This window comes from Tauraco erythrolophus, chromosome 2, assembly GCF_009769465.1.
Source record: "Tauraco erythrolophus isolate bTauEry1 chromosome 2, bTauEry1.pri, whole genome shotgun sequence".
NCBI lineage: Eukaryota > Metazoa > Chordata > Aves > Musophagiformes > Musophagidae > Tauraco > Tauraco erythrolophus.
This window is the reverse complement of record NC_141466.1, coordinates 113,209,336-113,314,325: the sequence shown is the minus strand read 5'-3', so window position 1 is coordinate 113,314,325 and position 104,990 is coordinate 113,209,336. Positions and strand designations below refer to the sequence as shown.

At 43.5% G+C, this 104,990-nt stretch overlaps 3 protein-coding genes across 8 annotated transcripts; 2 read left to right on the top strand and 1 right to left on the bottom strand.

Moving 5' to 3' along the window:
* Positions 1-5,553: 5,553 nt before the first annotated feature.
* On the top strand, positions 5,554-48,556 carry LIN9 (lin-9 DREAM MuvB core complex component). 6 transcript variants are annotated; one of them, XM_086631763.1, is made up of 15 exons: positions 5,554-5,632; positions 18,336-18,368; positions 19,421-19,515; positions 23,365-23,469; positions 25,510-25,643; positions 28,622-28,747; positions 33,723-33,880; positions 34,974-35,107; positions 36,105-36,224; positions 36,398-36,499; positions 41,512-41,592; positions 45,066-45,191; positions 45,565-45,747; positions 45,860-45,957; positions 47,180-48,556. In XM_086631763.1, the coding sequence occupies exons 1-15, from the start codon at positions 5,554-5,556 to the stop codon at positions 47,283-47,285; spliced, it is 1,680 nt and encodes a 559-aa protein (XP_086487889.1). In that variant the 3' UTR covers positions 47,286-48,556. The 6 variants fall into 6 exon arrangements, with proteins under 6 accessions (XP_086487889.1, XP_086487891.1, XP_086487892.1 ...); XM_086631767.1 differs by lacking the exon at positions 5,554-5,632 and adding an exon at positions 16,842-16,892; XM_086631765.1 differs by lacking the exon at positions 23,365-23,469.
* Positions 48,557-50,389: 1,833 nt separating this feature from the next.
* On the bottom strand, positions 50,390-51,266 carry MIXL1 (Mix paired-like homeobox). The gene is made up of 2 exons (XM_086629806.1): positions 50,937-51,266; positions 50,390-50,857 (listed from the first exon to the last, which is right to left on the bottom strand). The coding sequence occupies exons 1-2, from the start codon at positions 51,264-51,266 to the stop codon at positions 50,390-50,392; spliced, it is 798 nt and encodes a 265-aa protein (XP_086485932.1).
* A 25,749-nt stretch (positions 51,267-77,015) lies between these two features.
* On the top strand, positions 77,016-97,478 carry ACBD3 (acyl-CoA binding domain containing 3). The gene is made up of 8 exons (XM_086629797.1): positions 77,016-77,277; positions 85,094-85,235; positions 86,255-86,395; positions 87,109-87,267; positions 89,316-89,490; positions 92,909-93,101; positions 94,171-94,455; positions 95,359-97,478. The coding sequence occupies exons 1-8, from the start codon at positions 77,016-77,018 to the stop codon at positions 95,568-95,570; spliced, it is 1,569 nt and encodes a 522-aa protein (XP_086485923.1). The 3' UTR covers positions 95,571-97,478.
* Positions 97,479-104,990: the final 7,512 nt, after the last annotated feature.

Here is a 104,990-nt window from a genome sequence, read left to right as displayed (position 1 = left end):
GTTTCTTTTAAGTGACCAAACTGACAAAAAAAAAAAAAGTAATCAAGCTTGTGTTTTTAGCCAAACAGAGCTGAGCAATAGCAGGAAAAGGAACTTCAGGATGTTTGCGATATTTGCTCTGTTAAGATTCCCTCTTGTTTAAGATACCCTTTTTCAGTTTTCGTTTAAATAAATGATAAATGTGCATTTATTTTGAGGTAAAAAATAAAAGCTAATTTCATACTAACAGCTTTATGTTTCAAAACTTCCAGATTGTTTTGGTTTTGAGTCACGATTTAAATGTATTTGGTAGAATGTTCTTAAACATGGTATCTCTCTGAAGATCAAATGCCAAATATTGAAATCTGTAGTCACGTTTCAGGAAGTCATGGTGAAATGAAAATTTGGACTTTTCACTGAGACTTCATCTGTCAGCAGTTGGTGTGGTAAACATGGAAAATGAACTTGTGGCTGTTTGAATTTAGTATTAGCCCCAATAAATCTCCTTTAAATATCTACCTTCAACGTGATGTAAGTTGGTTGTTGTAGACTCAAGTCCTGACAAAGCCGTAACTTTGAGTTTGGGCTCAAGCTTCACTCGTCATGACCTGGAGTGAGGTATGTTGCCACTCGGTGGGCAGTCTTGAATTCCCTGCCTTGAAACATCAATATAAACTAGTAATGTCAATGTTCAGTGATGTTTGTTACTTCTCTTAAACCAACTCACTTTCAGTAAGTCATTGAGCGATGTGGGAGTACTTGACTATAGTGCAACATCAGTTCTTTCTCTTTAATTTACTGATTTCCCTGAGCTATTGGGGCAAGTTGGCTAATCCTCAGGGACAGCTTTGTATGGGCAGTGCAGTCAGTGTCTCCTCCACTATGACAGTTCCCTTCCCAGGAAGGGACAGCTCACACTCATTCTGACAGTTGCAGCTTCAGTCTTCAGTAACCTGCATGGAAAAAACAGACCCGTTTCCTAAAACATGATGCCCCAGTGCCTTTTGAAAGAGGAGTTCCAAGCCAAAGTGGCTACTTACAGTGCAGCTGTTTCCAGGACCTGTGGAGGAGAGGAGGATGAGGAGTGACAGATGGAAAACCAAACAGCTGCTTTTCGGGAGAAAAGGAAATGTGGAAGCACTGGGTAAGTTGTACAACTTGAGGACAGTTGAACAGAAGAGAATCAGTTGAGGTTGGTGGTCGTGGATTTGAGAGGAAATGAAGAGAGTGGCCCTTGTCTTCTGGTTCTTCAGTAGCTCAACCAGTGGCTAATCATTGTTTCACTTCCAACAGAAACTTTTGGTCAGTCATTTAAGACTTAAGTATAGTCTTGTCAGTCTCTGAAAGAGAACATGAGAAACCTCTGCAGCTTGTCCAACCGCAAAGCAGCCCTGCTTCTCCTGAAGGTAGGTGCTGATGCTGCTGTGACCCACTGTACAGCCAGCCTCTCCCTGGGCCAGGCTGAGAAGAGCAGCACAGTGACAACCACTGAAGACCTTGCTTTTGGAGTATGTGCACGAAGCAGAGCTGCATGAATAGGTAGTCCTATTTCTGTCGAAATAACTTGAAAAGACCAAGTTGTCAAGATGTTAGGTCCCATGACATCCTCTGCTTTTTTCAGAGGAGGGATGTTGAGGAATGACTTCTGATCTAAATGTTAAACTACAAAAAGCAGCAACCTATAAATATTTAACCGTTTTATCTTTATTTAGTGTAGCTGGAGGCTCTGTTGTACAATGGCTTGCAAATGTTAAGATAGTCCATGCAGTTTATATGAATTGGGTAAACTGAAGGAAGCCAGCCTAGGCTTACGGAGTGGCAGTCAGTGTGAACTGTGACTTGCCCAGGTTCATACAGGAGAGAAGTGAGAAAGAAAGTCCAGCACAGGTCACCCAACCCTGTGCTTTAGCCATAAAACAATCTTTAAATCAGTTGGTACAGCCTTTAATTAAATGCCCCCCACTCCTCTCTAGTCAGAGGAAAGGGGGGGGGGGGAATAATTTATGTGTGTAAAAGACCTCTAGGCACATCAAACTTTCTCAATACCATAAAGAGTTGTACTTATGCTCATAAATGAGTCACTCAGTGTTTGTAACTACTGAGGTCTTTGCTTCAGCTTTCTTTCTGGAAGACTGCTCCAGACTTCCCTCTATGAGTTCTGGGGATGTGATTTTCTGCTGAAGCTTTTGTGGCTGATTTATATCCCACTTAGTATTTTGCTTAAATTGCTTTTATATATGTGGCGAGGCCCCTGACTTAGTCCATTATACTCTTACTCCTTCTGTTATGTCTATAAAAGAATAGTTTCCACTGTTGCGGAGTACGTGCGTCTGACCGAGAGCTTGTGTGGACCTTTACTTTCAAATAAATGCGAGTCCACGTCTCCAGAAATGATCATTTTGGAGATGCAGTGGCACCTTGAGAAGAAATGCAGATGTAGATCCAAGTCAAGGTGTCTTCCTGGTTTTTGTTTGTTCCAGTGTGAAGGTAGCGCGTGGGCAAATGGGCAAGTACAGTCTAAAGGTGAGAAGGAGTGGCTTCCCCCACCCTCTCATTACAAATTCTAATTTCACAACGTGATTAATGCAGCAGGACTCAGACTTCACAAGAACATGCTTCAGTGACGGAAGAGCACGTTGTTCTGCCAGCTGTCTATGCTTTCCTTCATGCTACCAGTGCCTGCCTAGGGGAGGAGAGAAAATGAGACCCTGGCTGTCTCCTGTCCCCGGGACATAGTGCTGCCTGTGCTGTGCTGACAAGACTCTGAATGCATTGATTAGTAGGTGGTGTAACCCGTGTCTTAATATCATCTGCAGTAATTAAGGAGAAACGGGAGCGCGGATGTGCTTTCTGCAGTGTTTCGGCGCACGCCGTTAAGAGCAGTTGCCTAACATGACCCTCTGGGAAAGCGAATGGCATGAGTGAAGCCAGTTTAAAGATCTCCCTCCATCTGTGCAAGGCAGGTGAGTCAGGCCGGTTGTCAGCAATGAGTGCAGGTGTCCTCGGTCACCGTGCCTGTCTGTCGGAATAATTGTGTCGTTTCCACCTCACACAAGTGTAAACCGCAAATTTGCCAGAATGGGAAAAGGAACACACTGAAAACATCTGTGTGTTTGTCTGCATACTGTCAAACGGGGTCGTGTTTGTGTGACTTGGAAGCAGCATGCACAGGAGAAACAAAATTGGAATATTAGACATACCGCAGCATTCGTAAAAGGTCTTTTATAGCAGGAATCCTCAAAATACAGTGATGACTGTTACCTTTCAGCACAGTGAATGGTAGCAGCTTTTGCTAAATATTTTCCAAATGCAGGAATATCCAGCGACATGCTGTTGGGAGCTGGATTCTCACTTCCGACCTGGTAATTCTTAGGACGATCGACAGGAGGTGTTGGGGGAGAGGGGAAATCTCTTGGCTTTTCATCTGTTTTCTAGGGTTTATTACAATATACAAAGAAGCCCTGAAAAGGCATTGGGGTTTTTTTGTGGTGATGTTTTTCCTCTTTCTTTTCCCTTCTAGAAATTCAGGCCCTGAGGGGTGTTGCAAAATGCAACTGTGTGGTAGAAAACTTTTCTTCTTCCCTCCCCCGAAAACCCCTTGCTTTGGTGAAAGCTCTAGCATCAGGGTGGCGCTGGGCAGCCGCTGCTTTCAGCACAGCGAGACCTGATGACAAGGTTTACAAAGCAGAGCAGTAAAGATCTCACTGGTCATCGGTGTCTTCTGTCAGCTGTGGAAGTCTCCGTGTCGCCACCCTTAGCTGAGCAGTAACATAGAACCCTTGGAACAAGGGGAAACACAGGAGAGATGCTAGCCTCGTTAAGATGTTATTGTTTACCCAAGCCTAGAAGGTCTGGTCCATGTCAGGCCTTTGGGATGACAGAGGTGTTTTATTAAAGGGGAAAAATTGTACAGGGTTTAACGTTGTGTAGTTTTTCCCTTTGCCATAGCACAATTTACCATTTTGCTGCTTTTTGTTTAGTTATTTAGTGTTATGCCTACGCTGCTTTGCACCTGTCTACTTTGTGCTGTGCGCTGTGGAAGGCTCTCGCTGAAGTGTCTTGGCCCTTTGGGGGCTAAGGGGAAGGCAGGGCTGTTTTAACAGCCTTTCAAAATGACCTGAAAAAGGAGGTGGAAATGCATTTTTTTTTTTTTAACTTTGCTACAACGTACTTACAAAGCCCTGGGGAAATTTCTGAAGGATTTTACTGGTTTTCTTCTCTTAGAAACTCACATTTTTTTCCCTCTTAGGCACATGGGCAGCATTGAGTTTTTTAAAATTTTTTAAAATTGTTTAGTAACATGACCTATATCCTGCCTCTTTCAACCTGCTAGAGTGTCTAGTCATCTTGAGCTCACTAGGAAATTAAGAACACAAATTAAAAACTGCATTCCTTGTCCAAAATATGTTTCTGTGTTTTGCAGAATCCTTGGTTTCACCTAGATGCTTTTAAGAGATGGAAAAAACAGGCATAGCGTCCATTTTGCATTACACCATGGTGCTGTTGGCAATATGTCTGTTTATAAGATGTAACACTGACTTAGCCTTGACTAAGATATACTGTTAATTTATTTTGAACTTCAATTTGCATTTTCACATACTGAAAAAGAAAAGGAATTTTGGCTGGTACAAGTAGCAGTAGTACTGTTGTCAAAACCGAGCACACATAAAAGAGTCTGGTCCATAAGCATTGAAGGTGCTTACGGTTTACAGTATCTCCATGTTTTGATTTCTTGAGGCAGCAGCTTTGAAACTCACCGTGGTGCAGAGGAACTACACCAGGAAACCACCTCTGCTGCTTGCAGAAAGCTTTCAGCCATGATGGCTGGGGACTGCATTAGAGGGCAGACCAAGACAAGGAATTCATGGCCAGCACCTCCTTTCCCCTCAGTGTTGGGGAAAGAGAGCCAACAAGCGAGACCTTGACCTTCAGGCCTTGGACTCAGTAGTTCAGTCGACTCCTCAGGAAAAGTGCCAAAGACTTGTTACAACTACAGGGCCAGCACTGATTGTGCTGGGGTTTTTATTCTTGCCACTTACTCCTCCTGAAGTCTCACCTTTGCGATCATTTTGGTTAGGCATGGGACCGCTAACTGAAAAGCAGAGTGAAGGAAAAAAAATACAGTTTAGCCAAAAAAAAAAAAAAAAACATTTAATCAAATATTGATACAATACACGGCATGTTTAAAGAAACTAGCACTTCAGGGTGACCCGTTGTACCCCGTGACACTCTAACACCCCCGAACCGGCAGCCACCCGTTCCCCTCATCCCGCCAGGCTGTAGCAGGCCCGCGGGAGGAGCGTGCGGTTTCGGTCACAGGCGCTGTCCCCCTCCCTACCGGAGCGGATCCCCACCAGCCCACTTTTCCCCTCCACGTATTCCCGAAGAGCGCGGGGTGCGCTTCCCGCCGCCGCCCCCCCTCCCCGCCTCAGCCGGAGGCTCCTCAGGGTAACGAACTCCCGTTACCTGTCCCTCCCTCCCTCCTCCGCCCCTGCGCACGCGCCCGCCGCGCCCGCGAGCGCCGTCCCCGCGCGGCAGCGCCGCCTCGCGCAAGGCCCCGTCTCCTCCCCCAGAATGCACCGCGCCAGGCAGCCTTTGAAAAAGCGGCGCGGCTCGTTCAAGATGGCGGAGCTCGATCAGCTGCCTGACGAGAGTGAGTAGCGACCCGTGCCCCCGTCGTTACCGCCTGCCCGGCGTCGCCGTCCCCTCGCCCCCGCCTCCCCATCCCGGCGGCACACCCGCGCGGCGCCCCGTCGCCGGCCCGCCTCCCTCCCTGTCGTCGCGGGCGCTGTGCGGGGCCAGAGCCCGAGCCTCCTCCCTGGCAACCGGGCCGGCCCGGCCCCCCCCCGCCGCCGTCGCCCCGCCGCCGCCGCCCCTCCCGGGCGAGGCCTCCGCCCAGCCGGTGGCGTGGGGAAGGCGGCGGGCGAGGAGCTCCCTCCCGAGGGCGCGACCCCCGTCGCCCTCGGGGGTGCTAGGGCTGGGCCCCCAGCCCCGCCCGGGGGAGGCGGCGGGGCTGGCCGGGCGTCACCCGCCGGGCGGGTGAGGTGCGGGGCGGGGGCGCGGGAACCGGGAGTGGGAAGGCGAGGGGAGGGCGTGAGCGAGCGTGCGGGGCGCACCTGACAGCCTGCCCTGCCGGTGGGGGTGAGGGCAGTGCGGGGGAAGGAGCGTCCTGCCCTGGGGAAGGGGCGAGTAGCCCGGTGCTCTTGTCCCTTCTGTCGTCCTGGGGGGAAGGAGGAGTTCTGTATTCGTAGTGTGTGCTGCGTACCGTGTGAGCACCTCTGAAGGACTGGGGGGGCTAGGGCGTGAACATTGCATCTAGGGGGCACTGATAAACGCAGAGGGAAGAGCTCAGGCACCCTGCATTGTGTGTCAGTAGGTGAAAGCTAGCTGAATGGGAAGACAGTGTGAAAATACGTGCTTGTGTACATACCGACCTATACGTCTACATAGGGTTTGTGTGAATGTTGTTTTCCATGCACGTGAGGATTAGGTAAAAATTCAGGTATAGATGAGAAAGATACACATGTTGACATATATATGGATTCATTCACAAGGTACTTGAGTGTTACAGAAGAGAACATCAAGTCATGTAAGATGTGTCTACACACTATCTTGATATCTCTTCTTACAATGAATGCGATAGAATTTAGGAAGACCAAGTTTTGCAAGTGAGTAATTGAAGGTGCTGGTATAGCAGAAAGAGAAAATGTGAAGGGCAGTAGGGGCATGTAAAGGAGAAACTGGTCGTGTTCTCATGTGCTTTGTGCTCTTCAGCAGCATTGGAAGTAACTGGTGGGACAGTTTCAGTGTGCTGTGGGTTCTAGATTAATTGTGACCGTGTTCCACAAGACACCTAAGCTATTTGCTGAAAGAAAAAAACAAGGATTCCTTGATAACCAGCAGTGGAGAGTATATTAAAAAAAAAAAAAGAAAGAGTAGTGTTTTTAGCTCTTTCTATACTGCTGTCATTCCTTTACCCTATAACTCTTTTGCTTCTAGTGATACACTAAGCAAGCAGCAGTAGTGATCCATAGTCTGAGAAACCCCAGGACAGAGAACAGCGTGAAATCAACAGCTGATATCTGTCGTATGCTCTCATAATCATTGCTGTATTTTAAGTTCTGGCACTTACTGCTGAAGACAGTGTCTAAGCTAAGGAGATCCAGAAGACAACAGAAGAAAGGGTAGATTTTGTGTGAGACAATTTGGAAGGCTGAGACGACTTTTGTCACAGATGGTGTGCGAGGTGGAAATAATGAACAAGGTGGAAAGAATTGAGCCAGTGTGAAGGTGTTGCTTAGATAGGTCTGTATGCAGTTGTCCGCATATGTTTTAAGTCACGCATATGGATACTTGTAAAAGCTGCTTGTGTATAACTATTGGATCTACAAATTCACTGTGGTATTTAGAGACATACTTCAGTAAGGAAAAGGTGATGGGTGAATATGCATTTTTAAATTCACAAGAGTTCTCTGGAGAGAAATATCTCTTGTTGGAAGTGACTTACGGACTAAGGTAAGGCCTAGTAGAGAAACGCCCCTCTACTGTCTGTAGATACTATGGGCTCTACTCTTCTCAGAAGAGAAGTATCTATAGTATGGTATCTATAATATAGTATCATATCTATAATAATTTGATTATTTTTCCATGGAGGTTTTGTTGTATTGATCTGTATGTGGAATCCTTTGTCTTTCACTTGATTAGAATGCAGAGGGAGTTTACTGGGGAAGGGTGTTTTTCCTCGATGGCTTGACCCTGTAGCCTTGCAGATTATATTGACGATAGTCATGACGTAGTTGAATTTTGCTAATGGCTTCAGTTTAGTGGGTTTAAGTCCTTACAGAAAATTGGTCTTGAGTAATCACTAAATAATTCAGCAATTTGGGAAAATATATAGACTAATAACCGTTTATTTCTCAAAGTTATTCTGACTGTTGCTTTAAAAAAAACAATTGCTTTTGGGATATCCAAGAAGCTTTACGTTTCTTTCAGTCTGTCAGTTACTATCTGTTCTGTACACAGCTCTAGCAGAACTGGGCTTATATAAAGCATTGTGAAGCTTTAGATGAAACTGTACACACATGCCAAGCTAAAACTGGGGCATTTAGTAGTTTCAATAAATGTACATACAACAGGGTAGACTTTTATTTTTGTTGACACTGTTTTGTGCATCACTGTGCAAGTTCGTGAACATACCAGCTGTTCTGTATCAGAAGATTCTCAGAGAAGTGACTCAAAGTTGAAATCTTGCTTCTGACTACGGTGTGTGGATCTGAGTTACACCACCAACAACTGTCAGGAGAAAAAAGGGTTAATACCCCTACATGGCCGGTGTCATTGTTTTAACCAAACAGATTTATGAAGGATCATCATAAATTAAGGATAGAACTGACAGTCTCAATTTGATACAGCTCAGTCATGTCCACTGTACCATATTAGAATCTGATTAATATAAGTCATGGACCAACTGAGACAGCCATAATTAATAATTAGCAGTGGTTTATTGCTTGTTGGATTTACTTTCCTTCTTCACTAGAATGGACAGTGTTTAAGTTATTGTTCCTGCTTTTGCCTTACCCGTCTTCCAGAGAAGGCACCATGTGTTTCAAGAAGTTAACATAAAGTATGAAAAATAAATTATTTGTCTCTTTGCCACCTTTATATTGCCTACAGTGGCATCGGGAAGATTCGATGAGTCTGTTGCTTCACCTGTAACAGGTACTGGAGTAGAGCGTGCGTGACTCGGTTTCACTCAGGATTGTGCTGTTATGGAGCTTTACCAGCAGTGTCATTGTTATGATAGCTGCTTGGCGGGTGAAGCAGACACACGGTGTGTGCATTTGTGGAGGTGATAGGCTTCCACTGTGCTGACCTTGCCCTTAAGGTTTGTATCTCATTAAATTTGGTGCAAGTAGGGGATGTTTTGGTTTTTTTCATCAAACAGAGGAGGAGCTTCTTTTTTTCTCTAGTGTTGGTGAAGTGCTATAAATGTGAAAGTTTCAAAGAGCGGTTTGCCTTGTGCTTCCATTCTTTCCAGTTTTGGTGAACTAGATGTTTTTCAAATTATACTGTAACTATTGCCGCACATAGTTCTTTCATTTCTAGTCCTATACTTAAAATGAAGCTATAAACTTAGTCCTGACTGATTTAACACTGACTTCATGTGGCTTTCAGCCTGCAAGTTAATTTATAAGACATAATAACAGTAAGCATTGCAAAATTGTTTTTGGAATCTTCCATAGTGATGTAAAAATAAGTTCCTAAATAAGTTAGAATAGCTCATGACTAGCAGACTTCCAGATTTATGTATAATCCCTGTGAATTTTCTCCGGCATAGGAAAGTAGTAGACCATAACTGAATTTTCACATAAAAAGAATTGTAAGTAAACACAGCATACTCGGTGACAAGAAAACTGAAACTTTGCAGTGTGGTAAGAACTATGCAGTTTCACTTTCAAGTTGGAAATCTGATAAAATGGAATTTGTCCCAGAGTATTCTGACAGCACCTACTTGCCCTCTGGCAAGCTCTGTAGTACAATTGGTCAGTGAATGTTCCTTAATCCAGGAAGGAGATAAATGTAATGCACGTAGTTGTGTCTCATAATATGTGCTTATTTTATCTGCTAAAGTTACTGTTGTTCTGTTCTTCTCTAAAGCTGACAGTCTGTCCTTTTGAAATGGATAGGAGAGTTCATACTGACAAGCCTTTATTGGATGTGGGGTGGGGGGAACATTGTCATCAAGGAGGAGGAAAAGGCTGAGGTACTTAATGCCTTCTTTGCCTCAGTCTTTAATGGTCAGACCTGTTACCTTCAGGGTGCTCAGTTTCAGCTAGAAGACAGGGACAGAGAGCAGAATAAACCCCCCGTAATCCAGAAGGAAGCAGTCAAGGACCTGCTATGCCACCTGGACGCTCACAAGTCCATGGGGCCAGATGGAATCCACCTGAGAGTACTGAGGGAGCTGACAGAGGAGCTTGCCACTTCACTCTTCATCATTTATGAGCACTCCTGGCTAACAGGGGAGGTCCCAGATGACTAGAGGCTTGCCAGCGTGACACCCATCTACAAGAAGGGCTGGAGGGAAGATCCGGGGAACTACAGGCCTGTCAGTCTGACCTCGGTACCAGGGAAGATCATGGAGCAGTTCACCTTGAGTGCACTCACAGGGCATGTGCAGACCAATCAGGGGATCAGGCCCAACCAGCATGAGTTCATGAAAGGCAGGTCCCGCTTGACCAACCTGATCTCCTTCTATGACCAGGTGACCCGCCTAGTGGATGAGGGAAATGCTGTGGATGTTGTCTACCTAGACTTCAGTAAGGCCTTTGACACCGTCTCCCACAGCATTCTCCTCGAGAAGCTGGTGGCTTATGGTTTAGACAGGTGTACTCTTCGCTGGTTAAAAACTGGCTGGATGGCTGAGCCCAGAGAGTTGTGGTGAATGGAGTTAAATCCAGTTGGTGGCCAATCAGAAGTGGTGTTCCCCAGGGCTCAGCACTTGAGCCAGTCTTCTTTAGTATCTTTGTCAATGATCTGGATGAGGGAATCAAGTGCACCCTGAGTAAGTTTGCAGACAACACCAAGTTGGGCGGGAGTGTTGATCTGCTCGAGAGTAGGAAGGTTCTTCAGAGGGATCTGGACAGGCTGGATCGACAGGCCAAGGCCAGTTGTATGAAGTTCAACAAGGCCAGGTGCTGGGTCCTGCACTTTGGTCACAAGAACCCCATGCAATGCTATAGGCTTGGAGGAGAGTGGCTGGAAGGCTGCCTGGCAGAAAAAGACCTGGGGATGCTGAATGTGAGCCAGCAGTGTGCCCAGTTGGCCAAGGTGGCCAACAGTATCCTGGCCTGTATCAGAAAAAGTGTGGCCAGCATGACTAGGGAAGTGATTGTCCCCATGTACTCAGCACTGGTGAGGCCGCACCTCCAATACTGTGTTCAGTTTTGGGCCCCTCAATACAAGAAGAACACCGAGGTGCTGGAGTGTGTCCAGAGAAGGGCAATGAAGCTGATGAAGAGTCTGGAGCACAAGTCTCATGAGGAGCAGATGAAGGAACTGCGGTTGTTTAGCCTGGAGAAAAGGAGGCTGAGGGGAGACCTTATCACTCTCTACAACTACCTGAAAGGAGGTTGTAGCAAGGTCAGTGTTGGTCTCTTCTCCCGGGTAGCTAGCGATAGGACGAGAGGAAATGACCTCAAGTTGTGTGTGGGGAGGTTTAGATTAGATATTAGGAAAAATTTCTTTACTGAAAGAGTGGTCAAACATTGGAACAGGTTGCCCAGGGAAGTGGTGGAGTCACCATGCCTGGAAGCATTCAAAAAACATGTAGATGTAGCACTTCAGGACATGATTTAGTGGGCATGGTGATATTGGGTTGACAGTTGGACTTGATGATCTTAGAGATCCTTTCCAACCTTAATGATTCTATGATTCTAAGAAGTTCAGAAGATGGCAGTGCATAAGTTTACATGCATTTCTTGTAGTTGAGGCCTTTTCTTACTAGTGCTGCCAGGGGAGAAGGATATAGTAACATGGGATGGAGCAAAGTTCTGTGAAGAAAGCAATTCTGTGGCAAATCCTCCAGCTGAAAAATTCCAGAATATTAAAGATCCCAGTTGCAGAAGCACTTCCAATACTAATAATTGGATTTATATTTTGAAGACAAAACTTGTTTCTGCAGACTGTTGGGTGGGTGCCTGATGAGTGGCTAATTTTAGTCAACGCCTTTCCCCCTCTGCTTATCAGCTGGTGATTTTGCAGCGGAGGTAAGTGGTGGGCAGTTCTGCTGCTGCAAACCAGGTGGCTCTCTCCCTGCCTCAGCAGAGGAAAACAGTTGATTATGTTGGAGCGTACTTAATGCTGCCCTGCCTCTTGCTACTAGTCATAGCGATCTTATTTGTGGATTACTCGGTTATAAAGTGACACGGGAAGGCTGAGGTGAGACTTTGATGAAATGGACAAGTGCAAAGATGACTATGAGACTGTCCTAGTCCTGGTAGGGGCAGAGCTCCCAAACGCTGCATCTTGGTGCGTTCTTTTGCGCAAGCGAGTCTGGATGAGGAGGACGCTTGGACTCAGCCCTATAAAAGTGGAGCGAGATGCCATTTTTGATAGAAATGAAAGTGTGCTTAGCTAACTAAACAATCATCAGCACAGGGCTGCCACTGAATAAAATAAATTTAATCGGAGTAAACCATCGAGCTATGGCTGAGTGCCGCGTTTCTGTGTTGGATGTAGACAAACACCAACAAGTGGCAGGTGAATCGGAGAAAGAAGCCAGACTCTAGTGGCGATGGGTGTCGAAGCATTAAACTTTTACAGTGCAAATACCAAAAACAGTAGTATATTGCCAAATATATATTGGTAGGCATCACTGGTACTGTTTCTGGTGGTTTAGGACAGGCAGAAAAAGGGAAGGGGGATCTTTCTGAGTGGTCTTTTATGCCATGGATGGAGGCTGCAGCATAAGGGTCGTACTTCATGCAAAAATTGTTGTCTTTATGCCCAGCACAACCTTATGCTGTGGTTCGTGGGCACCCTGCCCCTGCATAGCCAGTTGCTCTGCTCTGACACCTTCTCAGGTGGCTGGAGAAGGGATGCGGCACACCTCTTGCCACTTTCGTTTTCCAGTCCCAAGGGGCCACAAGCCTGGCACCACTGTGCTCTGAGCATTTGAGGCAAAATATCAGCAGAAATATATGAGATGACAGCATTTGGGAGAAGGCTCAAAATTAGTTTCTTGGCTGTTAATAGTACCCACAACTAATAATTTTGGGATCATTTGTGCTGCATACCTTTAAAATTGTGTGTTATTGTGGTATCAGCGTATTGTCCGTTGTGAGAACGCAGTGTTTCCAAAAGAGGGCTTTGGCATTGTGGTAATCAGCTGCACGAGTCCTGTGAAAGGGTTCACATGGCTGAAAAACTGACTTCCATCCAGTAGTTAAATTAGGATTTGGAAATGCACCAATGTCAGTTTATTAGTGGATTCATAACATGGGGGAAATTCATGCTTGAAGGGAAAAGTTATTGCTTATTTATTTACATCTTTGAGAAGCTCAAAGTTTTAGGGGAGCTGAAAAGCTACCCAAAGCAACTTTTTCCTCTTATGTGTGCTTTTTACTTTCTAAGCTTTCCTGAGTAAGCTATCGTTTTAGTGGCCGTTCGTTTGAGGTGCTTCCTCTGCTGAAATAACTTGTGCCGTGCTTGTGTAGAGGAATGATCTCTCGGAAGGTTAATGATTCAATCTATTACAAAGGCTCATGTTTTTCCCCTCTTCTCCACGAGTTTCCTCCGTCACACCACTTTTAGTGCTGCCGATGTAGTTTATTTACATTGGTTTTTGAGGTAGTCGTTGAACCAATGTGAAAATAACTGCTCACCTGTGCAGAGTTTAGACAAAGTAGTGTAATGATCTGGAGAAGAAAGGTTTTATGTTATTTAGTTGCTTATCTGGATCCTAGAATTTTCTATATTGATTTAGATATGCCCCTTTGTGCCCACACATTAGTAAAATCAGTAACTATGGAATGTTCCTTTGGTTACTTGTAACCTTTATCTTCAAAATTGTAATCAGCTGTTGCAAATTCATTAACAAAAAAAAAAATCTGGAAACACTTTCACAAATGTAATGTCCTTGTCTGTGTTTCTGTTTTAAATTTTAAAATCAACTGAAAATACACATCAGGCACTCACAACTGCCCGTATTGAATTGCAATCATACTCCACCTCATTCGTTCAGTTACAGTGTTTTCAAATAGAGGGAGGGAATCGGTGCTTGGTTTTAAACTTAATCCCAATTTTAATTTCTGAAAAGGAGAAAAGCTTTCGCACTTTTTCCCCATGTCTCAAAGCCTACTGCCATGTCAGAAACACTTTTTGGAGGGCAAATGACCAGAACTCCTTTTGAAGTCTGTTCATACTGCTTGCACAGCCGTTGGAGGAGGTTTTTCAGGTTCTTTTCGTGGTGATCCTCTGTGTGTGCTCCCTTGTGCTGGGAGAAGGAGATTGGGACTAGAGGAACGATTCCAGGCAGCCATGCCGGCACAGGGAGAGCAGCGGGTTCGGGGCTTGAGGAGCTGTCCGTCTGCCAGACCCGCACCGGCAGCCACTGAAACCAATCGGCTTTCTAGCTAGCCTAGCGTGAAAACATCAGGGTCCTTGTCGTGCTACACTTGACAGGCTTAAGGTTATTTTAATGGTGGTTGTTTTTTTCTTTTTTTAATTCGGTTTTATGTGGACTTTCTGAAAATCGCTTCTTGCAAGTGTTATAAAACACATAAATACACTTATTCCTGAGTCTTAGTTACTAATGAGCTTCCTGTTATCATACTATTAAATGCCTCGTAAGTTAGGTGACAGTTATTTTTACTGCACGTCTGTGGTGCACGTATTTTACAGATTTATTTATTTTTTTTAAAAAAGGGCCAGATAAGGCCATTATAACCATCTTATGTTCTTCATTAAGCGTGCTAAGACCCTTGTATTTGGAATTTCAGTGCATCAGTTCCATGCTTCCTTTTTAGCTATAGTTTCTTCTTTAAAATAAGCATAAACTTAAAGACTTTGAATGATAGGGAGCCCCGTGTGCCCTTTCTTAGGATAGTTACATAGAAAATCTGTTAAACTTTGTATTCATTACTAACCTGGACTTACCCAATGTCATTTTCTGACAAATAGATCCAGTTATGCCTTTCCTTGTAAAAGAAGGCTGCAGAGCTATTTACTGTCTGAATTATCTTCCTTTGTAGATACTTGTGATCAGTGCAGATCTTGACCTGCTTTGGAAAGAACAAGATTGGAGTGTCTTGACTTTCTCACAATAAGGCATGTTTTTAGATCTTCAAGTCTTTCTCCTAGCTGTGTTCTGGATCCTTTCCTGATTTTTCAAACTTAGTTAAGTGGGAGCACTGTGTTCCCACTTAATTCCCACTTAATTCCCACATTAATTTACTAACAACGTACACAAAGCAATACTAAATAGGTTGCTAAGACAAGACTAAACCAATCATACAGTTTGCACTGGAATAGTATGCCAGTGTAGGCTACTGAAAGCAGGCCTTCCAGTTACTGAGCCACTGCTGTGGAGAGCTGGCTGTAGTTCCTCCCTAGTTTGAGGTTTTTTTACTCTCAGTATTGAGTAAGGTGACTCCATGATCCTCTGAACCTGGAGAAGCTGGAAGTAGATTTTGATTGTAACGCCCTAAATGATGCACAGGCCTCATTTCTTCCTTTCCACCCATACAGTTTTTAAGTGTTTGATGTTTGTAGAAATGAAATCTGTGTCATTGTCATAATAGGTATTTACATTCAAGCATGTGTGTATATTCTACTTTAATCTCTATGTTTATAATTAAAATGCTGGTTAAAAAGACTGCCTGTGATTATATATTTGTTATTCAGAACAGGAGTGTACAAAATTACTGGCATTTAAAGTGAGGCTCGGATATAATACATCTAATAATGATTTTAACTAAAATTTTGTATAGTTTTAATAAACTTAATCTATCCTGGATCACTTTGCAATTTTTATAGTTTCTGAAATGCTTTTATCTGTATTAAATATTGGTTGTTTTTTATTGTAACATGTTGCTTAGAAGATCATCCTAGTTTCTGGTTTCATGGCGCTGGTAGTATGTACAGTACTGGCAAACTAAATGGAAAAAGTAGAGAGATGTACTGTATTCCTTGGAGTTTGGTAGTGTTGCAGGTAGCCCCTCAAATCAATATAGAAGAACTTGACAAGGAAACTCATGTATTGTATTGTTGCCTTTGAGATAAAAAAAAGCTTACGGACATCTCCATTGTCATTTTGCTAACCTACCTGGATTCTAATGCTTTAAGCTACGGAAATGTTTGTGCTAATAATTTTCTGCAAGATGTTATATTAAAATAGTTTAATTTAAAATTGAACTTGCCTAGATCAGGAATTTCTTATTTGGACACTTGTATTCCTTAATAAAGATGCCCTTTCCCAGTTACATTACGCTAGTTGCAAGTTAAGTGAAAACAAATGAGCAGCCTTATTTTAGCATGCGTCTGTTGAAGATTAACTATCCCATGTAGAAAAATCCTTGGCAACTGGTGCTGTTTTGGAGTGGTAATCTTAACCTAGAAGGTAGCGCAGTAACATTCTGCTGTCCATCGCTTCTGTGCCTGTTGTTTCTGATGCCAGTCATCTAGTGCCCTGCTTTGCTGACCCACCATCAGTCTCACCGGTGAAGCATCTGAGATTCTTAGCAAAGGATCTCAGGCACTTCAGCTGTGAGATTGACACCACCCCCTATGTAAAGCTTTGCTGCTTCTTGCTGAGTTGTTTCATTTCCATTGTTGACATACTCACCCTTGACTGAATTGTTTGAATTTGATTCATAGGAGCAAGATGGTCAGAAAAAGAGGAAAATGACTTGTATATTTGATCTTACAGATCACACAGGCGATCCATTCTGAAAAGCCAGCATCTCCTCCATTTTAACAGTCCTGATGACTCTACTTCTCCCTCTCCATCCCCAATGACATGTACTTTCCCCGTGTTCTTAAGCCGCATTTACTTATTAATCCCTGCACGTTTCCCACCATGCCTTGTGTTAATTTGAGGGGGACACTAGTTCTTTACTGTTCTTACTGTTACTCTTCAGGACTGCATTCTTGGCTGCTAGCAGGGTACCTGTGTATTTATGCAAGCACAGTGTACAGTATCTTATTATTAGTATGAAATTTTTTTTAAAAAGGCTTTAATACTGTGATACCTTTAATGTACAGCTTAGTTACAAGAGCTGAATTCACTGTGAATCATCTGATCATCTTCATCACAGAAGCGTGTTCCTGTACCAGTCGTTGTTAGGTCTCCAACCCAGCAAAGGTGATATGTCAGAAAAGAAATGTGCAAGAAGGGCAACAGTATAGCCCAGGTTTGTAACCTTGTTTTTGACATACAACCCCATATGTGTTAGCAGTTGTAGATTTGGACAGCTTGAGAGATACTAGGGTGGAGGCCCTCTAAACCATCAGTGAGTCAAAACTAGTTCCATTTCACATCTTAATTTTTTTTTTTTTTTGAAAAGAGTAGAAAGTTTCTTTTCATTTTCTTTTTTTAATTGAACTTTTTTTAACAGATGGCATAATGAGATGGCAGCAAACAAAATGATATCATGGAAAAAAAAATAAGGAATGCAGGGGTTTTTTTTTGCCGTTGCTGCCTGCACCTGTATTCTTTTCGGCAGTCCAAACCACAATGCTCTGTTACCCTGGAAAGGGACAATAATTCATTGTTTGATTCTGTGATATTCCCTGGAGCATATCCTCTTAGAGGCAAGGATTTCTGGCACTGTGAAGTTAGTAGGGTTAGGACCTAGATCTAGGGCAGACACAAGAAAAGGTATTTCCAGACCTCTGGAGTCAGAAGTGTTCTTGGAACAGCAGTTCCAAAGAGAAGCCAAATGAAGGAGCAGGGAAAGTGAGGGGGAGAAGAGGGTACAATGCAAGAAGGAGTGGTTGCGACACTGGGACATAACTGGAAAGAAAGTTGATTTGAGAGAAAATCATGGATCTGTGGAAGCATTGTCATGCAGAAATATCTCTCCCTTCTGCTAGTGTAGTTGCTTCAAACAGCTCATTCTTAGAGAGGCATTTGAAAATTCCAGAGTGTGAAGGCTGTAGTCAGGCACAGTTTTGTCTTTCCTGGCCTAGAAGCACTGCACAGGTCCTGCAGATGCAGTGGAAGGCAAGCAGTGAAGTTTTGATGGACACGTTATACAGTTTGAACAGTTCAAGCAAACTAAGGATCCCGTCTGCTTTTATTATATCTGAATCTGCTGCCTTTCTGAATAAGGAGGTTCCACCAGGGAGCAACTAACCATCCATCTCCCTGCCTGTAAGCCAAGCTTAGAGAGCCTGAACTGCTGCTTTTGTGGAAATTTTTGGCATTGAAGAATTTCAAATTGGTAGAAATAATTAAAAAAAAAAGGAGTGTTCATTACAGTTTCCTTGTCAGTTGTATAATATATTTTCAACTGCATCAAACAAGCAGCTGCATGGATGTAGTTTTGACATAAAGTTTGTTCAGAATTTGCTGTGTTCAACAAAACCACTCAGCATCTGAAGCTGTTTTGTAGATGTGAAACTAAAGGAAAAAAACAAAACATGAATATGCTTTCAAGATTTATTGGGTAATAAACATATAATGCTATATTTAGTGCCGTGGAAAGTGCACCGGGTTCACTCATTCAGCTGTGAAAGATTTAATATTAAATTACTCTTTCTGCCTAAGAATTAATTAAGAATGAGTAGACTCTGCATAGGTTGTATGGTTTGAAATACCTTATGATTTATGTCGACTTTTTGATATATTGCAGGTTCTTCAGCAAAAGCACTTGTGAGTTTGAAAGGTAAGAAATTAATATGTTATTTACTTTTACTCAATCTGTCTTTCAGGTGTACTTAGTTTCTGACTTCAAAATGCTCAAGAAAATAACATCAAAGAAGGTTTTTTTGTTGAAATATGGTTGGTTTTATTGTGGATATTTGTTAGTTCTATAGACTAATAATCCTTGGTAGTTGAAACTACATATGTTGTGGCATATTTAAACACTGCTTTTCTGGGTGAAATTCCTGAATGTGTTTTTTCTTCCTAAGAACTGGCTAGGCATCATGTTTGATGAGAAGATTGAGGTAAACTTTTTTCTCTTGAGGATAAGATAGGGGAAGGCTTCTTAGCAAGACCTGTACATGTGACAAAATTTACTTTAGGAAGGAATTTCACAATCTCATTGTGTTTTCTGTCAGCACATTGTGGGCTAAATCAAAAATCTGTTTCTTACATCTTTTGCTTTGAAATTGTCTTCATGAACATTCATACAAATTTTGAATTTCTATGGTTCTATGATTCTATGAATACTTATAATCTGCCCAGCAATAAAAGGTTTTTATATATATTAAAAGGCTTCTATTACACAAGGAAGAAGGCATGATCTGGTGAATATGTTGTAATTAATATAGGTTTGTTTCAATAAAATTTGATGTACTCGTTGGTGTACACCACTTAATCATTCTTTAGAACCGGAAGGTGGCCATATCTTGTAGACCTTTACCTTCTCCAAGTTTCAGTCACAGCTGTCTAGATGTACATCAACCTGGCAGTGGAAGTAACTGATTCCAGCAAAGGAGGCTTCAAGAAATCTAAATGTTGTCAGGAATAAAAAAATGTTTTGCTCATATTTCTCCTCGTACTGAAAATCTTTCATTTTTTTTAATTAGTGTTCAAAACAATTTAATAAAAATATAGAAATTTAAAATCCATTTGTAGTTGAATCCAAAGAAGATGTTGCAAGTAACAAAAACATATTGGTAATTGATGATGTTATGCTACCTTTTGGATAGTAGTTATGTTAAAACATACATATATGATATGTATATTAATAACATAATTTCTTCACAACAGAGGGAAGTTTATCCAGTTCGTGGAATGAAAAGTACAATTCACTGCAGAAAACGCCAATTTGGAAAAGCAAGAATGCTGGTTCTGCAGTGGACATGGTAAGAGGCAATAAAAGACAACTTCAGGATTGGTAAAATACCATAAAGTGAATAAAATTTAAGGATCACAAAATTTGGCTGAGATTTATAGTTTCATAATTTCCAGGTGTTAAACTAGGTCCTTCACAAGCAGTCTACCCAGTCTGAATATGAAATGAAAACGTATTTTTATAAGTTAATAATCAAGCAAATCAAATTGCTGACCTTGTTCAAGATAGATTGTAATAATTTTCTCTTTTTTTGTAAAGCAAGTGCTGTGTGAAATGTTTGTACTATGTTTACCACCTTGAACTGAGGAATCACCATTTCTGATCAACCATTTGTTTTATCTCATGAAAATCTCACTTCTAATTATGGCTGAGAACTGATGCATAAAGAAAAGGAAGGGAAAATGTCATCATGCGCTTCCATCATTGTGACTCCCATCATTGTGCCTTCTAGAGGGTAGATTTTAATAAATTAAAGGAGTGTCAGTGATGTGTTGTGCAGTATTCTGAGAGGTCTCATAGGAGACCTTACGTTAAAGAACAGCCTTGGGCTGGGGGAATGAAAGGTAATGAGCCTGCAGCCTCCAAGGGCATGTGTCTACTGTTTGGGTTGGCCGTTTTCCTCTCACTTTTTGAAATATTCTGTTGCTGTTTCTTTCCCCATTGTATCACATTCAAGCTTTTCTTAACTATTCTCAACCTCTTCTACCATACCAAATTATGTGATTTTGGTTTGATTTTTGCCACCAGCTATATTGCACCCAGTGCCTTCTTTGTCTACATCTGTAATACTATGTGCTCTTTTTACTACACCCTGGGGAGCATACGAAATACTGTCTTAATTGCTGGTGGATCTTTATCCCATACTCTTCAGGTGCTGCCTTTTTCTACAGTAATTGCAACCAACTTGCCAACTATCACCTGGTTTTCATTGACATAATTATTTTTTGTGAACGGTTTCTTTATTGGAAGGGAAACATTATGTTTGAAAACTATCACACTTGCCTGCTCTGCACATTAATCAAAATATCTGAGCAGCATCCGGTAGTGCATTAAGCAACGTGACTAACATCCATCATATGTAGCTTGTTCTGTGATCTTCTCCCTGTAGAGGAAACTTACACGGAGAAGGTATTTATTTTGGTAGGATTCATGCAGGTACATACACACACATGTGTTGCTAGGTGTTTATGCTAGAGAATATAAGGTCTACAGAATGCAGTTCCAGACAGTGATCAGAACTTTGTGATGGCCCTTAGTTCCTGCAGGAGTTTATGTCGCAGTTTGCAGCTGTTCCCCAGGAATGCTCATCTTCTCACAAAAACAAGCCTTACCAGTAACTTAGAAGATCGCATGTGCTAAAGAACCAAAGTCACTAGCCATAACATTTGTACAAAAACTTTGTCAGTCTTTAGGTATGCTGGCTGTAGATATTCAAAATAGAGAATCAAACTTTGAATGTACTTCAGTATTCTGTAGAAAGCTGGAAGATCAAAGGATAATCTTGTATGTTAGCAGTGACCCATGTTGCTGAGATGTGATGTAGTCTTCTGTACTAGTTAGAGTTCCTGAACATGGGAAATTTTGCAGATACGTTGTACTGTTGCTTGAAAAATCTTTCCAAAAATGTATGACCTATTTAGCTAAGGAGAATGATACTTCTTTGTGATGCTTGTTTTATTCTTGCGTGAGGCACTGGCAATCCAGACTGATGAAACTCTCTTATCATTTTGGATAGTTCTTGGAATAGAATTTGGCAGCTTCTGTTGAGGGTTGTAAAACAGTTCTGTTGATCTGGATGATAGCCTTAGCATAAGGTAGAAAGAACTCTTAGGTTTTGTCTAGATTGTTTTAGCATTTGTGTTCCCATGTTGGCATATGCCTTTCATCTGCTCTAGTGCCAGAAAATCAAGATCTATGTAACCATTTGAGAGAAAAGAAATGTTGTTCTAGAACCAGCATCTCAAATGTCAAGACTAAAATATAATTGCAAATATTCAATAGGAACCTGGCTCTTCATCCTGTGGCAGAACGCTGTGATTAAAACGTCCTGGAGTTCTGCAATGTAAGAGTTTTTATTGTTGGAACAGGATTGTGGATTTGTTTTCTTGCTCAAAAGTTAGAATAGTTCTGACTTTTCTTTTTTAGGGTGATGGTTTGTCAAGGACGGCAGAGATGTTATAAAAGAACATAAAGACATTGTAATTGAAATTTAAAGTTGTTCTTAAGGTTTAGTGAATTGGAAGATGTGAAGAAAAGAACTCAATATATCTAGGTGAAGAGAGGAGAAAGAACATTCATAACAATTAATATGATGAACTAATTATGATGTTAATATGAAGCGGGCACCATTTGGTTACCTTGCCAATATGTAGTTCCTCTGATCTGTGTGTGTATCTCTTTCCTCGTTTGTAACATCTACAAGGAATGGACGTTTTCTTCTGTGTGCTGAATATGCTTAGGTGTCTAGCACATACAGGGCACTACTGTTACTTAAATAGACTTGTGTAGTTATATTTTTAATATATATATACGCTTTAGAGTAAGAAAGGCACATTTCCCTGGGGAATCCCCAGCTGTTCTTATGGCATGGGACAGACAGATTTTTTTGCTACCACTAATTAATTTAATAGAGAATATCTCTTTTCAAACAGATACTTAATCAGTTACAAACTTACTAAATGTCTTCCTTAAGTGTAAATGCTTATTAGTGAAGTTTTATTTCACTTTGTTGATTTATTTTGTTTCTGACTCCTATTAAGGACTTATCTTTGTCATCAGTATTCTTCACATTGTTGAGTGTTACAGATTTCAAACCCCTATCAATTTGCAGCACTTTCACCATCTGTACTGAAAGAAGTGAAATCTGCCTTTGTTCTGCCTTTACTCATCACCTTTGTAAATAGTTTGAAGCACATGGAACACTACAGGGTGCAGTCTTGGGGTTCTGCAAAGGAGACACATGTCGTTTGTGGCTGGCTCCTGTGCTGGGCCACAAATTGTTCATGAAAGGAAAAGCTCCTTGCTCTGGGCACTGACAGCCAGCCGTAGGTTACTCTTTTGTCCTCGTTGAAAGCACAATTGTTTTTGTCATAGGGTAAAATGTTGAGGAATAACTAAATGGAAGTATTTTCTTCATGACACGTATTTGCAATATGGTTTCTTGTTTTCAATCAGCCTTCTAATTGTCTTTGAGCTATAACATCTTAGCACACGAGTATGTTTTAGTTAGTGTAAATTCTAAATTCTTCTCTTTTCTGATATTTTCACACAACTTATTCAAGCTTTAGTTTCTTCAGACTTCAGCTTCTTAACGTTTTACAGTATAGGCACTTTCAATGAGTTAAAACAACAAACCCACAATACTTTATTATAGAGTCATAAGAAATCCTTGCAAAAGAATTATATCCAGCTAATGTTTTTACTGAGAACATACCAAAACAAATACGCTGTTTGAATAATTTTTTTTTTGACCTAACATTCAGAACAAACTGTTTAACCAGATGTGCTTATAACCAAAGCAAGGACTATTTTAAGCTTAGATACACAAGTGTTTAGATACCTAACTCCTCTGGAAACAGTGGGAGTTGGGTTCTAAATACTTCCGTGGAACTGGGCCAGCAGTATAGTAATGGGTTATAGTTAGCATTGGAAAGCTGGAATCTTAAATTCCTTCTTCTCCTCTCTCAGCCCTTAGTACTGTAACTGCTAGGAGGCACTATTTATTGTGTACCATGTGCCTGAAAACCAATAGGTGGCAAGAGAAAAGACATTCCATTTCTCTCACTGTGAATTCTGTGCATGAACAGAAAAATCAGATTATTTTTTTCTTGTAATTCATTCTTAATTTTGATACGTGCAGCCCTTCAGAAATTCAAAACGGAGTCGACTCTTCTGTGAAGAAGACGACAGACAAATAAACACAAGGTCACCCAAAAGAAATCAGAAGGTTGCGATGGTTCCACAGGTACCTACATGTATGCAGATATTTTTAGCAAAAAGGGGAACAAGCCAATCTGTGTTAGCTAAAAATCAGAATACATTTACTTTTCAGCTTGCGTTATCAGTTTATGAATATTCTTGTGAGGAAAGCTGTTACTAGGAGTAAGCTACAATTCAAAACAGATTTATATTTTTCTTCCTCACAATGGGGTTCCTTAGCTTGTTTGTGGGAGTACCTGTTCTTTTTGATCCTGGACATAAGCATACTGAGTTAGAAAGGATTCCAGACTAATTGCCCATCTTGCTCCTGCAAACAGTTGTATCCTGTAGTCTGCATCGATTTATTCAGCTTCGGTTAAAAACTGACTAGGCTTCTTGCACTGACCACATTATTTAGAAGGCTGCTGTAGAACTTAATGTATTCCAACAGTTAGGAACTTGATCTAGATTTGTAGTCTAAATGTATTCATGGCCATCTATACCTTCTTGATCCTGTAATAATAAGGTCCTCCAATTCAAACAACTTGTTTTTCTACTTCGCCACTTGACTGTCTGCCTCTTGATATAGCATGAAAGAGCAGCTGTAATGTGTCTCAGCCTTTATGGGCTGTGTAAGACAGGGCAACATGTCTTGGTCTCAAAGAATTAGCTCTCTAGTACCTTTGTTATCCAAATCACTTCGCTGTGCCATCGCCTTAAGAGCATGAATTTGCCACACTGGAAAAATACAATTTGAGTACTGGTCTTACTTGCCTTCTGAACTGTACTGTGCAATGTTAAATGGCGAAGACTTAGCACCTGCCATTTTGCTGGGTCCATTTTGTCAGAGATGAGGACCCTGACATTCCTCTTTATTAATTACCATGATTTCTTAACGGTAGAAAGGCCGGGATAATGTTCTAAGCCCGGTCAGTTTGTACTTTAAATGTCATGTTCAGGAGGCCCAGTGATTGCTAGATAAACATTTGTGAGGGACTGCAGCTGCTATAGCTCACAGATCTTGCTGGCCTGCTAGGCTTTGCTTCCTGGAGTTCCAGTGGGAGAAAGGGGACCTGTATCTAGAAGGTAGTGGTTAAGTGCAGCAGGAGGCAGAATGATGCCTCCCTATTGCTTTATCCTATTATTGCTGCTACTTTTGAGCGTTTGGGGAAGGATAACAACCGATTGTGGCATGTGGACCCAGTTCAACTAATATGCTCAAAAAGCTGTTACTTTTTGCAAATAAGTTTTTCTTTCTGTCAGTTAAGAGGGCCATCCCTGGAACAAAATTAGAGAATTATTTTTCTACAGTCTTGTTTAAATGCAGGTCTGTGTATTATGCATGCAATCTAAGACAGTGTTTTTTCTGCGATTTATAAAATAGCTTGCAAGTGTAGTTAAATTTAATTGCTTATGTCCACGTTAGTTATTCTTGCAGTTTTCTGAAAAGCAGATGCTCTGCTCAAAGCTTTGGATCTATTATGTTCCTGTGCTAGCTTCAGCCTCAGTTTAAGACGAGTTAGCAAGAGTAAATCCCAGGGAAAACTGATTTCCAGTAGCTTAAGAAAACTACGTGGGTCTGATGATGTTTGGTTTTGGTCTCCTTGTAAAAACAAAAAAAAAACAAATTAAATTCGGTATTTGTAATAAAACAAGATTTTAAAAAATATGAGGCAGGGGTTGTTGCTGGCATCTGAGCCACAGCATCATGTATGCTTGCTTGAGACGACGTTCAGCGGTACCTCAAACTTTTGAAGTATGTATGTACTTTAGTGCCATGCTATTTTTACCAATCATGTAGTTTCAGTGTTGGAAAATGTTTCTGTTAGAAGATCTTTGTGTAGAGATAATTTGTTGTATTGATCCTGCTGAAGTTAGCCATCTGTTACATTCGATTGCATTGCCGATGTAACACAGGAAGGGTTGTTACAGATCTGCAACAAAAAATTTGTCGTGAAACAGTATGTGCCATTAAAATGTAACGATTATTAATGTGCAAACTTGTGTCAAGAAAATCTAGTTTAATTATTTGGATATTGAAGAATGTTAGACTGTATTTAACTGTTTCCTTTATTTTACTACATAGAAGTTTAATACAACAATGCCAACACCAGACAAGAAAGCATCACAGAAGATTGGTTTACGGCTTCGTAACCTGCTCAAACTTCCCAAAGCTCACAAGTGGTGCATATACGAATGGTTCTATTCAAATATAGATAAGTATGTTTGGTTTATGTCATTATCTCTTATTAGTGTAGAAACAAGTCATTTTCTGAAATTGATCTGCAAATTTCCGTATATTGGTTTGATATGCCAAAGTTTATTCTTAAATTATTAGTTATTGAAAATTGTTTCATTGTTTTGTGGTGGGTTTTTTTTCCCTCTTTTTATAATGAGCAACCTACTTGGGTAGTTCCTTGGGTAGTCTTCTATGGAAAGCTTCCTTCATGGAAATAGTTTTCTTTTTATCACCTCTGCCTCTACCAGATACAAGATTTTATTCGTAATGTTTTCAGCATCTTAAGCATGAAGTTATCAGAACACTTAAACCTTTTTGAACCTTTGGATCAGTGTTATACACGAGGGATGGGAAGGAGACTGCTTTTTCATAAGGTGTTGCTTCCCTAAAAAGTGTAAATGTTGATTTCGGATATTTCTTCTTCATCATCCTGTTTTTATTGTGATCACTAACAGAGCGCAGAGTTGTGACTATTCAGGCTGTTGTCTAGGTATCAGCATCCCTCTTGGATCTCTAATCTATCTCCTAGATTGTTTCTGTAATTTGCGCCTCAGAGTCTTTGGCCCTTGTTCTCTTAACACCACTAGCAAGGTGGTGTGAATTGTTTAAAAGAACCATTTTAATTCAGTCCCTAATCACAAACCCCAAAAAATTCTAAAATGTAAAAGTCATTATTGATGAATAGACTCTTAACATCTACAGTGGTTGACTAATATATGAAACACTAGTATTTAATATTCTAAAGAATTGCTTCAGAGTTAAAAAGCATTATTTTCCAGAATTTATTCGTAACAAAATAATTACTGGTTTTCCTTCCTATTTTAATCACGATTGCTGTGGCTGTTTTCTTTAACTGAGAAGGCAGTCATAGCAACAGAAAAACATTTTAGGATATGTTTGTCACAAGTAGAAAAATTACATGTCCGTTTTTGTTAAATTCATCACCTGTAGGATTTAATTCCTTTGAAAGTAGTCTTTACATGCTTCCCCCCCCTCCATCTGAAAAACAAAACAAAAAACCTTAAAGAAGTCAAACTCTACTTATTCCTAGTAGTAATTCTAATATGTGATGTTTATAATTACAATTTTTACGATCCAAGTACTTTTAGTTTATTCTCAAATAATTGTCTGTGGATCTTTAAGTCTATCAGTAGACTAGAATTTGAGTTTAGCAGATAATTCTGAAAACCTGTTTGATAGTTGTCAGTGTATGCTTGTGATGCTAATAAGATATGACCATGTTAAGATATTGTAACATAGATTGCTAAGAAACTACGTATTTTTGGAAGAAAAGCTTCCATGTATGTTGTTTTGGGCGATATGATCTAGACTTAATGAGAAGCTTAAAAAAGTTTAAAGTATAGGGCCAACTGACAAAATACGGCTCACTGGACAAGTCTCAAAATATTTTAGTTGAATTGTCTCATCCGAAATTGAGATAATAATTTAAATGCCATGTCTACTATAATTATTTGAAATATTAAAGTCTCTACAACTGTCATCTGTGGTTATTAGATTACTGAAGCTGTTTCAGTTGAATTGTCTCTACGCTGCTGCAGAGGACTGTTTTCTTTAAAATCCCATTGACTTCTGACATGCAGAGACTTCTAAAGAGCCATGTACTACTACAGTGATCATAGGCCCTCAGAAACAGATAGAGCTGTAGCTTGCTTGTGCCATTTCCCAGAGCTTCCAATGTTATGGATGATGTGGGGTTACAGTTTGCCTGCTTAGGGACAAGTGATAGTAAAACCGATCAAATATAGATTCTCTTTCTCAAAAAAAAACCACAACAAAACCCTTGTTCTTTACACATATATCTTATGTTAGTCACAGTAAATCTGGATAAAATAAAACTTTCATACACTTCCTTGTCTTTTTCCTCAGTCTCATTGATTATCCTTTGTGGTTTTCTTTTCACTTCGTGCCACAGCTGCAGATCCTTCTACTGCAAAAATATTCTCTTCCGTTCTTGTCTTCTTATCTCTATGCACCTTCCCTCTCTCACAACAACCTACACACTCACTTGAAAGCAATGTTGCTTCCAAGATCCTCTTTGTTCTGTGCTTGGGGATATTCCACTCTAAACTCCAGCACCCTGCAGAGAGTGGAGAAAAGTGGCTTCATCTAGAATGCAGTTATTCTTTTGTTCTGACCAGGTGAGATCTCTTTCAGTTGCACGTAGTCTTTAATGATTAACCTGCTATTAGATGGGCATGTCCATTGCTGCTCCCTTGTCTCTTCAGCCCAAGAAGGATGTGGTACTACAAAGTAAAAGGCAGTCGTAAAACATAGAGATACGGACAGGTCATAGCATCAAAGAGAAATTCCTAAGTTGTGTAGGTAGGTTCTCTGAACTGCCACTTCTGTAATACTGATCCTCTGCTTCATCATGGAGTCGTGGTATAGTATAAGAGAAGTCTCATCTGTATAGCTGTAACGAATGACAAGTTGGCTCCATTTCCTGTGTTTTGGAACTCTCTGTTGAGAATCTGGGTTGTAACTGAATGAATTTATGAAAAAGGTACTGTCTGTCTATTTCTCAGTATCACATCGTCCCTTCCTTTGTTCTCCATACCTCGCCATATCTTTATGGTTTCTTTCAGTGTGTTGCAGGGTCCTCGTGACACTGCATTGACTTTGCTGAAGTTTCATTTGATGCCCTTACATACATTACAAAGCAGGATGAATACATGTGTTTCCCTGTAGTAACAAGAGAGAGGAACATTTTTAAACATCACTGATAGTAAGGCTCAAATAGAACAATAGTCCTGGAAACTTCCTGTCTTCGTTTGCAGTTGAATTTGTTTCAGGTTAAATTCGTCCTTTAACTAGGAGTGTGTTGTTTATAATTTGTGCTTTTTGTTTTCAATTTATTTCTTATGATGGATATGTTTTGGAATCTCGTGACAAAAGTTTACCAAGTGTAGTTAACAGAGAACCAATTATGTTTCAACAGACCACTATTTGAAGGAGATAATGACTTCTGTGTATGCCTAAAAGAATCTTTTCCAAATTTGAAAACCAGAAAATTGACAAGAGTAGAGTGGGGGAAAATCAGACGATTAATGGGAAAACCACGGAGGTAATTTTTCTTTTTCCTTTCTTTCTTTTCAACTGCTGCCTGTAGTTTTGATGTTACTGGAATTGTTACTTCTAAAGTAATTTTGCATGCAGGTAGTAAAGCAAAATAATAACTGAGAGTAGAAAAACATTTTATTGAAAAGACGTTCTCTGAGCGCACACCCTGCTCTCCCACCCCATTCCTTATATGCATGTGTCCAGTCCATGTAGTTCTCGTGAGCCTGTACTCTAAATGTTCTCTTCCCACTTTAGAGAACTGAGTATGCAAGCTAGGATATGTTGACATTATTATTGTATCTTCTACAATGCCCATAGAGGTGGTGGATGCTCCATCCCTGGAGACGTTCAAGGCCAGGTTGGATGAGGCCCTGAGCAACCTGATCTAGTTGGAGATATCCCTGTTCCTTGCAGGGGGGTTGGACTAGATGACCTTTGAAGGTCCCTTCCAGCCCTAACGATTCTATGATTCTATGCTGCAGTGCTTCCTGGCATGGAAAACAGGCCAATTTCTCGCTAAGTTTTCTTCTGGCTATAACTAAGCTCTTCACGGGGAAAACAAGCACGTTTTCATCTCTCTTTTTTTTTTTTTTTTTTTTTTTTTTTTTTAACCATTTTATAGATCCTCAACTTTTCCTGACTTGGCTGCCAAAACAGAGAGTGGAGAAAGTCACCCATAAAATATTAGACATTGTAGAGAAGAATCCAAATTTAATGAAGGGCATAGTTTTTCTCTAATTTGGAATTCTTAGTTCTCAAATCCACTGGTTCAGTTCAGCCTTTTCACAGAACCTGTACAATTTAGCATAGAGAAGAGAAAGCTCAAGGAGGATCTCATCTCTATGTATAAATACCTGAAGAGAAAGTATAGAGAACACGGAACCAGGCTCTTTTTAGTGTTGACTGGAGAGGGGACAAGAGGCAGTAGGCACAAACTGAAACACGGGAGGTTCAGTCTTAACATAAGAAAACACTTTTTTACTGTGAAGGGTAACTGAACACTGGCACAGGTTCCCCAGAGAGGTGGTAAAATCTCCATCCTTAGGGACACTCAAAGGTGGTGTGGACATGATATTGGGTGGCCTACTGTAGGTGACCCTGCTTGGAGGGATTGGAGCAGATGACCTCCAGAGACCCCTCCCATACTCAACCATCCTCTTACTCTGTAAGAACAAGAGAAATACAAGTAGTATTGCAGAAATGAAAGACTGGTTTGTTTACAAAAATATAAATACTAAAGCACTGAATCCGTTTCATAGATCACTGTACTGAGTGAGATTGTATTTTGTCCAATGGAGGCTATTTCATCTTCAGTATCTGTAAACAACTTTACATAACTAAAAATTGCCAGTGCAGTGAAGGCAGCAAGAGCCTTCTTAAAAATAGTTCCTTTTGGAAAGGTGTTCATATCATTTGAGCTTAACTATGAGATAGCATTTAGTTCCTTTATCATCATGCTTCCTACTGAGAGGGAATTGGTGTGTTTGGAGATGAAATCATCACTTATTCATTTCACTGTTGCCAAAAATGAGTACCACTGTAGAAGATCAGGTTGCCTCATTCAGCAGTCTGTTGGACCGTTGATATGACTTCCTTTTTCTTTTGGATGTGGGAAGGGGGGGGGGGGTGTTTGCTTTGATTTAGTTTTTTTTTGTTAAGCTACCATATAGTTAGTTTTTTAACAAGAGAGACTCATGCCTAAGGAACCACAGGTCTAAATGAGCAGGGAGTTGTTTTATCTGAATTTTGAAGTACAAGTATTTGACTGGATATAGAGTCTGAGTTTGTTTGTTAACCAAAAGTTTACGATATCTTGCTTTTTATCAACCTAAAGTAAGCATTATTGTTTGCTTTTCATTTCTTTAATAATTAAAAAAAAACCCACAACATTTATTGGTAGTCTTTTTCAAGATCTCCAGAGTGGTCTTTGAGCTTAATTCTAAAATATTTTGAGTTACTCTAAATAATCTGAATGCTTTTTCAAGATAATTTTCATCTACCTCTAGAGCAAAGCTTTTTGACATTACTATTCCGTTAGAAATTTCTTGTCTGTCCTCATCATATGCAAGTAAGCTAAATACCATGTCAATACCAATATCTCCCTCTGAGGGAAGAGAAAAAAATAAGACATTTTTCATCCACAGTGTTGATGGCAGAGGATGGTAGTGTCTCTGTTTGATAGCTGTGCACGTGGTTGTTGTCTTTTTTAAATTTTGTTTTAAATGTATTGTAATATTTTCTTATGTCTGCTGCTATTTTAAATGTCTTATCACACCATCAACAGTGTGGTTGATTGGCACAACAGTGTCCTTCATGGGAACCTGAAAAGCTTGTAAGATTCCAGTAGACTGTGGGGAAAGATAAGCTCCAAGAAAAGGAAGAGGTAATAGTTAGCCTTGTGTACTCTGTATAACTTCATTGGGGTTGTGAAATAGCAATGGGTATGAATTAAACTCAGATACACTTTTCCTGCAACTATATGATGGTGATGATTCCTCTGTTAATTCAGATTCTTATGACTGAGATAGAAACTGAGAAGAATGTTCAACCTCTTAAAAAGCCTCTACAGAAAAGTAATGGGGTTGCAGTGTGATCCGTACCATAGTTTTCATCTTCATTTTTTCGTAGGAACAGCACGAAGATGGGATAACCTTTATTAAATACATTTGGGGGGCATGGGTTTGGAGATTTCCTGTAACAGAAGCCAGAAATGCATTGCAAATACTTTCTACCTCCATGACTCACAGCATTCGAAACAGAGATTTTTGAGGACATCTGAGCTAGCAGTAAAACAGTAGCTGCTGTTGTAGGGACCTCCAACGTCAGTGATTAGTATATTAGAATTTGAATTTGCTTTTTCTAAGAGCGCAGGTCAAAGAACGTCAGGAAATATCTGATGTTCCGATGCAAGGCCCTGGATGTGATCAGAAGGACTGTTATTAAAGTCTATATTGCCTTTCTTTTTATTTTTTTTTCTATCTTGCTGTGATTAGTCACCCCATTCTCCTCAATGAAATTGAAAAGCTCTGACCTGCGTTTTGCTACTTCATGTTTACAACCCATGGCAAGCGTTATTTCCCACTTGTTCCACCCTGGTAGTAAATACGAAGCAAATAACATCTTTAAACGAGAATATCCAAATAAGCTTTGCATAAGTCTCCCAACCACCATCTCTCTCTCTCTGCCATATCCCTTTCCAGATGTTTTGAATTCCTAATGAGGTTCGTTAGGCGATACACAACTCCGGATAAGCATGTTCTGCTCTTCAGTGGTAAACTGGTGAATAGGACACGCACTCACAATCACTCAATCTACAATATAGTTTTTAGACTGTACCAAAGAATAGTGACAACTTTTGAGTTGCAGTGATGGGAAAGCCCAGTAAATGAACCTGCAGTGCATTACTGCGCATACCTGGCAGAAGTACATCACAGCTTCAGTTCATTCATGTTCATTTTTTTTTTTAATGTCTTGCTTAGGACTAAGATCTCATTATGTTAACGCTGTACACACTGGACAAAACAGATGGTCTATGCCTTATATAACTTGGAAACTATGTATAAGATAAAAGGCAAATGATGTATGCATATAGACAAGTGAGTGTGAAACTGCTGGTAGGTATGAAAGAAAGTGGTCTCAACTCCCTGGCAGCTTAGTTCTTAATGATCTTCTCATACACGTTGCAAGGAAGAGAAATTTTGGAAAACAGTGAAATGGCTTTGTGGAACTCTCTGAGTGAGGGGTGTACAGAAGAAAACATGGGAATGTTTATTTCAACATGTAGTAAGACAGAAGTAGAAGCAGACTTGGAAGTAGGAGCTGACTGCTCAGTACTGAGTGAGAGATAACTAACTGAGGAAGATCTTGAAGGGATTTAAAACAGAAAATAATTTGCAGTATAGAAGGGGCAACCAGCCGAGGAGTTGTCAAGTGTCTTCTAAAATAACCTCGTAAAATAGGACTTTTTATTGATCAGTAATCAATACATAACTGTATGAGTTCCACAGAAAATGTTTAAATTGCATTTGACTGCAGTAAAGTGATTAACAAAGGCAGTAAATTTTTGATAAATAACTGCTGCTGCAATAAAGCAGACCTACAATACCATCTGTACTCCTTTTTTATATGACTTTTCATTGACACAGGAATGATAAAACTTTTTTTTAATAAGGAATGAGAGATAGGATTGAGTCCTGAATGTCTTTATGCTTTCAGTATCTCCCTCCTGCATCATGCCTATTCAATAGGTTAAAAGTGAGAAACGAATAAAACCAAGTAAGGGCCTTGGAGTGAGCCTTTCATCTTTTAGATTACACTTTAAGACACGTCCCCCAAAACAGGAGAGGGGACTGCTTAAAGATTATCTGATTTTACACAACAGACCAAGTTCAAACAAATTTGTACTTACATTATGATCAAGCTCAGAGCAATTCATCTGCAGAATAGAGACACCGTGGGTGAGTTTTGCTTGCGTCTGTGCAGAGTATAGGAGACAGAGAAGTGCCCTTTTATCTTCTGAGTCTGATGCCCTTTCATACTAAGTTAGTTTAATTGAGCTAACGAGCACGTGTGAAAGAGATCTACTATGTCTCAGTAAGTGATGGCAGCCAGGGACCTCACAGTAAGTCCTCCTTACATGCATTCGGAGTAGACTGGATGTGTGACCTGCTTTAGCTTTGTTGTGACACCAGGTGGATCCCTACAAGCAGAAAAAGTCCTAAGAAGTTGTACTCTTCTGATATACCAATGCAAACAGCTGGCGTTCCCGAGTATCATTTTAAAATAAACCGTTATTTTAAGAACGATAGTTCTGGGGAGTAAACCCGTTCAACAAAATCCGTTTCTCTTGAACACTTCATCCCCATCTTTTTTCATTGTCTTTACTGATTTGTAAACGATGCCTATTTGTTTGATGTGTTTTCACGTACATATGTTTTCAGTGCTGAAATTAAGTATAATTTTACCTAATTCTATTATAGGTGTTCCTCTGCATTCTTTGAGGAAGAGAGATCAGCATTAAAACAGAAACGGCAGAAAATAAGACTTTTGCAGCAGCGGAAGGTTGCAGATATTTCACAGTTCAAAGATCTTCCAGAAGAAATTCCATTACCACTTGTAATAGGAACAAAAGTTACAGGTAATTTTTTAAAAACAAACAAAAAAAACCAGCCAAGTGTTTTGCAAATATTTTAGTATATCATAATATACATAGTGCACATAGTTAAAATAAATTTAAAACATCGAAAATTGTAGGTTGTTATTGTTAGCTCTTTGGGAAGGTGCTTGTGAGGATTAGCTAGTATTTTTAAAACAGTGATACAGTTTTGAGGTACAAACTTAGTGTTCTTTGTTATTTCTGCTGTTCAAATTGTAGATTTTTAAACATTTTTTTTACGTCTAGTATATCTAACAAATCTTGGAGAGAGAGAGGTGCTTAAATGCAAAGAGCTGAGTGCTCTATGAAAGCTTAAAATCTAACCCAATATAAAACTTGAGCTTTATTTTTCCATAAATATAAAAATACCTGTTTTGAAACAGATACACAATTGATAGTGCAGTGTAGTTGGACATGTGTACTAAACATGACATTGCCTTCCTGAAAAAGCTTACACATAACTGAAGAACGAGTATTGTTAAAAACCTTCCACAAGTTTTGCCTAATTTTATAAAAACTTGAATTCCTCCATCCTGTCTCTCTGTGACCCTGATGCTTTTCCCTTAAGCATGGTATCTCCCACTCAAGCCGCTACTGTTGGTCGCTTTTTGCGTTCTTCAGCAACGCTGCTCTTAATTGTTGCTGAAGAGCAGGCACGAACAGCACTGCCTCTCCTCACTCTCTTAGAGCTGTATCCTTGAGCTACGTTCCTCACTGTCTTTTGCTAAATACATAGTCAATTAGTGGAAGTCATCGAAGAGAAATGGCATGCAAAATCATCCAGAAATTGACTTTTGCCTGTCAGAGGTATTGGGTATTAAATTGTGTTTTATTTAGACCTTAGTGTAAGGATTAGATTGGGCAATACTTGATTTGCAAAGATAAATTCAACAGAAATTTGAGTAGTATTTCTATTGCATACAATTCTTTTTCTGGATTTACTTTTTTTTTTCATTTAATCTGTGGGTTTTAAATATACATATATAAGGTTACTTGCAAAAGATGTATTAAGTCTATATTTCTCAATGGTATAGAACATTATAATGTTTGGTTTGTTGTCTTTTTTTTTTTAAAGCACGTTTGCGAGGTGTCCATGATGGACTCTTCACTGGACAAATAGACGCTGTAGACACACTTAATGCTACATACAGAGTGACTTTTGACAGGGCAGGTCTTGGAACACACACAGTCCCAGATTATGAAGTTCTTGTAAGTAGTAATGACACATTCTTAAAATAGCTGTAATATAAAATAAAATCATGTACAATTATGTGCTTTAATCAAAAAGAAGAAAATTCAGAATGTTACATCCAGATGGTATTGTCATAAAGTAGAAACAAGCGTAACAGACGCATGGGAAATTCCAGGGGAATGAGCTTCTACTGTTAATGGTTTTATAGAACAGGATAACCCTCTATGATAAAAACATAACGGCTCAGGCTGGAATAATTTACTAGATTGACTATTACAGGTTATTATAATAGCCTGAGTTTAATATGAAGAAATAGAACAAGTATTGTAAGATCCCAAAGAAAATTCCGCTATGGGATCCTGGCAGGATTTGCAGAAAATGTTGAAGAAAACCTGGCCCTTTCTGATTTGCCAAAGTCTGGAAAGCTCTCTAGTAGTTGCAAGCAAGTGTTATGAGTTGATTGAACCTCATTTTGAAATGAAGCTACCTGTGGGGATGTTGCTTTGTTCAAACAGTTTGGGATTATTTCCTAGCTCATATAGGCTTTTGTCTCAATTTATGAGCTCCAGGAGTTGTTCCTGCCTAACAGTCTGACCTAGACTGCAAGCTTTTCAGAGGACCCCACATTCTTTTGTGTCTTCTGTAGCATTGAATCTACTAAGGGCCTGTAATTTGTCTAAGAACTAGTCTCTGTCATGATCTGAATTTGGAGCCTCTGCTGAACTCCTGTTCAGTCATGATTTGTCTGCAACTTGCCAACAGAATTTTTGGAAATATTCTTGCAGGTTTTATTTGATGTGGTGCCATAACACTTTGAAAACTCCAGCAATGGAACATGGTTTTGGAGTTCCTGCTAGCCCAAAAGCAAAACGTTAATCGTTAAACTTTATTGGGTTTGGGGCATGGATAAGCATGGCTAGTCCAGATTCCAGAAATAACTTATGTATTCCAACAGGTGTGTAGAATTAATTAATCTGACAGCTGAAGTATATTCTTCCTTTTCCTGTCTTACAGAGTAACGAGCCTCATGAAACCATGCCAATCGCTGCCTTTGGACAGAAACAACGGCCTTCAAGGTTCTTTGTGACCCCTCCCCGATTGCATTATACACCTTCACTCCAGTCTCCAATTACAGTAAGTTACTTTTTTCATGTAATATTAATCATTGAAATATTTTCTGATACATGTTGAAGCTGTTATCTTAAACAGTTTTTGAGATTAATTTTCTGAGGTTATTCAGCAAGATAAAAATTTTAGCAAATCCCTCTGAAAATAAGCTATTAAATTGAATATTCTTTCTTGTATAGGACAGCGATCCTTTATTAGGACAATCTTCATGGAAAAACAAAATTTCAGGCACAGATAGTGAAACACTAGGAGGCTTTCCAGTAGAATTCCTCATTCAAGTGGTAAGTGTTAACTGCAACTCTTAATTTTGTGAATTGTCCTTTTGTGTTTATTCTGTCAATTCTTCTGGAGTTAAATGACCTTCTGTTGATTCATGACAGATATGATGATATCTAAATTAGCTTTTGAAAAGATGCTAATAATATTTAGGTCTCTGTCTGCCCCCATCCCTCTTAATTTTCTCACTTGTCCATGAGCTTTGAAATATGCTGCTCATTAGACCACAGAAGGGGCTTACATCTCCAAAAGCATGTCCTATTTTTCCCAGCCCTACCACTTGGTCTAAAAAAATATATTATTTCTACTTGCAAACTTTGTACTGTGCTAAGACTTTCTTTTTTTTTTTCCATTTAAAATATACTTGCATTATGCAAAGAACATTTGCCTATGTGCATTATCATATATTATATAATATTGTATTTTACGTTATGTCCTACCCTCTTGGAGAAGAAAAGCAGCACTCTGTTACCCTGAAAGCAAACATACATGTTATAGAGAAGAAAAATATTTTTTCGTCATCTTTATGAACTAATTGTTCAGTGATTTTTTTTTTTTTTTTTTTTTTTTTGTACACCAGTTCAGAAGAGCACAAACAAGTAATGTTAGGAAGCTGAGATTCATTGAATATCAAAACTCCTCAAAGAAGTTACTCTTCAGGATGATGGAAGAATGTAATTGCTTATGTTGGCTTAACTTAAGATCTGTGATTGAATTCTTTAACAATGAGAGCTGGTTTGAACATGCTAAAGGAGATTGGAGTTATCTGTGTTTAAAATATTAAGGACTGAGAAATAATGTTGCTAAATGCTTCTCAAATTTTAAAGCGTATGTAATTGGTCAAAAGAATCTAGTTGTCTCTGTAGCTCACGTGAGACACTAATATTTTGGCCATTCAACATAACGAATTGTATTTGACAGAAGGATCTATTCAGTTTTTTAGGGCAAACTTATTGTCTGAAGCTAATTTTGAAAAAGTGTGGCTTGGCCTTTAGCTTAGCTCAGAAAATTTAAAATATATGTAGTTGCCCTAAGATTAATTGTGTTAAAAATTGAAATGCACAGAAGATAGTCTTTGTTTATGCTGCTGAACTATATCAGCGGCTGTCCTCCCCCCTGAGTCACTGAATATGACCAGTGAAACTGGGTAACTAAGGTGTGTTGAGCTTTACAGCTATTGCGTGTGTCAGCTTGGTGTGTTTATAATATTGTTTCTGTATTTTATATCTGAAAATGTGTGATTTCTCAGTCATGTTTGGTGCTACATTATTACTTGTTATAAGGAAATCTAAGTTTTGAAAGTATGAGCCTCTTGCTTGTATTACAAATGGTGGCATTTTACAAAGATATCGCGTTAGTATGTATTTTTGCTTGAAGATTGCCAAAAGATTTTGAACGAAATCAAGCCATAGATTTTGGCATTCATGTGAGCACCTTAATACTTTATCCAGATTTTTGATAAAGAATTGCGAGGCTTACAAAAACGTTTATTGAAGGACCATGCATTATTTTTCAGCCCAGCATCTTGAGCATTTTAAGCATCAACTTTTTTATTAGAAGTTTAAGGATGGTACTGAAATTTAGTGTGAAATACCGGAGACTGGTACTGATTATCAATTGCACTGCTTTCACCAGACCAGAGGTATTTTTATGTTAAAGGTGACCGTTAAAGATGTTCTAGCCTTTCTTATACGCTGGTACAGTAAAAAGGTCAAAGCCCTCATTCTCATTTAATGGTGATTCAGGAAGTAAATGATCAGAAAATGTTTGATTCAAAGAAATCTTTCTGGAGAACTATTGCCAGGCAATTATTTATGATAACATGAATAAACAATTTCATGGGAAAACTTTATTTTGGACAAAGCAATAAAAAATGCAGCACACCTTGGATAAGGTTTCAGCCCAGCCCCTTAGTTCTCTTTTATGGGTTCTGAAATTCATTTGGAACAAAAGGAAGTGTAGCCAAAATCAGGTGCAGAGAATGAAAAGTAAATCATAGGGATATTCTCTTTACATATAACTTTCAGTTGTAAGCAAACATTGGGACTTGTAAAAACTATTTTAATCATAGTTCTACACTGGCGAGTCTCAGTTTTTATAAATCTTTATATTAATTTCTATGTGTTTACGTTTTGGCATCAGACTGCTATCCTTTCTGGTTTTTGCTGTGGACAAACATATGCATATTAGGAGAAGAATGATTCAAAAATTAACATTATGATATTAAGAATAAAGTCAACAAGAAACAATAAATTAAAAAAAAAATACTTTCATGCTTACATGCAATGTGTAATGTATCCTTAAATATTTCATAGGCTATACTGCAGGTCAAAATCGATAGATTACATTCTAGTCAGTATTAAAATTCAGAGGATGTTTTTCCAAGCGCTCAGCTACAGCTTTTTTGGGGGAAAAAATGAGACGGGGAAGCAAACGCTAGGCAAACGAGCTTGTTTGCAGGGCTGCTGTGTGTCCAGTAGAGGGGGTGGGTTAATGCAGCATACTCGGAAAAGTGAATTGTGTCTTCCTGAGTGCTGTGGGAAAAGAAGTGGTCTTCTCAACTTAAGTGGATGAGGAAAAATCTAACGACGGGTACTGGATTTTTGACAGTTTTTTGCTTATGAAAATTTTGAAAATATTCCATAGTAAGTTATTGCACACTTTACTTTGAACTGCTTGTGTTTTTATAAAGACTCTTTTGACTAAAAATTAAATCTAAAGTACAAATCTAAACATACTGGTTGGGTTGTTCCTTCATCTCTTTTAATGTGGACAAGCATTGTACTAAAACCTCATTTCCAGTTTAATGAGAACTATCAGCCATAACAGTAAACAGAACGAGTTAGGCTGAAAATAGACTTGCGAGGCAAGAATTTCTCAAGGAAAAAAGGGCTGAACTGAGTTCACTGATGATGCTGGCAAATGAAAATGGAAGTCTATTCAATAAAATTACCACCTGGTGTAGTGGAGGATGTCCCTGCCCATGGCAGGGGAGTTGGAACTAGATGATCTTTGAGGTCCCTTCCAACCCTAACTATTCTATGATTCTATGAAAATTGTACCAATGAGGGAAAATTGGTGGACATCATAGATACAATGAAAGGTCAGAGTTTCTTGTAGAAAGAAACAGATTATCTTGATCACTGGACTATATCTGGGAATAGGATGTATATAATATAAAATTCATGCTTATGAACTGGAAGACTAGGGCCTGGCATCCTCGAATATGTCTGGACATCAAAGTAGAAGTTAAGCACCAAATACCTTGCAAGTTCTGGGGACAAATAATACATTCTACATAAAGTTGGGAGACTCACCAGCTTCATCGAGGAGGAGGACTTAGACATGTTAGGCAGTTGCTGGATGGCGACAACAGCAGAGCTTGAGGAGTAACTTTTTGGCAGCAGTGGCAGATGGTGTACAGTTGATGTGCTTTCCTTCCTCCCAGGTGTCTTTTTGGCCAACATGAGCATTTGTGTGGTGTATTAGAAACTAGAACAGAGAGATAATCCAGCTCGCAAGTAACAATTTTACAACTTTTTTCTTTTCTGAATTTATTGTTTGTCATTATCGGTTCCCTGATTGGGTTTTTCACATAGCTGCAAAAATGCAAATGCTGGCTCAGCCCATGAGTGTTGGGGGACAGCACAAGGACCGAAATGAGTAGCTAGAGTCGGAAGAGTGATAACCTACGCAGTATTGCCTCTGTGTGTCTGACCATGGCTTGCCATCCGTTCATACGATGCATCTGGTGAAGTGTTTGTGGTAGAAAGAGAGAAGTATCGATGCTGCTTTACAGCTCCGTCATTTGGAATAGTGGCACAGGCTTCTCGTTGCTCATATGCAGGAAAGATGACAGTAAATGGAAAAAAAATACAGGAAGGGCCGCAAAAGTTTGGGAGATGAAGAGCCTTTTGTGGGAGAGGAGACTGGAAAGGCTTGGGTTGTGATTAGTCTAGTAAAAGAACGGTGAAGAAATGCTTTACTGTCTGTGAATAAACAAGGATAAATATAAGGAGGAAGAGCCTATATTTAGCTGAAAAACAGCTTTGGCAGAACAAATTGCCATGACGTGAACAAGGGTGCATTTAACATGGAAATTCCAAGAAGATTCATAATTAGCTGAAAGCGATCCTGGAACAATTTTCCATTAGGATTTGTGAGGGCAAGAAACCTGGCTGCTTTAAAACTGAGCTTGATCATCAACAAAGGGGGTTATATATAAACAGATGTATGTTAAACTAGGAGTTCCTATTTCTCCCAGTCCCATGTTCCTCTACTAGGATGCAGTTAACCCCTTTGAAATATATAAAACCTGAAATCTTGCCTCAGTTTACATCAGTAATAACACTGTTGCTGGTTGTAGCGGAGCTAGGATTTCTCTGGAGGCCTCAGAGAGTATGAACAGTTTGAGGAGTGACGTGTGTGTGTTGAGAGCGCTCCCACTGATTTCCGCTTCAGCCTCCTGGGTCCCAAGGGCAGCAGAAACAGGGTATTCCCATTATGAAAGAGGGAAACGGAAAGCCCAGAGTTGTTGTGTATAAAATAGATCCAATCTCTTATACCAGGTTTTACTGCAGGGGTGTACACAAAGGGCTGGTGCTCGGTCGAGGGCATGGCTGAGAACTGTGTGAAAAAAGGCATGGTAAGGTGAGTGATATTGATTGTAGTACCTGATGAGAACACCCTTCACTTTCCTTCAGGCTGCAAAAAAGGAAGATTCTTGATTCTTCAGCCTCTAGCTGGCCATAAATTATATTAGTCTTCCTAGAGGGAATTTTGGCTGATGGATTTTAGCATTCTCCAATCTAGGGCACTTGAAAATGCTTTAAAAATCTCTGGAAAATCCATCTTTTAATTTTAATTAATTTTTATTTCTGCATCTTAACTTGATGAGCAACTGAGAAATGTATTTTAAAAGAATGAAGAAACATGCGTTTTATTATCTTGAATTTCTGTGGCACTTCAAAACTGCTTAAAGGACTTATTCATTCTAAAAATAGTTCCTTTGTTTTAGACCAGGTTATCGAAAATCCTTATGATCAAGAAGGAACACATCAAACAATTGAGAGAGATGAATACAGAAGCAGAAAAGCTGGTGAGAATGTTCTCTTTTCAGTTCCTAAAACAAGATATGCTTTAACAGCTAATGCAAATAGCTAGATTTTAACTAGACTCTAGTTTTAATTCTATGTTTCACTTTCTGTAATGTGAATTTTTTTGAATTTTTTTTAAGACAAGTCAGAGAGAGCGGTTGTGTCAAATATAATTCTCCTTTGAAAGCATTATGCTTTGGAAGCTGATTAATGTTAACATCAGAATAGCGTGTGTCAGTTGACATGTAAAGTAAGGAGTACTTTGAGAATCTTGGGTACGGTTTATATGGTAAGATGTTCTTCATGATTTTATTTTGTGGGTAGTAGGTGCTTTATTTCTTTAGCTTTCTGACTAAAACAATAATGCCATTCAGAGATTTTCTGTGTAACGCTCTGAGTGCCCTTGACCAGCATTTAAAATTACAATACCAGAGCAGCTACAGCATAATTAGCAGCAGCAGCAGAATAGTTTTTCTTGCTAGGCTTTATCTAATCATCAGTCAGTAAATCAAAATGATAAGAATGCCTCCTCTACCACCCATGGCTATCAATCAACTTGAAAGTGGAAAGCTATCAGTCTCAACCTTCTGCTAGTGTCTGTTCAGACAGTTGTCTCTGCAACGTAACAGACAGAAGACTAAAGGTTTGTGGAGAGGCAGAGGAGTCGTTTTTATTTCATCAAACCAAAAATGATGATTTTTTTTCGTGTAAAATATTTGAATGTTGAAGGATTTGATTTATTGTGGTAAGATTTCCCTCTTTGTCCCTTTCAGTGATGGTGTGCACATGTATGTTCTGTTATTCTCTTCCTACTGACCCATCCTTATGTCTCTGTAATGTTCTTTTTTCGTGCTGTGATGCTGCTTTTCAAAATCTTGTTATCATTTCAGTTACTACATTATTTTTCCCTGTGCATTAAATGTTTCGTCTTTTAATTTTGCATATCAATAATTAAAATAGATGCAAAAAGAAGCAAAACATACCATTGCAACCTGTACTCCAAAATTACCAGGTCTTCATAAAACAAACTAAAAAGCTTTTTGTTTTTACTGAGATATTAGTACTCTTGCATAGATAGGAATTCCATAGGAATGACAGTAGCCTTCCACTGACAAGAATCCAGATATTAACCTGTCACTCAGCTACAAAGTAATAAATTAACTGTATTGTAGAATAAGAATATCAAGGAACATAAGAAAATTGAAAGAGCAAAAAAGCAACAGGGAAAAAGGAGATCTAGAAATAAACATTAAATCTGATATATTTTAGCTCAGTTGTAGCCTAGATAAGGACTTTGAGGTACTTATGAAATTCTTCCCTTGTGCTGTTTCCTTTGTAAACCAGCAATCATAAAGCAACCTCTGTTGCTATTCAAGGCTGTTCTGATAAAAATAGAGGACATGATACCTTTCTATTGGGCCATATTCTTAGCCCGTCTTCTAATCCTCTTTGTCCCTTGGCAATCCCATCTACGTTTGTGCTGCTGGGCATATGTTGTTTCTCCTTTGAAATGTGTTTTCTTTGAATAAGAATCTTTTTCTGGCACCAATCCATTTGAACATCAGTAACATACCTGAACATAAATAAAGTGGAGTCCTTCTAGTTCCTTTAGGTGTAGTCACAATTAATCTCAATCACAATTAATGTCAGACTTTTATAATAATTCATACAATTGTCATTTGATAATTGTTAGAGTAACACCACTGTTTGCTTTAAAGCAATCCTTTTATGGAGAACTTTTTTTTTAATGGCTGATCCAATACAGAAATAAACGGAACTGACCAAAATCAGAACTGGTACTGAATGTAGTCCATTATTATCTGGCAATAACGATGAATTTACATGAGGCAGAGGATGCCTTCAGAGGAGCTATTAATACACACAACTGCACATTTCCTATTTCATTTTTCTGAAAGGACAGCTTATTAATAGTTAAGCATCTTGACATCATGTCTTGGTTACAGGCTATAAACAAGTTTTCCTGTACATAAAACAGTAAATGCTTTTCTGATACCTGTTTGGATAAACAAATCTAAATAAAAAGGATGGCTAGTTCATTTTTTCACTCGACCTGCAACAAAGACAAGGTAAAGGTCATGCTGGTTGTTCCAGAGAAGCATGTAGATGCTCAGTGACAGAGATGTTATCTGCTTCCATCTACAAAAAGCCATCCATCTTCTGTCTGCCAGTTCAGCTGTTTGTTAGAGTTTCCAGATCTCGGATTGCTCCTGGGTCAGAAATAGCACTGGTGCTGTGAAATGTTTATTTTGTCGTCACTAACGTAGAATGCCCTTAGTCTTTTTTCTCTGATGGGGAATTCAAATTGTCTGTGGCTTTCACAGCTAGCCTGGAGTAGTCCAGTCTGCACAAGAGGGGCTGGTCACTGAAGGAAGTCTGAAAGTTACTATTGTTTGTTTATGTTCCGGAGCTGCAGGAAGTATGTCAAATATATGCTGATTTCCAGTTTGCTTCTAAGTAAATTCTGAAGCTATGGTGTTAGTTAAAAGACCTATTAATTTGGTATTCAGACTTGTAAATCCCTAAAAATCATTTCAGTGATTAAGTTTAGTGGGGAACTTAAAACTGAACTGATAAACGAAACCTCAATTTTGAGTTTTTGACCTGGATCTTCTGATGCAGGCTCTTGACTTTGCAATTTCATTCATCTTTTGATGTGAAATTTACAGCTACAGGTTGATTGTATGAGGTACCTGTATCTCAGACTTGTGGCTGAGAAGCAGTGGAAATACATCTTGCATATCTTGCAAGAGGCCCTTTGTGAAGGAAATTTTACAATATATTGTACGTTTTGTTTCAGTTTTGTAAGTATTACCCAAACAGTGTCAGATACATTCTGAAAACAGTGTAAGAAAAAAATACTGTATTCTGGTATTTATTTTTTGTGGAAAACTGCGCTTACCCTAAATACTTGTATTACCACATATAAGCTCTAGTAACTTTCTTTTTTGGCAGAACCATTAGTTGTAACAGAAGGTATGTAGCACTGAGTCATCCTCAGGTGACCACTAACTTACTAGACAACTGTGCCTCCCATCCTGCAGCAGAGGTGGTCGTGGCCATATTGTCCTATACTGTTCTCCTGCTGAGAGGATAGTTTTCTGTTCATACAGTAGAGAGAAGCCATGCCCAGCTACTGGAGAAATATGCAGGTCAGGCCACAGTCTGGTGGTAAATACTACATATTTACCACCACAGATTATTGTAGCACTTTATTGTGCACATAATCTGTAGCACAGATTACGAAAACAATAAAAGCATGGTAGTTACGACACAGTTGCTGTTTGGAGTTTAAAACCTAGTACTGCTATTTAAGTGTTTTGTATCTTGACATTTTTCTGTTAAACTCTGGGATTTCAAATATCTCGGTCTTATTTTCAAGTGAAAATTCCTTTTGATGAGTTCAAAAGATATATAGGTAAAGTATTGCATTAACTTTGCTTTGTCTTTTCCACAGAAATCCTATTCTATGCCAATAGGCATTGAGTTTCAGAGGAGATACGCGACCATTGTTCTAGACCTAGAACAACTAAACAAAGACTTAAATAAAGTTTTGCATAAAGTTCAACAGTATTGTTATGAGGTAAGATTTTGCTGGAATCTGTATGTACTTGTTGGTTTTGCTTAAGCTAAGTACAAAAAGAAAAAAAATTTCCTGGGAATAGAGCATAGGTGGGGGGTCACTTTGATATGAAACTAGTAGCAGCTGTATTGCAGTCCTTTTCTCTCTGTCCGTGCCTCTGTCTCTGTTTCTTTTACCAGAACATAGACAGTTTTGCTGATGCCAGTGGTCAGTTTTGAAATAGACATGCACGTACATAAATGAAGAAAAAATACTGCAATACTCTGTGCTACATATAGCTGTGAACTCTCTTTGAAATAATTTGCCATTTCACACATACACCAAACGCAAAGGAGACCTTCATTCCTTGTTTCTCTTTATGATATCTGTGCAGCTTGCTCCTGACCAAGGCCTCCAGCCTGCAGACCAACCGACAGATCTGAGGCGTAGGTGTGAAGAGGAGGCTCAGGAGATCGTCAGGCAAGCAAATTCCTTAACGACAGGACAGCTTTGTGTTGAAAGTGAAAATTTAACTGATCTTATCGCTAGACTTACAGCAATATTACTGCAGATTAAGGTAAAATTTTTGTAAAAAATACAGCTTCCCTCATAAAATACATAGCGTTAAGGGTTCTGTTAGTTTCTTTGTGCTGAACTGTGAGAACATTTTTTGTTTTCTTCTCCTACAGTGTCTAGCAGAAGGAGGTGACCTGAATTCCTTTGAATTTAAATCACTAACAGATTCATTAAATGACATTAAGAATTCAATAGACTCCTCAAATATCAGGTATTACTTTTTGAATATTTAGCTCTTAATTACATGTTTTGTGCTAGCAAGCAATTCTCACTGTATTTTAGAGGTGAACATTGATTATAATTAAGGGTTTTAATCTGGTAACTTTTACTTATGGGAATAGTCCCATTTTAAAGGGGGCTTCTTAAAGGGAGTGTGAAATTAGTAGATTTCTGTTGGAACCTATCAGTGAAGTAATCTGATTTAAAAGAAGAAAAAATAGAAAAAAAGAAGTGCTAAATTGATGCAACAACAACTAGACTTTCTTGCTCTTCGGTCATCTACGACAACTAATAAGTTATTTCAGAACATTGTCAGACTTTCAAATCCCTCTCCTAAATGTATTGTAAGTTCTTTAAAACGCAGAACAGTACCATTTCAGCATTCTTTTTGCATAATTACTCAACCAGCCTCTTGCCTGTAAATATCAAAAGCTGGCATATGAGGCAATTACAGGTTTTGACCAGCTTCCATTAGCAATATTTTAAACCCAGAAACAGAAGAGCAGCCATGTTGTGCCATTCTTCAACAGTTGTCACAAGCGGGTGCCTGAGGAAGCATTATAAAACCAGCAAGAATGTGATGATACTTGTCTGCAGTACACTGCAGCCTCCAGTAGTTTGTGACCAGGATTTTTTATAGTTATAATGTTGTGAAACTACCTAATTTAGAAAATACACCTAAATGCGAAGTATTTTCCTTATACCCTCCATACTTGTATTGCTACATAATAATGAGAGGCTACACACATGAATATTTTTTTTGCAAAGAGAGTCGGATGGCCTTTTGATTTAAAAATATTATTGAGAAATGCTGTTTTATAGCATTTTTCATGAGTAAAAACAAAAATAAACCCCAAACATAAGTGAAACGTCTCTATAATCAGCACCGCAAATCAGACGTTGGAATGGATTCAACTGAAGGTTCATGTACGCTGTGAAGAAGGTGATAATCTTTCCATTTCACTGTACTTATTTTGGGCATTTTAGCATCTCTTCATAATATTTTTATTTAACTCTGGTCATGTTGAAGCCTTCTTTAAAGTACCTGAGTCAGTAACTTCTGATTTCATGCAGCTGTTTGTGCAAATGCTGTTTTCACGTATGTCTCTACCAAGTTGCATTAGTGTAATTTGTGTTACTTTGACTTTCAGACACAACTCTTAAATATGAGGTTTAATGCTTTTTTTTTTTCCTTTCTTCTTTTCTTCCTGTAGTTGTTTTCAGAATAACGTTGAGATCCATGTTGCACATATTCAGAGCGGTCTGAGCCAGATGGGAAATCTACATGCTTTTGCAGCTAATAACACCAACAGAGACTGAAAATTTTCTTTCAAGTGTACAGCAAGTAGTTCTGGAAAATCCTCTTCCTTTATATAGGCTTCACCAAATATCCTAACTGCCAGAAGATAAGGGAAAAGAAAACCTCTCAGAAAAGACCCTTTTAAATATATTATATCTGCTTCTTAAGAAAACCAGCATTACTGGCCAGCGTTACGTTAGATTTCTCCATTTGTTACTCACATGCAGTAGTTTTGCTAACTGGTAATCTCTTAGTAATTGCATTTATTATAATAAACTTGAAAACATGCTTTCATATAATTTGAACTTAGTTTTTAAAAAGTTCAGATTAGTTCTGCACACCTCTTGCTGTTGGCTCTCCTGGTATGTTAGAAGTGATGAAGAGGAAACGGCTCCAATTAGTAGCCACACGGCAGGTCTGTCTTACGTAAAGCTACGCTTCCGTGTAGGTATTGAGAGTTGCCATTTCAGCCTTTGGGTCGCGGGGTGACAACGCAGGCTGAGCGTTCCCGATCTGAACAGAAGCAGCAACAGGATACGGGCAGCAAACAGAAGCTGTAAACTTGAGGATGTTGGGCAGGTCTATCGATCAGTCAGTGTCTTGTTGGAACTTTTAATTTATCATAACTTATATAAGGAATCTCATGAAGGAATATAAAAAAGTAACCGGTAACTTTCCAGAAAGAGATTGGTGATGGCTTTTTCCCTTCACATGGGGCGAAAGAAATGCTTTAGTTGGTATTTTATATAAATGACTGGTTAAACTTAATGTTTTTCCAAATTTTTGTTTGTTTTGCACAACTTTTAAATTAGATTACTGGTTATCCAACAATACCCCACACATAGAAATATGAAGATTTTTATAATTAAAGATAACCAGTGAGGTAAACTGCAAAAAATAAAACGTGACAACCTGCCTATGAGTACCTTTTGGAATGTTAATCTTGTAAAAAGTGTGTATTGGTTTGTTTAAATAGTCTTGTAAAGCTTCTGTGTAATGAATTGTTTCCAGATTTGAATTTCCAGAGATAGCTGTAGAGATGTTTTTGATTCTTTTAGATGCCTCATTAAATGAGGTCTTTTATATGTTAATGTATAAAGAATATGTAAACAGGATTATTTTCAATTTTAAAATTTTGTATAGTTTAAAGATGCTTCTGTATTCTGTGTTGGTATTGTGCCACTGCAAAACTTTAGTGCAGAGTTTATATTTAGCTAAACTTGTTCTGTTAATTAAGAGAAATGCATAAATCTTTTATTCTCAATGAAATTTGTAACTCTGAATAAATTGACCTATGAGAGTTGATATATTTCACAAAAATGCAAAGTTTTTTGCAGATGGTCTCAGGTCATTTTTTTTAAGAGAAGTTAATTTAATTGCTGAAAATGAAATGTTATGACGACAAGGTGAGTAGCTGTTTTAAAAGGTATTTAGACAATTTACAAGGGATATTACAAAATAATGATAAGCACTGATTTTACTGAGTTACCCATGGAAAGGTGCCTCTTGTAACGCAACAGAACATTGCAGTGGTCCCTCCAGTTGCGTTTGTAATTATGTTACCCGTTATTTTGTGATGTTACCATCTGTTTGGTAAAGACAACCGGAAGGTCCCCTCTCACCACCCTTTTCATTTAAACAAAGAAAAGTGCCACAGTCTAATTTAAGGCATGGATGTTCAGTCTGACAGTAACTACCATCATCTACAGTTAATGCAGGAAAAAGGAACCGTCCCCTCACCCCCCCCGTCTCCTCGTCATCTGCTGCTCATAAAATCTGCCAGCGGGAGAGTTCGGGGAGCTACGCTGCTGGAGAGCAGCTCACCTTCTTCCCTAAGGTCACAGCTCCTTGGGCACCCAAGTCCACTTGGGTGGATGGCGTCTGATTTTTGGCTGGTTGGTTTTGCGTCATGTTTATTTCAAGGAGAGCTCTGCTTTTTAGAGGGAGAATGTTGATCGGCAATCCCGCTGTGCCGCTTACCCTTATAAGTTTGCAGTGCAACCACAATGCAGCTCTCCCAGATCTTGCGAGCACAGGTATGTTACGGGGCGACACGGAAAGCCTTTGTGCATTGGTAACCTTATTCTATGGGACATGATGCTCGATCCACCGGTACACAGGTCACCTTTCCTGTGCTCCCAAACAATCCGAGCCTCATGGCATTCAGGTGCTCACTTGTAATTCAAGTCTTACAGGTGTAATTTTGGTGTTCTCAGAAGTGGTGTCAGTGCAGAGCCGTTCCAAGCACTGCCCACCATTTAAGCAGCATCTGTGTAGTCCCTAGTATTCCAATTCCAAACTAAAGCACCTTTGCAGTGCTCGTAGAATATCCCTGCTTTTCTGTAGCTTAACCTAGGCTTACACGGCAGAGTTGAGGTTTTTGTCCGAGCAAGACAATGACTTCAGGGTTTGGGTTTTGTATTGCTCAGGTCATAAATTTGCATTTTTGTTAAGGGAATGAGGTGGTTGTTTAGAGCAGATCTAAAGCAAATACTGACAGGCGGTTTAAGGCAGTTTTCGTAACCTGTCCTTCAGACTCCTTAGGTCTCTTCTTCACACCTGGACCGCAGGTCCAGGCTCTCCAGGACCTGAGAGGAGAACCTGCAGCTGGGATACCCACCACCTCTGTTCTCTACCCTACATGGACCAAGGTAAGAACCCCTGTCCCTGCCCCAGGTACACACACAAGTAGAGTGAAAATTCAAACCTTTTATTTTTTTTTTTTCCTCTGTCAAAAAATCCTGACAGACCATCCCACTCTTCTACTTTTCTAAGACTAGTCCCCACCCCCAAAACACAGTGGATTTGATTAGCTTTTGCCTAAAGAAGGTTAAACAGAAATACAAAACATGCTCATGGAAATCTTTAAATACAGTGTAAAAAGATGCCCTCAGCTGCTAGAGCTGACCCGTATCTTTCTTAAATAAATAGTAAAATCAGTTACTACCGGATAAAGTGCAACAGTTGCAGAGCAGGGCTGAGGTAGCGCGGTAGGCGACTGCTCCCTGCCTCAGCCGCGTCCCCCCAGGACTGGGTTCGGCGCGGGGAAGACGCGGCACCGAGACCGGGGGATGCAGTTTTAACCCTCCCCGGGGCCGGGTGCCGGTCCCTCCCGGGGCGGCGCTCATAGGGCTCGGAAGGCGCCGAGGGCGTTCTCCTCCCACTCCGAGCCCGACTCCGAGTAGCCGCTGGTGTCCTCGGCGTCCGACACGGGCGAGTACTGCCCGCAGAAGGCGCGGGCCGGCGGGAAGGGGCCGGCCGCGCTCCCCACGGCCGGCGGCGGCCCCGCGAAGGAGGCGGCCTGGGCCCCGCCGGGCTGGCTGGGCGGGAAGCCCTCGAAGCCGGGGCCGGGGGGGAAGGCGGCGGGCGGCGGCCACTCGTAGGGGGCCGAGCCCCCCTCCTTGATCTGGACGATCTGGGCCAGGCCGGAGACGGCGTAGCGGGGCCGCTCCGGGGCGCGCAGGGAGGCGAAGCGGGGCGGCCGCGGGTAGCCCGGCGGCGGGGGCGGCTCGGCGGCGGGCGGCGCGGCGGGGCCGGGGCGGGGCGGTCCCCGCTGGCGGCGGGACTTGGCGCGCCGGTTCTGGAACCAGACCTGGGGAAGAGAGGGCGGCGGTGAGGACGGGCGGGCGGGGGAGGCCCCGGGGCGGCGCGGCGCAGCCGGCGCCCCTCACCTGGATGCGGGACTCGGGGATCTGCGTGGCGTCGGCCAGCTTCTCCCGCAGGTAGATGTCGGGGTACATGGTGTCCTGGAAGACCAGCTCCAGCGTCTCCAGCTGCGCCGCCGTGAAGCTGGTCCGCTTCCGACGCTGCGAAGCCGCCGGCGCCCCCTCCGACGGCTCTGCCGTCCCCCCGTCCCGGCCCGCCGGCGATCGGCCCCGCTCCGCCGCGGGAAGCGCCCTGAGAGCGGGCGAGGCCGGGCTGGGCCCGCCGCCCCCCACCCACCTGCCTGCGGGGAAGGCGGGCGGCTCCGCCGGGGGCTCCCCGAAGCGCAGCGCGGCCATGGCAGCGGGCGAGGAGGGGGCCCGGGCCGCCCCGCCGTCCTTTATAGCCGGGGAGGGGGCTCGGCAGGGGCGGGGGTTCGAAGGGAGGCGGCACGGCCCCGTGGGGAAGGTGGGCGCGGAGGTCCGGGCACCCCGCCGAGCCGCCTGGCCCCGCACCCCAGGCTTGCTGGTGGGCTGCCCGCTGGGCGCGTCCCCCTCCCTGCTCAGCCCGGAGGCCGCAGCGGCGCCTCGGGCACCGCGGCCCCACGCGTGTCCGACGGGGTGGGCGATGGCTGGCAGCCCTCGACTCCCTGCACGAAATACGGGCAGCAAAGGGGAGAGCGGAGCGGGGTTAGCATCCACCGCCTGTTGGCAAAACAACCTGGTGTTGGGAGGTTGGCACCCTGAATAGGACCCAGTCCCGCAGCAGGGTTATTTCTGATACAACATCTGGGCTGATACAGTTATGGAAGTTTGCTCCCTCCAGCCACTGGTGCGGAGGTGGGTGTTCTCCAGCAGCTGCCCACTTTGGCATCCCTCGCATGGTGTGAGACTCAAAGTAAACAGAAGTTATCTCTTCCCGTGGCCGCGGCTGCTCTGCCGAGCTTTGCTGCAAGCTGTGCTGCCAGCGTATGGCCTCCTGCTGTGCCCGTCGCTGCAAAAACATCTCCTTCTTTTTAAGATGCAAGTTAAACGCGCCTGGAGAGCCCCAGCAACACAGCCAGGGCAGAGACAAGACCCTGGTGTCATCACCTTTTCCACCCTCTTGCTGCTCGCACGGCCCAGGTGCTTCTGTGATAACTGTTTCCCAACTGGAGAGAATCTCACGCTGGAACCTCGCCCACGCGCTTCAACAGGCTACGCCTGACCGTCACCAAGGCGTTTTAAAAAGGGTTTGCCCTCGTTTTGCTTTACAGGACCGTCTCCTACAAAAAGTGACTCTATATGAAAGAATGGTGGGTTTTGATTGTTAAAAGCTGTTTTTGAAAGTTTCATTCCTAAAGCGTTTGTACCTTTGTGCTTTTACATGTGCAGTCACCCAGGTGCTTTCGTTAATGAAGTTTTTAGGTCGTTTGTTCCTGAAATCACGGCTTGTTAGTTTGCAGACAGAAACACAAGGCTCGTACAGCGTTCTCAGTTAGCAGTGTAATGAAAGGGCACTGCTGAGTGGTGATCCAGAAAGCATGGACAGCAGTATTTTTGGTTTTTAATAAAAGACTTGGGGAGGGTTGAATTACTCTGCAGATTCTGTGTAGATTTAGAAGAAAATCCCCTTTAGCACCAAAAGGTAATTACTCCATATTACATTTAAAGGATGAATATTTTACTCTATTTTACACCAAATAACACTTGCTGAAAATCATAAGCAGAGGTTTCTTTCCCACGTAACGCAGAATAAAGATGTGACATCCTTTAAGTTTCTGAAAGATTTAATCCTGCTTTGAATTATGCCCTTATAGGGACATTGACTTTAATTTCTAGGATTTGGCTAAGGTGGATTAAGTATGCCAGACAGAGGGAGCATCTTTTTCAGGGAAATGTGTGCTTTCACACATGTACATGCGGTTTCCTTGCAGCAGTAGCAGCCCAGGCTCAAGTAGCTGCTGGTACCACAGCCCCCCGCTGTTCACCCCCATCCTGCTGTTTTCCCTTTAGCTGAGTGGGTTGCTAAACCGTGTGCGAGTCCACACAGTGTGATCAGGAAACTAATCACAGTTAAAATAACTGTATGGTAACAGCAGGTACTGCTTTTTTCCTTTATCCAGCTCTGGGATTCCCTGACTGTGGGTCCCCAGCAGGAGCTGGGACGGCTGTACAAGTGAGAAGGCACTGCCAGGTGGAGCAGGAGGGAAATGAGGGGATCCCATCTGGGGGTGCTTCTAGGACTGCCGACACCTGGATCTGGTGCCGAGCTAATAGAGGACAAAACTGAGACAAGCTGCCCAGGAGCATGGTGGTTTTCAGTGTCAGACTTCCCATTAGGATGACTGCTTTATCAATGTTTATTGAAAGAGTGAGTACTGGGAGCTAATAGACCTATTCCCAACTCATAAATCTGGAAATGGGCTGACTCTTTGATCTCTGACTGCTGTGACATCTTTCGGGCCTTAAAAGCTTTCTCGGTTCTCTTGCACTTTGTGGTACCAGAGGTGCTCCAGTAACTATCTTGTAACAGCAGCTAACATGCTTCCTCTGAGGAGAAAATTAATGGAGACATTTCCCAGGCCTGAAAACTTTCATTAAGAGACGCAGATATAACATTTATAGACCATAAAAAAAAAGTCCACTTTGTTATAGTGGAAGCAAAATAACTTCTACATACTGAACTTTGTTGCAATAGACATCATGTATGAGCACGGTTTGACCGCTAGTTCTGCGATATGCAACAGGGAGCCTGTATTTTGCAGCTCTATAAGACAGGCTCTGACTGAAATCATATGGGCAAAATCATCGGTGCCCTTGGTGCAGCCTGGAATTATGCAGACAGGCTCCAGGGAATTACATTTTCTAGCAGGCGTTGCGGCAGTTTACCTGCGAGGGCCTGGCTGCACTGCCTGGCTGCGCACCTTTGGTGCCAACCTCTGCTTACTTCCACTCTCCCTGCCTCAGTTTCCTTTTCTGGGCTGGCTGGCTAATACCAGCACGTTGGTATATCTTGGTGATGAGTCCTCTTCTGCCTACCAGCGGTATGTGCTGGATATGAAAGCAGAGCAATTCTGGGGCAAGACCAGAGCCCGGGAATCGTATTTCCCCGTCCCGTTGCTCAAAGCATTACACACGAAGTTTCTCTGTGGGATCCTGGTGGCCGCCCTTCTGTATTGGCTTGGTTTGAAAGGGATCTCAGAGTGAAGAAAGACAAGGGGGACGGTGCTCTAATCGTGAAGGAGCGTGCTGTTAGGTGGACATCAGAGTAGTAGGCTTTTGCTGACTTGTAGGCAAGCAGGATGGCATGAAAGACAGCTCTTTGCTTTCTTATGCCAGTCCTGGAGACCTTAGAGCAGCCTTGCAGTACCTAAAGGGGGCCTACAAGAAAGCTGGAGAGGGACTTTTCACGGGGGCATGTAGTGATAGGACAAAGGGCAATGGCTTTAAACTGAAAGAGAGGAGATTTAGATTAAAACTAAGGAAGAAATTCTTCACTCTGAGGGTGGTGAGGCACTGGAACAGGTTGCCCAGAGAAGTTGTGGATGCCCCATCCCTGGAAGTGTTCAAGGCCAGGTTGGATGCAGCTTTGAGCAACCTGATCTAGGGAAAGGTGTCCTTGCCCATGGCAGGGAGTTGGAACTAGATGATCTTTAAGGTCCCTTCGAACCTAAACCATTCTATGATTCTCTCCTCTCCCAAGGTTGGCACACCTCTCCGCATCTCCCACAGAGAGTCATCCCACCGATGTGCTAAAAAGCGATGCCTGTGAGGTACTGCAGCGTGCCTCCTCCAGCTTTTTGCTTTCTTTTGAAAGCACTGAGTCTGGATTTGGCATAGTTTTCTCTTCCTGACAAGTTTTGCATCCTGCTGCGCCGCTTCTAGTCAGACAAGGAGGCTTCCGTTGCCTTGCAGGTGCCAGCATCTGCATGGAGCTGTGCCTAGGTAAGGGCTGGAAGCATTTACAAGCACATTCAGACGTTTGTCCCTTTCTGTTCTGCATACTTGCTTTATTTGTGTCCTGTCTAGGCACAAAGGGGCATTTTACTTCCTCCTTTGAGATGCAGAAGCTATGACCTAAGTCCAGAAGTGGCTTGCTTTTCAAAATTAAGATGATTAAAATTGAGATAGCTATATCTAAGGGACAAGCAGGCTACCTTGGGTAGATAACAGAGATTACAACCTGCTTCAGAGGCTGATGACATTGATCTTCACTGTATTTGTCAAGAAAGAATTCCTTATGCTTTTGTCCATGCTGGGAGTACCTCTGCACTAAGGTACCTGTGCTGAGGGGACTCTTACAATACAAAATGCACCTGTACCTGCAATGAAAACACAGTTTTAAGCTTCAGGTGGAGAACACGCTGTCATGTCACCACTGCCAGCTCTGAGCATCCAGCAAGGATAAGACAGGCAGGCTCTGAAACACTGAGATTTTGGAGAAGTGAGGGAGATGGGCCTTGGGCAGGGTTTGTTGGCCTGCTGGCTTTTCAGTCTTTTGCACATATAGCCAGGGAGGTTCTCTCAGGCTGTTGAGGGCCACAAAATCATCTTTCAAACGTGGAGATTAAGATCCTTCCTTCCGTGACTTGTGGAGCTGGGGCTTGGGAAGCTTCCCAGAACGCATGGCAAGGGTAGGCGGCAGTGTGACACTCAGTCGTGCCTTTGCTGCGAAAACAAACGCGCCCCTTCAGATCGCTAACCCACGTGAGCAGTTCTGCTGCTCAGCCCTGGAGGGGATGAGACACGATGGGTTTTGCTGTGCGGTGGCTTGGTGATTGCTAGAACAGCCTTTGCCGTGTTCAAACTCCTCCGGCTTGTCGCATCACTTTGTTCCTTCTTGTACTCTGCAGGGAGACAGCTCTTGCGCCGTATTTTTTGATTCCAGCAAAGCTTATTGGTTTTTTTTTTCTTTTTGGTGGCAATCTTTAATGAGAATTCTCTGGTGTCTAAAGCCAAGACTGAAGCTTTTAATAGTGCAAATGTAGGGGTCTCTTATCTCCCTGACTAAACTTGCAAAGACTTGGTATCTTGGAGATCTCAATTTCTACATCAGTTTTAAATGAAACTGGCCAACAGGTTCAATAGCTTATATTAGGAGACTGACCAAAGAAGGGACAGTGGTTACACAAACCTGATTTCATTAACTTAGAGAAAGTTTAAGAAAAAAAACATAGAATCATAGAATCATAGAATGGTTTGGGTTGGAAGGGACCTCAAAGATCATCTAGTTCCAACCCCTCTGCCACGGGCAGGGACACCCTTCACTACACCAGGTTGCCCAAAGCCTCATCCAACCTGGCCTTGAACACTTCCAGGGTTGGGGCATCCACAGCTTCTCTGGGCAACCTGTTCCAGTGCCTCACCACCCCGAGTGAAAAATTTCTTCCTTATATCTAATTGAAATCTGCCCTCTTTCAATTTAAAGCCATTAAAATGGTGACACATTTAAGACTTAGCTTAAGTTGAAGCTATATTGAAGGAGCAATGCCTGTATAACTATCTCCCAAATAAAATTAATTGTAGACCAGACGCATTTTTATGGTTGCATACATAACTACGTTTGCTGCAGAGCTTCTGCTGACGTGAAAATGCTGTTTAATTTCCAGCTTCTCTAGCAGGGCCCTGATAGCAAAAATCATTAATGCATGCTAGGCTTAGATTCTGGGGTTTTTTTCCTTCTACCTAAGAGGCAATCTGTAGATGAATGCTTAATTTCCCTCCGATTGCTTCTAGTCACTGTGACAAAGCTCTTTACAGCTTCCGAATGCTTTTAGAGGTTTATCACGTCTTCCCCATGTACATACACAGAGATCTATATATTGAGGCACGTCCAGGCTTTTAGGTAGAGTTCTGAGATCTCACAGTGATGTCATGTTTTTAAATTAAAATTTGTCATTTCGTAATGTTTGTGGTTTTAGCCCCCATGGCTATAACAAGGAAGAGCTTGAGAAGGTGGCCTGCGTGTAGTCCTCACTTTGACATAGTTTGCAGATGTCTTGAAGCATATTTTTGAGACACGTGTGCTGTCTGACCATTTTGGATGTTCAGCTGTGTCCCTGAGAGCTCCTCCTCGCCAGGGTCCCAGTGGGGTGCTGAGGAGGTCCTCAGTGCCTCACCGTGGCTCCTCACAGGACCCTCTGCTCCTAGAAGAGTCCCAGAACAGATCCCAGCCTCCCTGAAGACAAAGCACAGCAATCTACAGAGGAGAGGGGTTTTTCTGGGCTTTCCTGAGCAGCCCAAGAAGAATATTTGATGAAGGGGACCCCTTCTGCCTCTCAGAAGGGTGGGTGACAGCACGCTCACGCTTAGCGCTGAACCCCTTTCCAGGCCTTTGTACCTGCAGGTAAGAAATACGCGATGGAGCCCACCACATCGGAGAACCAGAACAATGTCAGAGCCTGGTGATATCAATCCCCAGTGCAGGGCGCTGCTCGTGCAGCCCAGCCCAGCTGCAGTGCCACCAGATATTCCAGATCACAAAGTAAAGGGCCAGTCTTGCCCAACAGCTCTGTGCACGGATCTTCCGCAGGGTTAAAACAGATGCGATGTGACACGCGGCGGTGTTCTCTCTGAAAGACGCCTGCCTTGCTTGGCTAGGATCTGATTACAGCCATATATGCGGGATCTATTTTCCTTTGAAAACTAAACTGCTGTCTCTCTCCGGTTTTGGCAACAAGGAACTAATAGTATCTTGTGACTTTAGCCCTGCGCTTAGGAGGGGGATGTGACTTGGTGAGGTGAGCCATTTCCTGAGAGGTGTGAGACGTGACTTCAAGACCTGGTGGTGCCATTCGTGTATTCTGCTCCAAGGAGTTGATAAGAGCTTCAGACACACAGAAAGCCTTGAAGAAAGCGGCCGTGGGGGAGGCGTAAGAACCTAGCAAATGCATATGAAAAGATCAAGGGGCTGCATTTGCTAAATCCCACCAGGAACAGATTCGGGGTGAGATGCCCAGGTTCAGAGGGGACTCAGACGTGGCAAAGGGGCAAGAGCACAGTATGTCTGATGTCTGGCAGCTGGCTCCCTACCTTCGGAGGGAGAGGAAGATCAAGGATTTGGGAGTGGGAGGGAGATTAGAGCAAATGGTGGGGGAGGGAAGAGGGAAAGGAAAGGGCAATAGGGAGGAAGCTACCAGAGGTAGGAGAGGCTGGTTGAAAGGGCAGGGGACATTTAGGGTTGAATTCAGACACTGTTACACCTCAGCCTGCCTTCGAGTTTCGAGGTACCCTGAGGATGGCAGGATGCATGTACCTGACTCTCGCTGTTGCTTCTGGAGCGAGTCGGCAATCCCACAAAGATTGCTGTGGCAGCAAGCCCTAGGCTTAAACAACTCCTTGGTGCTATTTATCTCTGCACCCTCTCTGGTTTTATAGCATGTGGTGCTGTGAGAGAACCTAAAGCCACTATTTAATAGAGCTCATCATGTTGCTTTGCTTACTCGCGTGCTCTGACCAAGGTCATACACCATTTGTAGAGAAATTTTCCTTAATGAAGAATCTTAGAACAACTGTTGATGCAGGTGGTTATATATATAAAATTACTGGGTTACCTGAACTCCCAGTAATGTTTAATTAATTCCCTGTACAAGCAAAGGAAAAAACTCTATCTCAGTGAATGAAAAAAAAACAAAAAACAAACAAAACAAAGAAAGAAGGTAAGAACAGAAGAGCTAAGGAAAAAGGCAGGACCCTGTTTACCTCCTTTTTGTACAGTACCTACTTAGGAGAGGCAGCCTTCCAGGGTGCAGCCAAAATAAGCACCCACAGCAGGGCTGGCAGAAGAAGACAGGGTGATATATAGCAGACAGGCCACATCCACTTTTAATAACACTGAATGACAGAAACAAAAGCTCCCAACAGTCCCCTTTTTTCCTTTTTCAAGCTCCTTGGCCTTATCAGGCAGTGTTAGGGCATTGTTTTGTACCTTTTCTTGGCAGACTCCAAAACCCTTATCATTATCCCCTGCACATGGAGAGGTCTTCCTTCTACCTGGGCTTAGCAAATGACAGTCACAAGGTTCTCTGTTTCTGTCTTGCAGTGTTTGGTTGTCTGTCTGAGTGCATGAGCTGCTGAAATTAATAGGGTTTTTTATGAGAATTTCACTTTTTTCTTCTTTGTTCATGTTAAAGCTTCTATCTCCTGGTTATTGAGAAAAGGATCCAAATGCAAAGCAAATTCTGCTCCAATGGTTCAAAACCAGAAGGCAATACATAGGACCAGAACTTTCCCAGTAACGTCGGATGCCTGTTACAGTACGAACAGGGATCCACTATCTTTTTCTGACTCTGGCTGCTCTGGTGGTATTAAACCCCACAAGTCTTCCCTCTCTGAATGGTATTGACTGGAGATTTCTCCAGTGGACTTCCCTGTGTTTCCCTCCTGCTGCTTAGGCATGTGCCAAGGCCAGTGCTCTGGCTTCAGTCTTACCATTCATTCTAAATGTTTCCCATCTTCTTTTCTGCTTAGTTTTGGAGACAAGGGACTGTTGGTCTCCCGTGTGTCATGACATCTGCAACAAAACCATTGTGGTTTGCTCTAGCATTTGTGTCTGGGGTGTTTCATTTCAAAGATGCTCAGGCCTCTGTACAGTTTGGAAGATTTTCAGCTTTAACATGTAGATGGAAGGTGGGAAGTTCCACTTGAGTTGGGGATTTGCAGTTAATCATTAAATCAGCACTTTCAGGTGATCATAGCTGGGGAGTGCAGTAGTTACTATGCCATTTGATGAAGTAATTCTCTTCCATGCATGAATTGACTTGTGTTTCTTTGCTATTTAAAATCACACTGAAGAAAAGAAAAAGAAAGAAAATACCACGCAACGAACCCAGTGGGCATTATTCCTGTGGGTTATCCTGATTTTTGTAAGCCCACAGCATGACTTTCTGGTGTCTGACTCACACAGAAGCTCCACACATTTGCATAGAAAAGTATCTGCATCTTCCTCCCCCACTATCCCGTCCTCCTGCTTCAACCATCCCAGGTAAGCCATCCGACACCATCCCGTATGTTCCCTCACTCCTCTCTACAAACACACTCCCTTGGGCATGTCCCTGCCCTCCACCCGGGGCGGGTGCCCCTCCACCCCCTGCCCTGCTCAGCCAGCTCTTGCCCCAGACCTTCAAAATACCTCCTGTTCTCTCATCCCCATTTTATATGATAGCTGGTTTTCTTCCCCTATTATTCAAGCTCATCTCCTCTGCTTTTATTTGTGGCAGGGTTTTTTTTCTATTTGACTTTGGCCCCGTCTGTCAAGGGCACACCCTTGTCACCTCCTTAGTCTAATCCTCTCCTTTGTTGTCTAAAAGTCTTCCTCTCTTTCCTTTTATTGGTACTTTTATCTCTTTCTTTGTTATCTTTCCATTCCCTTGATTCTTTCCCTCCTTTTTTGCATTTGACCAAGCTTCTCTTACACATATTACTTGGGGGATTTAAGACTTTTCTGCTTGACAGCTTTTCTTCCCTGCCCCCTGGAAGTTTCTCCGTGCCGCTGGACACACGCCAGAGAGCACATACCTTTATTACTCCGAATGAGACAACTGCAATCCCAGATCGAGAGTGACTCCAGGCGGCAGTGATCGCAGCAGCTCTCTGCTGCCATCTGAGCTGTCCCCCATATGTTTACGAGACCACGTTTGTGCTCTTTTGCTGTCATATCATCTCAGCTGGGAGGATGTCTTAAGGTCTTTGAGGTAAGAGAAGATATAAAGGAGTGGTAAGAGTTTGCTGCAAGGCTGAGTGATCAAAAACGGGTGCAGCAGCGTCGTAGTGTAGGTTTCTATTTGCAGTTCCACCGCTGCCATCCTCTTTTGTCACCACCCCCGGGCTCAAAGTCAGTGCCTGAACCATGACTGTAGACAAAGTCTTTATGACAGTGGCTGGAAATTGCAAAACGGGGCACAATTTCATGTCACTCACAGCATCACCTGGGTGTTTTACATCATGTGTGTCTTGGTGAGTGCCAGCGTAGCAGCATTCGTGGTTTTCTAGCATTTCAAAAAAAGGCTGTATTTCTCTTAATTCTTGCCAGGATAGACAAAGTTGGGGTCTTCGAAGGGCGCAGAAATTAGAAGATAAGGAGTTTCCTTTGCTTAATCTCTCTTGGTTGAACTGTCCTTCCTTTGTGTTTTGTATTTCTTACTGGATAAGGCAGCAGGAGCCCTGGTATGTACAGAGCAGTCCAGGAGAAACAAGGAACCTGCTGACACTGAAAATCCTGACAGACCAAAGACTGACCCTCCCCGCCCGAAAAGCTTGATTTTGCATCTCTGCAGACAAACAGTGATCTTTCTACTGACTGCATGGAGCAGGCTCCTGCTTGAGGGACCAGGATGATTTCTCGCTGGGAGATGCAAAGAGCCACACGGGTGCCCACACAAGCAAACCTCCTTGTGTTGCGCACTTTCCTCATTGTAACAAAGCCCCAGAATGTGTGTGAGCACTGACCTCCTTCATCTCGAACAGGTCTTTGCGTTTCAGCTTTCCACAGCAGCAGGTTGCCATTAACAGTGTGTAGCCAAGTCTGGGCTGTCCAAACATGTACATCAATTGCCTCTGTAACTTGCCTGTGGCCCCGTTGTTGAAGGGAAGGTGCATGGCACAGTGGCAGAGACACACAGGGTTGTTCTAGAAGATCCCTGTTCCAGAGCAGAATCGGTGCCTGCTTCCTGCTCTCCAGACCTTTAATGCAGCTTCACCAGATTCCTTCAGCTAACCAAAGTGAAAAAGCTGGTTTCACATGGGAATTTTACTTAGGACCATGTAAAATGCGTATGCACAAAGAGCTGCAGAAGACCTGGTCATTGCAGGTCTCCTTGACCTCTTCTCTCTCTCCACGTTTCCCAGGGTCACTTCTCAGACTCTTGCCAGTGTTTTCAGCAGATGCAGAAACTGTGCACCATGTCACACGGTAGGAAAGACTCACTTTTTCTTCACAACAAAAGGAGAGACACTCCTGTGGAATCCTCTCGGTATCTGTGGGTCCTGGTTGCTGGTTTTCTCCATGTAGGCATGTAGAAATCACAAATCATGAAAAAAAGGAGTCAAGAAGTGCTTTTTGGAGCACTTGCAGAATAGCCATAGTTGAAATAATTGCAATTTTTTTTTTTTTTTTCTGGGTGAAGTTTGGGCCGTTTGGGAATTGACCATTGAGCATGGTATGAACAGGAAGAGGAAAGCTAAGTGAAAAATATCTTTGCTAGCAGTGCCTCCAGTAGGCACAGCATAAATAAGCAAGGGATGTACCTCACTTTTTTGGTGAAGAAGTGTCTCCGTTAGACCTATTTAACGGTGGACTACATTAGCAAAATACTCCTAGTGTGACTGTGGCTGTATAGCAAAGTGTCATTTTCCACCTCCTTCCTGAAGAAAATAAGCAGTGCTTGTTTAAACAGAGATTTTGCTGTTAGAACTGTGTTTTGATTACAGCGCAGAAGAACGGAGGGCGGCCTGGTCATGTTGTGGGGATGCTGTCGGGCACCGCTCTCAGTTGTCCTGCGTGAAGTACACGGGTTGCGTGTGCCTTGGGGAGGAGGCAGTGTGACACTCGCCGCCGGTCCCCTCATGTAGTGCCGGGTGGGAGCACAGCGTAAAGAGGGCAGCAACAATCTTGGGGTGAGGCTGGAGAGGACTTCTGCCGTTGCCGATGTCACATGTTTAAGCAGAAATTCATCCGACGTTTTGGAAGGGGGAAGGCAGTGCTGAGCACTCCTGGCTGCTGTGCTGGGTACGTGCCCGATGCACTTGGCTACAAGGATGATGCGTTTTCCAGCATAGAGGCGGCTTCTGTCCATGCAGTTTTAAGGTCAAATTGTGCCATCACACACCCTTGAGACAGTAAACAGTGGCAGATTGTGAAAGGGGCTGCACCAGTAGCTCCTACCCATGACGTTTTTGGCACGCGATCTAACCAACGCCTGGGGAGAGTGATGCACCATCTCCTCACATTTTGCAGCCTTTCCTGGTGAAGGTAGGCTAGACGTCCCTGGCTTGGCCTTTGAAATGGACTTCTTGCCAGGACAAAGGGTCCCTGCGAGATGAAACGGAACAGGTCAGGGGAAGAGTTAGACATTGACGTTTCCCCATGAGGTCTCTTAGGATCTCAGAAGAAACCGTAGCTGAAAACCAAACGGTCTGCGGTCACTGACTCAGCGAGGGGGTGCAGTGCATGTAAAACTGTGAAAGTTACTTCAGGAAACCCCAGGCCATTCACATGAAGTATGTCCAGCAATATAGTAGTACAGATATTCAGACACACGCAAGCGCAGGGTGGATTTAGAAGTTTTGGGGGGCTAGACCTCATACAATCAGCACCGGTTGAGGTGAAACCTCCGCACTAAACCTTTACTCAGCAGTGTTTCAGCCTCCCCTGCTTTATTGTACCCTAGTTTGGATGTCCACTCGCGAGGTCACGACAGCTGTCGGTCACTGCTGACCTGGGCCAGATTTGAATGCTGGGTCCCGAGATGAGGTGTCACCCTACCGTTCTTCTGCAGAGGCAGCGCTCTTCCTGAAGAAGCTTCTCAAGAGCATTTCTAATGGATGCAGGGAAAAGAAGAAAGCACGTCCCCAGGCTTTTACTTCCATGCTGGCACTGCACTGCTTCCTGCGACCCGCTCTCCTCCCGGCAGCGCATGGCTTTAAGGTTGCATAGGCCGGGGCGAATATATTTTAGAGTGAAACTCTATTTAGCCGTGATGTCAACTGCAGCCAACTATAAAAAGCTCAGTAATGCTCTTTGAAAGTGTAACAGCTGCTGCTCTACACAGTCTCTGGTGTATTACCAGTCCGCCCTATTTCATGTGCACACAACCAAAATAAAATATTGTAGCACTCATCTTATTATATAGTTCAACGAATTTGGGACATGAACTCCCCAGAAACCAGCAGGAATTCAAGGTTAGACAAACTGGGTAATTTTACACAGTTTGTTAAACAGAAAGGTAATTTTTTTCCAGCTTTGCAATACAGCCTGACTTTTACCTAGTGCTTGACTATATGCTATCAGCGATCCCTACGTAGTGACACCAGAGCAGCAAACCTTTCCTTTGGGCAATTTTGCTGGATGTTGTTCACATACAGTTACAAACTGAGCTCTTGCATGGGGGAAAGTCCAGCAATATACTGTCCAACATATTAAACCTATTTGTGTCCTTATCTGGATGTGGCCACCTATATTTGAAAACGCACTAACCAGGCCAAAATTTCCCATAAAAGCAGGACTGTTTACAAAAACATGATTTATTAATCTAGAGTGAACAGAGAGAAGTGAATGACTGTGGAATTGTGCTAGCACTACACACTGTCCCAGTACTGGAGATGGGGTCTCAGCTGGGTTTCTGTTAAGGACAGCCCTGAAACTGTGGATGCTGTAATAATAAAGCTGATTATTTTCTAAAGTCTGAACAATAAATGTTTAGGAGTAATCCCTGCATTCCACTTTGTGGACTTCCTTCTGTTGAGGCCCTTGATACATTTTCCACATTTTCCAGGGATGTGTCTGTGTTTTACTAAAAATTGGGAAGGTTGAGCAACCTGCCAGCAGTTAAGTGAAACCCAGTGAGCAGCAGAGCAAGAAGGGGAGCCAGGCTGTTCTGGTTCTGCTTTCCTCCTTCTCATGCCTTCCCTTCAGTCACTGGGCCTGCTGGCTGGTGAGCTGAAATTATCAGTGGTCCTTCTAATTCAATTTTCTGCAACCAAACGAGACAGCTTGAAAAATATGAGTCCAGGAAGCAACAGCTACATAAAAAGGACAAGGAAAAGTTGCAGAAAAAAATCTCATGAGTGCCCAGTTTGCTGCAATGGTTGCTCGAAGTCCCGCTGCGCTGAGCCCAGACTCAGTGGGCTCCATCATAGGGACAAGCCCAAGCTCCAGGTCCCTTCTGTATCCTCAACAAGACTCAGCAGTGCAAAGTGGCCGCGGTGTTGTAGGCACGTTGAGTTTCTTTGGTTTGTGACCCTCCGGTCACAGGGAAAGTTTGGGAAGGAGCTAGGGAGCAGCCTCGGTGCCCCAGCACGGTGTGATGGGTGCAGGCCCACCCTTCCCTAGCAGCTCTCTGGAAACCCCCCAGGCTCCCCCGGTTTGTCAGGATGCTCGGCTGCTCACTGTGCTGCGTTAATGGGACGGGGAGCGACTGGGGGAGTCAGGTTCTTCTGTGTACAAACACACACGAACGCACGCCGTATGGTTGTTTAAATACAGTGATGCTGAAGAAGGGTGACTTGTGTCAACAGACAGAGATGAATTTACATGCTATGGTGTGTAGCCACATGCTGTCAGGTAAAAGCTGGCACATTTTGTGTGTCCAGCCATGTATACATAATGGTATCACAGCAGGAGCTGAGTTGCTGTGGAATTTGAGGTTGTGTTTTTTTAATGGCACCTAGGAAACAGGATACTGGAAATCCTTGGACATTCAATAACTTCCCAGGCAGAGCCTTTCTTTGTCCTCTAATAGTCTGCAGATTATTTAAGATTTTACTATATCCCTCAATAACTAAGAGCTCAGTTCTTCAGATATTGAGCAACCTCCATTCTGAATAGGGACGGCTGAGACTTTTTGCAAAGCTTTTGTCTGAGGCTTTGCAACAACTAAGTGGCTTCCACACTTCTAGAAGTGAGACCGGTAAATCACTGGCCATGAGCCCATTTGTTCAAAGAAGAAAAGAAAATAGCACTGCAATCCTACACGGGTGACAAGATGAAGCTGTCTCTCTCATACAATAGCCATAGAAACCTCAGGCTCCTGGTGTTCTGACTCCCTGGCTATGATTTTCCACAGAGACCGAGTAATTTATTTAATCCTTTAACTATCTCTTTGTAGAATCTTGGAGCTTTAGGGTGTCAGAAGGAATCATCAAACTAACTCCTGCAAGGCATTAGAAGGCTAGATCTTGCAACATGTCACCAGGGGAAAAAAAAAAAAATTTATTTCAAAACAGATATTTTCCATCTCATACATTTCACAAGTTGAGGAAAAAAAGCTCTTTTAAAAATGAAAATTAATTGAAAATCTAGATCCTTTTGCAATGAACGTGATGCTAAAGCTGACATCTTGTTTCTTTCACTCGTGGTTAGAGAAATTTTCTTCTTCAGATCTTTAGGACTTTCCAGTCCTCCTGAAGGATTTTTCTCCTGACTCCTAGGTGACTGTTAAAAAGATAAAAATTATCAGATATTTTGCAGTGCATTAAATTTTTTACCTCTAAATAAGTAGTATTTTCATCCAAACAGTTGTATTGGATACTCTCACTTATATTTGTGGGATTTGGGAGTCTTAATCAAGACTAGCCCCTCCTGACATGACCACTAAAGCCCAGGGACTGGATTATTCTGTTAAAGTGATCAACAGTGAGATAATTACATTTTGCACGCAAAATGTAGTCAGGGGGTCAGAGCGAATACCCACTGACCTGAATGCAGCGTTTCGCACCGCAGTGATAAGGTTCAACCAGCAAAGATTGCTGCTGCCCTCTTTTTGAATAGAGAGGATTAGCAAGAACCGGCTGTCTGTCGTGGCTGACAGGTTACTGGGAGGTGCTGGGCACACTACTAGTGATGTTTGGGACTCCGTCTGGCAAGGAATTGTCTTCCCCAGGTTTTTGTCTGGAAAGAAACGTCAGCTGCTGTTGCGAATATCAGAGCCTGTTCTCTAGCTGGAAAATGTTGGTTTGCTGTTACATAAAGGCTACTCAACAATTACAAAGACGGGCACTCTATGGAGGCCTGTAATAAAAGCAACACACAAAAGGAGATATTATATTCACATGTTTTTGTGCTTAAGGGCTTGTCTATACTGGAGAGATTATTTTTTTTTTTTTCTGTGAGTATCTCAGTGAGGTTAAAGACACACTCTTCCTGCCTATGTCTGTACAGCTACATCTAAACGAGGGCTTTTATCAGCGTAACTATGTCAGCAAAAGACCCAGCTCTTAACTCACATAATTGCACTGGTAAGGCTCCTGAAGTGGAGGCCAGCTTATACAGATTCTGCAGACGGAAGGAAGCAAGAGAATTGCTCCTTTCATCACGACAGCGTTTTATCTCGGGGGCCTAGTGCTGACATTTTGAGCGTTGTTAACCTCTGCTATTTTAGGGCTGGTGTGTAGGAGCGCATCGCCACTGAATCAGGCATTCAGATACTTCTCTCCTGGGAAGATGGTTCAGAAATCTGGCTGGTAAGATGTAATCACCTCCGTTAAGCTTTTCCTTTGAGAACTTCTTTTCTACTTCTCGCCCTGTTTTTTCCTGATGAAACTCTCTCATGTGCCAGCCATCCTGGACCCTGTTTTACATGAGAGACATGACGAGGTCCCCAGTGGATGACTCCATGACAACTTTAAAGTATATGTGAATATGTCATTCCTCTCCTCATTCAGAGATTTCATTATCTTGCAGCAAAGCATATGAAAGGAAGAGGATTCACGTCTCTCTATACTTAAGAGGAAAAACGTCTGACCTGTTCAACACCAATTCCTCTCAAGCATCAGCAAGATATGGACCAGAAGGTGTGCAAATTGTAGGCATTTTAAGCCAAAGGGGCTGGGTCAGATTATGGATCTACTAAACGTGCCAGTCTTGAATTCTGGCTTGATGAAAAATGAGGGTTTGGCAGTTTAAGGAGATCTTGCCGGCCACTCCCTTTGCCATCTCCTTCATTCACACTCCTTTCCTTGCAACCCTTCACCCTGGCAATTGTACTGACTCAATTGTTTACGGGGCTGAGCTGTAAACCAGATCTGGGACTAAAGCCAGCTTAAAAAGAGAGAGAGGGTGCGATAAAAGGAAGGAGGCTGCTTTTCACTGTGAGCCAGTACTGCCACTGAAACCCCATGGTACCAAAACACAGCCTTCTGCAGTGATGGAGAGAGGAACCACGGTCTGTCCAAGAGGAACCTCTGCAAGCCAAGAAAAGGCACAGTTACTAGCACAGCCCCTACACAAATGTAGATCTGTGACTCTGCCTTGCAACAAAGGGTCTTGTATTGCATCTGTAAGAAAGGATGTTACTGCGTATCTCCTGTGAGGACAGCCTACTCACAGATAGAGAGAATGGGAAGCCCTGTCTCAGTAATTTGTCCTGTGCTGTCCAGTAGGAAACTGGAGAGAGGAGGTTTTAGCTCAAAAGTTTCCTTTTTTGTTCACCAGCCTCGCTCTCCATTGTCTGCTACGACTTTATTGTCCTTGATGAGAAAGAAGGAAAAATGAGAGAAGAAAATGATGTCAAAACCCTATCGCCAGTCTGATGGGACCTGTGTGATTCTCAGCAGTTCTGCTGTGCAGTAGATTTCAGTCTACGGTTGTTGCACTGGGAATGACTGCCAAGGTCCACAAAAGCCACAAAGGAATGGAAGTCATAGAATCATAGAATCGTTTAGGTTGGAAGTCAATAGGTTTAGTCCTGCTGTGCAGGATCTGCCTCTCTGCTAGCAGTCCACAATTCAGAAGAGGTTGAAATTGCCTGCTGGAGTGCAATTCTACTCACACAGAATAAGGGAGATAAAAATACCCTTCCTGCACTGAAAAGATGTTCATCAGAGCAGAAGAGCACAGGTAGGGAAGCAAACTATCCAGTGATCTGACTATTGCAGGAACAGCAGGGTGGCTGGACTGGCGTGGCTGCTTCGTAGGGTGCGGTTTGGCATTGCAGCTGAGCTGATCTACAAGCTAGTTTTTCCGTGTTTCCTGTTGGCGTTGCTTTCCTTATATTGCATCTAGCTGCTGCGTGGCCATAGGGCAAATCTGTTCATCTGGCTGATGGCAGCGGCAAACTAACCGTGCCATAAAAATGAGTAGTTGTCAGCCAGATCAGCCAGCTGAATCCACTCACCCTGAAGCCGCTCCATCGCTAGATTCAGCGCAAGGGACAGGGCAGGAGAACGCAGCTGGGAGCAGCGGTGGAGAGCGACCACCGCTATTTGGCATTAGCTCACGGCTCGAACTGCAAGCTGCCCCGGAAAGGACAACCTGCTCCCATCCTGCCTTCCCTGCTCCCGGCAGTACGTTCCTGATGCTGCCAGTGCTTTCCTGACCCCTCAGTGAACCAGGCCTGCTCTCTGAGCCAGCGGAGAACTAGGAAGCTAATAGTTTTCCGCCTGTTTGGTAAGGTGAAGGAGATTGCTGAGAGGTCCGAAGAGCGTAAGAGCTGGCAACAAGGATGCTGATGGGAGCGTGTGGCAGAGTGCAAATCTGGGTGGCTCCTTCTGACAGCAGCCGTTTCATGAAACCTCATTCTCAATTTAACCCAAAGCAGGGCAAAAGAGGCCAAACGATGACAACATAAAAAAGCGAGCCACAGCTGAGCAGATGGGAACCAGCTGCATGCTCTCCATTAAAAAGTGTGTATCTGATAATTAGATGAACAGAGGTTTAGCACATGCTTTTGAAAGGTATGTTATCCTTCTGTTTGCTGAACAGAAGGAGTGACTTGAACAGCACCATGTATCGCACACATAGCCTTGCTCTTCCCAAGGGACAGGCAGGAGGGTCAGCAAACAGTTTTGCAAAGAAATCTCCTCTCTGCCTATCATTTCCCGTGCCATTGGGCAGCTTGGAGACCCAAAGTTAGGTACAGTTCATTTGAAAATAAAGCCAAAAGGAAAGGACACAGGAGGGAAGAAGCTGGTAAGTAGCACAGTGCAGAGAAGGATGTCTCTGGAACATGAGAGCTCGGGGCAGGAATGTCCCATCTCCGTCCCCTTTGGGGATATGTGCTAGCTGGGGTCAGACCCTGACCCAGAGGTACCACTCCCTTCTGGAGGTGTTCTAAAAGAGCATCCATAGGTGCTCTGAATTTACATGGATGGAAACCATTCATCTGGCTGTTGATTCAGAGTTTTTTCTTCTGGGCAGATAGCCAAAAATGCAATTGCTAATTGCATCAATTTCCACGTTCTCTCTTCTGTAAAATCACTTTGTTAGAGGAGTTGGTTAAATTCAGGAAGTGCTCAAATTCCCAGCCGCATCTCGTTCAGCAAAGACTTCTTGGTAACAGTGCTGAACTACTTTTCTCAGTTCATATGCCTGTAAAAGGCGTGATTGTTTACACAGTTACGCTGCTGCGGGTGCAATCGTATCAGCATAAGATAATTAAACTGTTATCTCTTATTTTATTAGACCTAACTGTTCTTGTATGATCACCTGTAGCTGGTATAACTGCTCTGGGATGTTTGCTGTCTGTCAGAATGGGAGTATTTAGTGAAGATGGACTTTGGCACGCTCAGGAGTCGTTCTAGCACTCTGTCAATAAACCCGATTTCAGCAGTGTTTGCTGACGCAGCTAAAAAGGTATTGCCAGACCCAACATCCGATTAACTGTTATTCTGCACCTCGTGTAATAATTTAGAGGAGTCAGTGTGAATGTCACTCTAAATTACTACATAAATGCACGGCAGCAGCGCAGTGAACGCTGTTAGCTCCAAAGCAGAGACAACTCTTACCCACCCCGCTGTAGAGAGGTCCCAGAAGGGAGCACGAGTCGTTTGCAAAATTGCGGCTGTACTGCTGTCTTTCAGTGTAGTCCAACAGGACGTGAAGCACACGGCACTGTTTCCTCTGGGGTGCCAGGCAAGATTAGACCATGCTTTAAAGGAGACCTCTTGAAGGCAAAAGAAAATGGAATTGTGGTTATTTTCAGGCATCGACCCAAATTGCATACAGCTTTCTACTCGGAAATCGCATACAGGTTTCTATTTGGAAAATTACGTTTGTTTTTTTTTTCTCTCTCTCTCTCTGTCTGTTTTTGGAGCTTTCTTAGAAAAACTGAAACTATTCAACCCAGAGCAGACCGTGGTGGAGGTCTTGCAGAAGTGGACTGAAAGTGCTCTCTTGCCTAACTGAAACATAGAAACATAAAATCTTGAGTTGGCTTATTTTTATCCACAGACATACGACATTTGAGTAAACAAGTAGTAATGAAAAAGGAGAGATTAAAATTACTTAAGAGAATTTTCTCTCAGAGAATCCTGTGGTTCCATTATACACTCACTTGTCCCAGGTCTGCCCATCGCTGCAGGTCCAAACCCAATTTACTGTCTGTGCACAAATGGTTGGAGTGTGATCCTTGAGTTTAATGTGTCCCGAACATCTAGAGAGTTACTGAGAAGATTGAGTGCTTGTCACACGTACAATAGGGTCACCCTGGGCTGCTATACTTCAGGAAAATGAACAAACAGCCACAAAAAAGCAGCTTGGTGGTAGATGAGATTGAGTGGTCAACAAAATGGGCAACGCTGGCAGATTCACTGTAGCTCTTGGGACAAAGCCTGTTTTCCAACAGGCTTCCAAAAAAACCTAAAAATCAATTTCTGTAAAATGACTGGTATCAAGATAACTCTAAGGGGAAAACAAAAATATTTACATATACTCTTAGTCTAGATCATATCAGCCAGAGCAATGTAGAGACATAAGCACAAATCAAATTTGTTTTCCTTTATGTTGCTATCGGAGTTGGGAGTTCTCTACACTGTAACGGTGCCTCCACGGCTGGTTTTACAGTGTAAGATCAGCTCCTAACCAAACAGCGTGTATCCGTCCTCTTAGGAAAGGCAGACAGACAAAAAGAAAGTCTGCAATTTACAGTAAAAGAGCTTGAACGTTTTCTCCCTTCTGGTCCTGTTCTGTTCCAGCCAGTACAACTCTCATGAATGCAAAATGAAGACAGCAAAAAGAGGAACAGAACCGTCATGTTCTGGAATAAAGTAAATCCTGTTACTACTCACAAATGCAATTCAATTGCCAAACCCTGGGGAATTTAATTCTTCCATTAATCTGGTCACCGTCTCAGAGATCCACATAGCCTTTCCTTCCAGGCAGTCCGCTCTCCTCTCTCTCAGCAAGAGTAGCTCTGGGCTGGTGCGATCACAGTAGGGCTGGGAGTGATGTTCACACCCGTTGTATTTAACGTAGCCGTCTCTGAGAAGCTGATAGCAATATTTTCATAGTGAATGATTTGCATTTCTGACCCCACAGCACAGAGCCAGACCCAGCTGCTCGGAGATGTTCGTTTGAGATAATCAAATATTTAGCAGCCATTGCTCTGGCAAACACCGCATTAGGCCACACCTTGCAAAGCGGGGCTCCTTCCTCCGTTAGTCACCACCGCGCCAGTGGAACTCCTCCAAAGGACAGCCTCCGCCGCGGGAAGCACACAGGTTTCACCCTGCGCTGGGTGTCGGGGAGGAAGGGCTGACGGTCTGGTACCTGCGAACGCCAGGAAGAGTGGAAGAGCCGTTTGTTGAAGCGAGAGTAGTGCTCTGCGAACGTGTTAACAGTTCGCTGTGTAATTGCAATGAGTAGGTTGGTGCTTTTAACTGCTAAACGTTCACCAGCTTGAATTAAATGATTTATTCTATATAAAGTTTCTAGGTCTGCATTTCTTAGCAGAGGGCACTGTTGCTGGACTGGACTACCTCTCTGGGACTTGCATTTCTTCTGTGTTTCTTTTCCCATGCAGAACCAGCTGTTAGAAGAAATAAATTAATAATTTACTGGCCGAATTCAGCATTTTCATCTTATCTGTGAATGAAACTAAGGGTTTTCTCAAATACATGAACTATTGGGAAACCTTTGTCATAATCATTTGGGAACTACTTCATTTACAGGATTCATGAGCAATTCACTGCAGGTGTTAGAAGTCATACGGGCTGCATGCCAGGGGACAGCCAGGGCCAGCTGCTCCCTGAGGGCGAGGGAGCTGAGGGGGCTGGGAGCATGAGCCAGCAGTCAGGGTGCAGGTGAGGATCTGGGGGCTCGTGGCCATAGCTCAGATGAGGGCCAAGGATGAGAGCCTCAGATGAAACAGCTCCTGAGGGTCAGGGCTCCATGCAGTGGTGGACCCCTACCAACCACGCTGCCCAGGAGTGCTCCCCACAGCTGCGAGCGGGCCCTGTGCCCAGCAGCCAGACCTCCAGCAGCGGGGAGGATGTGCTCAGGGCCCCGACATATAGCCCAGACATATAGCTCCAGATAAATCTCTATTTTGTACCAGATGAGCCAGGATTCCACACTGTAGCTCAAATAGCCATCTCTGCAGATTCAAAATTTTCTTCTGGAAAAATATTTTGTCATTTGTTATTACATTATCCCAGATCAGGACTTTCTAACTCTTTCTCAAAATTTGAATCATAGAATCATAGAATCATAGAATGGTTAGGGCTGGAAGGGACCTTCAAAGGTCATCTAGTCCAACCCCCCTGCAAGGAACAGGGATATCTCCAACTAGATCAGGTTGCTCAGGGCCTCGTCCAACCTGGCCTTGAACATCTCCAGGGATGGAGCATCCACCACCTCTCTGGACAACCTGTTCCAGTGTTCTACAACTCTCATGGTAAAAAATTTTTTCCTAATATCCAATCTGAATCTACCTCCCTCTATTTTAAAACCATTACCCCTTGTCCTATCACAACTGGCCCTCCTGAATAGCCTCTCCCCATCTTTCCTGTAGGCCCCCTTGAGGTACTGGAAGACCGCTATAAGGTTACCCCGGAGCATCCTCTTCTCCAGGCTGAACAGCCCCAACTCTTTCAGCCTGTCCTCATAGGAAAGGTGCTCCAGCCCTCTTATCATCTTCGTGGCCCTCCTCTGGACCCTCTCCAACTGGTCCATGTCCTTCTTACGTTGGGGGCTCCAGAACTGGACGCAGTACTCCAGGTGAGGTCTCACGAGGGCAGAGTAGAGGGGAAGAATCACCTCTCTCGACCTGCTGGCCACGCTCCTCTTGATGCAGCCCAGGATGCGGTTGGCCTTCTGGGCCGCAAGAGCACATTGCCGGCTCATATTGAGCTTCTCGTCCACCAGTACTCCCAAGTCCTTCTCCTCAGGGCTGCTCTCGATCCATTCTCCGCCCAGTCTGTATTTGTGCCTGGGATTGCCACGACCCAGATGTAGGACCTTGCATTTGGCCTGGTTGAACTTCATGAGGTTGAACCTTCTTTTTTTTTTTTCTACTATACCGTCTGATAGCTATTCGCCTTCCTATACCTGATCATGCACTCAGCTTGTCCACCAGTTGCATATCACGGCATTTACTGACACTGCAGCGTAACAGCAAGTTTCTGTACTCAGAGATACGACTTGGAAGCAGCACAAAACAGAGGAGAGTCAATGTTAATGTGTCTGTTCTGTGCTCACCAGACAGCCATGCTATGTGGAGGGCAGGTGGAGAAGCCCCCAAGAGCAACCCTGCGCCACTCTGAACGGAGGCAAACCAGGCTGCAGCACTGTGCCTTGGCCATGCCTCGGTCAGACGCAGCACTAGCAGAGACAGCTTGCTTCCACTCTCCAGCTGGGACCTCTCCAAGAGACTACGCTGCACGTCGTGGAGAAACCTGCTCCGCTGGTGCCAGCTTGCATGCCTGTTGCATGGTATAGCAAAGCTGGCACGAGAAGAGAGGACTAGTCTCATGCTTGCTAAACATACCAAACATTTGCTATGGGAGAGAGCCTGTCAGGAGAAAAATCAGTTTTCTGTAATTGTTCCCAAAATCAGCTTGTCAAGCAAGATGCTTGTGGAGCATCTTGGATTTCGCTTGGCCTCCAAACACATAGGCAACTTAAGGGCTGCCTGGTTTGGGGCCAGTCTCCTACTGTGAAGAGGAAACACCTCAGGTTTTGCCAGTACATAAAATGAAGTAAATATTTCCTTCCATTTGGGTGAAACATAGCAAATACATTAGGGACCAGTCAGAACTTCAGTTTCTTTTACTCTAAAGATGTGTTTTAGGAGCAGAAATTTAAGATTAATCTCACTATGGATTAAACTGTAGAACTGATGCCATAAGAAAATATTTATGCAGCACAAACTCCACAAGCCAAGCAGGAAATGTGTCAGATCAAAACTTTGAAAAAAGACATTTTAATACAAGTGATTTTGTAAATGAACTAACAAATCTTAAAGTGAAGCTGGATCTGATGCTGAAGTGACAGACTTGTAAAGCAGGGTGCAGGCTTGTATGAGGAAATAAATTCATCTCTTCTGCTGTTAATCTGGTTCATGAGATAGCACCAAATAGTTAGGACAGAGAACTGTGTGCCCTGGAGAGCTCCAACTGTCAAAAGAGCACGATACACCCTTGTTCTGCAGTCTTTGCCAGGAAAAAGCAAACAATACAATGTCACATTTGATCCTCAATCAAAAAAAAAAAACCAAAACCAAAATGCTAGTGAAGGAGCTACAAACGATTTCCAATTGGTTGTAAAATTTCTTTTGAAGCTTAGATGAATCATCATCTGAATGAAATTCTGCCCCATTTGTAGTAAACAGTGCCCTGTGTGGCATTCACTCTTTCAAAAAATCCTAACTTGAAATACAGTTAATTTAAAGCTTTACATTTCTTTGCCCTTTCACCCAAAGGTGTCAAAGCACTTTATAAGTGTGACTTAATAAAATCTCTTCAGCATTCCTGAGAGATCAGTAGATGGATCTAAAGCTACCTCAAACGGTAGATAAACTCCTACGCGGTGTGACTGACTTCAGGGGATGACCCCAGAAACAGGCAGCAGGCTTCAGCGAAGTACTGGGGATGGGAGGGCACTCCCACATGCACCCCTGAGTTTCACAGAATCACAGAATGGTTTGGGTTGGAAGGGACCTTCAAGATCATCTAGTTCCAACCCCCCTGCTATGGGCAGGGACACCCTCCACTAGACCAGGTTGCTCGAAGCCTCATCCAGCCTTGCCTTGAATGCTTCCAGGGATGGGGTATCTACAACTTCTCTGGGCAACCTGTTCTAGTGCCTCACCACCCTCAGAGGGAAAAATTTCTTCCTTAGATCTAATCTAAATCTCCCCTCTTTCAGTTTAAAGCCATTACCCCTTGTCCTATCACTACAGGCCTTGTAGAAAGTCCCTCTCCAGCTTTCCTGTAGGCCCCCTTTAGGTACTGGAAGGCTGCAATAAGATCACCCCGGAGCCTTCTCTTCTCCAGGCTGAACAGCCCCAACTCTCTCAGCCTGTCTTCACAGGAGAGGTGCTCCAGCCCGCAGATCATCGTGGCCCTCCTCTGGACCTGCTCCAACAGCTCCATATCCTTGTGCGGGTGACCCCCAGTTTCAGGAGGCTGCAGAGCTGTGCGGTTCTCTTCCTTTGCATCGGCTTCACGAAACCCCAGACACAGCCACGCTGCTGCCTAGACGTGCAGCCTGTGTCTCGGCTTGGGTGAGAAGCGTCAGTCACCAGCAGCACTTCATGCTAATGCAGCCTTTCCCGAAGTCCTGGGAGGAGGATCGCTCGCTCTGGGAACAAACTTCCCCAGCCGTGCGCAGGAGCGACTCTCTCCCCTTTGTGCAGCACATGATAATAGCACTATTGTGAACAGTGTCTCACGGTCACAAGGGAGAGAGCTAATTGCAGACACAGCTCTTGGAGAAGCAATTGCCTCGTACTCTTTCCTCTTTCTCTGGCTCGTTCCTTTTCCATGCGAGGCCTGGTTTCCTGAGAGAGGAGCAGGAGAGGTCAGAGGCAGACCCCGCACTACGTTCCAGCTGGCGCAGGCGGCTTTAATCTGTGACATAAAGCTGCTGAAAAATCACTATTCCCTTCCGTAAAGCAGCCAAAAAGTGCACGGGCCGTTGGGCGGCCGCTCCCCCCCAGACGAACGCCACCTCCCGCACCCCGGGACCGCACGCCGGGGCTGCCCCGCCTCCCACCCGAGGGAAGGGACCAGTTTATTTCCAGCCCCGTCCCCGAGGGGCAGGGCCGGGCTGCCATAGCCGAGCGCAACCCGCGCCCCGGGAGCCGAGCTCAAAGCCGCGGGGAGGACGGCACGGCGGGCAGCCGGGGCTGCGGGGCACCCCACGGGCTCCACCGGCCACTGCATCGAGGCGGGCAGGCCCCGCCGGGGACAGCCTCCGGCGCCCGGCTGGGTCAGAGCACCCCGTCCTGCTGCCCGCCGAGGCCGCGGCCGCCGCCGGCATCAGCCGGGACACGATCGCTGCGGCGGCAGCGAGCGGCGCTCGGCGCTCGGCGGCGGGGCGGGGCGGGGCGGTGGCGAGGGGCGGGGCCGCGGGGCGGGCGGGGCGGGGCTGTCGTGCGGGCCCGGAAGTTCCGGGTCGGAGGGAACAGGAAGTCGGGACGTGGCCGCCGCAGCGGAGCAGGAGGCGGAGGGCGGGAGGGAGGGAGGTGGCGGAGTATGGCGGCGGTGCTGAGGTCCGACCGGCTCGAGGTCTCGGTGGACGGGCTGACGCTGAGCCCCAACGCTGAGGTGCCGCACTGTGAAGCGCGGCCAGGGCAGGGGGAGCCCGCGGCGGGGCGGAGCCGAGCGGGCTCCGGCTCCTCGGGCCAGGCGGAGGCCGGCGGCGAGGCGGCGGAGGAGGCGGCGGCGCTGAGCCCGGAGCAGCGCTGGGGCTTCGCGCTGGAGGAGCTGTACGGCCTGGCGCTGCGCTTCTTCAAAGGTGAGGCCGCCCGGCGGCGTGGCCCGCACAACCCCGCCGGCACGGGGGCGGCGAGGCGGGAGCCGCCGCGCCCCGGGAAGCCCCAGGCGGCGGCATCGCCCGCCTCCCCGCCGAGCCGGGCTCCGGGGCGCAGGCGGGGCCCCGCGTCCCCCGAGAGCCGCGGGAGGCGGCGCCGGCACCGCCCGCGGCCCCCGGCGGTCGGTGTGCCGTAGCGGCGGCGAGCCGGGGCGAGCATCGTGTCGCGGCGGTCCGTGGCGGCTTGTGGGGATGCGCTTTCCCTGGTGCGGGAGAAGAGCCGGGAGGCTGCCCCGGGCTGCGGTGTGCCCGCTCCGCGGGGCCGGGAAGGCATTTCCGAGGGTTTGCGCCACTCGACCTAAAAACGGAGCAAAAAAAAAAAAAAAGTCCTTGCTCGCGGCACGCGAAGAAAAACCTGGTGAACGTGGGCGATGGGCGCCTTCCTTGAGTGTTGTCGAGCCTGCCGGCAGCCCGGATGCTGGCGGAGGTGCCGTGCCGTCTCCGCGGGATGCTGACTTCCAGTCTGCCTTTGCCGCTTCGTGTTCCGTCCTGACTGCAGCCGTGCGAGGGAGCCCTGAAATTCCCGGGTATAGACCTGCAGCGTTGGTTTTGGGATCCCCTCTAGCCAGGTTTGCTTCTGCAGGAAGCCAGGGGTACCTTGCCACGCTTGCTTTCCTCAGGAGACGGAAATAAACGCAGTTTTTCCTCCAAAAGCGTGCTGTTGGCTGTAGCGTTATGCTGCGCTGCAGCGTTGGAGCAGCTCGCAGCGACGTGTTGCTTTGCTGCTTTTCAGGGGGTGCTGTTTAGCGCCGGGCACGGAGGAGGGAGTCTTGTAGCCTGGCTGTGCCAGGGGAGATGCAGCTCCGTGCTTGGAAAGGTCAGTCTTGTGGCGGTCAGTTGTTAGAAGACGCCTCAGGAAAGCTGCCTCTTCTGAGGGCAGGTGGAAATTGTGCTAGAAGGACAGAGCTTTCTGTTTTCTTCACTTTGACTTGCACCCTGATAGTTGTTTGGAGCACGTAAGGCTCTAAGCAGTTTTCTTGAGCCCTGGTTCTTTGATCCTGTTCTGATGCCCTTCCACAAAGCAATTTTCTTGTTAGCATGCTAACATACAGAACTTTTTTTTTTAAGTCTGTAAGAACCATGAGGGATCATAAGGATCTTGATTTTTTTTTTTTTATTTTTTTTCCCTCCACCCTCTTCTCTCTCCTGTGTTGGAAGCTGCTGAGACCGGGTGTCAGGCTGGAAGCATTGTGACTTCTCTCCCTTTACCCTTACTGTAAAACAAGATCCTTGAAAGGGTTCTGGTTTGATTTAATGAGCGCTTGTTCTCAAAACATGATGCAGAAAGAAATGTCTCTGCAGTAGCAAATTCCTTGTCTCAGTCAACTGTGGTCTTACTTTGTATTGAGTTTAATCTTCTACTGGAACTGGTATTGATGGTGTAAAAATTACACACTATGAATGAGCTTATCTACATTATTTATAACTTGTGTCTATTATGTCTTCTCTTTCAGTAAATTTTATGTTCTACATTTATCTCCTTTTGGATGGTGAAAAGTCAGTTACTCTTGTCTGCCTTCCGGTTCATTGTGTTGTGTGTCTCAACAGTGGGTTTGTTGTTGCTTTCCTTTTATTAAAAGCTTCATTTCAACATGTTTCATCTTACCACTGCTCTCTTTTTTTAGCCTTTTGCAATTTCTTGTAACACGTGGTTTTGCTCATAAGATGAGCATTTTGCACATTGTATGGAGTTGTCAGACTTTCCAAATGAAGGCCCTGTTCCTCTAGCCCTATAGCTGGAATAAAAGTGACTTGAAGTCATTGCCTATATTTTCATCTGTAGATTTTTGCTGAAAGTGACCTTACATAAGAGATTTTATTTATAGATGTGATGGTGCGTTTCAGGACCCTTTGATACTTGGATTACTGATTCTGCCAGCTTGCTCTATATCTGTATGGCTCTGAAAAGAATTGGTCTTGTTTCCAAATGATTTTCATGCATCCACTGTCAAAACAACTGTGGGAGTGGGCATGCTTCTTTAGCAACCTTGTAGATGCCAAGGAACAAATATGGATTCCTCCTTTACTTCAAAGAGCAAAAGATATGAGGGATCTGACCATGTTAATAGGTCATTGTTGAGATCTTGTTTCTGATCGTTCTTCTGCAAGCTACACTGATTTGAAGGTGAGGGAAGTCTTCGAAAATCTTTTTCTTAAAGCTAGTTGACAACCATGCCGCAGTGCGTATTAGCTACTGATACAGCCACCATGGAACAAATGATTTAGGGCAGCACTTGTTTGGGCAAATGATGGTAGTGGCATTAGCTGTGGTTATTGGGATGGAAGGAGCTCAGTTGGGATGCTAGAGGAGTCGCTGGGTGACATCAAAGGGTGAGCAGCGATCACTAGTTAAGCAGCTTCCTTTCTGCTTCAGTTTGCAAACTGAGTTGTCTGGTTGTAACTTATGTATTTTCTTCATAGAAAAGTTCAATCTGATCAAAATACTTTGAATTTGCTTATTACAATGACTGCTAACGCTTGTCTGTGGTGACATAGTGCATGGAACAGAACAGCTTGAAGACAAGATGTGGCAAGGAGTGCATATAAACAATGTGGAAAAACACAACTGAAACTAGGCTAGGATATTAAAGAGGTTTGAAAGCTACTTTATTCTGTTTCTGATAAAGACAGCAGCAGATCTAAAATGCTTGACGCTGGGTCACTTCAACTGTCAGGCCCTAGGCTGTGCAGGAGATGTGTGCCAGCTTTTTTTAGCGTCCATAATGGCTTGTGAAGAAAGCTTTTCAGAGTAACAGAGGCATAGAAAATAGGTAGTTAATAGTGTTTCGGTTCATTTTCTCTGAGAAACAGGAGCCTTCCTTACAATACACACTCTTTCCCTTACTGCTCCGTCGAGCCTAGTTCAGGTCGACCAGCATTTTGGCTGCCGGTAAGAAGCTGCTGTGCTGGATCCAGCGTACAGTGGAGAACACAGTCATGTTACTGAAATGGGTATGTTTCTTCATCTCTTGGACTGTCTGTAATTGTGTGCCCCGGGGCAGCTGGCAGAGCAGAAGCGTATCTGACAGCTTATTTTGCTTGTTGAGCTGCTAGGAGTTATGCTGGTGAAGGTAACTTGTTTAAGGTATAAGCTGTGTCCTGCAGTAGGAGGGAGTGGCTTGCTTAGCTCTGCCAGCAAATCTGTTCCAGTATCAACCTGGCTTTATGGTTTTCCACATCCTGTCATCGAAATACCATTACACCCAACCTTCAATATGTGACAGTCCCTGAAGTGCTCACGCACGACCTGAAGTGATTTGCAGTGCAGCACATCTGAGTAGACAGTATACAAACTGTATCATTTTGTAATATAAAAGCTCTCCTGGTATGTTAAGTACTCTAATTTTGTTTGACTGCTCCAAGTTATTTCCTCTTATCCTGACAAGAATGCATCTTCAACCTCAGCAGTACATCATTCTAAATTAATTGTGTGACCTCATCTTTTTTTTTTTTTTTTTAGGGCTAATTTGATGACATGATTGTAATTCATAAGTTAAGTAGGGTCTTGTTTTCAAGAATATGAAAACCCCTATAACGTTTCTACGTTTGATGTGAAGTTGAGCTTTGATCATGTTTAATTGGAAGGGCCGGTTGGTAACTCCTGTTGATGCAGAACATCTTCAGGAGAGGAGAATGAGGAGTGTAAGAGTGTGTGCTGGGATCTGCAGGCAGTAATTCACTTGTCGTGCTTCTCAGTTTTGGTCTTGCTCATTAAAACTTTGCAAATGAATAGCATTAACGTACATGACTTCGGCTTTTAAAAGCTATGAGGTGAAAAATCACACTTCACAAACTGTTTTCTAGCTTCTTCTAGATGACTCGACTCATGCCATCCCATGGGAATTAGGCATTTAGAGTGAGTGCAGTAGGTGAAGTTGGAGGGTTAGCCACAGCATGTTGTGCCATGTTTCTTCCAGGATAAAACTAATCTGAAGTTACATGGGCGTAACGGTAACTTGCATGATGCAGTCTCTTCATAAGCATATTTCTTAAACTCCCTCGAGTCTGAATTTGTGGTTTTATACCAGTTCATGTCAATGGTACAATGCTACGTAGTGACATAAGCCTCCCTTATTGGCTTTTGGTTACTAGTTATAGCTTCATCTTTGGAGTATGTTTGCATGCCAACACAAACAGTGGTCTTCAAGTATACAGTTAATTACCTGCAGTGCAAGGAGCGTTGTTGGTGTTCCCAGTATTAGTTTTCTGGAGTATTTAACTGAGTTGCCCTCAAGCAATCCCAGTGTTGTGGGCATCTAAACAAAGTAGCCACTGTCAAGGAGAGCAGTAGTCTGAAGAGCTGATGTTAGGTGTGCAGGGAGTTCATAGAATCATAGAATGGTTTGGGTTGGAAGGAACCTTAACCCTCCTCCATGGGCAGGGACACCTTCCACTAGATCAGGTTGCTCAAAGCCTCATCCAGCCTGGCCTTGAACACTTCCAGGGGTGACAAAGTGGTAACAGTATGTCGTGGTTTCATGGCACGCATCAGTAAGGCGTGCCGTAAGTGGGAGCCAGACTTTCTCTGTGTTCTAATGAACTGCTTCATGTCATCAGTGAAGTACATATATATATGTGTGTGTGTGTGTGTGTGTATATACACACATTTATGTGTGTCCTTACTGCAGAATGCCTAAAGCATTGTAGGTCCATAGCCTGCCTTGTTCATGTAACCATCCCCTTCATCACTGCTTGAGTTTGATTTGTTAGTGACCGCAGTTAAGAGTTTAGTTGACTTGAGAAACTGCCGTTTCAGGTGAATGATGGTTTGAAGTATTGGCAGGAAAGAAGTTTCCTAATCTTCTGTAAGAAAGCCGAGCCTTTCTCTGGCCCTGTTGGGTCAGGCATACCAGTGGCATAGGGAGGGTTGTACGGTTGCTGTACGACTGCTGCACACATCCTTTGGATTTCTTAATGTGTTCCCTAGAGCTCTTTGATGTTCTTCAGCTTTCTGACAGATGTATTAGATGTGTGGGTAATACCTACTTAAATGGTATGTTCACAAATGGCCAAAGAAATTTGGTACTTCTACTTGTCTGGACTCACTAATGCTCTTTTTTGGTATATTTGACTCTGTAGATGGCTTCAGGTCCTCTGGTTCAGTTTAATGGCAACAATTCCAAATCTTTGGGATCATTATACAGTGTGGTTCATGCTGAAGAATTCAGCTCTGAAAAAATAGCTACTATACAGCGTTGGTCTCTTGACTGGCTCCAAATACTTTGCTGAGAGTTTGCTTCTAATCTGCATTATCTACAAGTCACTGAATGCCCGTCTCATATTTTTCTCATCTGTCTGTTTTTCTCTCTTATTTAGCTTGCTGCTTCTTCCCGTGGTTCACCATTCTTCATAAATGCAGATTTTGGCTTCTCTCGCTAGTCAGGGCTTGAGGTCTGACTTCTCTGTCCTGTGAAAATGCAGGCGTACTGTTTATAGCATGGGAAACGATGTTTTTTTCCCCTTTAACCCTCTTCAGAAGTGAGTTCAAACACTGGTGATGTTGGCTTAGGCAGCAGTCTAGTACAGCCAATAGCTATGTTTTTTGGCAGACAACTGTAGGTATACAGGTTGTGTAAGGTAAACTATGCCATAGGGACCCCCTTGAGAAGTGTACTTTGCTCAGAAGCCTGGCAAAATTTTGGCGTGTAGTACCCTTATCATTTGACTTGCTTTTAAGTACGCTGCCTCAGGACATGAAGTATGATTTCAAAGTGCATGCTGTTTATCGAGGCCACTGGAAGTGCTTGCTGCCTAGTAAGTTCTGAATTAAATGTGAAGTGTGTAGAATTGAGGAAAAACCAAAGGGCTCTTCTGGTGGCCTGAGAGCAGACCTGAGACCCAGGGAGGGAACTTACCAGGACGTGGTGATTTGCATCTCTTGAGGATCATAGGCTTGTTGGGGTGGGAAGGGTTGTCAAGTTTAGTCCTCCTGGTCAGAGCAGGCTTCTCAGGATTGTGTCTGTTTGGCTTTTGCCTGTCTCCAGGGATGGAGACCCCAAAACCTCTCTGGACAGCCTGCTCCAGTGCTTGATTGCTCTCACAGTTTAAAAAAAAAAAAAGCCACCTCATGCTTGAGTGGAATCTCCTCTATTTCAGTTCGTCTGCTGCCTCTTCTCTTTTCACTGGATATTACTGAGTAGACTCTGGTTCAGCCTTTACATCCGCCCCTTTTACACTTCACCAGGTATTTTTTGGAAATAGATATGTTCGTGGAGAAAAGCTTCTGGTTTTTGAAGCTGGAAGTTATATTTGCTGTAAGGTTGTGTGACACTGGGAGAAGAGCAAATACTTGGGATTCTGGAAGAATGAAGTGGACTTCTAGGAATGGGTAATAAGTAATTAAATGTTTACCTTCCTTAATTCTTTGATTCTGTCTTCAAAACAAGTGGTACTGAACTTACTGTCAAAAATACAACTTCTTGCTGTGTCCTGTAAACGCTTTCCCTCTGGGATTGTTTCCAGTTTTCAGAGGTATTCACTCTGAGTTTCTCAATAAGCCATAGCAGAGAGATTTCCCGTCCTCCTTTGTTCTGAGATTTGCTTCTTTTCCTGTTAATAACTCTGTTCACAAGCATCAGCTGAGCAATTTTGCAATATGTAAATGTCAGCCCTAAAATTTCAGTGTGAATTGGACTGTTCAGTTTGGGGCTGTAAACAACTTGCTCCAAAGTGACCTTTAGTGTAAAAGGAGACCTGGAAACTAGTGGCAGCTCCGCCTGTGGTTCCTGACTACACGGAGAGCAGTTAGTAGTACAGTCATATGAAATGTCTGTTGTTTACATCTGATAACGGCTTCCTCGTTTCAGCCCTTCCAAAAGGAGATGATGCCTATTTATTTGTTTTCCTGTTCAGGAAAAAGGTCTCCTCTTAATGCACAGTGTAATTACAGATAGCAATGCCTGTTTCTTTGATTTGTTTTGACAGTTTAAGCATGCTGAGGTAAGTCCTAGCTGACTCATTCATACATAATTTTAAATCAATGCAAGTCTCTTCTTACCAGTAAATGTGTGGTGGGATCTTACCGGGACCATTTTGGAAGGTGCTGGTGTGGAGCCCTTGGAATTCTGATTATGCTCAGGCTTAAGTTGCCTGCGTCTTATGGTTAGAGCTCTCTGTACATATTGGTGCTGATGGAGTCACCTCTAAGACTTTTCATTGTGAGAGGTTATTCCAGCTGCCTTGGCAAAGTGCAGCAATAAAATTCCCTCAAGGAAAACTCTCCCTTAATTCTAATTTTTCCTCTCTGCAGTTTTCCTTGCCTTAAACCTTGCTTGTTCTGCTTTTATCAATGTGAAGAGCATGAAAGGAGAGCAATCTATAAAGCTGACATCACGTCTTTCTTTGTGGAAAATCCTTCCTATCCACACTACAGTAGACTTGGCAGACACGTTTGAATTCAAGTTAAGGTTTTTAAATATTTCAGAGATATAAGATCCATATGGTATGATGTTCATCTAATTAACATAAATATTTATGTGATAACTTGCTAGCTAAGAATGACTCTACATGATGTGATGAAAAACACTTCACAATTACGTTTCAGCAGCTGAAGCAGATGTGTTTCTTCTGGACAAATCCATATTTTATTTTGAATAGAAGTGACAATTTGTCTAACCTTTTGTGATTTATCTTTCTTATTCCTTTTTTTATGGAGGAAATCATGGTAGTGGTTATGCAAAATGCTCTTTGCTGTCCTGTGCTTAATGATAGCAGTGAAATTTCCTTTTATTTTTTTCTGCAGAAAAAGATGGCAAAGCCTTTCATCCGACGTATGAAGAAAAACTCAAACTTGTGGCGCTGCACAAGCAGGTTCTGCTGGGACCCTACAACCCTGACACTTGCCCTGAAGTTGGATTCTTTGATGTCCTGGGGAATGATAGAAGGTAAAAGAACCAGTGTTCTTGTTGGTCTTAACTCTACTTTTCCTGTCTGAAGATAACATCATCCAGTTTTTGCAGTAAGAAGACGAGTATGTGGGTTGCCTCAATATGTGTGTACAGTAGTGGAAAGTGAGAATGGCCTCTTCAAATACATTTTAGCAATCTGAGTCACAGTCCAGTAAAGGAGCTAACAGAAGATTATTGTTTTTTTTCAGCCACATTAGGAAAGGCTGCTGTGCTGACAGTCCAGTTTCTGATAGCAGTTTTAGACTTGGTTAGCTGTGCATGAATGTGCAGGCCCATGTTTTGTCCTAACTCCACACCAGGTTACAGCAGGCCAAGTCTTTTGCCAATGGTAGCAGCATTCACCATAGCTTTTGCTGATACCAAAGATAACTTCTGAAATCAGATACCTGATGCATTCAAACTCTGAGTAAGTTTTCATGAGATCTGGGCAGTCTCAGGCGTGTCTCTTGTATTGCTGGCAGTTCAGGCTGCACTTCTAATGTTCACTGTTGCTGTTTCTACTGTGAAGGTGATGTGCAACACAGCACTGGCTTCTTGGAGCTGGATCCAGTGCGCTGCTTTTGTCCAGATGGACATAGTTTTCCTTTAGGAGCATCCAGGCTGTTGCTTCAACTAACCGAAGCACTATAAACTGTGGCGCTTACTGTGGTGGCACAGGAAAATGTATGCATTTTTTTCCAAATGCTAGAGTGGAAGAAGGGTAAAAAATATTTCAAGTTCATTTGTAGCTGGGAAGCTTTTGGACGTAGTTCAGAATTCTAAGTAGGGTTGATGTTATGTGTGAGATTTCATATAAACACTCAGTTATGTCAGTTTGAAAGAGTTGTTCTAGTGCAGGCAGAAATTTGGGAAAAAAGTTGTTGCTTCTCTGAAACTGCATATGATAAAGTTTGGTCTCTGGTTTCCCAACTTTTTTCCCTTTGCTGCATTCTCAGAATTCACTGCTGACTTGAAAAGAGTCTTCTGTTCTTTCAGCTGGTTTCTCTCTCTCTCAGGAAGGAATGGGCTGCCCTTGGAAACATGTCGAAGCAAAAAGCTATGACAGAATTTGTTAAGCTCCTGAATAGGTGCTGCCACTTGTTTTCAACATATGTCACTTCCCACAAGATAGAGAAAGAAGAACAAGAAAAGAAAAGGTAATGTTTTAGTCCTTTGGTGTTGGAGTATGTAGAGTGTATAACTTTTGACCTGTGAACAGTGTCACAGCTAGCTTAGGTTGAAGTTGTCTTGGGAGGAACCATTTGATCTCTTTAAGCCTTTTTACATTGCCAGTAATGAATGATTGTTTCTGAGGTGAAGACACCTAGACTATAAGGAGTTTTAAAAATGTTGCTGATGCTCGTCTGCTTAAGAAATACACACTTCACAAAACGACTGCCCTGATGTGTCTGTGGACTAAACAAATATAAAACATGAAATTGTCAGGTGCTTTAAACAACTCCTCGAGTGTGGGTTAGCCTTTGTCAAGTTGCTGTCTTCTACTATTATTTATGTATTGTGTGGTTATTAAACTATAGTATCTATGTAATTATTGAACATATGTTAAAGCTTGAAAGATGTGTTTAGGGTTTCCAGGCGATTTTTTCTACTGCTCTCTCCTAGAGATAGTATAGTAACAGGTTAGAATGAACATCAAATTATAACACAGAGTTTATGCTTGTCATACTGCAGAGTATGTGTTTTCCTCTTGTGTCCAATAAGACACTTCTCCAGGCCAATTTAAGTGGGAGGAGGTGATACCAAATGAAAAGCCTTATTGGGCAGGTAAAAGGCAGGTTATAGCAAGTAGGAAATAACTCATCCTAGGATTGTAGGAATGATGAAATAGCTTAGTGGGTGGATGTTGCAGAAGAGAAGAGGAAGAACGAAGGCGGCGTGAAGAGGAGGAACGTGAGCGTTTGCAAAAAGAAGAAGAAAAACGTAGGCGAGAAGAGGAGGAAAGACTGAGAAGGGAAGAAGAAGAGAGGAGGAGAATAGAGGAGGAACGGCTACGCATGGAACAACAGAAGTGAGTAGCTGAAACAAATGCCACTTCAAAGAAAGTGCCTTGCAAGATTGTCTTGCAATACAAGACAATTGTATCTATCTGTTTAAATAGTTATGCTAGAACTGAATATCTGAAGTTCAGAGCACTCGAGTGTGGCGGTGGCACTTGCATCCTTAGATAAGAGGGACACGGTTTGCAGAGAGTAATTATCCTTATGTGTTATTGTATGCAGCCTTCTCGGATGAAAGTGCCAGAGAAGCTCTGGAGGTTTTGGGGTTCAAGGGCTGCACCTCATGAGAACTTGTGGCTCTGCTTCTTAAGTGATTAATGCTGCACTCAGCTGAGCAGAGTTCGGCGTTTGGCTGGAAGTGGTGTTTGAACTGTGACTTGAAAGCTTCTATCCTTTCACAGAAGGTGGAGCCTTGAAAAAAGGGTAACTGCAGTTCAGTAGGGTGTTTTAAATGCATGGCTGAAATTTTATAATTTGGTAGTTGTAACACTGCCTCCTTAAAGGTCGCTTCCTTTCTAGGAAGCGTGAAGTGTTTGCAGGTCTCACCTGTATACTGGCAATCACTGGATCTTAGTGCCTTTCTAAAAGGTATTCAAAATTTATGTTCACATGCACTTTACCTCTCTTTGTAGCCAGAATTTAATTGTTTACTAAGAATATACAGCTCTAGTTTATATTTCATTGTTCCCACACATCCATATGCTGAAAATATGGATCTTGCTTTACACATGTAATATTTAAGAGAAGACTAGGTTAAAGCTTGTCCACATCTGTCAGCCAACCGTTCTCCGTAACAAAAATGACTTTGCAGGGGATGTCTCTGAAGTAGATCCTCCACTTGCTATGTAGTGGTTTTGAGAAGGAAACGAATAATTGATCTACAAGTTTTACTGTTTGTTTGACATGGTGAGAGCCAGAGAAATGTTGTAGACATAAATGAACAGGGAATACAATTTAAAAAATGTGGCACAGAGCTAAGTATGGTATGCCTTGAAATTAAGAGATTTTTTTACATAAATAGCAATTGTGTATTAAGTGGTTGTAGGAGGTTACAGAGATAAAGAGTTTAGACAGAAAAGGAATGTGGATACATATATACAGGCCAAGTGTGTCCCAATTGGTCATAGTTTGCTGAAGAGTAGTAAATCTTGCCCTTGAGGATACAAACCAGTCTAATACTGGAGCTTTTAGAAGATGATTTTTGGGGAAGGAAGGAGGGTGAGAAGGAAAGAATTATTCCTGCGTTTATGTGATACTTTTTTCTTCCTCTGAAGCATCGATATCTGGTCACTGATGGATGTAACATGTGAGACGAAATGAACCCTGGATGTAGCTAGGAATTTTACTATATAGTTCATTAGCCCTTTGGAGAGAGGGGGAAAACTGAGCCTGTGCAGAAGTAACCCATGTGTTCCTCCTAAAGTGTTTCAGCAATTGAGTTTATTGGAGGCACAGATGCCCTATTTGGCAGCATTTTTTTCATTCCTGAATTAGGCCACAGTCAGTGATGTTTTTTCATGTGTTTGCATGCTGTCTTGGGAAATTAGGATAGTGGTGTGGTGTGTTCTAAGATTCACCAGAAAGTATTGCTGTGCTGTACCACAGCAGGTCTATTCTTATCAATATTTGTAGAATGGCTGCCAGAAGGATGGTTTCTGCATGTTTTCTGGAGAAGCCAAGTGTGAGGATTTTTCTTCCCTTGCTTGTTTGAGGAATTTACTCGTGTTTTTCTAGCACTACCTCTTTATCAGACTACAGATTGAGAATTATGTAAGAGCTGTTGGTGTTTTTTGTTGGGTTTGGTTTTTTTTTATGCTCAATGTTTTCAAACATTGGGATAGAAATTTTTGCTCCCTTCTTTATATTCTCAGAATATTTTCAGGCAAAGTTCACATTTACATTACCTCTGAGCTCTGCTCTATTATGGAGATCTGTTTTAATTGTTTTTTGCAGGAATTGAATTAACTGTCTTTGAGGCCACTTAAGTGATTTAAGTACAGGGATTTCCCCAATATCCTCAGCTGCTTGTAATCTTCCTACTCTCCTCCCACCAATCTAGGCAACAGATAATGGCAGCACTGAACTCCCAGACTGCCATTCAGTTCCAGCAGTATGCAGCCCAGCAGTATCCGGGCAACTACGAACAGCAGCAGATCCTAATTCGGCAGCTCCAGGAACAGCATTATCAACAATACATGCAGCAGTTGTATCAAGTCCAGCTTGCACAACAACAGGTATGGCCAACCAGCTGAGAAACTTAGATTTTTGTGTCCCAGGCTGTCTCTGGGAGTTGTTCATTTGTCTGCTGTTATCTCCTTGAAAAGATAATTGTTACAAGGAGAGATAGTGTCCTAGTAACTAATGTTGCTTCAGATTCAAACACCAAAGCCCCTATATTTAATCTTTTCAAGTAGTTTTCTGAAGCAGCTCTTAGTTAAGAAAATTCTAAGCAACCTTTACTAATTACTTGGTTCAATATTATTCTTGGAGACCAAATGTTAAGTGCTCTGCTGCAACATCTGTTGTGTGTGTAATTTAATGGGGGTACATACCAGTGCATCAGAGTGCAAACCAACCCATTCTAGAGCATCTCCATGTGCGTATCACACCTGAAGACCTGTGCAGAGCAGCAGGCTTTGATCAGCCATGCATTTCCAGGTAAACATGCATGCAGCACTGTCACATTGTTACCAGGTTTGGGATTGCTCCTCACAGTCACCTTGAGTGCTGCTGACTTCTCTCTCCTCTTGCATCTGTTGTCTGATGTCAGTATCCAGTTAAGCTGCTTGCCTGCAATAGGCTGCTCGTGGTTTGGGTGGGAGGACGGACTTTCATATAGCAACGAGTGGCTGTAGTACATTACTTCTTTGCAAGGGTTTTGTGCCTGGGCTCAAAAGGCTACTTCTCTGTTTAGGGAAATCTTATGTCTCTGGCAAATATACCGTATTCACATCTCAAGCCATTTAAAGTTCAAGGATGTCCATTGGTCTTAAACAGGTGTAAGCCAGACTTCAGACTCTAGTACATCTGACCTCTGTGGGCAGGACCTGAATCTTAAATAGCCTATAACTGCGAGCCTGGGGTCTATTGTTCTTGAGCTAAAGACTTAAAATTCGGTAACTAATTTCCTGTTAAGTAATTCGTATTTTGATGAGGCTGATGTCCTCAGCAAAGAACTGTCCAAGGAAGGAAACCATGTGAACCCATGTGGCCCACATGAACCTCATGAAGTTCAACAAGGCCAAGTGCAAGATCCTGCACCTGGGTTGGGGCAGTCTCCGGTATCAGTACAGGCTGGTGGGGTGAAGGGATTGAGAGCAGCCCTGAGGAGAAGGACTGGTGGATGAAAAGTTGGACATGAGCCAGCCATGTGTGCTCACAGCCCAGAAAGCCAACTGTATCCTGGGTTGCATCCAAAGAAGCATGGCCAGCAGATCGAGGGAGGTGATTCTGCCCCTCTGCTCCACTCTGGTGAACTCCGCCTGCAGTACTGCGTTCAGCTCTGGGCTCCCCAACATAAGAAGGACATGAAGCTGTTGGAGCAGGTCCAGAGGAGGGCCATGAAGATGATCTGAGGGCTGGAGCACCTCTTCTGTGAAAAAAGTCTGAGAGTTGTGGTTATTCACCCTGGAGAAGAGAAGGCTCCAGGGAGATGTTATTTCAGCCTTTCAATGCTTAAAGGGAGCTTATAAGAAAGATGGAGAAAGGCCTTTTTACTAAGGCCCATAGTGACAGGACAAGGGGCAATGGGTTTAATCTGAGAGAGCATAGGTTTAGATTGGACATAAGGAAGACTTTTTTTTTTTTTACAATGAGAATGGTCAGACACTGGATCAGGTTGCCCGGAGAAGTTGTGGCTGCCCCATCCCTGCCAGTGTTCAAGGTCAGGTTGGATGAGGCTTTGAGCAACCTGATGTAGTGGAAGATGTCCCTGCCCATGGCAGGGAGGTTGGACTAGATGACCTTTAAAGATCCTTTCCAAGACAAACCATGGAATGGTTCCATGATTCGATGGAGTTAGTGGTATAGGGAAGTCAGAGGCTTCTTGCTCTGTTATAGTTACTCTTGAAGCTTAATGACGCCTTGGTACCAATGCTTTGGTGTCATAGTGGTAAGCAAAAGCTATAGCCTCGTCCATCTTGTCCTTGGTGCCTTCTGTAATTGATACTTCTCCCTTGAGACTGAGGTGTCAGAGACACTGCTGCCAATTTCCTTCAGTGCTATCAGCACTGCTCCTTTCAGTCATGGCTGTCTGCTTTCTATGTACAGAAGACTTATGTCCTCCAAGATCTGGGCAAAACAGGCTTTCCTTTAGTGGCTTACAGAATAAGAAATCTGCCAGGAAATGAAGCTTTTCTTTCAAATCTCTTGTTTGGACAACTCCTGTAGAGGAAAGGATGAAAAAGAAGCATGTAACAGCTAAAATTATCTAATTCTACTCTGGACTTCCCTGAAGACTCGGGAAGCCTCTGTAACACTTCTGAGGAATGCTTTCCTTTCAGATGCCTGTAACTCAGCTGCCTGGGGATCTATGAGTGCCCTTAAAAGTGCCGTTCTGACATGGTTGCTTATGTATCAGCTTGTGATATAATTAATTTTGGAAAGGTTGTATGCAGTAGTTTTGTAGAAAAGTTCTTCCCACTTTGTATTGTCTCAGTGCATAGAACTGCTGTGATAGAAAGTGGATCTGGGCAGAATCTGTACAATTGCTCAAACTTGAAATCCATCTGATGTTTGACTCTGTTGTCTTCATATTCCTTCAGAATACCTGTATTCCATTCATTCATCAAAGTCGTGTGCTTATTGGGTTATTCTTTAAAGAACATACTGTCAATTATACTTTTTCCGCTGTCTTAACAGAGAAGCATATGTAATCTCTCTCTACTGATAACTAGGGGCAGGGGAATAAGCTTTGAAGCTAAAGGGGTAATGCATCCTGCTTAAATCCAAAAGGATGGTTGTTACCTTGTATAATCTCATTTTAGGTGTATTTAATCCTTTGCACAGGGACAGCATGATAAATTCTATCTAAAGAGTTTCAATGAACATAAATCGTGTTCTGAAAGCAGCACCTGTGAGCTTGAATAACTCTTCTCCCAGACCACGCAAGAGCAGTCCTTGTGGCTCTTGTGCTTCCTGCTTTCATATTAAATAACTGCCTTTGTTGGGTGTCCTGGGTTGGATAGAGAACCTCCTCGAGCAAGCTAGCTCACAAATTAGCAAGTACTTAAGACCTAAATACTTCCGTCTCTTTTTAGACCTGAATGACCTCAGGCCAAGACCCTTTCAGCCCATGGGTAAAAAACAGCAAACAAGTCATCACTTTCAGTTTTGAAAGAAATGTTGTACGAATTACTGAAATGCAGAACTTCTGTAGTTAAGTGCAAGAGTTTATTGTGTGTGGCCTAATAAGCTTGAAAATTGAATCTTTTTGTTGAGATTGTATCCACCAGCCTAGAACAAAGTGACTTCGCTCCCCCTGATACTAAATACATGTAGTTCTCACTGGTTAATGTGTGCTGCTTCTGGTCTTTTGTCAGGGGGAGGTTGTGTGGGTTTTTTTTTCTTTAAAGTGTCTTTATACCTTCTGCTGGAGGAGGGAGTCATCTTGGGAGGTTTTGGTTTTACTCGACTTAATTTCTGTCATTTTAGGCAGCCTTACAAAAACAGCAGGAGGCGGTTGTGGCAGTGACGGGGACACCTCTGACTACTGCATCCAAGGTGAATGCATCTGCCCCAGGGGACACCCCATCTGTTAATGGGCAGGCCAGTGCACATGCAGACAGCCCTGAAAAAGAGCTGGATCCAGAGGCTTTGGAAGAAGCACTGGAGAATGGACCAAAAGGTAGGACTAGCTAGATTCCTTTATTAAAATAAATAGTGAAAGCCTTTCTTAGGATTCAGATGTCTTAAATGTGGTTACTGTGGCTCTTTGCTTGGCTTCATTGGGCTATGCAAGAGTTAGGTTTGATTCTTGGGTCCAGTTTCTCGCAAGGGAGAACAACATTGCACAAGCGAAACTCAGCTTTGAGAGGAGAGAAAGAGAAAGCAGCAAAAGCAATTCAGGCAAAGTGGATGGGATCCAGAGCTTCCTTTCACTCTTGTCTTGAAGGAAAGGAGCATAAAAATTCTAGCAGAGAGCTATTCTGTGCAGAAATATGTTCAATCTTATTCGAACTTTGGTGAAAACTGAGTGATTTAGCCTTGCAGATTAAAATAAAGCCAAATCTTTCTTACTCTCTCTGAATCCTGCCATACCTGTGGCTTAACCCTGTCCTATGTGCAGTCTGGAATGCTGTCCCCTCACATTTCCCACCTTCCTCAGGTAGCTTTTAGGAAGCTGTGGCAGTAGAGCAGGAAAAGTAGCCTCCCAGAAGCTCCCTTGTTGCTACTGTTTCTGGGTGTTACCTCTATACTTTCATCCACAACCGATAGTCCTCAAAAGACTTGCTTGGATCCCAGTATGGAACCAACACTAGCATGATCCCTGACTGCATAATGAGGTGTTACGTTGTTTTAGTCAATATTTGACAATCCCTAAACAAATGCACATCCTCTGGTTCTCTCATGTTAAAGATCCTTGAGGTGAAGGGTTTTGTGCAATGTAAAACCATCACCTGTAGCAGTACGTCTGTCTTCTGAGCCTTTTCTGCCTAAGCACTGCTGGTTTAACTGTGGCGGATGGGTGAACCAGTGGGATTTAAGTGTGCAGTGTTGTGTCTAAACTTGCACTGCGTTTCCTGCATGTTTCAACTGTGAAAAGTTGTTTCTCCAATCAAAAAAAAAAGTAAAAAAAATTACTTGGAAGCAACTCTGATGCTTGTGGTCCTCAAATGCCCTTAAGGCTCACTTAAGTATGCAGCATGAGTAACTGAAACAAAGCTGAACTGGGGTATTTCCTCCCTTCTCTCCAGATTCTGTTCCAGTGATAGCTGCCCCATCAATGTGGACACGACCCCAGATAAAAGACTTCAAGGAAAAAATCCGGCAGGATGCAGACTCTGTGATCACAGTGGGCCGAGGAGAAGTGGTTACAGTTAGAGTACCAACTCATGAAGAAGGGTCTTACCTCTTTTGGGAGTTTGCTACAGACAATTATGACATTGGTTTTGGGGTGTATTTTGAATGGACAGACTCCCCTAATACTGCAGTCAGTGTGCATGTCAGCGAATCCAGTGATGATGAGGATGAAGAAGAAGGTAAGCATGCTTATTTGTATAAACTGCCAGGCCTGCAGAGCTTGCTGTGGGGAGAGACCTGACTGATTGTCTTGTGTAATCTCCTAGTTCCCCTGACTTCTATCTAGCTGGAATCTTGTATTCAATTTTGAACAGGAAGTGCAATTCTGAAGGTAACTTCAGTTACCTCATTTGGTCACAGATAGGTTAAAGCAACTGAGGGTGGGGAAGTCCTTTTCCTAAGTTTTACTTACTCCTTAATGCAGCCTCTTGTCCAATTCAGCTATTCAGTAAGCTAGACTGAAACCTGTGCTGTCGTAGAGCATAATGGATCTGTGCACTGAAAACCTCAAGAAGAAATCCTGCCCTGCTGGTCATGAGCTTTTTCTAGGGAGGAAGTTTCCTTGACACTTCAGCAGAACAGCTTAAAAGAGCAATTCCTGATAGTGGCCAGGACACAGATCACAGCCTTTACCTGCAGAGGAGTCTAGCATACCATCAGAAAAAAATGTTTTGAAATGAGCATGTTATTTGCTTAGAAGAAACTGCTCCGACATAGGAAGCAGTGGTCTTCTGGATGTTACTGCTAAGTAGTCAGTGCTAGTAAGTATGTCGGATCAGTAGCAGTCAATGCAGGGTGATGTCTTAATGAAAGGTAGAGCTTGGCATTGCTACAACCTGACCCAGCGGTTCTGAGGAGGTGGGTGTGGTGAATTTTAATATCAAACTGTAAAATTCATGATAAAGTGAGGATGCTTACTGTTCCTCCTGCTTTTGAATGCTTCAGCCACAGCCTTGGTATGAGCCCCTTCCACCCATCTGACTCTAAACTAACAGAGAGTGCCTCGTCCACTGCAGATCAGTCTGACTTTATCTTGTAAAGCATCCACCTGTGTGAACTGACACTTTTCTCTTTCCTTGCAGAAAATACTAGCAGTGAAGAAAAAGCCAAAAAGAATGCCAACAAGCCTCAGCTAGATGAAATAGTGCCTGTGTACAGACGAGACTGTCACGAAGAAGTGTATGCTGGCAGCCACCAGTACCCAGGGAGAGGAGTTTATCTTCTTAAATTTGACAACTCCTACTCTCTATGGAGGTCAAAAACAGTTTACTACAGAGTTTATTATACTAGATAAAGGTGTGGCTGTGTCTGAGGTTGGGCTGTGCAGAAGATGTCATTTTATTTGGAATTTTCTTCAAGCATAATGGATCCTTTTGAGTCTGTGTTTTATCCTGTCTGTATCTGTATGATTCGTGTGAACTTTAACAAGTAGACACTGGGATCTTCCTGCTCCGTGACACTAATGCATATTGCATTGGGCTTAACACAGGATCTCCCTAGCCCTTTTGGGTATTGGAGTTAACCAATCGAAGTCATTGGCTCCAGTGCTAAGGTCACATCGGTTGCATTTGTTAAAGCCTCATGAAAAGGGGAGGGAGTTGCTGGCTCACTAGCTGGGTGATCTGATGTTTCCAGGTCTGGATGCTTTGAATAACTTGTTAACGGTTAATTTAAAGGTCCCATCAATAACTTGTAGGTTTGGATGCAGTTTGCTGTGTAGCAAGTTTCTCTAACTGTAATTGAATGTCAAGATTTTTACACCATTAAAACTTGAAACTTTAAGTTGATGCAGTTTAGCAACAAGTTGTCTCACTTCTGTCCTCATCAAAGAAGAAACATTCAGTTCCTTAAACCAGTGTAGTGGCTAAGACAAGGATGAACAGCATCCGGAAAGTACAGCAAATAACCTCTTCTGAAGATGTAAACTGAATGACAATTAAAAGGGTATGTAACAAGAACAACCTTAATCTCTCTGCCCCACTGCTAACCCTTGAATAAAAAGTCATTTTTTGAGGCAATTGACTTTGAACCAGGGCACAAACTGTTTCTAAGTTTGGTGAGTTTTTAATGGGGTAGACTTAAAAAAAAAAAAAATATATATATCTACAAACCTGAAACCAGTGTTCTGTACAACATTCTGGTTTGTCTGTTTTTGTAAAACCTGAATAAGCACGTTGTGCGTCTGAAGAGCAGTAAGTCACTTTGATAAAGTATAGGAGTTAATGTTGCACTAATTATGGAAATCTCTGCCAGTCCATTTTAGTCTGAAATGGTGATACTTGGCTGCAAACTTTCTGCTTTAATCCGTAACTATCTGCAGAAAGGCAGAGTGCACATACGGTTACTTAATAATATAGCTTTAATCTCAATTTCCTATGGTTTCGTTGGGGCATTTTGTATTTTGTATAGTGGAAAAATGCAGGTGGCTTCTTAACTTGAGGCTGCAGTAAGAATCTGCTCTCCTTGGAGCCCTGCAGCCCAGGGGTGATATGTCACAATGTCGACTTGCGTAAGTGCTCTCTGCGTGGGTAATGCACTTTGTTCCTGAAAAAAAAATGGTTACTCTGAGTCTCTTGGATCAGTTCTTGCAGTAAGACTTCCATTGATTAGCTGCAGCATGTACAGTTCCATCGCAAATGGTGTTTTTGCGGGATTTGATTGAATAATCGGTTTGTACATACATGATACTTTACTTTTCTCATACCAACCATGGAGATGCTTCTCCTAGAGTGCTTAACTTGTCATCTTGCGTTTGGTTCAGCAACACCATACCAGCTTATAGCTAGTTAGTGCTGCTTTATCCAAAAACACTGTACGATGTTCTGCTCTTGTGTACATACAGTATATAAACCATGAATTTAGAAAGTACCTTGCTTTTAAAGAAAACTGTATTTAATGTAAAAAAAAAAAAATACAACAAAAACAAACCATAAACCACCAACCCTTTTAAAAAGGCAGGCACTAACATATTTCTTCTGGTCTTCAATTTAAATTTTTTTGTCCATACAAAAATGTTATGACTCTTTTCCTCTAAGAATATCTGTTCTTGGGAGCGGTGTTTGTTGCTTTAAATGGCAGCACTTACTGTCATGTGTTGGATGTTAGAACTTTTACGTTTTCAGACTTTTTTTATTGCCTCTGGCTGTTGATTAGTACAGTACAAGTGCGATTTCAAGATACCTTGAGATAGTATTTAATCCTAATTAAAATACATTTATCTGTAATGCTGTTGGCTTTTTATTAATTTGGAAACCTTGGCATTGCTGTGTATGGCTATTCAGCTAAGATAAGCTTGTCATCTTCCCTCTCACTCTTAAAAATTCAGTACCGTGCTAACACTGGTCTGAGCAGCCACCTCATGTGGGCCAAAGGCTCTGCAGAAGTGTCACTTGCTCGCTGGATGAGGCCATCTGTCAATATTAGAAGAGCCCAGTTGGAGCAGCATAATCACTTGGGTTTTCAAAAGGGTAGCAGGAAGGGTTGGATGTGGGCAGCTAAAACTTTTAAGCTACCTTTCCCCTTGAGGTGTAATGAACCCAGCCCCAAGGGGCAGTAGGGACTGCCTGTCTTTTCCTGAAAAGCCCTTGGCCCAAAGGGCAAGGGATCATGCATGGTTTAGGCTAAACCTGAAAAGCAAGAACGTAGAGGCAAAAAGGCAAGTTCTGCTAAGGTTTCTCTTGGCCAAAATCTCCCTTTGCTGCTTACCTGCTACTAGTAAGTAGCCTATCCTGGAGCTGAGGCCAGAAGTGGGTTTTACACTAGTTTGATCCGTGGACCAGGTCCTGTTGGCCCCATCTACCGCCATAGACAGTAAGCTCTCAAGCTGATGCTTACAGATGTCTTTTGGGGAGTGGAAGTCTTTTGGGGAGTGGAAGTCTCTTCAGGGAGAAGAAAACAAGTGCTGTGCTGTTAGAAGCAAGATGCTGAGAAGTTCAATGTACCATATGGTCCGGGTATGCTGTGAACTAGTTTCACATGAAATGTGCAAGTGCATTGAAAACCATAGTGATTACAGCAGCAAGCCTACCCCAAGTGGACCTATTTTACCTGTCTCCTGCATGTATAAATTCCCCTTTCTCTAATTAAAAGTGAAGCACTGCGCTCCTTGCAGCTCCTCACAGTTTTCTTCAACGAGAGAATTATTGTAAACACTTTCTGAAATGAACCGAGTCACTGGCAACAAATCCAGGTGATGCTACATAAACAGGTTGACAAAGCTCGGTTCCAAATATACCGGTCCTTTGAGAAAAACTAAATAATCCGAGGGACAAGCCGTTGTTAGAAGTGACGTTGTGTTCAGAAGCACCGTCAGCATGGATGTTGCTTGTGCACCCTCATTTTCTCTGAGGCAGTTGTGTAGGAGACACCAAGGCAAGGTCTTTCTTGACTTTGCTGTCCCAGAAGGATAACCAGTGCAATTGAAACAACTTGCTAATTAAGCCCACTTGGCTGCTCTGTGAATTTCTCTTTGCTGTCCTTTCCCACCCCTCAGCTTTTAGCCCTTTCTGCCTTGTACTTGGCTTTGTAAGTTGCAGAATAAATGCTGCGATTTAGAGCAGCTGGATCCAAATTTTGAGGTAATTAATGAGCAGGGTTATAAAAATCAGCTTTCTGCTGTCAAAGGAGGTCTAAGGGATGGTTTAGCCATATAATCTCCTATTTATGCAGCTGCTTTAGGAATTGTAAGAGTAGGCTGCATAGAACTGTTGAAGTACAAAGAAGCAAAGAAGCCATCCTTCACCCAGGCGCTAGCCACTTCTCCAGACTGAGCAGCAGCTCAGGGCAGCTGTTAGCCCTTAGTAATCTACAATAGCAATGTGAAGGCTGCTTTCTGACAGCTTGATGCTCTCTTCTTTCTAGTGCTGGATCCTGCCATCCCCATCCTCTTCTTTCCACCCTCTGCTATGTTTGCAGTGGAAAGACTGCAAGGGGGAGCTGGAAGAAGCTCACTCAAGACTTCTAATCCCACCCAGCCTGTTTGCCTCCTGCTCCTGGCGTCTGTGTTCTTGTCCTGTAGCTCCTGCCCTTGAGCTTTTCTGCCACGTTTGGCTGCCCCATCCGCACGCTACGAGGACCGGGCCAGCACCTTCCATACACGTGGCACTGCTCAAAGGCGCCAGCTAGAGGAAGAGTCCAGCTAAAATGCACGTACCTCCAGGATTCGTGGAAATTACATTTTCTCTCTTGCAAGCTGCTGCTCCCTAGCTATTTCTGCTCTGATCTTCCCCCATTCCACCTCTCCTCCCCCACAAAACACGGTTCAAATTAATAATCCCAGCTCCTGCTGTTGGATCGTCTGCAGACCAAGCTCAGTGGCAGGAGCTTTCAGCTCCACCGCCATCCTGCCTGCGCTTTCGCTCCTGCTCACTGTACGGGGCAGCAGTGTGCAAAAGGGAAAGCTTTTGGGGTTGGGTCTGTGCTTTACCACGTGCTGATGGAGAGAGATTTGTCATAGAGACATGCGAGTCCCTGCGGTGGCATCGGTCCCACGCTCCGCGGCAGCGGCTTGCTTACCTTGGTGTGCCAGCGGTGTTCGCACCAGCAGCCGGTTTGAGAGGGCAAGTTACAAACGTGAGCTACGTGCTTTTGGGTGCAAAAAAAAAAAAAAAAAAAAAAACTTCTGACCTCACACTGCAGCTACAGCTGGCACCATGTACTGGAAGGTTAAGCAAAGTGTGGAATGATATCCCGACTCCTTCCCCAAATACCACTCATCTGAGACCTGCCAGCTGCACATTGAAGGCATTTCAAAGGAGTTTCACTAAAACAATGTCAGGTTGGCTTAAAGAAATATATTAAACCATTTGGATTAGTATTGGTATAGCTATTGCAATGCAATATAGATATTGCATATGCAAAGTTATCATTTGGAGTCCTAAAAATAAGAAACTTGCAAGGAATATGGAAAAATAAAGTGACACTTGTTCTCTAGAACAAGTTCTCCTCCTGGCCTCTGCTATTTTCATCTTGTACCATCTCCATCGCAAAAAAATAAAAAAACCTGCTCCTTTTAATCAGGCGGCTCAAATACTGACGTGTTTGGGGTGTAATCCCTTATTTCAGCCTACACTTCTCTTCTTGAGTTTAATGTTTTCCTCAGGTTGGACTTCAGTTTTCATACCCTTTTGTTTTGGGGAAATGGCTGTCCAGTGACGGTCACTGTTCTTGCCCGACCTGGCAGCTGGTCTGTGCTAGTTCCCAGGAGGAGGTTTGGTGTTATCCCCCACAGAATGTTTGAGCCAAAACACCCCTCGGCTGTGCTCCCCTGATGGAGTAGCTGGTTTGAATGAAAAAACTGGCCTGGCCAGTTCACCGCTCCCCTCCCCCAGGGCCATATAGGCTCCTGTGCCACCCCACCAGCCCAGCTCGCAGATCTTCTCGTGCCACAACCACGTTCCCAGTGTGACAGGGGTGTGGTGGGGAAGTGTGACCGGGGTTGCTGGTGTATCATCTGTCCAGGAAAGCTCAAACACAGGCTCTTCCCCAACACTCTTGAACAACCACGGGTAGGAGGACTGCTGCCGCACACCCAGTGAAACAAACAGCCTTCTGCCCCAATTTTGTTAGTAAAACACCTCTATGATCATTAAGCTATGGCACAGGATGTGGGGGATAGAGTTTAGGGCTTGTGGGAACAGGCTCTGCAGCATGGGCTGAGGGGCTGCTCTGCCCACGCAGCCGCGGGGAGCACAGCGAACCCCTCCTCTGCTCCCGGGGTTGGGCAGGGGCTCGTTTGGCTGCAGCTGCCCATGAACCTGGCTCAGCCATGGCCTTCAGACCCCTTCTGCACCACATGAACAGTCAGCTGTGCTCCAGGCTTGCTTTCCAGCCCCACCTGGATAGACCTCAAGCACCAGCTTGCTAGGGAAGAGTAACTCCCGAAATAACCGCAAACTAAAACTGAAGTTAACACAAACTCTGATATTTATTGCACATTGCAGCATCACACAGAGAAGAGCCCCTGCGAGCCCAGCCTCCCAACCATGGGGCTGAGACCGTGCAACTCACTACACCCCCTGACCCAGGCGAGGGGCAGCATGGGCTGCATTCCCTCAGCCATGCACCCCTGCCCTGCAGGGCTTATCCCCCTCCCCGAGCCAGGGGCAGTTCAGCTTTACCGGAGACAAACCCCTGTTCCTCCTCATCGTCAGGTTTTTGGATGGGATGCAGCAAACCAGGCTGCCCAGGTGTCATGGTTTCATGTAGAGGGGGAGGCTTTGGTGGCAGAAGCTGCCCATCAGACCAGACTCCCATCCCCCTCGGGGCTTGAGCCAATCGGTGCCTCTGCGAATTGCCCTATTTACGTCGGGACAAAGGAACCGGAAAGGTGTGCCTTTGCCCAGGAGCAAGGAGAAGGGAGGGGGGCGCTGCCCCTGCTCCCTGGTGCTCGGCCGGGCCGGTGCCACCCTCTGAGGATGGCTGCGGCGGAGCTACTTGGGGAACTCGGGGAGAGCCCCGCTCCCAGGGTACCCACCAGGCCAAGTTCACCCAGAAAAGACTGAGATCTGAGACAAATGGCCACACCCACACCAGGTCAGTGAAGATGGAATGGGACAATGTGTGCCACAGCTGAGTCTCTCTTGCAAGCAGCCCCTTTGCAACCAGTCCTCGGTGGAGCAAGCAGAGACCCACTCGCAGCCCGTGGAAGATCCACATAGAGAAGAGATGCCAGAGCCTGAGCACAGTACGCATCTAGAGTCCGTGGGACAACCCCTGCCGATGGGGAGGTGCTTTGTTAAAGGAGATGCCTGAGCCTGAGACTATTGTGAATCATGGGCACAGGTCGAGGCGCATTTATGCATCTAAAGTCTGTATGGAGACACATTCAAGGTCGATATGACAACCCACGCCAGCGCACATTTAAAGTCTGTATGACGACCCACGCTAGAGCAAGTGGCTACAACTCCCTAAGAATCCGAGACTGTGGTAAAGCCCACACTTGGAGTAGTCCGATGAGGTAAGGATTGCCTCCTGCGGGTAGGACCTCACGCTTTCCCCATGAGTAGGGGAACCACTGGAGCAAGGGACAATGGTGTAAGGACTCCTTCTCCTTTAAGAGAAGCAGCAGTAACAGCATGGAATGAACTGACCTGCACTCCCCCATTCCCTGCCCCCTGCGCCGCTGGGGGGAGGAGGTAGAGCCGAGAAGAAAAGGCAAAGGGGGGGAGTGGTGTTGATTTTAAGTTCTGGCCTTGTTTTCTTGTTATCCTCTCAAGTAACCATTTTTGTTTGCTTTTGTCTTTGTAGGTAGCTGTTAATAAATAGTTTTGCTTTAAGAAAGCCAAGCCTCTTTTGCCCGGGACCATGGTTGGTGGGTGCTCCTCTGTTCTTGTCTCGACCCTCAGCTCTTTTATTATATTTTTTCTCCTCTCCACTTTACTGGAGTGGGAGAGCTGCGTGGGGTTTAGTTGCCGGATAGGCCTAACCCACGACACCAGGCTAGCTGTGCGCTCGACCTCATGCCTCGGCCGGTGCTCGGAGCCGAAGGACGGCTCCACGATGGGGAAGAAAAAGGGGTTTCCAAGCTAATATAAGCCACACAAGGCCTTTCTGCCCTTTGTGGCGCAGCCATAGCTTGCATCAGAGGCTCCAACAGTCACTTACTGGCTCGAATCCGCTTTCTCAGGCTCTTCTCTTCGCCACGTGCTGTGAAACACTGGAAAGTTACTTGCAGCCTGCGCCGGGACAGCCAAGCCAGATTACAGCACCAGCACAGAGCAACCAGCAGCGCTTTATGTGATGCTCGTAAAATTTGGTTCTGGTTTACTGAGAACAGAGGTTTTCCCTGTCTGGAAAAAAAAAAATCATCGTTAAGCCTTGGCTTACTTCATCCACTCGGGGAAGTGACTTCAGTACCTGCCCGGTGATGGGGAGAACAAGGTGGGAAATGTTTTAATGCCAGTTTCACCGGTGCCTATTGCCAAACTCAGTGGCCCCAAGCCAGCACCCTGGAGTTGGGCTTTGCCCCAGCACAGAAACCATCCCATGCCCCAGCCAGCTGCACCCCATGAGTGTCACTCTGTGGCCCGGTATGTCCCTTGGCAGGGAGCGGTGACCCTCAAGCCTGCACCAAGCCGAGGCGAGGCAAGCTGGGTGGCATGGGGTGACACTGAGGAAAAGCACCATCCTTTGGCAGGCATCCTGCTGCCAGTCTGAGATAGAGCTGCACCGAATAAATCCACGCAGGTTGCTCAACCTGGCTCGGTTATTTTCCCCCAGATGAGTAACAGTTTTCCCAGAGCCTGTCGACAATATTTTTCCTTGGCAAAGGCTCTCTCCGGGATGCCTGTGCCAAAACTAATTTTTTACAGGTAATCTTTTGTAGCCAGCCCGACAGAGCTGGATAAACAGGGGGCTGGGCAGCGAGCTCCCCCTCTCAGCAGAAGGGACCTCACAAAGAGCCACTTTCTGCTCCCCGCTCCAAAGCAGCCAGCTTGCTGCACATCGTAGAATCTTAGAATGGTTAGGGTTGGAAGGGACCTGAAAGATCATCTAGTTCCAACCCCCCTGCCATGGGCAGGGACACCCTCCACTACACCAGGTTGCCCAAAGCCTCATCCAACCCAGCCTTGAACACTTCCAGGGATGAGGCAGCCACAACTTCTCTAGGCAACCTCTTCCAGTGCCTCACCACCCTCAGAGTGACGAATTTCTGCCTTTTATCTAATCTAAATCTCCCCTCTCTCAGTTTAGAGACATCACCCCTTGTCCTATCACTACATGCCCTTGGAAAAAGTCCCTCTCCAGCTTTCTTGTAGGCCCCCTTTAAGTACTGGAAAGCTGCAATAAAATCACCCTGGAGCCTTCTCTTCTCCAGGCTGAACAGCCCCAACTCTCTCAGCCTGTCTTCATAGCAGAGGTGCTCCAGCCCGCGGATCACCTTCGTGGCCCTCCTCTGGACCCGCTCCAACAGCTCCATGTCCTTCTTACATTGGGGACTCCAGAGCTGAACGCAGTATTGCAGGTGTACCAGGTTTCCCTCCCCAGCCTTACCAGTGGGGCTTACAGCAACCACGAAGCAAATGAAAACTGGAGGGGAGTGAGGAGCTGCCAGGACGCCCAGCCCAGCCAGGGCTGACTCACTCAGGGGGTGCCAGTCCAGCAAGTCACAGCCACGCCAGAGCATCCTGATCTGGCCCCAGCTGTAGTAGGACAACCCCCCTTCCCCAGCACCAAGGGAAGGGCAAAGATCAAAAAACAATGGAAAAAAAAGGGAACTAGCAGAAGGCTCTGACTGTTGGTGTGCTGGTTTTCTGTGCTTTTGTGGACTAGTGCATAACTTGGAGCTGGGATTGGGCCACGGGAGAGGCAAGGCTCACTCTCACCATGGTGCATGATTCGGAGCCAAAGGGACGATGTCCAATGATGCCACCTCCTTCCCAGTGCCCATGTGCCCCCAGGGCTCTCCAAGAGCACAAACACCACCATCTCCGCTCCTGCTCAGCCAACACGAGGGTCTCAGGGACCATGTCACACAGGAGGTCAGGACATAACTTCATGCATGGAGACAAGGTGGAAGGAAGGGAAAAACCCACCACAAGCGGAAGCGATGTAAAAAAACTCCTCTTGCATGGAGGAGCTGCTTTGCCAGCTGTAGGAGCATTTCTCCTAGCTGGGCTTGGAAAAAACCCAGTTCCCAGCTGCAATCACACAGTTGTTTTTAAGGTGGGGAGCTGCAGCCCAGCAGAGGGGTGCCTGCTGGGCAGCAGCCCTC

Bases quoted from the DNA above. Each gene is read 5' to 3' on its own strand.
- LIN9 (XM_086631763.1), top strand. From the start codon at position 5,554: ATGCACCGCGCCAGGCAGCCTTTGAAAAAGCGGCGCGGCTCGTTCAAG. The intron at 36,225-36,397 runs GTAAGTTACTTT...TTTCTTGTATAG, and splicing joins CACTCCAGTCTCCAATTACA to GACAGCGATCCTTTATTAGG. The intron at 41,593-45,065 runs GTGAGAATGTTC...TCTTTTCCACAG, and splicing joins ATACAGAAGCAGAAAAGCTG to AAATCCTATTCTATGCCAAT.
- MIXL1 (XM_086629806.1), bottom strand. From the start codon at position 51,266: ATGGCCGCGCTGCGCTTCGGGGAGCCCCCGGCGGAGCCGCCCGCCTTC. The intron at 50,858-50,936 runs GTGAGGGGCGCC...TCTCTTCCCCAG, and splicing joins TCCCCGAGTCCCGCATCCAG to GTCTGGTTCCAGAACCGGCG.
- ACBD3 (XM_086629797.1), top strand. From the start codon at position 77,016: ATGGCGGCGGTGCTGAGGTCCGACCGGCTCGAGGTCTCGGTGGACGGG. The intron at 85,236-86,254 runs GTAAAAGAACCA...TCTCTCTCTCAG, and splicing joins GTCCTGGGGAATGATAGAAG to GAAGGAATGGGCTGCCCTTG. The intron at 93,102-94,170 runs GTAGGACTAGCT...CCTTCTCTCCAG, and splicing joins ACTGGAGAATGGACCAAAAG to ATTCTGTTCCAGTGATAGCT.